The following is a 133,283-nucleotide window of genomic DNA, read 5'->3' on the forward strand; positions in this document are numbered from 1 at the left end:
TTTCTCTCATATCGTTTGAAGCATTGTCTTTTCCAAAACTCAGGAGAGCAGTTAATGACATCTGTGCAAGTCCGGCTGTTTGAACATCTTCCTGAAGGTCATTTGGCTTTCTTTGAATAACGAGCAATCTGATGGTTGCATTCAGGCCTCTAATGAATGCCGTTACTGTCTCTCTGACATTTTTCCAAGGCGTCTGCACCTCCTTTGAATGTCTATGATATAATCCTCTAGGCCTTCTCCAGGTAACATGGTTCGGTCGTTAAGCTGTTGTTCTAACATCTATTTGGGATGAATTGGACCGAAATAATTCCTAAAACGCTGAAACAACTGTCCACTATCCTTCTTTACAGTATTCGGAACTGTTTGGAACCTGGACAAAGCGTTTTCTTCTAGTTTTAATTGCATAGCGCTACTGATTTTATCACTATCTTTTATTCTACCCGTTAAAGGCAATACACGCTTCAGATTTCTCAAACCATTATTTGGCATCCTCGCATGGATTTCCTCCGAAAGAGTGTAAGATGCATTATATCCTTTCTTGGAATTAATATGCATTACATCTGTCATTTTATTCAATACCACTAAAAGTTCATTAAGTTCTGGTTTCGGGTCGGCAGCGGTAGCACCACTGTTTTCAGTGTTTCTATTTTTCGCTGCCATTATCAGTTTTTTTATTCTCCATCTTCAATTCATTTGTTCGATTTCTGAAGTGGTACATTTATTGTCGCAATACTCCATTGAAACCGCGGATTCTTCGGCTAGGGTTACGTGTTTGTTTTGTGCGTGCTGTTCTTCATTGTCTTTGGACCGTAAACATAGGGACTATCTTTTGATGAAGTATCACATTGTATGAGTAATCTTTTCAACTCAGTATAGGTTTACATCTTTAATACTAGTAGAATACCTGCAGGTTATCATATTCCATATCATTATAAAATCCAAAGACAATTTCTATACAACTGATTTGTTCGAGAGCTAACCTCTAAATGCCCTTTCTTACACTTGCGATGACGGAATTCCTAATGTTAAATAGCAGATGTTAAGCATCTTTAGAGAGATACATTAACCGCATTGACCTGTAAATGACCAGGTTTCCGATTACTTCGAGCAAGGACATATCATATGGGTAATGAGCAACAGTAGCGAATCCAGGATTTTAGATTAGTGGGGGCGCATAATTAAACTTTTTAGGTTAAATTTTTGAAATATTCTTCTAGAGTTGGTGAAATGTAGATATCTTTTGTGGTAAAATTAGAGAGAGATTAAAGTTTCAACCTAAAACCGCTTAAATCTACCCCTGACAACCCATGCTTTCCAAAATTAGGGCGGGGCGCACATCCGCCACGCCCCCGCCTAAATCCGCCCCTGGGCGATTCTGCAAAAGTAAGCAATATATAATAAAGTATTAATTTTGCAGAATAGCGCATCAACCATATGATATTCCCTGACTCGAAGAAATCGGAAACCTGCGAGACTCGCGGTTATTATATCCCATGAGAGGCCTTCTTATAAAAATCGTAATGGGAGAGAATTCATTTTCATATCCTAAGGATTCTGTAAACTAATTTGCATACAAAATTGACTTTTGTGACACAAAATAGACTTTTTTTCTCACAAAATTGATTTTTATAACACACAATTGAATTTTGTCTCACAAAATTGAATTTTGTGACACAGAATTGACATCAGTGAGGTAGAATTGACTTTTGTGACACAAAATTCAGTTTTGTCTCAAAAAATGAATTTCGTCGTTACAAAATGAAGTGATCATAAAACAAGTCTGTGTAACATAGTTTTGTACGACAAAAATTATTTTCTTATGACGGAGTTCAATTCTGTGTACACAAAATTGATTTTGATTACAAAAAGATCAAGTCCCATTCGGCGCCCCGTACAATTCAATCAAAATTCAAAGCTATGTCAACCTTGATTAGTGTGTCCATACTTGCCCCTACTTTTTCAAGGTTCAACCCTGCAGTCATATGAAGCTGCCATAGAGGGTGTATTTAAGTGAGTTATAGGATTTTACATATTTTATTTTTTAGAGTACAAAGATTTAACTGTATGACATACACTGACTGGATGGGTTATTTTTTGCAGGGAATTGCAATGTAGTTATCATTGTGTTGCCAGGTCATTTGAGTAGAAGTTAATTCTGACATAGAATCGTAAAGGGGTTTGTTTCTTATTATACCAGGGCAATATCATATTTTCAATCAATTAAATAGAAGTACATTTTGAATTAAATTTAGCCATACAATCCAAATTATATTTTTAATTTTAACTTTCAAATATTTGTAATAATTGAAACCGAGATGAAGTACGTTGGATATTCGATGTCCGATATTCGACATTCAAACTTTCCAATATCAAATTGAATATCAAACGGTAAAATCCAGTTGATATTGAAACGTTGTATGTCGAATATCGAACATCGAATATCCAACGTACTTGATCTCGGTTTTTTCTGTTTACATTTGCTTCTGTATCTAGAAAAAAACATGAGTAGTACTCTTTTTGTAAAGATTCATTGAAAGGAAACTTATTTATGAGAGCAGCACAATGTTTTAACGCATCACGGAGGTCTTTACATGATTCTGTAAACCATAATTTTTTCTTTGATTTATCACATTTTCTTTTAATACAGCCTCTAACAAATTTAGTTGAAGAACTATCAGTTTCCTGTAATATAGTATTAGATTGAGCCAAAGCTTCATCGTTGTTTTCAAATTTATTTTGCAGTAAAGTTGTAAGTTTATGCGTGATATCTGTTGATTGTATTTGTATGGTATACTGTTTTAAAGATTCTGAATTCCACAAAAAATCCTAGGGAAAGGGTCAATTTTGGTTATATGAATAGAAAATTTTACACAAAAATGATGTTAAAATAGTACAACTAACAGCGCAGTGGTCAGACAATAAAGTGGTAAAATTACGTATGGTAAAATTGCTCACAATAGGTATTAAGATTGCAGATGTAACTGCATAGTCTACTGTTCTTGACCCATTAAATTTAATAACAAGTTAGTATACTTTCTAAATAGGTCACCACTAATTTCTGTTATCATATTTTTTTACAAAGATCAAGTACTTATGTTAGTTTTTTTTTCCAGTATCAATATTATTTCTTTGTGTAACAGTATTATTTAATAATAAAATATTTTGTATCGTTAGAGTTAGGGTATAATGAGTCGTCTACTACTGAATTAAAATTTCACCCCGTTCAGTGTTTCTCAATAGAATGGAGAGCGTTTCGATAAGACAGAAGAGTTTCCTGGTGAAAAGTAAACATATGTTGAATTAAATCCATAAAGTATCAGTATGATAAACGGTCATAATAGTTACACCTTGTGCTAATGGGTTTTCACAATATACAGAAATACTACCAAGGTTACATCTGGCTTTCTTATGTCTACATCTATTATTGCAACAGATATGTGAAAACCCAGATATGTTAAGTATGTTTCCACTGTCACTCCAAGTTTCTACAAGAACATGATAAGATATAACGTTCATGAAATCAGGATTACTAAGTTTTCACTGGATATTCCATGTTCCATTTTTTAACTTATCCATTCTCATGATAGAATCATATACTTTCAATGTTTATTCTGACGTTGGAACAATGTGCTAAGACGCAGAAAATGAAAGAGTAATCAAGGGAACCAAGGTTCTAGCGGTAATCAAAAGAATGTAATCTAGGGACATATATCAGACATGGAAAACAGACAAACACAGCAAAAAAACATTAACTGACTAAAATTATACATACAAGCAACAAAAGTAAATGAGCAACACGGACTCCACTAAAAACTGGGAGCATGGATCAGGTGCGTCGGTAGAGTAAGCGTCCTCTGCTTTTCTAGAAACACCCGCCGAGTTGCTCATAAAAAGTCAAGTCCGGGTTAGATGAAAGAGGAAAGGAAAACTATGACACGGTGAACAAATTAGTTTTCGTGATACAGATAAATACACCGTAACGATCCACGAGTTCATGATGACTACCATAAAACTTCTGTAGTGATATGACTTCAATCTTGTAGCAAAATAACCCTGTTCCAGTAGCCTACTTGTTAGAAGTCTAGCTCGATACAAAAAGTCTGCGTAGTTAAGGTAAGCTCTGGCATAACATATGAACACTCCATACGCAGGTGCTGAAGGGATGTTGCCACAGATGAAAGGAAAGTTGACAATTCTGAATGAAAAGTCATCACGTTTGTCGTAAAGTTTGGTCAACAGTTTTCCCTTACCATCGATTTCTTAGTGTAGGTCAAGATATGAGGATTACTTCACTCTGTTGGTAGTATCCTTTATCTCAAGTTCTTTGGGGTAGATGCGATGTATCAAATCCTCGAAATTGGGATTGTTTAAAGATAATAGCGGAAACTGATATTAAAAGATCTAGCTAAACGATATTCTTTTTTTTTCGTATCAGATCAGCTGTAAAGTCAGCCTCATGAATGAAGAAATAGAATAGAAACTATGATTAGGGACAGGGATGAGGTATTTCAATACATACAATATGCGTTTCCAAAATATACAGGTTTTTTTCTAGTTGAACCAGTTACTAAAATATATGTATATATTTATGGATATCAACTGAGGAAGAAAATGGTTATTGTTAGATCCTTTTTGGTCCAATCATTACCGAAAGAAATTTGCATAGTTTTGTGATGGAGTACAATATTTTAAAGGTATTCAAAGATAGATAACTCTGAACTATCCCCTAGAAAAAATGTTGACACACCCTCTTTGGGTATAAATGATAAAAATTCTTTGATAATTATAAGTATTCTAACAAAATTAATAGAGTCACAGAACAATTCATAACACCATGAAAGCATATATATAGAAGTCACCATCATCTGGGAACGATATTGTAATTGGTCCGAATATTACAAGGTACGAACTCCACTTTTGTGTCTGGTATTCGTTTTAGATTTACTCCAAGGAAGGATCAGATGAAATGAAGAAACTTCCAAAACTTCAACTTCTTAAATTTGAACACAGTCAGAGTCCATTTTAATGGCTAGCAAAACATCCAGAGGCGGTAATAAAATAAAAACTGACAAGCACAATGATAACAAACTACGTTATGGAAATTAAATATCTGACATCTAAGGCGCGATGATCATACTGCAAATATATATTTTCTCTGACACTGCTGCCTGCATCCTTTTTTTAAGTCGCTAATATTGTTAGCAACTTTTTGCACTCCTAATTTCAGTACTTTACATTCCCATATGATTTGCCTAATTATATATTACTACAATACATTATGCTGCTGATTGGTGCCTGTGTTGATTCTAGATTCTAGCTTCATACGAGATCAAAATGTACCTTTTAGATATCATACACATGTCTATGTGTGTTTTTTGCTTGTATGAGAATGGGAAATTTACATTAAAAGATGTAATGATCAGTTAGCATTGAACTAATGTAATATTACCCAGTTTCCAATTTAGAAACAAGGGCTTGTTACAATTGACTATAGGAGAGTTCGCCAATCGCATCAGTGATGTCATATTCACTAATTTGCATATCATTAAGTGTCGAATTGGTTGGCAAGTACACAACTAAATAAACAACAATTTCATGATTAGAATCCCAATTTTCAAAACTTTATAGCTTTGTTATTTTACAACCAATTTTGGTTCTGTGAAATGTTTCATTTACATAAAAGAATTCATATTTTATATGTTAATTTATAATTGTTTTACTAGAAGAATAAATTTAAAACAATATTTATATGTAAACCTCTATTTTCATATAAAATTGTTTTTAAAATGTTTTGCTCATATAGTCTAATTACTGAATTTTTATTTAAAAATTCCATGGATAAAAGAGTTTTATTGGCAGTTAGGAACCAAAAGAATTTTTCAATTATCTTAAAAAACGACAAAGTTATGATGATGCCCTATGCCACTCAATGGATTTTTTGCCAGCCAAAACCTAATCACAGGTAAGTGATGACATCACGAAGAACTCTCCTATTATAGGTCATATACTTGTACATTATCAGGGCCATGATATATCTGATAATGTTTATGACCTATAAAGTCACCCGTGTCTGAATCGGACACTGAGTAATATTGCATTAAGTTCAATGCTAATGGATCATTTCATCTAAAAAAATTTCTTCAAATCAACTGAAGATCAACTCCTTTTTGGCCTTGAAAGATGCTTAGTAATAAATTTGCATTTTGGGAATATATTTTTTGCTGTATCATGTTAAGAAACATTATATGTGTTAAGCATATTCCATTTAACACACCTATCAGTCAAAAACTTAGTTACTCCTCTCATTTATATTTTACAATTGATAAACTGGGAGTGAAGAGCAGTGATTTTAACCAAATATTTTTGGTGGAAAAATTCAAATTGATATAAAGTATTTAGTCTTGGAAATCTTTTGTTCATTAAGGAAATGTGGGTGATATACTCTGTAAAATGATTTTTTAATGTAAAAGCTTATTTTTGGACAGGTTTGAACATTTTGGAAAAAGGTGATATGGAACAAAATTTGTAAATGTGTGTGAAGTTAGATATCCTTTACCGTATTTTGGTGTGTATTGTGCACACTTTTTTACCAGGAAACTAATTTCAGAACATGGGGTGCGTATAATACACCCATACATCATTTCAACACATTTTTACAGACCTTAGATCAGTCGAAAATTAACGACCTCAAGGGAGTCAACATCGAATCAGAGACCACTTATGAGCTGCCTCTCCATGCAGGTCTGGGTGTTAAAAGAATAGGCCTGCAGCAGCGCTAAGCTTGTCGTAAAAGGCGACTAAATAGTGCTCAGAACCCTAGCCGGGGGCTAGGGCGCTCTGCCCACAGAGCAACTGGGTTGTGTGCCCCAGGTGGTGGAATGGGGTACCCCTGGTGTGTTACATGCTGGGGTTGTCAGGCTATAATACGGAAAACCTGACTGCAAACCATAGTGGTGCACCGTGTTGGGAAAGATGCCACGTTCCTCGCACGTTAAAGAACCCTACTGTGGTATTCGATAGGAGTAGGAACCATAGGGCTCCGCCACAGGAGGCTAAATTGCCCGACCCTAACCATCACTCCCAATTTCCAGTGGCAATCAAAATTTGTCGACCCTATTGTCCTTGTGTCCCATCCCTTTTTCATTTCGTCATCATTTCATGTTCATTTTATCATCAATTTCATGTTCATCGTCTGAATATAGCTGAAATATTGCTGCTCAGACATTAAACCCCAACAAACAAACAAACAAACTTATGAGCTGCCAAAGCATATTTATGGATTTTTCATGAGTTTTTTGTTGACAAAAACAATATTCTTTATTGAAATAAATACACAAAACAGACGAAATGGTCTATTTAAAAATAAATCAAAGCCAGTAATGTTCATGGTCCTAACAAGTAACACTATTTTCACCGCGTACAATACATACATACATCGGTAAAAAAGTTTTTTACCTTAACTTTTAAATGAAAAACCACCCTGCCCATTTTACACAAATGTGCACTATACACACCAAAATACAGTAACTATTGATTACATTTAATACATCAGAAATCAGTAGTTAAGATTGACATTCAGTTGATACACATTAGCAGGGATCAAATTTCAGAATTTTTTCCACTAGCTAAAATTAGCAAGTACTGAAAATTTACACTTGCTAAATGTTTGTTTGTTTTGTTTGTTGGGGTTTAACGTCCGAGCAGCAGTATTTCAGCTATATTCAGACAATGATCATGAAATGGATGATAAAATGAACATGAAATGAAAAAAAAAAGGATGGGTCACAAGGATAATAGGGTCGACAAACTTTGATTGCCACTGGAAAAAGGGGGGATGGGTAAGGTCGGGCAATTTAGCCTCCTGTGGCAGAGCGCAAAGGTTCCTACTCCTATCGAATACCACAGCAGGGTTCTTTAACGTGCAAGGAACGTGGCATCTTTCCCAACACGGTGCACCACTATGGTTTGCGGTCAGGTTTTCCGTATTATAGCCTGACAACCCCAGCATGTAACACACCAGGGGTACCCCATTCCACCACCTGGGGCACACATCCCAGTTGCTCTGTGGGCAGAGCGCCTAGCCCCCGGCTAGGGTTCTGAGCACTATTTAGTCGCCTTATACGACAAGCTTAGCGCTGCTGCAAGCCTATTCTTTTAACACCCGGACCTGCACGGGGCCTTGCTAAATGTAAGTTTTTTTTATTACTTCTAGACTTTACCTATATGACATAGAATTCTACAAGCAAATTTTAGCAAGTGGAAATAATTTCTATAAGCAAAATTGAATTTCAACTTAGCAAGTATTTCCCCTTAAACTCAATAACTGATTAGGTAAAAAAAAATAACATGGAAAATGTTACATGATGTAATATTTCTAAATTTTGTTCTTACTACAAATTTAACAAAAATAAAAAAACCCTAGTGCCAACAGCACTATGATTACCCATTTTAGAATCACAAAGTATGGAAAATACCACAAGTTATGAGAGGGAATGTTTATTGCATGTGAAGTAATTTTTTTGAGATATTCATGCAGGCCCTGGTGGGTCCAAATATTTACAAAAAAAGGGGCAGTGGTTCTGAACTAATATAAGAAAGAGGGTTCCAGGCTGTTATTTGCCTCTCATATTTTTGTTGGTTTTATTGCCAAATTTTAAAGAAAAGGATAGCGTAACCCACAAAACCATCTTGATGTATAACTTAGTATACTGTGCATATATAAAATGTGGAGCCTTTCTTTGCGTTAGACCAACATGCTGGTGAAGACTTTGGAATTCATGTTATTGTACTTGTCTCTGGAACTAGGTGCTCAGAAATTAAGTGCTTTAAAGTGACACATAGGTGTCTATGCAACAATTTGTTGCATTTGAGATACATACATGATTCTTCATGGATTGAAATTTAACCATGGAGAAAAAAATCAGTGTTAAAAAGATAACTCACATAGTATAACAGTTTTTATTTATTTCATTGATTTATTGTATTTTATCAATGTGAATCACTGTCATCAGTATCAGTATATACTATGTCTACATCGAGCTTCATCTTCCTTAAACTGGATCACAAATCAACTGCTCCTATCAAAAATATTGTGTTGGTGGTGGTCCTTGTGTGGCTACAATGTAAAAATTGTTTAAAACTTTCTGAGATATTCTGTTCCTAGATTTTTTTTAACGCTGTTGAGTATGCTGAATCCTCTCTCACAATCTGCAGTGGAAGCAGGAATCCATACCTGTTTTTGTCAAGTCTGTTTGCCCTATATAGTCTGTGATAAGGGGCAGATCCAAGCAAGGGTGTACCTGAAGTACACCCCTAAAATATTTTTTACTGATGAAATTTTGGTTTTTCACAACTTCCACACCCAAAAATATTCATGCCGCTTATTACTCAGCATTTAAAATCCTGAAATCCTTGATCCACCCCTGATATTAATGATTGTAGTAAGAATATCATATCCATTTATAACCATGGCAACAAGAAAGGTATATAAATTTATATTGTTGGGGTTGAAAGCACATTATGCAGTTATGGTAACCATAAATATTAAAAATCAGCTGAATATTGTATTCAAACATGAAACATGTATGTTTAATATCATAACTTTATAACATATACTTTCATTCATATACATTTGTATGACACTGTGATGAAATACTTTTATCTTCAAATATTAAAATAAATTATAAGAAAAGACTTCAGATATTAATCAACTAACTGCAAAATACAATGTAGTTACTGATTATAAAAGAGGATTGTGGCTTTCATTTTTGTTTCACACTCAAGCAGTAATTGAATTTAACTTGATTACCCATACAAGAACATCTCCAAGATCTGAGTTTGTCCGTGAAATTTATGTAATGTCAAAATAATTATTAAAAAAAGAATTCATGATTTGTATGTTAACTTATTGTCAACATACATGTAGTGATTTTGATTTAGCTGAAAACACATTTATGATTTAAAATGTATGAAGAATTTATAATTCACTGGCACCAGCCGACCAGGGACTTCATATACATAATGTATGTTATATTCCCTGCTGTAATTCTTTATGTAGCATCTGATGACATCATGCTTCTTTAAAATTGTGTAAATATTTTCAATATGGTCTTCATTTCCTTTTCCTTCAATTTTGACATTTAAAAAAACAAAAAACTTATAAATATATAATTATATAGGGAAAAGGGATTCCAAAGGAGTATGAACTCAGGGTGAACATGTCACTAGGGGTAAACAGACCCAATACCAGTCCATACTAACTACTTCTACCCTAAGTATGTGTGCCTACCCTTAAGTTTTTTTTTGCAGTTTTTTGACAAGCACTTTTTTAAAAAATCTGAATTTGTCTAAAAAAAAAAAACAAAAACAAAAAGAGTCAAAAAGTTTTGCTTACCAACAGACCCTAGTGGTTTTTTTTAGAGCAAATTATTGTAAACAACATGGGTATTTTTTTCTTTACCTAATAAAACTTTATTGCAAGACATAAACCCTGACTAATAAAAGCAATACTATAAATGGAATGAACTACAATAAATATTGATAAGTGAATACATAGAGCAACACACAACAAAATTCAATTATGGACCATGGCAAATCTTTTGTCTAATTACATGCAATCATGAAAATTGACATTTAGGGATCAATTTTTAATCATTTTGAGACTCTTCTTGTATGTGTCATTCAGATTAATTGTACCACTGCCACAGGCACTAGACTTGGTTATTATTTTCAACTGGTACATGTACATTTAGTTAGTCAACGGTAGCAGTCTTCTTTCTTGTTGTGAATGTCAACTTTTTCGTTGTCCAAGGTCTACTTTTAGTATTTTTAGGGGTGTATTATTTCAAATCTGCCAGTTCATCATGATATGTATGAAAGTAATATAACTTTCTTTGTCATCTTTTTATTTGTAAAAAAAAACTGAGAAGATACCAAATTATACTCAGAACATATATGGACTTACAATGTAAGTAGAAAGTAATGGAAAGGACAGCATCCAAGATCCTTGATGTATCTGTTTCTTTCCCCATCGGAATTGTCCCTTGAAAAATAGACAAAACTGACGACCCTTCAAGCATTATCTGTTATTATCATGTGAACCCAACCACTTTTATGTTTTCATGGTTTTGAGTGTGGGATGTTTTGGGTTAGATTTCTGGCTGAGTAACACCAAATACTCATTACTTTCCCACCAAGCACATGAGTGGCCTATGATTGGCTTGTAGTCAGAATAATGTGTCTGGTTTGGGCAACTTGCCTACAATATACTAGTTGGCTGTTACACAACAAAAAATCCTTCTCATTGTGTTCTTATAGTACAAAGCATTGTCCAGTCATTTTCAAAACTGCTGTCATTTTCCAAAATGGCTGCCATTTCTTGCCATTTATTTTACTGGCTTGGAATTGAACGATATTTGATTTATTAAGAAAACATTATCCTGAGTTGAATGGTAATGACAAGAACTTTTTCTGTGCAAAATGGCAGCTTTTCTTCAGCAATTTTTATGCTTACTTGGATTTCAATGATATTTGGTGTATATTGGAAACATGTTTTGGTTCTAAATAATAAATGACCAAATTTGAGCTACAGTGATATTTTTTGTCCAAATTTCAGGTGAGCAATTAAGGCTCTTGAGAGTCTCTAGATTGACAATTTTTTTTGCTATTTTTGTCATTACTTTAAAAAATCTTCTCTGACACTACTTGACCAATTAGAACCAAACTTGTTTTGAATGTTTCCTAGGGTATCCTGTAAGAACTGATGTGGGGATTTGTGATCCATCCAAAAACATGGCTTCTTTTACTAAAAATAGAACAAAGGGTAGGACAGAAGTTTTTTGCATATATCTCCAAAACTGTCACGTTTAGCAAAATTCTGTCATGGGTAATAGTGTTCAGCATGATGAGATCTATCTGTGGTCAAATTTTCATGTAAATCTTTAAAGCCATGTTGGAGTTATTGCCCTTTTACGATGTCTTTTTGCAATGTTTGATGTTATTCAAAAATTTTGCTCTCAGAAACTGATGGATAGAATTCAGTGGAAATTGATGTGATAGTTCCATAGGTATGAGCTTAAGGAATTTTTATCCAAGAAAAAACATGGCCTCTTTTACAAAAAATATAGAATGTTGCTTATCAGGCCAGGTAAGCAATTCAGTATGATTTATATTCCTTTGATTCTGCAGTGTAAGGATGACTCTTGCAGCAAAATAATTTAAGGGGACAGATTTGCATAAGTTTTTAGAAACTTGTTTCTGAATCCTTATTGGAATGTTATGTACACTACTTTGTAGTGCTCATGTAACTTTATACTCAAATACTGTTTTAAAAAAAAACTGAATTAAAAAAATTGGGAGTAAAATATCACATCAGAATTCAAACAGTGATATTGGGATTGGTAAGCTAAAATTTTTATGGAAATAATATAGTCTACTGCTATATAAAACTAATGACAAGTTAATGGCAAGTTAAAGAAAATATGACACCTTTTTGTTGAATGACTAAAAGCCATCAAATACTTTCTATTGCATCAGAGTTCTATGAAATTTTTTTTAAAGGGTGCATTTTGGTCTATTTGGTTATGTTTAGTTATTGAAACAACTCTTAAAAAGTTTTGTTAAATTGTTAAATTGAAATTTGGGATCAAAATGCTGTTTTTATATTTTCTAATATGGGTTGGTGCAAACATGCATCATTACCCTAAAAAACTTCATTTGAAATTTATACATATTGTATAAAAAATGTATATGATAACACTTTTTTAACAGTTGGGTAGCTATGAACATTTGAACTACCTTTAAATACACGTACCTCAGAAAATCATTTTCCTGGTAACTTATTTTGAATCATGTCCAAGTATAGATAAGTGAAACTCCATATCATTCAGAAATTCTTTTTTTTCAGCACTGAACTTTCTCTTGCTCAGGGTTATCCTTCCTTTCACTCTCTGCAGTGAAAGAACCAAAAACTTAGTGGGGATGTTAATGAGCATTGCTCACAGTTTTTCTTGCTTCAGATTTTGATCATAATTAATTTTGGTGTTTCATGTATCAAAATGTGGACTTTGACATATATGAATAAGGGGACATTTGGATATCCATTTCTTGTCATTCCAGGGGAATGTGGGTTATCAAGTTAGTGAGCATTGCATACAGTTTTTCTAGTTTTCAATTGGTTCAAATTGAGATCAAAAGGATTTGAAATTAAAATTCACTAAATCCATTTTTTAGGTATTTTTCAAAATATGTCAGTCTGAAGTTAACTGTGGGATGTCAGATGTATGTCTATGGGAAATTAAAAGAAAATAAAGAAAGACCATGAATCAGTCCTAATAAGCTGTTCAAAGGGTAGATAAGTTCTGTAAGGTTTTAGTACATTTGTACATTCATTGTACCTACCTCCAGACCTAACAAAAAGGTATTATTATATACATGTAGATAGCAGAGATTTGTTTAATGTTCCATATATATAAATTTTCAATAATTCACACTGTGAAATAAATTAGTAATTTCTTTGTCAAAAAGTTACAACACGAATATCTGCTGATCACAAAATTTAAAATTTATGTTGAAATTTGCAATAAATTAAGGAGAAAAAACCTGGTATGTGTATTAAACTTTTTATTTACCCGGTACATTTTTTTCATTATATTTATCATATTAATCATTAACTATTCAGGCATATTTGTAATTATTCCAAATTCAGTTGCAGAGAGAATATTGTTCAGCCTAGTTCATTGGCTGTCCATTGGTCATAATTGTGTTGTTGCTTGGATGAAACTTTCATTTTTTTCTGGATTTCCTTTAAACTTGAATGAAGTGTTAGATAAACATGTTTCAATTTTAGAAAGTGTGTTACTTTAAATAAAGAAATTTGAAAAAAAAAATAACAGAATCATGTTTAAACTCAGATGAAGCAGCCATTTTTTCCATTGCTTTTATTTCAAAGAAGTCAAAAGTGCTGAACAAACATTTGTAAGAGCTCTCCAGTTTATTTGACTTTAGTGGAGCATATTAATTACTGTGTGAATATTTGATCAGTTATAATGCCTACTTCCCATTGATTATATTCCACAGGGCTTTGATATCTAATAAAAATAGAAGTATGTTCAGCTACAAAAAACAATAAAGTTCTATTTTACAGAAAGCAAAGATGTAACACAAACATTCAAATGTGTGATGACTTATTATGAGAAATAAAAAATGACACAAAATTACAAATTAAAGACAACTATGAATTGTATATTTTGATGCATACATTTGATTTAGAATGGATGGGTCTCTCTGGATTTTATATCAAAGAAAAAATGTGTGATATTATTCTTTTTTTCCTGATTGTATTGGTGTTAAATTTGATTTGAAATGACATTCTGTTTTCTATAATGATTGTAAAGGTACTTGTATATCAATCTGATGGTACTATTTTGTGATATAAATGACAATGTTATACAATGTTGTAATGTACTTTCTGGTGATAATGTGTTTATGTGGTGGATCTGAGAAGTCCTGAAAAGTGTCATTTTGTTGTTTCGCCTGACAATAATTAAAAAGTTTTACAACACATTCCATTACTCAGACTAACAAAATATTTCAAAGGACCTATTTGGGAAAGTTTACAATATCTGATATTTTGAAATAATTCCTTTTGATTTACAGTACATGGTGATGGGCTTATATAACCAGTGGATAATGGTTGTTTATATACTGTAGACACTCTTCTTGATTCAGTTGTGACTTCTCAGAACTCAAATGTTTATGGCTTGAAGGAAATATCAAGAAAGATAGTCTATCTCACTAGTTATATAAATTACTAATTTATTACTATAAAGGACATTACATGGGAATATTTAAGGATAGTTTTCTATAACGAGATATGTTTTAAAGTCTCTTAAATGCTACCGTTTTTCTAAGATTTTAGTGATATCAAAATGTAGCACAAAGAGTAAAATACATCTTGTAAAAACCACAAATTTTGATCTTAACAAAAATCCATTTTGTTTGTCTATTGTTTTATTTTCATTTAGCCTGGATGTAAGTGGACTTCGATGTAATGGGAACTAAAGTGGAAGAAAATTTTATGTGGTGTATTTTCAATTCCATCCATATTATAGAAATTATTTGGAAATCAACTTAAATATAACATATTGACCTTGAAGACAATGATTATGTGAAATGATTTGAAATGCAAGATAAATTCGATTCTAATGAAGGCTTCAGTGCTCATGATACCTGGGAAAAAAATGTAAGTTGTGACACCAAAAGAATGTACCAGTAGTGAATGAAAAGTTGAATAGTTGAACAAATAAATACAGGTACCTATACATTTTTTCTGAATTGAAAAAAAAGTATTTTTGTAAATATGTATAGAATTAATATTATGGATTAGCATGGAGTTTCTGATTGATTTTGTCTAATCCATATGCAGGAAAGTACACAATGAACAACCTTTTACTTTATGTGCAGGAATAGCCTGATATGAGTTTCATTCAAGATACTCAATTAATATTTTATTTCAATGAATGAGCTTTAATATTCTTTATGATTGCATCCTGTAAGGAGAGTGTAAACAATGGTACTTCTCCTGCTATTTTGAACACGGATAAAACCATACATATTTATTTTTTAGGGATTATTGGTACAAAACTCCAAGTAAATTTGATTTTAGATTTTTGTATGAAGGATTATCAGCTTTCATTTCATGTGGGGATTATCATCAACATTTTGAATCAACAGTTTTTCCACTTTGAGAGAAATCAATGAATATAGAGGAACATGTTACAAAACCTTTAGTTACATTATCTGATCTGTCAGATGATGGCTCTGATGACTGCAGTCATCAACAAGATACACAACTACTTAAGAGTAAAGTGCCTTGTAACTCTAACAGCATAAAGGATTTGAAGCTTAAATCCAAGGGAAAGCCTATTCTGAAATCAACCAGAAAATCTAAAAAAGGACCATGTCAAATCGGATGTTGTGGTATTTGTGTAAGGAAAGGTAGGCTACGTGTAACTGGTATTTCTAAAATCATATGTCAAATTAAAATTACCTAGTATTTGGAAATGAAGCATGTTATTGGTTCTGGAAGTTGAATTGTTTTCTTGGGTGATACTAAAGCCTATGAAATATAGTTATTATTTGTTATTACCTTATTTTTACGAGGTTTTATTGGACTAATTCATTCCTTTTTTGCCCCATATCTTTTTGCAACTAGCTAGAAACTGAAGTACACTAATTGTTTAAAATGTAGTAAAAAGTATGTACTTCTTAACTAGATCTGTTTGTCAAGTCTGATACATTTCAAGTTTTCTTTTGTTCACATTTGCCTTGTAAATTTGAATGGAAAATGCAGATAATTGGGTTTGTTTTTATACAATCTCAAAAAATTTGCAGTCATATAATGGTACAAATGTATGATGGTGTCTTTTGTTGCAGCCATGGTGGCTTTGTAAGGTGTATATAGATATTTTCTTGTCCAGAATATAACATTCAGTAAAATTGATTGGATCTCTTTGAAATTATACCACAAGATGCCATATTACTTAGGAAGGCTTGGATTGATTTTGGGGGTTGTGACTTAAACTGTTTAGGAATAAGGAGCGAAAAAAGGGTAAAAATAAAGCAATTTCCTGTTGTCGGGGGCAATACATGTAATTAAGTAAGAGTGAAAGGATCTGTTTGATATTGTACCACATGGTGCCATACCACATGAAAAAGGTAGGGATTGATTGTGACTTGGAACAGTTTAACAGAGGCCATTTTCACTTCTGGTAAATTTTTTACCCTGTGTCAAATGTTAAATCACAATCCAAATTCAGAGCAGTATCAATCTTCAATAGTTTGTCTGTACTTGCCATAATTCTTCGTGGATTGACCTCTGAGGTCATAGCTAGCTGCACAATGCAAAACATTTTATTAACATTGCACTGAATATACATTGTCTCTACCTGCTCATTGTATAAAACCACTAGCCAACTTACCAATGTCAAGAAAAAACTCAATTTTCCAACTGGTAAGGGATGATTTTCTGAATAGTATTTTAATGACCATAGAAAATTGTTTCATCTTAAACATCTGAAAAGATTTCTGCTGACCAAAAACTTTATGTTCACTGTTTAAGATGGCTGGAGAAGTTTTATTTTAGCAATGTTTGGATAGTTCCTTGTCAAAACTGAAAAATTACAAAATTGGGTAAGCCATCTTTATTAGGAAGCAGTTACAATATGGATATGGTGAAACACAAAAATGCACCAGGGTATATCCTTAATACAAAGTAGTAAATACTTTCTTAGATCACCAAAAGATCTTTAACAAGTGTGAACATATGTTTAAGCAAGCTCTGAAAGGACCCGACAATTGAAGTAATCAAATCCACAGTGACAGAACGATGACACTTCTTCAAAATAAACTAAAAAGATAAATAACCACACAAAGACACATTAATAACCAACATCTCCTGACTGTGGACGGGTGCATGTCTGTGGTGGGTTAAACTAGTTTTATAAGACCTTAACTATCCCTCTTTAAAATAAGGTTAAAAATGAACAGAAAAAGCAAACGAATACTTCATAAAATTTACTTAATATTATAACAACTTCTAAATCCTAAGATATTTACCACAATAACAATATACCTTAGAGTGCAACATTGTCTTCAAATTTAATATCTCCAGTGAGTTACCTTTCTTGGGAAAAATAATAAATCAATAATTTTTACCTGAATAAATGATTAAACAGCACTTTTTGAAGAAAACAAAATTGTGCTTCATGATTTATGTATGAAGCAAATACATACAAATATATGTATCTTGTATGTGCATTAATAGCTACCAAATTTTTGTACCTTTAATTGAAAATTTTCTCACAATATCTGAAGATAGTAATTTTCATGCATATTGTTTGATGGAATGTAAAAGCTTTTGTAAGTATTAACAACCCATGTGTGGTCATATTCATTGGATGATTATGCTATTTTATGGCCTAATAGGTTAATATTGTTCCTCATTTTACTTATCAATATAAAATTGCTAATTGTATAGATTATCATGGATCATTGCGATATGTTTACAAAGAACAACATATTTCACTCAATTCCTTATCCCATTAACTATTTCTTGTACCATAATTAATATTCGGACAATTTAAATCTGTATATTGCATAAATTTCTATTGCATGTACATGTATCCATAAAAGACTGCTGTTTCAGAAATTAAAGTAGTCTAGAGTTATTATAAGCAATAGTTTTTAAATTCAGAGTATGAACAAATGAATATTATTGATTGCATGATATCAATTGTACATTTAAACATTGTCGTTATTTGCCAGTTAAATTTTCTCTAGAAAATCTATATTGATCAGCAGGGAATAAGGAAATCTTGAAATGGCAATTTTCTTTTATTTGCATTAAATTAACTTCATAAAAGTATAACATTTATGCTATGACTTCTATATTGTTGTCAAGGCTAGATATACAGTGTATACATTGTCATTGATCTGATAACAAAATGTAAAGTATTGGCATAATAAATTGGATGCATGTAAACTTAAAGTTCCAGCATATGGAATGTCTTATTATAGTCCATGTGTTCATTGTTGGTAAAGCAGCTATTATTGAATATTTGGTAATATTGTATGTTGCGATATGACTTCATTGTCTTTCTTATTTCATGAAATTCAATGTACAATTAATCTAGTTCGGTCATAGAGATATTCATAGTCTTAAGTTCAATCAGTGCTTTTTATTTAGTTTTGTTGTATTAATACCTGGCCACATGAAGTGTCAAGGAATTATATGATACCCTCTGAAAAGTTGCCTGTGCGTCTGTCTGTCCATAACCCAACAGTTTCCAGATGATATCTGTAGAAGTTATGAAGGATCTTTTTCAAACTTTCTGTACTCATTGAGTATCATAAAATACTGATCCAGTTCAAATTTTTGTTTGATTGGATAATTAACACAGAAGTTACAATGGTTGACTTAGGAAAATTCAGATACCATACCAATGACCAAATTTGATTTGCCAAATTAAATGCCCAATTATGAAGTCAGAAAGATCAATAATTTTCCTTCAGTCAGAAAATGAGTGAAAAGTATGTCTTGTTTGCTATTTAGATTGATATCTTTCAAACAACAAAAATCATGAAATTCTATGTTACTCAATGACATTACTTTCTTAAGTGTCAGTTTCTGTAAAAATCAGGCAGTGAGTAAAACATGGTATAAAAAACCCATCTTTTTGATAGTGTAATTTGATTATTTTGCACCATCAGAATCAAGGAAAACAGACAAGATTTTCCATATCATGCTGGACCATTGAGTTACAATTTCAATGAAATGGACTGAAAATGAACATTTCAAGAGCAGATAACTCTGCCAAAAGCCTTATTTTTCTAAGATTCTGTTGAAAAATTTCTGCGCAAAGCCAGTGATGCAGAGATCAAATAATGTTCTTTTCAAATAGAGAAAGCATCCTTGAGTGATATTACATTGTCAGTTTGGTTGGGTTTTAACATGCAAGTTCCTATTTTTTCCCATTTTGCCTGATTCTTATGAACACTTACACTTAAGTACTCATATTTGATTTTTTTTTTTTTTGAGGGTGGGTAGTCAGATCACTATTGACTTTATAAAAAACTGAGATGTTGAGAAAATAACCTCAACCTCAACAGCAAACATAGTTGGTCATTACACAGCAATCTAAGTTATGGGACGGCATATGCAGGATGACACTGATTGCAATATACTGTTTTATAGCGGAATAATGTATTGATCTTCAGACCTAACCGATTGAGTGATTGGTATAAAGGTTTAAAGGTTCATAATTAACATGTTAAGTGGAAGAACTCTGAACAACCCTACTATAATCACTGTAATACCAACTTTATTTGGATGTCTATCATATTTAACAGTAAACAAGGGTGTTACTAAATGTGAAAAAGCTGGGGTATATACATGTAGTGTAATTTTTTTCATGTAAGGATAATTAGGATAACCTTTAGAGACTAGATATAATTTCAGTTCTGGAAAGCTATGCTTTTGATACATGAATAATACTGCAAAACTTCAGGTTTTTAAATGCACTTTTTTTTATATCTTTTTAACGTCTGGATGCCTTCAAATTGAACAGTGTAATTACGTAACATGAATTTCTATTGTAAAAGCCAAGTAATGCAGGACATTTGTAATTAAAGTTTATTTCTGAAATAAAGGTTCATTAGTAGTAATATAAACAGGTAGGGATTTACACTGCAGTAAAATCAATGTATTGATGTGAGAGCAATGCAGTCATGAAGTATTCAGAACTGACTGACTATTGGAATATACCTGACTTATTGAACCACCAATATATCACACATTAATTCATCAGATGACAGAAAAAAAATCCCGATAATGGAGAGAGATTTATCATTGAAAAATAATTGGAAGATAAGGACATAGTGGCTTCCCTTTTATTTACTAGTCATTTTATTGATGTAAAATCATCTATTGTGATAGAATTGTACATGCTAATTTAAGATATCAGTTTGGAATAATACAATTGGGAAGCCAATACACATTGATAGAGTGGAAAGGTTATCAGTTGTAAGGAAAAAATGCCATTATTACATTTACTTCCGTAACTACTGTAGCTTCCTGTAACATTGAATGCTGCCGCCATGTGGAATTGTCTAATGATAAACATGGATTGATATTGCATTTTATATGGTTGTTAAATTGATTGCATGTGTTAGCAGTATTGAATAGATATCTAAAGAAGGAAAAACACTGTCTGGTTATGGTATAACTTGTTGATTCAAACATGGAATGTTTAGCATATAATCAGCAAAGATTTGCATGTGTTATACAGAACATCAATAAGGAGCTACAAAACAAAGGTGAGTCATTACTCTATAGATTGATGATGGTGACAAACTTAATTGAGTTAGTCTCTTTAAATGTAATTTTAAAGCTATTACTATAAAATCTGGTGGTATGGTTTCATCTCTTAATGCATAGGGTCTTACAATTTCTATATTCCTACATGTATGGTTTCTTCGACTACAATGAGTTGTAAGGACAATTTTAGCTTGTTTTTTATTGACTGTAGAAAAATGATTGATTATGCCATAATGATTAAAATTTAGTCTGATAGGATTTCTTGCAAGGCAAATTCAAGTGGCTGATACAGTCAGATTGTGGAACTGTACCACTTTGTTGGAAAATTTTGTAGATTTTGTGCAAAATTTGAACAAAAGTGGGCAAATGAGACCCTGGGAACCCCTCCCTGTACCCGTTGCATTTTTGTTTCTTTTAACACTCTGTTATCTGTAGACAATTTAGTAAATCTCTTTTGACACATCATAGCAATAAATAGAAACATAAAGCAGATGACAATAAGAACATCTCTTAGCATTTGACCATTGCAAAATTAAGTCAACATCTAATAAACTTGGAAGTGTAGTATGAAAATTATCTTGTGGATAGTATTTTTCATGTTAGAATCTCTCAGTAACTCGGGTCACACAGTTACAGGGTCTCTTATAACATGTATAGGAGATTTTGACCTTTGGAGGCAAATAAACATTTGTTTATGTAACACTTTTTTATAATGGTTTACGGCTATACACAGTTAAGTCTTTTGTGGTTACAATGGAATTAAGTGGACACAGAGGTGTAAATAAATGAGCATAGATTGACCAAATCTAATGATTGCACCCATACTCCATCCCAAAGAATGCAACATGATGGACACCCAGATGGAAAAAGAAAGAAAGGTAGACCCAAAAGAGATCAGGAGATACTCTGTTGTAAAGAAGATAAGGAAGGAATTAGAATTTTTGGGATAGGTTCCACTTAACGTCTCAAGACAGGCAGGCATGCAATTCTATTGCGAAAGCTTTTGTTGATGGGTATCCCTGTGACTGGAACTGGATTGCAGTCAATCAAAAACACTGTCCTAAAAAGTTAAGGTCTGTGATTATTCATGACTTTGCCTAATCATTGGAATAACAAGATTGGAATGAAATTCTTGATTTATTAGTAGAAGAATGGAGATCTAATGTGAGTGTGCTGGAAAAACAATTTTTTGAAGATGTCAACCAGAGTGTGTATAAGTTGAGTAAAGATTTGAATTCCTGCATCTCATCTTAAAATCAGTGTTGACAAGTGATAAAATGTACCTATATGTTGATAAACAGATTGTATACTACAAAATACTAATACATGTATTTGTATATTATTCCAGTCTGATATTAATTTGATAAAACGCTGAATGGAATTCAATGAAACTTTTTTCACACTGTTATCCATTTGATGCCATTTGGCACCTTCTGTTTTGTTTTTTTTCTATCTGAATGATTGTTAGAGTGTCCTGTATAGTTTCTAAGAAGAGGACCAGAGGGTATTACAGGGTGAGCTCTTTTTTAGTTTGGAAACATTTAAAAAAAAAAAAAAAAACAGAATTTATAATAGCATAGGAGTTGTCTCCCTTGTCAGAAATTCTTTTTAAAGTTTATTTCTTGGCAGCCCCTTTAGATCATGTAGTAGGATAGTAAACCACATAATGTTAACTACAGGGTGGTTGATTGAAGCGTCTGTCCTCTCTGTAAATCTGTTGTATATGATTTGAAAATTTAAAATCAAATGTACCTCACAATGATTTTGTGTTTCAGTTGAGAAAAAAGTTGTAGAGTTTGAAATTCTTATATGATAATGTCAGTTAATGTGAATTTAATCTCAATGAGAGTTAGGTTTTAATCTGACTGGAAATCTCCTGTGCATATGCTGAATTGACTTGGCTGGTCACCTCACTCACATGTCTTATTTGTATAACAGAGAAAACAATTCTAGTATCTAGGATACCTAATGATTTGACCAGTTTTTACATTCATGAGTGGTTTCAAATTTATTATTGTTTTACATCATTACAATAACTGGGAAACAAAGCATCTTTTGCAAAAATGAACTATCCATACTTGTTTCATTAGAGTGTCATAGCTTCTAATCTGGCTTGTCTGTTTTACACCTTTGTTACCTGTAAGGTTACACCTCCCTCATACTAGTGATAAACAGATACATGTAATTGTTTATTGTACTGTTCATCTAAACAAACTATTTACATGTTTTGTGTGATAGAGGTATCACAGTACATGTAGATAGTTTGTTCATATCATGTGACACCTAATATTATGAATAGCATGAATAAAATTGACCTTGCAATGAGTTGCATGTCTTAAAATGTCCAGGTCTGCCCAATCCCTAATTTCTATAAAATATGACCTCTAAATCCCTAGATAACTGACTTAAGGCTCTTGGTAATACTCATGTAAAAGCTCTGTTGTGAACACCTGGTAGTTATGTGGTGTAGCTTTTGTTATTTTTTAATGTCTATGTTGCATTTTTCTTGTGTTGCATTCACTCCACAATAATTCCTTCAGTTCTCAGGTAATATATCATTATAGTTTCAGTGTTTTATTAGATTGTTGTCCATTTGACATTCTTATGTTATGTCTGATGTGAACAATGTGACCAAATATAATTTTCTTGGAACAATTCTGTGGAGAAATTGGCTATTTGTTTGAAGTTGTTGTGTTGCTGTTTATTGTTTATGCAATTAAATTTTCTGTGATGTGTTGAGAATATTGATTTCCTTTGTACTCCCCTACTGGTAAGTGTCAACCGTTAATGTCACACACATAACATAGGTTTAATATTTTCTGTTATTTTTTCCAAGATGTTCTTTCTATACTTTGGGAAGAAATATATGTGTGTATGTTGATTTGTCAGATTTTTTACTAATTAATTTGTAGGACAGGAGAGCATATAGAAAGGGAAAGTTAAGTGATCCATTTTTATACTGTTCCACCCACATGGATATATCAACACTAATCACTATGATTCAGAATGAAGGAAACCTATGCAGGCTTCTCAATAACTATTTTGTTTTATTTGAACAATAAATGAGTATTGAGATGGTCCTTGATATAGATTTTTCATAAGTATGGCTTACACAAATTAAATACTGTCTGACCAAATTATATCTTTCAGTTCTACTTGTATAGAACTTCACATTTAAAGTTCAAGAAGATGTATATTCGTGTAATGCATTTAGAAAATAATATCTAATATAGTTGACTTTTTACGGATGATTTAGGGGTTCTTAGAAGACAAAGGCTTGTGGGTTATTTTGGATGTATCTTAAATCTGAAATTCATTTTTAGCATTTATAACTGAAAATAATAATAGTTTTTTTTTTCGATATCCTCCTGAATTAAGGTCCTATTAAACAATACATTTTATTATAAATATTGACACAATTTGACATGTAACAGTGCTGGACTGTAGCCAGTAGCCTGAAGCCCTGGGCTAGTCAAGATTGATTCGGGCTAGTGAAATGATGTGTAATTTTCTTGTTTTGGGCTGGTTGAAATCTATACAGTCCTCTGTTATTTGGGCTAGAAGTTGTGAATTTTGAAGGAAAGGACTGCATGTAACAAGTTAAACTCTTTCTTACTTTAAAAATAGAACAATTTGAAGCCCTTCATAAAGGTAGTAAACAGCTGACAAGACATCACCTGGTCAGAAAATGATATCAGTTCTTACACAGACCGCTGATTAATTTGTCCAGAAATGTCCATTTTCTATATTGAGCAGCATGTTAAGTATTACAAATCTCTCAAGAGACCTTACTAACTTGTTATTGTGAATGTATGAACAAATTACATTCATTGTGTACGAGTTGCATCATTGGAGTTTGATACAATTTATCATGTACAACCTTATACTATTGTAAGGAAATGCTGTATAAGTGTACTAGTCATTCCTCTCTAGTACTGATAACTTCATAGAAACAGCTCAACTATTGCAAGACAATATTGTAAATTGATTCTTCAGTTTAACATGTAATATGATCTCTTATGAGGTCAATGTATAGTTGTAAGTCTCCAGTACATGTGCAGAATGTATTTCCAAGGTGCTTGCATTGCCATCATTTTAGCCTCTGAATTGTAAAAATGGACTTGACCTATTGAAATTAAGTAAACTTTTGTCTGCAACAAGGAAGTAATATATTTGATGGATTAGTAGATAGTTGATGTGGTTTGTTGCATGAAAATAACAAATTCTTATTAAACTTCTATTTATTACTGGTTTACGGTAAGATCAATAATCAAATTTTCTCATTAAACTAAAAAGTGTTGATATGTGAAATCTTTTCACACTTAATTGATCTACAACCTGCCATACACTAGTTGGCTTGCATATATTGCCTTGTGCAATCTACAATATATTGCTAGATACAATCCAATGTCACTGATAGTTGATTATACCAAACTGCAAGTCACGTTTTAAAATTACAATAAAATGTTAATGGAATCTTTATGATTTAAAACAATAGCTACTGGGGTCCTTAAATAACATAAATATGATTACTATAATTCCAAACACTGGATGATTTAACTCTAGTTGCTAAGCATAGAGAGTGTTCATTCAGTCTTAGCACTCTTTGTATTTTCAGTCATATTTTTGTAAGACCCTAATTCCAATCCTATCAATTGCCTTATAGTTTATTCAGTTGAAGGAAAATGTTGAAATAACTATTGTATATTTTAGGGTATGTTGTTGCAAGTCCTGAAGATGAAATCAAGATATTAGAAGACATGAGTCCAACATCTAAAGTACAACACCACAACAAGCAGATACTTACAGAAATGAGTAGGTCTTCTTGGTATTAACCTTCAAAAATTCTAAAGCAGGAGATTTCCCATCTCAAATTTCTCTAAGTGGGAGATTTCTTTTCTCAAAATTTTCTCAAAGCTGGAGATCTCCCAATTTTTAAAACATGATCATATTATGCTGGTAGAACAAAATGTAGCTTGTTATTAGATAATGCCACTATCAATGTCTCCTTCTTTCCCTCAGAAAAGTTTTTTTTTTTTTTAAACTGAACAATGTAAGTGTTTTCATGTTAAGATATATAGTTACAGAACCATGGATCCACCCATTGTCAGTTTACACATCACCTATATATAAATGATGGATCACTACTGTTCTTACTTCTACCATGATAATTTTATCATTGATGAACCTTAAATGTTCAGATTTTATTTAATTTGGGAACTTAGAATGTGCTATTCTAACCAAATCCATCATATATAACCCAATCACGTCTTGGTTGTTCAATCATTATTATTGTTAGGGCTTTAAATACTTTATAATGTTAGCTTAACTTTTAAAAGAAATCAATGGAAAGAAGATTTACTGTTCAATGTTAAGTAGAATTCTGAGACAAATTTGGAGTAAACATATTACCAATTTGTAATAGGTTTATGTGAGAGTCATGTTGTATCTCAGTAAAGGTCTGTACTGTTTTGTCAAGAGAATAGGTATCTACAACTATCAGTTGTTTTGGCTATTCAAGTCAAGGGAAGAAGTTATTTTCTGTCTTCAAAGTAGTCAAGTTTTTGCTGTTTTAACTTTTGAAACTTATAACAAAAAAATACTGCAATTTTCTTGATTTATCTACTTCTGAAATTCAATATTTTTTTAAACATCATTTTTAAAAACCAAATACCTGGTAATACTTGTATGCTTCATTCGATGAGATTGCAATTAATGGTCATATGACATCTTTATCTGAAGGTTTGGGATCTGATCTTTAAGAATTGTTACATCATTTATTTTCAGGGACTCAGAACTTTGATGTGATTAGGTTTGCAACTTACAGGACTGCTTGTAAACTCAGATTTATACAGAAGAAAACTAGTTGTAAGTTACCATCTGGAAATTTACCCTATAGCCTATAGGCTATAGGTAGCACCATGCAGAAAATTGGTATAGTCATAAAATTATGCATGGTTGGCCAAGATGTTATATGTTAAATTAATTTTTGCTTTTTAATGTGATTCAAAAAATAAAAATAGAAAGTTATTTCAAAGTCTTTTGAATGTACCTATGAAACCTATCCCTTTCATTATGCTTTAAGATTCTTTCATTTAGTGCCAGCTATGAGCAATTTAGATGGAACTGGTTTTTTTATGTTTTGTTTTACAAATTTGATCTTTTAAAGTGTCAGTGGTAGACATCTGGAACATTATAGAAGCCTTCAGAGAGAATGGACTGAACACGTTAGAACCTGACTCAGAACTGAACTCATCACGTGTCGAGTCTGTATTAAACAGTATCTATGTACATTTAAACAAACGTCTTCCTTTGTCACAACAAGTAGATACAGGACAGTGTGTACAGATGTTGTTAAACTGGCTTGTAGGAGCTTACGACAGGTAATCAGGATAAAAATGAAGTTTTGGATAATATCTGCACTTTACATCATTTTAATCATATGCGGTATACTTTGCAAAAATGTTTATTTGTTACAAAGCTTAGATTGCATAAATTGAAAACGTGTTCTAAAGATTCCTGATTTTATTATGATACTAACGAATTCTATCCCTGCAAACAAATATACTGCTTAAACTCTCACTCATATCAATACATGTGAACCACATAGTCTTCTGTTGTGGCCATGTTGCACATTATCTATGCGCTGTGGCTTTATGATTATTTACTATTTTGTATTTAGGTTATAAGCTGTGCATTTATCGTGTTTCACCAAGTCTTCTTTTTTGTGCCTTAGATCTAAGATTTTCTCCTTTCCTACTTATGTCTTTTGTTACATTTTAAAAACAAAATGTGATGGCTTTAAAGGCATTTAATACTTTAGTACTTCTCTGGCTAAGAATCAGGCAAAATGTGTATAAGGTGTGGTTCATGAAGAAAAAACGCAGTGACTGTATTGTATTATCCAAGTATTTATACCTCATAACCTCTAGAAATAACCATTAAAGTGTTAAGTTGACCATTTTAAGATACTGAAACATCAAATTTATTTGATATGCACTTTTGAAAAATGGCTGGAAAATGTCCCCACACTTTTTCCTTATATAAGCAATCAAAAATATCAGATGCTTCAGAATAATTTTTTTTTTTTTTTAGATGTATTGAATATATTTTAGGCAAAAAAGTCCTAATTGAGAAAAATGATGTGCCACCTATTGCCTGATTCTTACACAAAATGGTACTTAAAAATATTAGAGCAGACTGATAGAATAGCTACTGTTACAATTTTTTTTTATCTATATACAGTATGTTGAGTATACAACATGAATTGCTCTATTGATGGAAACACGTTTATCAGTAGTACTCTAATTCAATAATAATGTTTTTACAACAATACAGAATCAGCAAGTCATTATAGATATACCTTTACTTTTATATATTGTTTAAAACTCGAGTTGTCTTGTTTAACACATTTAAATTTATTGTGATTAATTTTTATGCATACATTACATCTGTTAACATTTTGTACATCTAAAATTTATATCACACTTTGTGTGCATTCTGTGTTTTTGTCTTCCCTTTTTTTTTGGTATAACTGTTCCCATTGATCAGAATTGAATGAAGTAATAAGCTTTGTACTATTACGTGTGAATTTCCGAACGTCATGGAAGAAGCCGTCATATTTAATTTGGCATTTTTAAGAAGTAATGATGTGGTTTTGGCAGTTTTCTGTACAGTATTAGACAAAAGCTAGCTTTACTCCTTATTCATACTAATTACTGTGGTCATGGTAGGCTGATTGTCTCATTTATTTATAGCCTGAACATTGGAGTATAATGGTATACCGGTACAATGTAAGATTAGTGCCTATACTTTACTTTATGGTTTTCTTTCTTTAAAAAATCATTATAAAATGAATTGAATTTGGGGAAAAGAAGTTTTTTTAAGTGCTTACTGACAATAAATTTTCTGTATGCTTCAATCATTTTAACACTTAACGATACCCTATAGATGGAATTATTTCAGTCTTTGTATATAATGGAATCTTTTAAATATGAAGGAAAAATCTATAGTTGGATTTGATAATGTTATTTTTGCTTGAAGTGAAGATTAATTCACATTTACCTATCTATTGAAAAAATATTCCAATCTGTTATATGCTATGTCAGAGCTGTAGTTAGCTTCATAAAAATTCAGCAGTGTAGAAATAATAGGACGATTTGATAAAACAATGGAAGAAAACTGAAATTAAAGTTAAATTAAATGGTTATATTTGTTAATACCTATTTCTGGCCGAATAATATAGTGAAAATTTTAGCTTACCTACTAAAATACTTATTGGCAAATTTTTGTGATAAAAAAATACTTCAGCCAGAGACAACCTGTTACAACATTCATTTGTCAAAATGACGTCACAAAATATTGTTTCTTTTCAGCTTTTAGTAGCTTTTTGTGGAATTTAGAGGTTTACAAGCATTTTTGTTTTATCCATAATTATTTGTCACATGCTTCAACAAATTAACAAATTAAATATTTTGTCAAAAGTTGTTATGATACAAAAGCCTATAATGGTTGCCATATTTAAGTTGTCAAGATATGTGACCAAACTCTTTTGCACAGAAATTCTTCATGAAATCATTTTTTTTTTTTTTACAATTTTACAAAATTTGGCTCCATTTTGCACAAAGATTTCCATGTTACGTACTTAACTGCTAAAAGATTTCACTAGTAAAATAAGCACATATTAAGTTCAATATTGCACATGCAACTGATACGGTTGGTTCTGCTCCATTCATTTGTTTTCTTATTTTCTATCTTGTTCAGAATAAAAATGATATTTCCAGATGTTATGTAATGCAACAGTACCAATAAGTTTTTGCTTCCTATGCTTATGGCATGATATACATGTATACTGATTTGAAGAGGTTTAATTTCAGGGTTGAATTTGATATAAACTAAACACAGGAAAAAGAACAGATATAGTAAAACACAACAAGTACACCAGCATATAACCTAAAAATGAAATAATAATTACTTTTAGAGTGAGTGAGTGAGTGAGTGAGTGAGTGACATCCTTGACTACCTTGTCAAGTCTAGCACAGACGGCTAACTTTCAGAGATCACCAAACTCCTTTTATGCCAAGGAGTGTTTGTGAATCTGACAGGTGGTCTTGTTTTCTTCAGATAGTACTAATAGTGCATATGGAGATTATTTTGATTTTTTTCAACAAACTATGATGGTTATTACTAAAGTTGGATTTCTAAAAAAATTTGCAAAAATTGGACTTTTTTTTTAACCAAAATGAAACAATATCTCTACAATTAATATATACAATAATTTCTGGATTACACTAGTTAATGTTCTGCTTGAAATGAAATATATGCAATACATATTAGTTGACCCCTGTTTCACCCAAAGATTTATTTTGTATTACAGTATTGGAAGAGGAAAGATCAAAGTCTTTTCACTGAAGGTTGCCTTGTCACACATGTGTGCTGGAAAACTTTTGGATAAGTTAAGATGTAAGTTTAGAATGTATATATAAAAACTAAAAACTCAAGCTATGTATTATAGGTATAAAATATAGTAAATATTCATGGTGTCACAAGGACTGCCATTTTTGGGGAGGGAGAACAGTCTATCATGAAGTAAAGGCCAGTAACCATGGGATTGAATAATGTTGTTTTTTTTTTAATTTAATATAATTTGAAAGATATTTCATTGTTGTACATCAGAATATGCCAGTTCTTTATTTTGCTTTTCAGATTTTGTTCACAGCAATATAAACAGTGGTGGGGCCTGGAAATAATTAAGCACATTTTCACTTTGTATGTAAACAAGCCATATGGAAATGACCAATAAATGCTGCATGACATATGCTTTTAAAGTTGCAAAAGATAACTTGGCTTATGAACCTTAAAGAGTAATACATACAACTTTTTGATATTTAAAGGTTTATTCACTAGGGGCATAGCTTACAACATGGGTTTGCGTTGGAAGCAAAGGGAGTTTTTTACTGAATTTATTCCTGTAGCTATACATTGCCTTCATATTGAGTTCATTCCATATTTGTGATAGGATAAATTAATCATTTGATTATCAGTGGTTTACATAGTTTCAAATACTGTGAAAGTACACAGTTGACTTAAACCCCGAAATTAAATTCTCTATGAAATACATGTTTTCTGTTTATTTGTACCCTGGAAAATGTCAAAACACATATTTAAGAATCCATGAATCAACATTTTGTCTGCAATCCACGAAAATTGATATCCATGAATAAAAGTACTTTCATTGTAAAGGATGTAGACACTAAACACAGTAATATATAACATACTTTATTATGTAGATAACAGTGAATTATTGAATATTCCCTGTGTAATAAATTTCTGTTATTCACATGTGACTTGAACTCTGTAATTTCTCTCTCAGACTTTTTTTATGTCAAAACATCACAGCATTTTTTTCTTTTGATGCTAACTTTATTTGTCACTGATGATTTGAAATATCAGTCCTCTGATCACAAAATGATTTTTTTTTGGGGGAAAATTACAATAAATTATTGAGAAATTCTGTATGATAAGTAGGAAGATTCATTGGTTTAATTACTCATGCCAAGAATGCTTTGATATTTAACTCTTAAACATAATAAGTTCAGCACATTTGTTAAATACAGGCATTCTTAATATTTTTTTGGTCATATTTTGTTTATTCACCCTTTCCTATTAATTATCCTTTTATCATTGTGGTTGCAAATAATACATTATACAGGAAGTAGATAGCAGGTCTTATGCAGCCATCAAGTTTAAGATATTTTAAGGTATCAACTTGATGTCCTATTCCTTCTGGTTATATTGTAGATATATTTACCCAGATATCAGATTCTAGTGGTTGCCTAATAAGAACCAGATTTATAGACTATCTGAAGGATCTGCTTGCCTTACCAACAGCTGTGTTTGAAGGGCCTTCATTTGGATACAACGATACTGCTTGTAGAAGCTGTTTTGATAATGTAAGCGTTTTTTTTTTCATATTTAAAATGTTTCATTTGCATAATAGTCATGAATCCTGACAATAGCGTCCTCTTCAAGAAAACAAAGATATGTATTAAAGTCATATGATTATTCTAACAAAAATTGTTTATGACTGAGACCATGCAGAAGAATGCAGTTGTCTCTCTTTGCTCTATGGATGAGCAGATCATTTCTGTTTTGATGCAAAATCAAAAATGTGTTCAGATGTATCCTTTTTTAAAGAATACTGCTTCTATTACATCAGTCATATTTTTATAAGAATGATTTAATTCCTGCTTTATTCATATTTCTTACTACACCCCCTCCCACTTTGTTTCTATTTCACTTTGTTGGTGTCAACATATTTTTTTAAAAATAGAAACATAAAATGTTTAATGTGACTTTTGTGTATTTTTCAGCGTACACAGATAAACGTGAATGATTTCTTAAATGTTCTGATGTCTGATCCTGGTCCCCAATGTCTAATGTGGTTGCCCATACTTAATAAAATGGCTCATGTAGAAAATGGTAAGTGGTAAAAAAATTTAATGGCATTATACATGTATAGCAGTAGTTACAGCTTAAAGTTTTTACTGATTACTGCAAAGTGTTACACCATTTTGACATTTTGGGATGAGTGCTTTTAAGAGAAGTTCATATTACATATATATATTTTTTTCTTGGTCCAAATAAGTTGACTCAATTGAACATTCCCATAGTCATGCTACACATGATGAAGCATTTAACTGCTACATTCCTCTGCCTACTAATATAGCTCTTAAATTAAAGGAAAAACCCTACCTACAATCCTCAATGGTGTTCCCTTCATATTTTCTCTCATTTCAGTCTTTCATCCTGTCCAATGTGAAGGTTGTAACAGAGAATCATTCATGGGATTCAGATACAAATGTCAGCGGTGCTATAACTATCAATTATGTCAAGATTGTTTTTGGAGAGGTCGTAACTCTGGTAACCATAACAATGATCATGAAATGAAAGAATACACTACTTATGTAAGTTTTAGAAAATACAGTACAAGACTTTGAATATTATGAATTATCCTTCATGTCAATGAAAATTGCACTAACTAATGGTTTTGTTGTATATTTAAAGGTCCATACCGCTTGAAAATTTGAAAAATATTGATAAAGTATAATACATTTTATAGTATTTTAACTTAGTCTCATAGGCAATTATTACACAAATGAAGGCTTTTTTTAATATTTTGAAGTGAAAAAAAAATATTTCCACTGAAATGCTCAGTCCTTGTTAACCCTTTTTGTCAGATGAGTGCATGTAGTATCCTATTAGTGATGGATGTATTTTTATGCAGATATTAAAAAAATCAGTATTTCTAATTATAAAAAAGTATGTGGTAAAATAGGATTATAAATAAGAGCACTTAAATAAAAAAAAAAATAAACAGGATAAATTGTGCCTAAAACAAGTGTGGTTTGTATTCCCACTGTGTTATTTTGTCCAATATTGGTTGTATAAACTTAGTGCCTGTAAGTTTCATACAAGACGGTCATTGAAATATATTCAAAATTTGTTTTGTATTACTCCCATTCTAACATTTCTTAATGTTTTTCGATAAAATTTTTACCAAAGGTTGCTACCATGAATCTCTTCAACAAGTTTTTAAATCAATGATAACCGCCAAATATTGTGAGAGTCATCACCCTTAGGAATGATTATTTCTTCCAAATTTGATACTTAAGCACTCTCTCACCCCTTTTCTCAATATATTTTTGTTAAATCAATGATTGCTATTATGATCATTTTCAGAAAATTGTGATGCACACAAACAGTGTGAAAGTTATCTCCCTTGGAAATTGAAGTTTCTTTGAAATTAGTTTTGTTTCTGCTCTCATGCATACATATCTCAATGGATTTTGATATATTTACATAACGGTTAGATACTGCTATGAATCTCTCTGTCAAGTTAAAAAAAGCTGTATTATTCTAAAAGTAAATGTATTGTTTAAACTTGAATGGATGGGAAGCATGAAACACTGTTCTTTTATGACTTCCCCTATTGTCTATTGTATAGATTATGACACATGTAAGCTGGCAGTAAGATTAAGTATAGCGACTCTTATTTGTATTTTTTTCAGAAATCTCCTGCCAAACAGATTGGTCATGCATTGAAGAAGTCCCTCAAGTGTGTCCCAAAGTCGGGTAACTCACAAGTCCCACAGTTTCCTGAAACTCCTGAAAAGAAACTAGATCTGTCCTATATCATGTATGTATTTTCATATGTTTTTTGTTAGTTCCCTGTTACAAAAAGATAAGTGACAAAAGTAATCTTTATGGAAAACAAAGGAAAAATTGTAATAGTATATAAAACAGGTAGGAAAAAAGCTACAAGAAATTATGTCTGCTTTTTTGTTGATGTCTTCCCTTATGGTCCATGCTCCCAGTTTTTAGTGGAGTCCGAGTTGCTCATTTCCTTTTTTTACCTAGTATGTATGATTTTAGTTACTTTATGTTCTTTGTTGTGTATGTCTGTCTTCCATGTCTTGTCTTTGTCCCTGGATTACATTCTTTTGATTACCGCTATTACCTTGGTTCCCTTGATTATTCTTAAATCATAGGTGTTTACCATAAAATATTATAAAGCAGAAGATCTACCTTCTGAAATTTTCTCCAAGTGAGAGATTTGCTAAGTTTTTGTTTTCTTGACCTGTTTTGCCAAGAATTGGAGTAATCCATTATGGTTTTATGGGAGAAATTTAAATAAGATGAGAAATTTCCGTGAATCAGCTTAATCTCCCACTTAGACACGGACAATGGGTGATGGTAGAATTTTCAGGAGATATTTGGAGGTGCCCACTAAAAGTGGGAGACCTAATACCTATGCCTTAAATACTGTTAGGACTTTATAAGCCAACAGATCTCATAATCAGTTTCATAAGCTTGAAAACATGCAATTATGCAATTATTGTAGAGATGTTAAATTCAGAATACATGTACATGGTTTTGTTTGAATACACTGCCGGTAATGTGATCTCTAGTTCATTGGGTAGTTGCTGAGAGATTTAGGAAATTATTGTTGGTGATGTGACCAATACAGGACACCTCAGTAAAGGGGATGTTAGATCACATGTAATTCTTGTAATGTTTTCAACATTTGCACTCTTTATGAAGTTATCTTACCCATTATTTATATTGGGTTTAACTCTACTATGTTATAAGAATAAAATATCTGTTATTGGCATTTAAGGTAGCCCCTTTCTCATATTATGTTGATGCATTATAGGGACAGTTTTATTTAGGTTTGCAAATTTTTACTAGAAGATAAAATTCAGCTGGAACAAGACTTTAAATTACTATAAAGAATATAGACAAGGATACAGTACATGTATATAGACAAACATAAGAGGATGAATCTTCTTTAATTTTGCTGAAAGTTTTAAACATGTCTCCTGTATTTCAGTAATATGCCTTTTGATCAAGTTTTGGAGCTGTTTAAGTATGTTATAGCATTAAATGAGAATTTGTTAACCTGTAGTATTTACTAACAAACAAAACTGATTGGAAAACATTGAATTGTGTATGTATTGTTGAGTTTGAGTTAACAGTGTTTATTTTTTATTAAATATAGCTAGTTTATGCAATTATTTCTTTTCTTTAACCTTTCCACTGTACATGATTTTCTTTAGATGCTGGTATTTACACTTCCCTTGCAGCATGTTCTGTTTCAGATGATAGTCTTTTATATCCTATGAAGCATTATAAGTAACTTTGAAGTTTTTGTCTTTGATTCAAAACTGCTGTAGGTCTAAAAGTGAACTTCCCATTTCAGTTATCAAACACTAAGTTATAATTAGGATTATGATCCTCATTGTTTTAAACTCCTTCTCTTTTTGATTTTCTCCTTTTTTAAACCTAACATTCAGGTATGCTTACTTTTAGCTGAAAAACATATCTTTAAGGTACAGAGTTGTTTCCCTTGGATTGAAGTGCTGTGTTTGTACCATTTAAACCTTTAGATTGCCACTTATATCAAATTCTAGAAGAACTAGAAGATCCATAAATGGCTGAAAAGATTTTTTGGGGTTTGCATGCAATTTGTATTTTTAACTGTTTTATTAAGCCTGGTGAACTTAGAAATGAATACACATTGGTTAAGCATGGTTAGTGTGTTAGAGAGAAGAATTAAATTTGTGGTAGTTTAGATGTTGAGATTCATGGTGTGTGCACCGGTATAAAGGACAATCCTGAAATCTTTTTTGCTTTTGAGAAAAATAAAAATTGATTTATTTCCGCATCAGATATATTTTTGATTTAATTTGATACCATATGGTTGAGAAATTACTGCTTCATTGACTACTTATTATGGAAATATCTTTACATCTTGTTTTATATCTTACACATTTTTTTTTTACAACTTTTCAACTTCTTGACAATCTTATAAATAAATATTTCTTTTTCTTCCCTACTAAGACTTCACAGTGTTTTTATGATATTGTGTATTTTGGCAGACCCCCAACACCAGTTCCTGTACGCAATGGGTTCCATGAATCTTCTGTAGTCGTAAACCGGTCTCCAGATGTCCTTTCTATAGACAGTGGAAACAGTCCTCAAAGGTTAGTTAAATACATAACAGACCAAACATTTTTAATCAAAATGAAAACAGGATTGCTACCAACTAAGAATGTGTCTTACAAAAAAATTCATCAGAAACATGATTCTGTAATATTGCATTTTCTTCTAATTTTTTTTTGTGCATTTGCAAAGATGTAATATTTAGTAATCATTGTTCAAGTAATTAACCAGTTTTACTTATGATGCAGATAGTATACTTAAGTGATGGTAATGAATACCATACTAGAGTACTAAAGCACAATTTAAGTACTTAGATACTTGTTTACATTTTAAGTATCTTGATAGAGTTTCTTGATTAAGTTCCATTTGTAAAATGTCCCTTTGTGATACAGATTTATATCAATTTCCAATGTACAAACAGTTTACGCAACTAATGTGAAGGTGTTTGTAGTTGGAGCAACCCTCTCCTTAGACGTAAATGTTAATCAACATGATTGGTGTGCAGTGAAAATTCATTGTTCTGTAACTTACGATAATTTATCATTTAGTACATGTAATTTGAAGTCCAATATTTTGCTGACTAATTATAGGACAATGCATTATGATAACTTTCTCTCTTTTTTCTTTTTGGTATACAGTCCCTCCAAATTGACAGAGAGTTTGAATGCAATGTATGTTGACGATGAACACAGATTAATTGCTAGATATGCAGCCAGACTAGCAGCGGATACTAAAAATGCTGTAGGTATCTGAGTATTGTGGATTTAACGTCTTTATGTTTATCATTAAAAGAACAGCAAGCATTAGTCCTTTCAGTCCTTTCAATAGTTTGTCATTTGCTGTTTTTATTTAAACTCTTGGTAGATGCAAATGAATAGATCGTTTCTGGAATTTTACAGCCATATTAATGGGGAGAAGTTTTTCAAAGTGTGCATAAAAATGGACATATTGGAACAGAACAGTTTCTAAGAAGCATGCATAAGTTTTCTACACATCTTCTTACTTTTACACCTTCAACCAAAAAATATGTCCCTTAGTGATATGACTGCAATTACTGTAATGGGGTGTATTGCATGTGGTGACAAGGGATATGATATATTTTTAATGATGGTGTATGGTCTAGATCATTGATTTTTTCACAACTCAGAGAAGGATTAAAAAGGCTGTCCATGTAAAATTCAGGCAGATTTTTTTATATGGTTGGTACATGGTAAATTTTATTCCATTGAATTTTTGTTCCAGTGTAATGTTTATATCATATATATGTCAAATAGTAAAATGATTTTTTTAAAGCAACAATAGATGGCTGGGAAAACAATTTTAAAGTTTCCTAACAAGGCAACCAAAGATTGTTTCCCTTTTCAATGAATTTCAATGCTTTCTATGTAATTTTTTCTATTTAACTGTTGCACTTAATCAAAAACCAACATTCAACTTTGAGAAAAGATGCATTTATGATATGAAATGGATGAAATATTTTTGGAAAACAAAATTTGTCATGTGCAACACGCTGCCTGCCTGGTTTTTGTATAGACACTCTCTTAAGATTTCAGGTTATGAGCATATGTATAATCCATTGACGAGCGGAGCAAGGTTCAAATTTTTGGGGTTAAATTGTTCAGAAAATCACTATGTCATGCAAAAATCATTCAAATATACATTATAAAAAAACTGTTTTGGTTTTGTTTTTGTTTTTGTTTTTTTTTTGAGAGGATGGGGAAATTTATGTAAAATTAAGATTTCATGCAAAAGGATAAATATTTTCATTTTTAGGTAGGGTCAAACACCCCCTTAACCCTTCTAAATTCAACATTGTAACTGTAAACTGCATGGCTCCATGTTCCTTATTTGTTTATGACCAAATTTTGGATAAAGTAACACTACTATTTATCTTTTCTGTTGTCCTTACATTCCATTGTAAAATCCTTGTGAACTCTAGAAAGAGTAATCAAGGGAACCAAGATTCTAGCAGAAATCAAAAGAATGTAATCAAGGGAAAAAGACCAGACATATAAAACAGACATGGACCAGGTGCACCAGTAGGGTAAGCGTCCTCTGCTTTTCTCGTGATACAATAAGTCTGCGTAGTTAAGGCAAGCTCTGGCATAATGTATGAGTTGTGATATGAAAACTCCTTACCCAGGTGCCGAAAGGATGTTGCCACAGATGAAAGGAAAGTTGACAATGCTGAATGAAAAGTCATCACGTTTGTCAAATAGTTTGTTTAATAGTTTACCTTTACCATCGATTTATAAGTGTAGGTCAAGATATGAGGCTGACTTCACAGTGTCTGTAGTATCCTTCATCTCAAGTTCTTTGGGGTAGATGCGATGTATCAAATCCCCCAAACTAGGATTGTTTAACGATAATACGTCATTTATAAAAATGAGATTAAACTATCTAGCTAAATGATATTCTTTCTTTCCAATCAACATCTTTTTATAAATAAACTTTGATAGGATTATTTGTGAAAATCTAGGACCCTATTGGATTTCAATTGATAGGTCAAATTTATACATGGTGAGTGAATTCCATGCTTCACTGACAGTGCTGTTAACTGACATCTTGGATATTTCTGATAATAAAAATATCAGCTTTGACAGCAATAAAAACAGTTAAACAGATGCTTACAATTTAGATGTCTGTGGTGTCAATTTGTTTATGGATGAATCCCATGTACCATGATTTCCCTGTGGTGATCAAATTTTTAGTCTTATGATAGTTTACAAATATGATGAATTCAAATGTCACTAAAAGTCTTTAACCAGTTTGTTATTTTGTGATGTAATAGTTCAGAATCAGGTTACTAGTTTTAGTATACAGTAATACAAAGAATTTACATGTTGATTGTCCTTAAGTAGGCAAAAAAAAAAATAATACATTTTGATTATCTGTTTCCTTCTACTCTACCGACCTTAGTATTTTTGTGCCTACCCTGAACATTTTATGGCCATTTTGGCCTAAGCATTTTTAAAGTATAGAAAGTTTAACCCCATGAACTCAATGTAAAATGTTTTTGAAAAGTAAAATAATTTCCCTACCTACCTACCCTATTTTTTCTTGCTAGGAAACAAACTTTTTATTTATTTATGTTTTTTTTTTTTTTCTGTCAAATATGATGTTTCTACATCTGTTACCTGCAGTAGTTTTTGTCATGTTATTAAATTCAATGACAATTTATGGTGGATATGTTGAATTGACAGTACAACTTCTGGGTGCTTCAGACATTGAGCACAAGGCTATTTGTAGACATTATTATGACATTTAAAAGAGATCATACATCAATAATTAATGAGTGTACTTACATCTAGCTCTGCATGTCTCCAAATATGCAAAACAATTTTCATATTGTATTGAATCATGTTATTTTGCTAATTGTATTAATTTAGCAGTTACCAGCTGTGTTTTTCATTAATTCTCAAGTGAGGTCTTTCAACATTGTATAAGTTTCCATTGAAGTCTTCCATCTGTTAGAGGGATGTGTGTTAGAGGGAGCATATAGTAGATATTTAACACTGTGTATTAGAGGGAGAGTACAGCAAACATTTAACATCCATTGATAATGGAGACTTAAATACTGTTTCCTCTATTTGGCGTGTCTTCAGTAATAAAAATTGATGAATTATGGATTAACTGGATACGTAGTGGGTTGTTTTCCTTGGTATTTTGGTACATGTAGTGGGTTAGTTCCCTTGGTATTTTGGTACATGTAGTGGGTTATTTCCCTTGGTAGTTCGGTACATAAAGATTATTCTTCATTATTGAGGCTACAAATTTTGTTACTAGTCTTGTTTTGTATACAATACATGGGATTTTTGTTAAATGACAGAAAGAAAAGAAGATTTGTTTTTACTCTTTTGCTAAATTGTTCTTATTGACTTTAATGAAATTTTATTGAGTTGAATTCTCATAAAATATTGTTTAAATGAGTTTGAGAAAGTCATCATGATTTGGTATTTATCCTGTTGTTAAGGCAGACAGTATGGTATATAGATATTAACATGACTGTTTTGTGTAACTCCGAATAATTCAACTTTAATGGTCTAGACATTATCTATAATCCTATTTTTGTTTTATGAAATAAGGATCATGATAAATTCTCATATAATTCATAGAATATCGATATTGTGAAGGAAGCACCATCGGAAGTTCAGAAACAAGCGGAGAATATTTGAATTTAAATTTGTGGTAATGAGAAATTTATCAGATGGAAGAAATATATTGTTGGATAATGAATTATTCAGAGATATTTCTTTTCTGATGACTATATAAGGAAGCACTTTAATTACCCACAATTTATATGCATGATAAGATTTTGATTTTCCAACTCTCTTTGTAGACATTCTGCTCCTGTCACCAAGATTTTAATTGGACCCCTGCTTCTGAATCCAATTTATTGACCAGCAAATATATTGCATCTGAGAAGATAATAAATTTTTTATGGTATTCCATGTGGATAAATACTTGATTGGGTATTCAGACTTGATCCAAATCAAATATTTGATCAAACTTATTTCGTTAACAAGTCATTTTTGTCATAGTTCAGTTTTATCTAAAGCTATGAACAGAAATGGAATTTTCATTCTAAATCTGCCCAATTGCCTTACACTAGCATAAAGTTCCTACTGTGAATAAATTTACTCACAGAGGAAACATATTTTCTGATCATCAGTCAGTCTGTTTCTGTCCATTGATCAGTCTGTCTCTGTTCATGGGCCAGTTTCTTTCTGTTCATTGATCAGGCTGTCTCTGTTCATGGGCCAATTTCTTTCTGTTCATTGGTCAGTATGTCTCTGTTCATGGGTCAATTTGTTTCTGTTCATTGGTCAGTATGTCTCTGTCCAATGGTTATTCTGTCTATGTCTATTGGTTAGTATGTCTCTGTCCCTTGTTTAGTCTGTCTATGTCTGTTAGTCAGTATGTCTCTGTCCAATGGTTAGTCTGTATATGTCTATTGGTCAGTATGTCTCTGTCCCTTGGTTAGTCTGTCTGTTTGTTGGTCAGTATGTCTATGTCTTTTGGTCAGTATGTCCCTGTCCCTTGGTTAGGCTGTCTATATCTGTTGGGCAGTAAGTCTCTATTAATGGTTAGTCTGTCTATTTCTGTTGGTCAGTCATCTGTCTCTGTCCAATGGTTAGTCTGTCTCTGTCCCTTGGTCTGTCTGTTTCTGTCTGTTAGTCAGTCGGCCTCTGTCCTATGGTCAGTCTGTATCTGTTCATTTGTCAGTCTGTCTCTGTCCTTTGGCCAGTCTGTCTCTGTCCTATGGTCAGTCTGTCTCTTTCCCGTGATCAGTCTATTTCTGTCTGTTAGTCAGTCTGTCTCTGTCCTTTGGCCAGTATGCCTCTGTCCCTTGGTCAGTCTGTTTCTGTCTGTTAGTCAGTCTGTTTCTGTCCTATGGTCAGTCTGTATCTGTCCATTTGACTGTCTGTTTCTGTCCTTTGGCCAGTGTGTCTCTGTCCTATAGTCAGTCTATATCAGTCCATTTGTCAGTCTGTCTCTGTCCCTTGATCAGTCTATTTCTGTCTGTTAGTCAGTCTGTCTCTGTCCTGTGGTCAGTCTATTTCTGTCTGTTAGTCAGTCTGTCTCTGTCCTATGGTCAGTCTGTATCTCTCCATTTGACTGTCTGTTTCTGTTTATTGGTCAGTCTGTCTTTGTTGGTCAGTTTGTCTGTTTACACTGTAAGTATTATATCTCTAAAACTATTTAATTAATTATGATGAAACTATATGTTACATGGGGATATACTGGAACATATATACTAAAACTTTATCAGTCATTAAGGTTTTTCCAGACCGAGAATATTCTTTTTACTGTTTTAATCTTAAGAGAACTAATTGAACCAATCAGACATTTAACTTGTCTAAGGAAAATACTTATTGATAAACACTTTGTGTGGGAGGCAATCTTTCTTCACTACAAAGCTTTTTAATGTAAATTCTATACAATTACATTGATAGAAACTCAGATAGAAATAACTGTTTCCATTGTCAATTCTTGCCATATTTAATCAGCTTTTGGTGAAAGGTTACTGTGTTGCATCCTAGAGTACACAATATCTTTGAGACAGTTGTTCCAGTTGTTCCAGAAATGATATCAAACAGTGAGAATAGTGTTGTACCAAAGTAGAGTCTACTCTGTAAAATCACAGGACTGACTGACTGGTGTAGTTCTTGGCATTTTATATGTTGACTCTCAAACAGAAAATGTTGGGTTTGTGCGGTTAGTTTTTTGTTTTGTTTTGTTTTGTTTTTTGTTTTGGTATATTTTGTATATTATTTTTTGTGGTGTATGGTTTGTTCTTTGTATATAAACGTTATGGTGTTCTCATGTTGTTGTGTCCAATGGTGTCTTCACCTTCAGTATTTCTTCTTCGTATCTTTATAACAAAAGCTGCAGCAAGTATTATGTGATTTGTATTGGTATTAGTTATGTTATTTACGTTTGTGGTATCTGCCGTCCATAATCTGATATATCAGCATTAGTTACGTTATCTGTGGTGGTGGTATCTGCCATCCATAGTTTGATATATCAGTATTAGTTACATGAGTTATGTGGCACAATATTAGGAAAAACATCTGTTTTTGTCTACTAATAAATAAAAATCACTTAACTAAAAATGAAAAGCAAGATCTATTTCCTTATAAACTTTATATAATAACTATGGCATTATTTTTTTTATTTTTCTTATGAGCTATTTTGTATTGATTTTCCTAATTTTGGTCCAAATCTCCTTTACTATATCTCTGATGACAGAACTGAATTTAAGAATAAGTCTGTAGTGGCAAAATATTCATTTTTACGTACTCATCAAAATCATACACATTTCTGGTAGAAATGTCAATGCTTGTATACTGACCCAATAAAACCATCAACATGTGGGTTCCCTAATCCCATTCTTCTCTTTGCCATTATGGAGGTTCACCTTAATTGTGTTAATAATTTCTGTAATTGTGACTAATTTGAGCAGATCCCTATACATTACAACTTTTGTTGAAATGTTTCATTCCTAGAAAAAAAACAAAAAGTTTGGAAGCAGCATCCTTTGATTTCAAATAACGTTAACTTGATACAAGTCAAACAACAGGATCAATCATACAACAAATCTGAAATTCTTTCCTGTTTATTTTGGAGAGTTTCAGGTTTCAGTCTAATATAACAAATTCTATAGAAGATAATTTATGTATATTAAATTTTACTGATTTTTTATTTGTCATACCCAGTACTTTTTCCATATCTTTAAATATAATAGACATATATAACTTCACTCCATTTTTTTTCTCTTAAGTCAGGTTAATAATAAAATGTTCATATTCTTATTAATTTAATTCAACAATTAGATATAGGCAATAACAGTGTACTGACTTGAAATAAAAACAAGATAAGGATGAGGTTATATATGGGGTTAAATGCAAGGCCATGCTGAGCATTTTTTTATTTTATTCGTGCCAATTTCATTTATAGTTTTTTGTTTTTTTGTTTTTTCTTTTTCTAGTCAAAATAATGTTATGGACTGCAATTATCATTTTTTTGAATCAGTTTAATTTATTATTATTTTTTCCCACTTGTGGTCCCCTGATTGTAACACTAGGATAAAAAGGCAGTTCATGCAAGGGAAGGAAAGTAGGCAGGGTCAAAGTATTATACATCATCAGTGATCATATATAATCAATAAAAATATGTCAATACATTTTGGTTGCTCAAATAGAATGATTGCAGTATAAAAGCTATTAAGGTTCTACTAAAGTCAATATCTAGGAAATTAGTTGTCTAGATAATTTTAGTCAAGGTGTCGAGAAAAGGCAATTTTTTCAAGAAAAATTAATGCTACCTTGCACTTGCACTGCATAATACATTTAGGAACAGGACTATATGAATTTCAGGCTTTAAATCTGATTTTTGACAGCTGTAGATTTTTTCTAAAATATGTTTTTTACACTATTGTTGTTATTATATAGAAATTGTAAAACAATTTTTCCTAAGCTTGACGTGTGCTTGACGTGTGCTTGACGTGTGCTTTTGTGTTAAATACAAATAGAGAAGCTTTTTGCAATGTTTCAGGGCCAAATTTAATGTATTATTAAAACTATGAATGAAAGCATTTCATCAGGAACATCCTAGATATTAACTTTAGCTGAACCTTTCCATCTGAATGGCTTTAAGGGAATTTGACTCGGGCATTAGTTGATCAAGGTGTAGTCATCTCCTCAAAACCTGCTGAATGGAATTAAATGAAGTTTCCTATATTTTACTGTTTTCTAAAGAGGAGACCAGAGGTGTCACCAAGTGAGCTTCTAGTTTTCTTCAATGTACAATGTTTTAATATTACTCAAGGTGTATAGTGATAATCTTGTTCATGCATTTGTATTTTTCCACTTTTTGTATTGATAAAACACCTCTAATAAACTGTTACACAAACTGTCCATCAGGAAGTCACAGACTAAGTGATGACATGTATTAAGTTCCTGAGTGATGACAACCATATATCTTAGCTAACATTTTGGAATAGGATTTATTGTTTTTGTCTTCCAGTCTGTCAGTTTAAATACTCTGTAATTAGTCCATAATCATTGCCTTTTCCAGGCTGAACCTTTTTTAGCATCCAAGTAAGTTTATTAGTATTTAACTGATTTCCTTGAGTAAGTTACAGATTCACAGGTTCCTTCAACATTGTAATTAGAATAGATTGCTTATAATTGACTGGTATGAAATTACAGTAATTACATGGTTTGTAACTCAAGGATTGACTGACTTGTGAAATTTACTTAACTAATTACATCCCCTTGATTGATTAACAGCAGATGGATTTTATTCTGACCTTAATGCTCTAACACAGTTTAGTTTCATAAAAAAATATTTTTTAAAAATTTTCAATCTCTACTGCAATGAAAACAGATTTGTTAGTTTTTCACTCTAAATGTTAATTGCTGCAGGAAAGCGAAAACTTAAATTAACCATACTGGTCTCAAGCTCAAATTTTGAGAGATATCCAAGTGTGTTTGCTACTGTTTGAGGGAAGGGACCAGAGAGAAATGGAACGAGAGCATGAAAATTGTGACAAATTGTGATCATAAAGGCAAGAATTTTTAGACTCACAAAAAGTTTGCTTTCATATAATATAGTTGTTGCCTTCATTTGGTTTTTGTGTAATAGATTGATATTACATGTAGTTGGTTGATCTTTATGAAATTTTACCGTGAAGTTCCAGAACAACAGAAAGTTGGGATTATAGCCAAATGGTTTTGAAATAAAGAGTCAAAAGGTGGCAAAAATAATTTTTTTAAAGAATTGAACTATTTTTAGCTCACCTGGCCTGAAGGATCATGTGAGCTGTTGTGATCACTTGGCATCAGTTGTCGTTGTTGTTGTTGCCCTCATTTGTTGTTGTTAACAATTTGGAATGTTCCTTTGGGTGTTCTGCATAGAACTGATCTGGGGATTTTTTATCTGTTGTAAAACATGGCAGCCATTACATAAAATATAAAATAGAGTTCAGATATATTTTTTTTTATTTGTATATCTCCAAAACTGTTAGGTATAAGTATATCCAAATTCTGACTGGATGAAAATGTTAACCATGATAAGATCTATCTTTGATCAAATTCTCCTGTTAATCTATTTAGCCTTGTTGGAGTTATTGCCCTTTTTTCATGTTTTTTTGCTATTTCTAGTTCAACTGGCAATAGGCCATGTGAGCTATTGCCACCACTTGGCTAACGTCATTGTCATTCATTGTTAACAATTTTAAAAAACTCATCTCCTCGTAAACTACATACTTGACCAGTTAGAACCTGACTTTTTATGTATGTTCCTCGGGGTGTTCTTCATAAAACAATTATGGAGATTTCTTTATCTGTAAAAAAAAACATGGCCACCATTGCTGCAAGTAAAACAGAGATCAGACAGAAGTTTGCATATTTCTCCAAAATTCTTAGGTTTAATCAAATTCTGACAGGATAAAAGTCAGCATAATGAAATTTCTTTGTGATCAAATTGTCAACTTGATCTAATAAGCCATGTTGGAGTTATTGCCCTTTTTTTATACGTTTTTTTTTTTTGCACTATTTTTAATGTTACTTCATTCAAAAATTTTCTCCTCTGACACTACTTGATCAATTAGAACTGTTCTTGGTATGAATGTTTCTAGGGTATACTGTACAGAATCGTGGTGCTGATTTTTGATCAGTTGAAAGTTACTAAAGATATAGCATTGGGGTTAGACAGAAGTATTTCTCATATATCTCATAAACCTTTGTTTAGCCAAAGTCTTTCAATTACCCAAATGATCCTCATTATAAGGCCTACAAAAGCATGCATTGGATCAAAGATGTCGGACGACTCCTTGATTTTAGCAGTTGTCAGCCAATATCTGTAAAACCATAATAGACAGAAAGAAACTGTCAGTGATGATATGATCCGTATGATAAATCCTACCAAAGTCTTCTTTGAGTCAAAATTGTCGGACAACTCCTTGTTAGAGTTATTGTTCTTGGAAGGCAAAAAGCCAACAAGGTAAGCGATTCAGGCTCCTGTAAAAACTGTAAGGTTTAGTCACATTCTGACAGGGTTTAAGTGTTCAAATTTTTACGTTAATCTGTTGCACAATGTTGGAGTTATTGCCCTTTTTCAATTTTTTTTTCACAATTTTTAATGTTATTTCATTGAAACTTCTGAAACTTTTTGCCCAATTAGAACCTTACTTGGTATGAATGAACAAATTGCTGTTGTTACTGAAAATAGAACATAGGGGTCATTCAGAAGTATAAATCTCCTAAACCCTTAAAGCTGCAGTAGCTGTCATTTTTGTAAATTTTGTTGAAATATACCTTAACTTTTTATTATTTCTACGAAATTGTACTTTTCCTGTATAACTTCATTAGATATCCACAAATAAAATGCATTAAATACATGAAATAGGTGTCTATATATTTATTGTCTTGCAAGACAAAAAATCGACCTAGATAAATTTTTATGCATGTGACTTCTGGTGAGCTTAATCCACTCATGTGCTGTAAGGGTCGCTTCTTTAATAACAAATCTGATTGCAAAGCAGAAGTGGTTATGCAACGGTAAGGAAGACCAACGGACTCAAGCCGTAAGAGAAAAAGTTCAAATATAACGCAAGGATCCTTTTGAAATTTACCAATTGTGATATAATGTGGCTCAAATATGGTCATTATAAATTTGAAAACTAATTAAGAATTAGATGAGATGAAATGAAAACAAAACACATGCTTACCTGTGTATCCCTTATTGTTAGTTTTTTTTTTTTACAAAGGTTAAAGCATTTTTAACCCAGGTGAATGTCCTGTTAGCAATCTTTGGAAGTAATGGCGAAAAATAATTAGATCAGAGCTATTGATCTTCTCTGATTAAGAAAACGTTGTTTTCACAATATTCTGTAGGTATTATCGACATTTATTGCTTCAATTGCATTACTACAAACTTATTTCATTGAATCAGCAAAATTCAGTAGAATCAAAACTGAACAAATTTGGCAGCTAATGCAGCTTTAAGGTTTAGCCAAATTCTGACGTACAGTATATGTGTTGAACATGATGAGATCTATCAGTTATCTTATTTTACATATTAATCAATTGCAACATAATAGTGTTATTGCCCTTTTTTTCACTATTTTAATGTTATTTCTTTAAAATAACATAAATGCACAAAATCATCCCTCGAAACTCCACTGTATCGAATATGTCCTTGATGGAGACCATTATTGTATAGAATGTTGTAATTTCTGGATGACACAAATGCGAGGGAGGATCATCTCATCATTCTCCATTTTAATCTTGTGTAAATCTTGAAACAAGGTTTCAAATCATTATTAAGAATTTCACTGCAGTAATCTGGGAAATTAGAAGCATATTTTTCTTTGGAAATTGACCTCAAAATAAGTGTTGGAAAATCAGTGTAACCAGATGTCAGAATCTAAAGTGATAAAATTTATAAAATAAATCAATATAATTATTAGTCTCACACAACTTTGATTTAACCTTCATGTCAGATTTACATTTTTCATGTTATCCTACATAGTGAACTATAGATACACCTTAGATCTGGTGTCTTCTCAGGGAATTTTTTTTATAGTGGACCCTCCCACAGAAATCAGAAAAATATGATATAGATTGAAAAACAGCATTATACAAATTGTGTCATTAAATAATCTTACATGGGCAATGTCTATTATATATTTTTAGACTCTCAGGAGGTTTTTTTTCTTGTTTTTAAGCTAAAGAAATATGGGCAGTCTTATGTTAGCTTCACTTCATAACAAATAAAAAATTCAAATCATGTACTGTGAATTAACCACCAAACATCTTTAATACCACCTGCAATCATGAAGATATTTGAGTGAGTAAGGGGGTTTTTAACGTCCTTGACTACCCTGTTGGGTCTCACACGGACGGTTGAAGATATTTTGTGTCACTCTTTAATTTTATATACTGTGAGGCTACCCTAATGACAGATCATTACTTATGATTAGAAATTATTATAATTTAGTGTAGATTCTACGTACTTTATATTTCTTTTTTTTTCAATATCATTAACTTTTTGTATTCCACTTGGGAGTTTCTTAAAAGCTTAATAAAGTCATTACAAGAACATAAAGGAGATAAATTGATGAAGTACAGATAATTCTTTCATTATAACAAAATTCTAAATGATAAAATTATTGAAGTAGAAGTATAAAGTATAATTGAATTACATTCCTCTTCGGAACAATTCTGTTCCTATTTCCCAATGGTATCATAGAAAGTTCCATGATAACAAAAATTCATTCATTTAAGGAAATGGGAAATTGGGACAATATATTTTTTCTGCAGAAATACATTTTGACATATTGTTAACATGTGACAATATAATTTTTCCTGGTTCAAGAATACATTACTTGGATGTTACATTGACAAACTTCTATAGATTTTAACTACTGTAGGATGTCATGTCTCCGGCATTTCTATTGTTTGAAATCTTTTCCTCGTCATCCTTCAATATTAATGGCTTGTTTTGTCTCCTGTGAATTTTTTTTTCTTTTTACAGAATAAAACATTTAAGATAAACCATTATCTTTCAAAGTGTCCGACAACTTTATTGGAAAATATATTCATGATGTCGTATGGGAGAATTTGTCGTTTAATTATGATATTATAGTTAAAAAGTATATACCAGCCATGCTTAAAATTATCTTGTCTTTTTCATGTTCAGCATTTCAGACAAATAGACCATTATATAAAGAAGTTTCTTCCATGTTACTGTATAGGCTGATGGGTTATTGTGGTGACTTAATAGTTTTATAGAAGGATAAGATATATATAATCAAAGACTGTGGTCTTCAATGTCGCTAATTGTCAAATGTTTTATGCTACTGATTTTGGCTTGCTTTCAACATCCAGGTGAATTCAATGCTCTACTTAACTATCAATCAATTAATGATTTATTCATTTTCATCATGAACCTTGGTGTAGATATATGTATGGACTTGGTTCAGAATTTAAAAATCACAAATTTTAGTGAGCTGAAACATAAAGACATAAGGTCAATAGATATTATTCATGTTCTTTTTCATTTCACATCTTTTGACATATCATACATTTGTACATTACCAGCAAAATCAGTGTATTCCATTTTTGAAAATATACCTGACATTTTAAAATGTTTTAATAGCTTATGTCAGTTATAAAAGCTCATTAGAGATATACCAACTTTATTTTTGAACTTTGAACTGTGTAGTGTAATGCATCAGTTCGTCAATTGGCTAAAATCAGCAAACTTCAAGCGAAGTTGCGATGTGTTCTATTTAAAATCCGGTGACTTCATAACTGTGATGACCCAATTGTTTCTCATTTAAAACAACTCGGAGACTAGGTGTTTCTCAGCTATATTAAAAAAAGTTCAGTGCTAACCAAACATTTTTAAATGTAAACTTCCCACTCTCATACAAGTAAAAAACATACCTAGAACAAATGTACACATATGGAATTTAAGAGGTACATTATGATCTCATATGAAGCTAGAATTAACGGTTCTGTGGCACCAGTCCGCAACATAAGGTGGTGTAGTAATATATAATTATGCAAATCCTATACCCAATGTATAGTTCTGAAATTGCAATATAACAATATTAGGAACTTAAAAAAACACTTGTCCCAGGAGGCTTGATTTGATTGACTAGTAGATGACCTTAATTGATGAGTGAAGTATCAAATTTTTAATTGAAGAACCAACTTCTTGAAAGGTTTGATTCAATAGTTAAAAGGAAAAAACTTCAACATATTGAATAAGATTACCATTGTTTTTATACCAAGTCGAGTTCAACCTCATAGTCCCTCCTTCTAGAATAATTACCATCTCGAATTAAGGAGGCTTTTGAAATTATTTAAGTACAAGGTTTTGTCAGAATTAGGCAAATTTGGTAAAATCTGAAAAATTTATAATTCCACCAATTCAGTGGTGCAGTTACATCCATACTAGTCTTCTTCACCTATATTGATCGCTATTAGGTTTCTATCCGATAAATTGTAAGAAAATTTATTTTGAGTTTTATGTCCTTTAAATGGTATTTGCAATGCATTTTGAAGAAGTAACCCATACAGTGGACAATTTATTTTTGCTAACTTGGCAAGCAAGAAAAACTTTCAGAAAATAAATCACCACTTCTGTATTCATAGTTTTTATGTCACAGTTAGCAATATTACACAGTCAAGGTAATGTTTTTATGGCACAGGTGGCGATATTACAATCAGGGTAATGTTTTTATGGCACAGATAGCGAAAGGTCATGTTTTTATTGCACAGTTAGCGATATTACACAGTCAGGGTCATGTTTTTACCATGCTTGTTCCACCACTTGTTTCTTACAAAAACAAGTTTTAAAAACATAACCAAAAATATAAGCTATGTATTTAATATTATCTACATTATGTATATCACTTATGAAATTTAGAGGAGAAAATGGAACGACCCAAAGCTACAAAACATATTTCCACTATCACCTAAGATCAAGATAATTTTGTGGAAAATTTTGCCACTTAGTTCTTTTGTTGAACTGTAGTAATTTTAAGAGTTATACATAGACAAAAATAGACAACATTTTGATGTTCCAATCATTACTGGTAGAACATGTCTGGTACAAAAAAAAGACAATGGCGGAGAACATTAATTTCCGGAAACCTGGACCTTAGTCGTACCATTGTCATTAGCAGTCTTTAGATGTGTAGCATCCATTTACTCTAAATCTGTCATTTGCATGTTAGAAACATAGCCTAATTGTCGTTTAGGTGGAAGTTTATATTTGCCATTTAAGGAGTACAATTAGGATTAAGAGTTAAAATATTCTGCCCTCTGTGCTTTTACCGTATTAGAATAGTTAGCTGTCTAGGCTTACATACTCAGTTTGCTCATGTTGGTCTGTAAATTTTCTTAAAGCAGAATTACTTTTATCACCATTTTGTAGCATTGCCAAGTTTGGGGTCTTCATTTGTTTGTCTTTCAATCCATGGACATTGTAAGCCAAATTCCTCCTAAACTTGTATTATTTCAATGAAAATATATTTATAAAAGTTTTGTATAATATGTGTATATACATAAAGGAGTATACTTTTTCTTGAATTCTTATGAGAGAATTCATCTGATGAGTTTACATGATCAGAGTCTATGCGGCTATTGTGTTTATCCTTTATGTGATCCTTTCTGTACATCGCAATGGTACAGTTGGTGAATTACTCTATTTACTTTGTTGGTGTATTGACAGAGATGCGTGTTTGTAATGTATGTAATATATAATCCTCTTTATGTATTATTATTTGCTAGTGTACCATGATAAGGATATATGATGTAATGAATAAAAAGGATGGAGTTTAATCCCCAAAGATTGGTTTCAAGACTGATACATATAATGTTGTAATACCCAGTAAACCAAATGTTTTTCTGCTTCAAGATTCATTCTTACATAATGTCTGGAATACAAGGAGATCAAATGTACTTAGTTGCCTGAGACATGAAGTGTTCAGATTATACTGTTGTCCTTTATAGAATGAATCCATGGTTTAGTTTTTATTGTTGATTGATGCTTATTTGAATGTATATAAGGAACCCCAACTGGGGATTATCAAAATTGATAGATCGGCAGAACAATAGTTTGATAACAGAATAAATGATGATATATAACTTTTTATACTAACACAAACAATTTTGGGGTCCAATAATGGTAAAGGGCTGTCATTGTTGTCTGTGTTGTCTTTAAGTCCATTAATGGTAAAGTGCTGTCACCGTTGTCTGTGTTGTCTTAAGGTCCAATAATGGTAAAGGGTTGTCATCATTGTCTGTGTTGTCTTAAGGCAGTTAGTTTTCGTGCGATAGCATGAATATTAGTTGGTTGATCTTTGTTAAACTTTATAACAAGGTTCCAAACCACAAAAGGAAGAATAATAACGATTGTGGGAGTTATGGCCATAACCATTTTGAATTAAATTAAGGACCAAAATGGGGCCCAAAACTAGCATTTCATACAATTAAACTTTATAACTCATGTAAAAGCATATACATGTCTATTATATTGCTCCACAATATTCTTTATCACAGATGTGAGACTGGTTAAGAACTAGGAGCAAAGAAGGGGCTAGAAATATGTATTTTTTTTTCTGATGTCCACACTGGACTATCAGTAATTAGATCTTTTTTTAAATTGTACCACAAGTAGCCATACCACAAAAGGAAAGCTTTGATTATCTTTTGCAGTTTTAACTTGAGCCTTTTAAGAATAAGGGGCCACAAATAAACATTTTTCTGATTTCTGGATGATAACTTGAGTTAATGGGGATGGATTCTTTGAAATGTTACCATCATAGAAAGGTTAGGATTGAATTGGAGGTTGTAACTGGAACCTTTTAAGGATTAGGGGCCAAAAAGGGGTCGCTTTGATTCTGGTCAAATTCTTATCCTGTGTTGAATATCTAACCATAATAAAAAAATCAAAGCTGTAGAAAGTTTGAATGGTGTGTCAATACTTGCTTTAGCTGTTCAGGTTTTGGCCTCTGCAGTTTTATCAATCTGCTCCCACAAATCATTTTGTTTTCAAAAGGTAAGTTGATAGGTGCAGTATTGTTTCTCAAAATGTTCACAGCAACCAATAAGACTGTCCACTACATATTATAATAAATACATCTTGATGGTGAAGACAGCATTTTTCTGTGCCTTATCTAGCTTACTTTACGGGAAGTAGGGGCAGATCCAGACACTTTGAAAAGAAGGGGTGCCAGCTAGGGTTCCTTGGACATTATTTACCATATTTTGTCAATTTTACACATGAAAATGAAAAAAAACTGTCTATAAATAGGAGGGTTGCAAAACTCCTACACCCCCTGGATCCCCCACTGGGAAACACATAATGATCTTGTGTTTTGAAAACAATGTAATAGATTACCTTCAATTGTTTTAGATTGATTTAGACCTTTCAAGGGTTACTAGTATATATAATCCTTAAGTTTTTTATTTTTTTACTATTATAATTAATACTTATAAATATATCAATATTTTTTTATATAAGGTTTTACAGTTTTAAATTTTATTGAAATTATATCCATAATATTCTCAGAACTTCATACCATGGTATGATTAAGACATATCTAATCTTCTCTGATAATCCTATGGTAGGATTAAGTTGACCCAACAATACTGTTTTATTTTTATTGAATATAATGATTGGATTGATATCTTTCTATAAACTGGTATTGATTGTGTAAATATGTTTCTGTATATCATCTGTTGTGGTTTAGATAAATAATTTATGAATTTTGCTTAAAGTGTCAATTTTTGTCAATGCATAAATACTCCCTTGAAACCTTTAGCTACAACTCAAGTGATATCAATGGTGCTGATATCGTCATGGAAGATAATTGTTATTTTGATTAGGAATTTAGCTGTACATTCCTAGTTCTATCCTTGGATTACTGGTTCTGTATGTATGGAATATGATCTTTTGAATTAAACAACAAAAATTACCTCATTATTTAGACATTTTCCGTCAAAAAATGACATCAGTATTTACCAGTCATATTGGTTATGAATTTTTATTGGTTACTGATTATATTTAGAAAAGTTCCATCAGTATGGCTTGCTAAGTATTTTTACGTTAAATGTTCCACATGTGGTATAAATTGATTCAGAACCATAAATGTACTTGATGTTTTGGTTTTATTGAGGAAATATTGTTCTGTGAATGTTTTTATGGAACAAAATGAATCAGATGATATAAATTGGTGAATTAAACCAATAATTTTTCCTTAGCATAGCATATATTTTGTGATGACGGCTTATTAACTCCGCAGTCTTTGACGACACAATAGCATGCAATGTACCATTTCGAATCAACTGACAGCTTGAATTACTTTTCTAATTTGGAATTGTTCCTTAAATATGTTGGACCACAAATTGGCACTCTGCTTAGAATGAGAAATGTCTAATTACCATATGAAATGTGAAAATAGCAATGAAAGGAGTGAACTGTGGTTTGAAACTTGTTGAAAATGCATGATTCCACATTATTTAGGGAAATTATAACAAGGAGTTATGAGTGCTATGGAATCAGTAGAATGATAGAATACATTGAGGAATTCTCACAATAAGTGCTTCATACGTCCCAAAGGAAATGTATAGTTTAATCAAAAGGATAAAACGAGGTTTCTCCCACCATAACTTAGTAAGTCTTTAATAACTATCTTCATTATTCATTTACAATAGTTAGGTTTCATCATAGCAAAGATTTTTTTTTATCCCAGAAATTCATATTTTTTTTTCATTGCAAACACTCATTTAATTTTTTGAATATTGTATTGGTCAATTTTAGGCAGACATTTACTATCTGTAGTACCAGAGCATTTATGATATTAAAACACCAGTTTGTTTAAATTGGGAGGGGTTAAATTTCTTTACAACAAAAACAAGGCATATCTTTAAAACTTGTATAAAGTTGCAATTATTACTATGGATGACTTTTTACAGTATTTTTATCTTTAGTAGAAAGCTAGGGGAAGACCACTACATAGTACCTGTACAGTATAAAGTACATTAACTAGGCTTGATCTGTTAGAGTTATATCTATTGCTGGTTTCATGGCTCTTTAGAATTGCTTTTCAACATTCAAATAAAATGTTACAATCTATCCAATTTAAATTATAAAAAAAAAAACAAATCAAATTAGATGGGAAATCATCACAAAATTATTTCTAAACAAGGATGAAGTGATAATAATTTTTTTTAATTGTGTGGAAATCTTTTTTCATAAATAATGAATACTGTGAAAGTTTTTTAATTCGTGGATACCAACTTTCATGGATTAGGGAAGAAACACAAGTTCACGGATTCTTGAGTTCGTGGTTTTGTGGTTTTTGTCCTTTTTTGTTGGGAACCAAATTTCGTGGTTTTGCCTACCCACGAAAACCACGAAAATTGGTACCCTACGAACAATAGTGCTTTCACAGTAATCCATAGTACTTTGGTAGCAAACTTAAGTTTCAATATAAAAATATGATGAGTATTTTTGCTCCCCTCCACTCTTTGCATCTCTGCCTGAAAAGCTTTATGACTTTATGGCAATAATCATTTCAATCAGATATCTTGCTTAATTGGTTTGTATTTAAACACACCAAATCTTCTGTGTGATTAGCAGAAATTAAGCATGAAAATAGACTGATTAAATCCCAAGAAAATGTTGAATCAGAACCAGATTACTGTGGGATATTGTAAACTTTAATTCCATACTACCCAGGCAATATTGGTTATCAATGTTCGTGTAATAATATAGCTGAAATTTTTGCTGACAGGTATTGTTGGTGATTGATTTCATTTGCCTAAAAAGAGCATTTATTCACAAGTTTGAAATATTTATAAGAAATCAATCATCATATCAGTTTCAAATTAGCAAATAGAAGGGACAATACTGGACAAGAAGAAAACTGTAAAATATAGCTGCTTTAAAGATTGAAGTAAATAAACAGTAGATTACAAAACCTGTGTAAAACAAACCCTATTAAAGAAATTAGTAATTATTGGATCAAATAATATATTACAATCTAATTAGATTAGAAAGATATTACATGTTTTCACTGCATAATTTGCCTGTTTTAACTTTCATATTTCAGATTTTTTTCTTAGTATTTTAATCATATTTGTAAACTAGTACCAAAATGTACCTGCTAAGCACATTTTCACATTGTAAACAAGATATGGAAATGGCCCAAATAATGCTGCATGACCCTTATTTTTTTTTAAACTGCAAACAAGGACTTGGCTTTCAAACTTTAGAGAGCAATACATAAAACTTCTTACCAGTAATTTCTGTAAGTTTTTTTCATAAGGGGCATAATTTCAAAAATGGGTTTGCATTTAAAGCAATAGGAGTTTTTTTCTTGAATTATTCTTTTCAAAGCACTGATTATTAAGATTTTGTATTTATACCTAATCAAACAAATATTTTTAAGGAAGGTTTGGATGCATGCAGGAAAATAATAATTGATCAGAGCCTGAAAGGGAGATAATCCAACTTAAGAATTTTGCATGTTAAACCTTGTAAACTGCTCAATGAAATTTGACCTAACTCTTATAAGGCAGTATGACATCCTATGTAGATTTGCACAAGTAAAGATAATTTGCATCAAGTCTCATTCAGATTAAATGATTTAGTCCAATGTGAACAGAGGATGTTTTTGTGAGCATGTTCACAGTATGTGTACTACCTATTCCTCTTGTTGTTTTCTTTATGATATTATATACATTTACCATATTGAGGTACTTAAGTGGTAACAGCTGTTCATAGGTCTGTCAAGATAGTGTCTAAAAATACGAAACTGCTTGAAAGGAGTTTAATTATTTGGTGTAATGTTTATCCTCATGAAAGAAATATCTCCTCCATTTTTCATTGTTTTATAATTTTTTGTTTTGTTAAACCAAAAGAGAAGGAAGGGTAAATCCTGTGCTTTGGCATAGCTTTTTTGTAATTGAATACAATAACAATATTTATTTTTAAAATATGTATTTGAATATATTTGTGTTATATGAAATTTCCTTTTGCAACTGTTGATAGGTAATTTGACAGGCAGAAGAGTAATAGACTAATGAAACTTTAAACCATAACCTATATAGATAAACAAGGATATTGAATATTATTTTGAAGTAAAATAAAGTTCATTGACAATTACATTTCAGGTGTATCTATGCATAAGTATAAATATGTAATATAACTATAGCAGTTGGAACACAAGAATGAAATCAATATCATTTGAGTGAAAATAAAACTACACTATCTACTGATAAAATTAAGTTAGCACAAGACAGGCCAGTTTTTGATACAATTTTACATAAAATGAATGCAACTGTCTCATATCTAGGGGATGCTATGCCTTAAAATTCTTCTAAATAAACAGGTTTGTCTGTAGTCAGAGGGAAAGTAGTGGTGAAATTGAGGCCATATTTGTCAAAAGATAATGATGAACCTTGATAGCTGGAGCCTTTAAGTAATACCAGAGTACATTATTCACTTTGACATCACTAATCAAACACACCTATAGTCAGGTAACAGGATATTGTTGTCAACTTTATTATTGAATACAAAGGCTCTGTATCAATTGGTATCAGTTTTGTATTACATATTCTTGAGCAGGTGTATGTCAAAACATGGAGGCTAAAAAATATAGTGTGCTTCCTTTTTGCCTTTTCCTGTTTTTGTTTCTTGGCAGATGGCTATAATTTTTCATCAAAATTACAGGGTAAATATCAAGCTATGGCACAATAAACTTGTTTTTGAGGAAAAACAGTATTTTCATGAAAAATAATTCAGAAAAGGGGTCTATTTTATGAACTCAAAGTAAAAGTGAAAGTAGAAAAAGTCTATTTTTAGTTTGACCTGTCCTGGCGTACCAAAGTTCGTGCCTTTTTTTTTCTAAAATGGACCTAAAAATTATTTTTGACATTTCCTTTTGTATTTTTTTAAAAATCATGAAAATTTAAGGTATACTATAGAAGCCTATGGGCAAAGAATACAAGACTATGTTTTTTTTTTTTTTTTTTTTTTTTCTCTCTGTCTTTGACACCTTTTGCTAAATAAGGTAATATTGGTTTGATGTTTTGACAGCTGCCTACTAGAAGAAATTTGTACTAGTTTTGATCGTACTAAAGTGGAGGCTTTTAGCGAACATCTTTGATGTAATTGTTTCATTAAACATGCAGCAGTTACTACAATTTTGATTTAATCCAAAGTCATTATGAGAAGCTGTGAAAATTACCATATAGATAACACAAGTTAAAAGTATGATTACTAGGACATAACCATATAAAACTTGTTCTTAATTGTAAGATTTTATGTATTTCTTTTGGAGGAAAGTCATTATCTTTTGTATAGTAATCAAGTTGGAAAAATTGGAAAAACCTACAATAAGCCAGTTATGTAATTTGCTTGCCTTCAAGCTTACAGATTTGTCTTTGACATCAAAGGTACTTTTGATATGATAAAGTGCTTCCTCCTAACTTCTTGTCTCAGGAATTACTGTCATTCACATGCTAGTGACAAATCATTGTTAAGTATGGAAATAATCCACATGTGGCATTTGACAAACATTCCTTCTTTTTTAAGAATTTAAACCTGCAAATTAAAAATAAATGATTGCTTTCTTTCAACAGTAAAACGGATGTCTTTTTTTACTAGATTATAGCGTGAAACTAGTCTAAACCAAACACTGAATAATACCAAACCTTGTCTAAACCAAACACAGAATAATCTAAACCTTGTATAAACCAAACAATATTTCCAACCTTGTCTGAACCAAACACTGAATAATATCAAACCTTGTATAAACCAAACACTGAATAACACCAAACCTTGTCTAAACCAACACTGAATAATACCAAACATTGTCTAAACTAAACAAAGAATAATCTAAACCTTGTATAAACCAAACAGAATAATACCAAACCTTGTATAAACCAAACACTGAATAATGCTAAACCTTGTATAAACCAAACACTGAATAATACCAAACCTTGTATAAACCAAACACTGAATAATCTAAACCTTATCTAAACCAAACACTGAATAATCCAAAATGTGTCTAAACCAAACACTGAATTATACCAAACCTTGTCTAAACCAGCTGATGTTTAAAGTCCTTTTATAATGATTGAAGTTTATTTTAAACCCTGTCTTAACCAAAACAATTTTGAGGGGTTTGGTTTGCACAGGTTAATACAAAGGGTATGTTTACTTCAGTTACATTGAATTTGGTAAATTTGGGCTTTTGATGATTTATGGTAGGATGTTTGTCTTCATTGATGAATGCCAGATCTATTTCTTTTTTTCATTATGTGGCTTAAAACACTGGAAAAACGGAAGCAGGTTTATCATATGCTTTAGAACAGCTTTTTATATGGAAGACATACTCTTTGGTTTCAAACCAAATCATGACAATGGATAGAAATAAAAAAACATTGTACTGTCATAACAGAATAATTTCTGGTATTTATTTTACTAACATAATCTTAATTCATCTGGTCCAGATGTTAAGTAGCACTCCACATAAGAATCATGCAAAATGTGATTCATGGTTGGAAAGCCTACATATTTTTATTTTTGATATTTTGTTTAAAATGTCATAGTAAACAGAGAGTAACATGTGGTTTTTCATGCAACTCATGTTCATAGGAGATAAAAATTATATAGAATGCACTGTAGATTTCAAATTTAAGGGAGATAACTCTGTAAATGACACTCAAATACAATAGAAGCTATTGGATTTTCAATGTTGATTATCTCCTAAGAGCAGGCAGATATGAATGAATACTTGAACATTTCACAATACAGACCCATAAAACAACTTAATTACAAAAATAAAAATCTGTAGCCTCTTTTAAGGTGTATCACATTTTTCAGATTTTGCATGATTCTTACAAAGACAGCTACTTAAAAAAAAGTCTGAACTTGAACTTTGTAACTATATTTAAATCCTTGATGATTATACATTTATATTTTCAGGCCAGAAGTCCAACAGAAATCAACTTCAGTTTGGACACTAATAATGCACAGAGAGAACTGATAGTACAGCTAGAATCTAAGAACAGGTGAGGTATCCTATAGGCACTCTAAACTCAGACAAAAGGAATAATCTGAAATTCATTTGTATACCATTGTCAACTTCTAAGTGAAAACTCTTATGATAAATGAGATGAAATTTCATGAGACTTTTCAGCGTTATTGAAAACCTGAGGGTATTCCTGAGATAACATTCAGATTATTCAGTGTATTACATGATTGTTGGTATAGGTTGTGCATTTACATCAAGTACAATGGCCACCTAAAATTTGGGCATTGTATATGCTGTTTTTGAGTTCATTTGTAGGTGGTATATTTTAAAAGTCTTAGATATTATAATATACAATATCACATATGATGTAAATGTATATGTAGAATGTAATGTGAAAATCATTACCATTTTTTGCCCAAAGCACTTTTTTAGGAAAAGATGTTTCTGTCAGTTTCAAGCCCATAGTTCAAAATTTATCACCATATTTGATTTCATAATGAATGTTTTAATATCTTAATATAATGATAAGACTTTTTACAATCATTTTACCAGATAAGTAAGATTGCCGTTTTGGATCTCTTATGACGGCTTTAAGAACTAATTGTTAAAATGTCTGTAGTTGGCATTATAAATATGGAAAGAAGTCTATAACTGAGTCATCCCTTTGTGGTAATCCAGTGACTAATGTTAGTCTGTTTCTGATAGCTTAATGGCAATCTGTCAAATTAGAGGTTTCTCTTGTCACCTTTGGAAAAAATACACTGAACATGACTAGATTTTTAAATAGGACAAAACCACTGGTTGGTATTGGGAAGCTGCTGCAATCTGGATCACCTTAGACAATTAACTTTTGTTTAAGTCTTTAGAACAATTCAAAAAAAGAAATGTGGTGAAATGCAACAAACGCTCCAGTGTAGAACCTAAGTCCAAAAAAAAAATTAATATGTATGCAGTAGATAAATAATTAGTAGCTTTCATTTTGTCACTAGGCTTTTATTGATTATAAAATAATATTAAAAAAAATCAGCATACTGACAGATGATAAAATGAAAACTACTTTGTGCTATGTAATTCATATGATATTAATAGTATAATTAATTAGAGTGTGATTTTTGAAAATGTAATCATGGTTGCTATAGAACTTGGTGGACAGCTTGAGTTATATTACAAGTGTTTAGACACATATTGTCATATTCTCTCTACTTACTTATTTTATCTATGATGTATATTCATCATGTAGAAAAAAAATTATACCGACTGCTCTGAGAGGTTACAAATATAAAGTGAACATCCCTTCTGTCTCCATTTTCCACTGGCGACTCCTCTGAATATGTGGTATGGATAAAACTTTCACCCATAATGCCAAAATTTGTATTTCCATCAGAAAGACTTTTAAGGTTTCTTACTGCTAATAAGATTAGATTAAGTCATTCATTCATCAAGGACTGAGGCATTTTCCTGTACAACTACTGATCACAGTCATTTGATATTTTTGTAGTATGACATATCAGAGATTTGACTTCAGACTCTAGCAATATTAGTGTTCCAGTTTAATGACTTTATTATATTTTAACCATATTGTTTCTTGAGAAAGGAACAGGGAGCATCTTTTAATGAGCTTTGCTCAGTTTTTCTAGTTTTTTTGTCAAAATTAGTTTTTATACACCTGCTCCAAAGGAAATGAGTATTGCTGTTTTACCCTTGTCCGTGTCTCCATGTGTCCATGTTTCTATGTTTATTTGGCAATTATTTTCTGTTGCATTTTCTCAACAACTACTCATCACAGCAGCATGAAATATTAAGACATCCTTCCTGTAGGTATTCCATATGGTGGGATCCATTTTCAGAAAAATTCAACAACAACTTCGTGTTTACTGAGTTCACAGTAATTTTCTTATACACGTGTATCATGATTTGAAAAGCCAGGGTGTCACTTATGAACCATCACTTACAGATTTCTTCCTTTGGGTAGTTGAACGTTGTGATAGTGGGAGGTCACTCACAGATTTCTTGCTTTGGGTAGTTGAACGCTGTGATAGTGGGAGGTCACTCACAGATTTCTTGCTTTGGGTAGTTGAACGTTGTGATAGTGGGAGGTCACTCACAGATTTCTTGCTTTGGGTAGTTGAACGCTGTGATTGTGGGAGGTCACTCACAGATTTCTTGCTTTGGGTAGTTGAACGTTGTGATATTGGGAGTTTGAAGGCTAGTACAAACTCTTGCTTATAGAGTTGGATCAAGTCATCATTATCATCAAAGTTGTACATTGACAGAGGAAGGATGTGGCATTTTAAAGTGTTTTTACATTAATTCAATACAAAGGTTTATTTTACTTGTAAATGTCTATAAAACACTACTGTCTGTACATGTATAGTTAATATTTTATGCTTTCAATATCATATTTAACTCATGAAACTTTTAACCAATACTATGGAAAAGATTAAAATGATAAGCTCTAAGTATTGAAAGTAATTGGTCTCAGAGCTGCAATAAATTGTTAATTATTGAACGTTTTAGGTACATTGTGGTTGTTTGGAAAATTTCTGAAATTCTAGAAGGCTTGAATGGATTTTTATAATAATATATTACATAATCTATAGTAATATAAAACCTTTGCAAAGTTACAAGTCTAAGATTTGTGTTATGGTTAGAGTTAATTAGTTGCAACTGAAAGTATGTAACTTTTACTCATGAATGCATATTTTGGTAGAAATATAATCTTTCTGATGTTTATATAGTGCTTTTCAAACCATATAGAGTGAATCATTTAAATCATTGATGTTTTTTACAGAAATATCATGTAATATCACAAAAGCTTTAAAAACTTCAATAGATTTAAGGCTGCTTTAACCACTTGTTCGATTTCAAAAATGTTTGTTTAAAATTTTTAAAACAATTTTTATAATAGTATTGATTTTAGGCAGAAATTTGAAATCTGACAGCATGATTCTATGATGTTATTCTTGTTATAGATAGAAATGTGTTAAAGATTATTATTGATCTCTCACTTTAAGGTATTTTGTTCTCATTTACTAAAAATCATGCAACTTTATAACTTTTGCTAAACAGGGAAATAATGAGAGAAATACAACGATTACGTGCAGAACAGGAAGCTCATGCCAAGAGCACCGCTGAGGCCCAATACAATCCTACATTATTAGCAGAATTACGGCTGCTGCGACAGCGGAAAGATGAACTAGAATCACGTATGCAAGCATTGCAGGAGAGTCGAAAAGAATTAATGGTACAATTAGAAGGCTTGATGAAACTGCTGAAGGTATATTAAGTGTAACTTGAATGATGATATTATTGTCTAATTTGTACAAAGATTGTATTGTGAATCTCCTTATATTATCCTTGTCTTGCGGAGATTGTCTAATGACTTTATTGGCTAGATATAAACAAGTCAATGGTCTTTCAAAATATCTCTAAGCATTTTTACCATCCTTAATGACTGATGCCTTACTATTGGTGTTGCCTGAGTCTAACAATGGTCATAGAATCCACAGTCATGATTGCAAGGAGTTATCGAAGTCTTTTAAACAAGATTTTTGAAGATGTTAAATTATTTTGCGTTTTCATTTTTTTTGGTTTTTTGGTGTTTTTTTTTCAATGATTTGAAAAAAAATCTGTTAAAATGTAGTGTAAGTATTATTAATCAAAAGGCATTAACTGGTCTGTTGCTTGTTAGTACTTCATGATGTGATATGACAAATACGTGTTCAGTTCAGCATATCTGATATAACCATAATTTAACCTTTGTCGTGCTGAATTGTTCTGGAAAAATGTCTACATTTCGATATTTATTATTAATTGCTCAATGGTACTGATGCTGTTTGTTATATATGTAAGTTAAAGATAGGTGATCACGGTGCTGTGGATGGGGTGAGGAAGTGATTGGAGAGTGGATGGGCTGACTTGGTAAATTGGGTCTGTCACTTGAAATAGATCATTTTTGGCCATTTTTGGCCATTTTTTGCTAGATTTGGGGTTTAACAGGAACAAGACAGGAACCAAAGCACATTGATTCCACTGCCTGTTTGGCGTAAAAAAGGAAGTAGTTAATACAAAGGGTCAACATAGTAATGGTGGTGAGAGACATCATTCTTATTTAGATTCAAGGCAAAATAAAGCACTGTAGATTAATTCTGCTGTGGTGAGGGGGCAAGAAATGAGTTCTACTCCAAAAAAAAAAAATCTCACTTATTTGAGCAGTGGAAACTCGTGACCTCTTTTTTCAGCTCTCAAGTCATTATTTTTTTTAACAAACTCTATATATTTTAAAGCACAGTCACGCTGCTTGCAGATGGAAAGAAATTGTGCTTTCATGAACTAAGATTAACACTGCCAGAACCAATGAAGTGAAAACACGGCCAAGCCAAGATGTATCCTGGCTCAGCACGACAAGGGTTAAGAGTTAACAAGTACATGAATATTTAATAGTGTATCCATCACCATGAGCCACAATTTTCATTAAGTACACAACAATTTCAGTAATTTCCTTACTTTGAATAATTTTATGTTGTTAATTTATAAGTACATGTATCTTCCATTTTAGACAAATCCTACCTCTCCTAGATCAACCTTAAATGGCAGTACAAGGTCACATGTTAGCCAATCACAATCATTTGCTGGACCAATTAGTACCAAGTCAGAATCATCAGTGCCAACCTCCCCTGGAATGGAATCTTCCACTCTGTCTTGTGTTGGTGGGGATGTTATTGAGGCCTTCAGCCAACCAACATCTGCTGATAATGTGCGAATGCTGAGGAATGATTTACTGTGTGCTGCAGATTCTGTTACTAGTGCAATGGGTTCACTGGTAAAGGAACTTAATTCTGGTATGAAGCAGTCATATTTTATTACTTGTTTGCTTGGGTTTTTATTTTAAATGTTACAGGTTCATTTATATTTAAATTATTATTATTATTATACTTTAAATTATTAATAATAATAATTATATTTAAATCCTTTCCAGAAAGTTTAATCTCTCTTCTAATGCATTTAATTCATAAAAAAATTGATAACCACTGTTTTGATAGTGTTAGGTAATGCTTAGGCTATGGAAGTTAAGTTAAGAATAGTCACCAAAAGGTTTTATGCAGTGAAGTTTATCTAGTGAACTACCTAAGCTTTGTTTGGCAGCCCCCTTATCTACTGTATTATGACCTTAATTGAGAATCAATAGACAGCTAATCTTGCCTAAAATCACTATTTACTGAAGAATCATTGTTGTACTGTATTGTCCAGAGGGACAGTATCTGTCTGTGATCAGTCTGACAAGGTGCTTGATGAAAATAAGTTCAGTTTCTTTCCTAAGGTAGAAATCATTTTCTTTTATTCAGAACAAAGCTGTAGTGAAGATGAAGATGACACGAGAGAAGCAGAAGGTAGGTATTACAATCATGTGACTTGGTCATCATGTGATTTGAAGGAGTTGAGCAATACTTAAAATTAAAACAATTTTAAACTTAAGCCCTTTGGCACTGAAGATGTTTTTAGGCTTAGGCAAATGTTTGTTTTGCAGAGGCTCTAAATGAATTCCTAGGAGCCTGATATGGTGTACATAAAACATGATGCATTTAAACAGGTTTTAATTTTTCTCAGGGTTTAGATTGTGAGGGATGTTTAGTTTACTTGGAGCTAGGTTGAAAAAGGTTATAGTTTACTCACCGATAGGATATGATTGTTTTTAGCTTCCTCACCGATGGGATTCGATTGTTGTTAGTTTCCTTACCGATGGGATTCAGTTGTTTTTAGTTTCCTCACAGATGGGATATGATTGTTTTTAGTTTCCTCACAGATGGGATTCTATTGTTTTTAGTTTACTCAGAGTAAGGTTTAGGATGGTAGTAGTTTACTTGATTGTCAGTTTTAAGTTTACCCAAGATATGGATTTTAGATTTTAGTGATCAAAGTCTTTGGTTTTGACAGGTTTTCAGGTAAACCATGATAAAATCACCTTCAGTTGTCATCAGTATAAAGCATACTGATTAAATGGTGATACATATACAGATATAGTGCATTGAATGATCTGGAATATCTCAGATAGTAAATGTAGGAGTTTGTGATAATCACTGAATAATACAAACTTTTAAAGAGTTTTGACCTATCAGATCTTTTACTTGTAATCAGGGACTTTAAAATGGGAATAATAGTTTCCCCATGGATGTATCATATATGGTATTTCCATTCATAATTAAAGCAAGTTCATCTCAATTCACAGTGTTTTGAAACCTGTATATGCCAAAATAATTGCCTTCAAAATGTTTGAGTTTGCTTCTTACTGGAATACAGAGGAATCTATTGACCCACAAACCATGAATTCAAATACCCAAAGAAATGTTTTATTTCTTCTTTCCATGAAAATTTATACCCTGAAAATTAAATGAAACCACAGTTAACCAGAATATTCCAGCATAAAGAGTGGCTTGACCCCCTGTGACCCCTTAATCCACCAATGGAAAAACCTACAGTGAAGATGCTGAAGCATTAGTGTAGCACAGATTTGAATGATTTTATGCATATACACATCCCGTCATTGTCCATTGACTGAACTGAAGTACAAAAAAAATAGTAAATGTCATAGTATGCTTAATGTGATTATCAAAGTGAGTTAGTTATTCATAGTTCCTTCTTTCTAAATGGCATAAAGAAAGTTATTGTCTAATACTGAGTCAATTTACCCGACCGGTGCACCTGGTCCATTTCCCCAGTTTGTAGTTGAGACCAAGTGGCTCTTTTACTTTTGTTACTTTGCATGTATTGTTTTAGTTACTTTATCTTCTTTGTTGTGTTTGTCTGTTTTCCATGTCTGGTCTTTGTTCTTGGATTACATTCTTTTGATTTCCACCAGAATCTTGGTTCCCTTGATTACTCTTTGTCACAGAGGAGACATTTTTTTTTCTTTATGATAGTAGGTCATTTGTCTGTTTAATTATCGAAACTTAGCTGTAAACATATATATAGTATGGTTGAGTTTTCAAATAAGTTTCTTTACCAGTGACTATTAAATTTATCAGATATAATCTAGGCTTCCTTTCAGCAATAAGTTATCATGGTTTAAATGTTTTAAGCTGTGATGTTCTAAATTATGCTTTGAGTATTTTGAAAGATAAGATTTTAAGACTAATAGTCCCCATTGATTAGTTGACATTAAACAACTTCCAATTCTTTGGTATTTCGGACAGATAAATCGCATTTATAAAATAAGAAAAAAAAAGACTTAGCAGTTCAAATTTTTGATGTAATACCAGTATATTACCTTTAAATGTAAAACCCACACATTCAGTGCTAGATTATGCTCTAAGGTACACCTCTGTGTTGACATAAGCTTGTCTATGTATTGAATTCTGTAACTTGATGACCATAAAGGTAGTAAAAGTTTCCGAGTATGATATAATATTGTCAGCTCAAAATCAATTAAATTATTTACATGGTAAATTCAGTCTCCTTGGTACAGTACTGTAGATGATTTACAATATGCCACATGCTGAGGTTGTTTTATACTGATATGTTTGTTTATCTTAAATTATCCTAGTTATTTTTTGTTCCCCTTATTCATGTTGATGTGAAATTCCAGGATGTGAATATTTGCAATACTATAAATTTCTGTTTTATTTTATTATTTTTTTTTATGGTGGTTTATGGGTATTGCTAAAATTTCTGTGTCAGTCATTTACCAAATTAAATGGGAAATATATGAATTATAGATCAAATTTACTCTAAGTGGTATGCTACAAAAGGCAACTATTATTGTCTTTGGGATTTGTGTTCAGTTTCTTGAAATGGTTTGCATGTAGAAACTTATGAAAAAATTCTATGAAAAAAAGTTGTTTTTTAAGTATAAATTTGATAAATCTTTGTTATTTTGATTGCACAGCTAATGTAGAGTTAGCAGATGCTTATGTTACTAAGACCCAGGAAGATATGGATAATTGGCAGCAGGAAGTACTAAAGAGATTGGACCAGGAACAAGATTTTATAGCTAAACTCAGGAAGAGGAGACAGCATAGTAACTGTAGCAGTGCCAATCATAGTGATAATGAAAATGATAAGTAAGTATCCATACCCCTGAAACTTCAGGATCATGACCAAAGTATAGAATTAGAATATAACTCAAATAGGTATGGTGTATATGTGAAAGAGATGACAACCCCACCAGGATGAAAATGTCAGCCTACACATGTTCTCCTTTTTAAACAATATGTTTTTATCAGAAATTAACTGTACAATAGGTGCTCTCAATCTTATTTTCTGGGCAGACTTAGTTGGCAATTTCTGCGAGGTAAATGCAACACCATATTTTAAAACTCCGGCAGTTTTCAACCAATTCTTATGGGAAAGTGTTGCAGTACCAACTGAGCTTGCTTAGAAAATTAGCAGGAAAGGTTCAGTATTGTATACTTCTATTGGATACATATTTTAGTATTGAAATGATTCTAATATTGGATTACCCATTTACCCATGGTTGTGAAAAACAAGCTTGCTTTTATATTAGACTCTACTCTAGCAGTTCCAGATAATGACAGCCTTCTTATCTGTGATTATGACAGCCTTATTATCAGTGATAATGACAGCCTTTTTATCAGTGATAATGTCTTTTCCTCAGCATTATAAATATTGATACGTAACAGATAACAATTATCACTATATTTATTGCTCACTGTTAATTGAGATAATTTAAAGAAACAAGCATTTATCACATTCATAAACTGAAAAATGAATGATATGTGAACAAATTTATACTATACACAAAAAGGCAAAAATAGTTCATGTGAAATTTATTCCATTTATGTGAAATTCACATAAAACTGACATGAAATTAAGTGATTTGGATGTAAAATTTACCTCACACATTTTCTATGTGAAGGCCTGATTCACATAAATTTCACTAAAACTGTTGCAAAATAGATATTATTCAGATAACAGTGATTTATGGAATGTTCCAAGTGTAAAAAAATTTGATAATTCTCACTTTGAAATAAATTAAGTAATTTCACTTTTGGGCTCATAACATTTTATCTTTTGCCAAAATGTTACAACACGAATGTCAATCTGCTGTTCACGAAATTTAAAATTCATGTTGAAACTACAATGAATAATGGAGGAAATCTATGTAATAAATAGGATAATCCATTGGTTATCGTAAGTAACCAAAATATGTTCACTCGTGCCAAGAACGTGTTAAGAACAAATTAAGGCATTTTTCAGCACTTGTTATCATATTGTAGTTATTCAATCTTTCCAATTATTTATCCTTTTAATACAAGTGAAAATTATGTCAAAATATTTTGCCTGTAGACCTGAGTATATAATCATAGGATGTTTTTCTAAAAGTTAAATCCAAGTACATTTGAAATAAATCCATTCAGCACATTGACAATTCATCATGAATGGAGTTATAGGCACAATTCTATAAGGGTCACCTAAAAAATATTTTTTTAATGTCAACTTCTTAACCTAAAACTGAAATCTTATTTGAGTTTCATTACCTATTTTTCTACTGTTTTACAATCTTCTGAATGATTTCAGTCAAAGCCAGATGTAAAGTAAAGTAAATTAGAAATGAGAATAAGATTTTATTGCCTTATAAAATAGGACAAAATGATCACATCATGACAGTATCTATAATGGCGGACACATGTACAACCAAATACAAAAGTTTTCCACTCTTAGCAGATAATCTTTTATAAACCACATAAAAACTAATGCTCAGCGGAGAAACATGCTGAAACCTGGTTGTATCTGTATGTTACAGTTCTATACCAATGGATATGAACTCCTCCTATGTTAGAACAGATGACAGCAGTGTAGTTACAGACAATGATAGTATTGTTAAAAGTGACTGTGATGAAGATGATGCTGAACTTTATGATAATCATCCAAAGGTTTGTTTCGTTTACATTGTACATGTAGTAGATGAAATGTATAATAGATAACTTAGTCAAATTATTTAAACCTGTTTACTTCACTGAAATCAGATAAAATATGCTCAGGCTAAATACTTCTTTCATTGACAGTTTTCAGAGGTATGTTTTTTACCTGCAGGAGGAACTGAGAAAACAGCTCTATTAGCCACTCAACTCTATCTGACCATCTGTCTTTCTTAGGGGATACTTAACTTTGTGTAATCTGTAAATCAAAAAGTATTGAACCAATATTTTTCAGACTTTGCACAATTTTTATGTACATGATAAAAGAAGTGCACCTCCTTTTATGGATGAATATTTATTATATCTGATATGAATTTCTGCTTATCAAACTTATCTTTTTGCTGTCATAAGTACATACTTTTAGTAATCTAAAATTGTATACATAGTGAAGATATTTGTGCTGATAAACATATGATGGTGACACCCCTTCAGACATGTTATCTGTCCTGTCTGTAATAAAAACCAATTCTTTGTATTCCATATTAAGGTCTGATTGTCCCAAAATACTTTAATTAGCCATGATTATCACTATAATTATCTAAATTAGCTACTAGTATTTTACCCATGTTGCAGAAACTGCTTAGTCATGGTAATAAATTAATGAGGTCATCACCACCTAATTCATAATCTGATAGAAATTTGTTAAACATATTGTTACATAGTTTTTGTGACCATTACTGTGATTAAAATTGTAAATCAAATGCCATGTAATGCTGGAAAGCATGAAGGAAATGAGGAATGTTGTCAATTGATGATTCTGAACACCTATATCATGCTATTGAGTTATTCTAGCATGATTTAATTTCAGAAGTAACATGGTTTCTGATTGGATGAAAAATTCTGTTTGCCATCTCATAAACCAAATTTTGTAATGTCTGTGACATCATCAAACATAATAATTCACTTGCTGAATTTGGGTACTTAAATTAAATAATAAGTAATGACAGTTATATTTTTTTCAGTTTATTTGAAATAAACTCAATGCCTGTGGTACACACTATATAATACGCAGGTTATTTGGTTTGCATCACATACAAAAACAAAACAATCCTTAAATAAAGATGAAATGTTATGAACCAACCAAATCTGATGCATCTTTTTTATTCTGTTTACTGATATAACCAAAAATGCATTTCCAGGCATTCATGTTAATGTAGAAAGTTTCATGCAATTGATGTGGTTCAATAAACAAGGGTTGTTGTTATAAACAAAGTATCAAAGCAAATAAGTAAACAAAATATAAAAATCAAAAAGAAAATGATTATTTTATAAAGTGCAATTGGAGATGACTCAATTTCTTCTTGATTAAAGATTATCACTTGGCCTACAAATATGTGACTATAGACCTCACCAAAAACAGGTTTCCTGTAATAAATCTGGATTCTGTTCCCTTCGTGGGTGAAATATCATACATATTTTTATGATTTTTCTTTCTTAATTTCAACACATTAAAAGCAATATTTTATTCCAAATAAATTTTGTAGAACATTTGTAAAGTAATTTTAATTTTAACCTTAGTGTCTGTTCAGTAAGACATACTAGTGCTACTTATAGTGCTATAAGGTCAGACATAACATTTACTCAATACTGTGTCAAATACTTAATTAAGATCAAAGCTAAGATGTGTATCAAGCTTGGATATAGTATAAAATAGGAGATGTGGTATGATTGCCAATGAGGCAGTCATCCACCAAAAACCAAGTAAAAAACAACTAATCTTCTACAAGTCACCACACAATCTTTAATTAGGGGCAAAACCCATACCATAAAGCAAGCTGTAAAAGGCCCCAAAATAAATGAAGCAAAAAAAGAAAATTAACTGATATATAGAAAAAAGTTAAACAATAAAAGGATCTTAAAAATCTGGTGAATTTGGATACAAACATTTTAATAAATAAGACAAAAGGCAACAAGCTGTATCTACCTCAACAGAGTATTTGCTTTTTCTGTAAGCTAGTTGAAAATTCAAATTCAACTGATAAGCAATTCCTTGTTTACTCTAGTGAGAATATATTTTATAAAATGTCTAAGTAAAACAAGGTGTCTAAACTTGCCTTAAAGACTCAGGCTTCCACATCTGCAGAAGTTCCAAGCTACACACATGGAGTAAACACTGATGACTTCATGGCCTCATTTGATCTAATCTGGTTTCCTGGTCTATATCATAAGCAACCCTAGGATCGCTAAAAATATAGACTCAGGTCACCAGTGACGGATATGCAAAATATATGAGTAAATTGTCGTTTATGAAATAAAGTAAAAACCAAGATGAAATTATTTAAAATACCTTATTCATTGTGCATTTGTATCAATAGGTAATCTAAGTAATTTGAAAGAAATATTTAAACATTGCTTTTTTAAATTTGAAAATTAGAAGGTATAAAATAAATAAAATAACATCATATCCACTCAGCCAATCAAAAGACATAAGATGTCACTGGTGACCTGGGGTCATATTTGAGAAAAACTTGTGGAACGAAAATATTACCCGGGCTGCCAGGTTACATTTTATCTTATTCCTTACTGCATATGTCATTTCAAAATCAATGCATGTCACTTCCAACAGAACAATTTGACCCATTCATGTTTCGGAGTATCTACATATATAGGATGTCCTTGTAATTAATCAAGTTATTCCACATCTGTTTGTAGGAACTACCTTCAAGAATGACATCCAGTAATTTTTCTACAGATGAAGAGAGCTTTCTGCATTCAGATGCAGAGTCCTACATTAGAACAGATGATGAGGACAATGAAAATAATGACTGGGAAGAGTCAATGAAACGTTGGGCAAATAGATGAAAGTGTGTCAAAAAACAATCACTAGAAATTATATCCTGAACCCCCTGTGGTAGTATGCATAGAACTGCATGTTTATGTAGCCATTGTGTTCAGTCAGGAAACTCGTGATAATCATGTGACAAGGGAAAGTCCCATTCATCAGATATGCTAATTCCATAATGTAAAGAATGCCATGCCATCAATAGTTCATCTACTAGTAAGCTACAGTGGTAACCACCATTATCAAACAAGCCTATAAAGAAATTTTGCTATGCTGTTTTTTTGTATATTGAGATAAGCTACAGCCATGACATAAATGCTTAATTTTTTAACAAGCAAATCTGAGGTTTATAGAGATGAACATTGTAATGTGCCTCTTAAAATGGAAAATCCAAACATGAACTTATGGATTCAACCACTTTAATATTTTTTCATTATTGGACGTTAGATTTGGGACAATAAAGCCAACTGTATTAATATAAGTGACAGTAGTGTTCATTAAAAATTTGATATTTAACAACCAGTTTACTCCTTGCACTAAAAAAAGTTCTATGGAATGATATCATGTTCTAAACTGATTGGGCCTATGAATTATCAATGCAATATGTATTTAAATGATAGAATAACATATTTGAGGTACTATTTTATTACTCTTTTAGAACAGTTGCTGATACAGATTTCTTACCTTTTGTCTGAGAAGCCATATTTGGTTTTTTAAGCAGTTTTTTCTTCTTTGAGCGGAAATTAGTTTCAATTACAATCTGCCCTCTCCTTCTTTGATCGTTAACTTTTTCAGACAGAAGCCAATTAGGACTTCCAAAGTTACAAAAATTGGAAGTCCCAATGATTTTTCAGTGGCCCGAAAAAAGTTTGAAATTATATGAAAACATTTTCTTTTTAAAGTCCTAAATCATCCCAACAATAAACAGAACACTACAACACCCCAAATTTTTGGAAGTCCATTGGGCTTCCTAAGAACTAAATTTTAGGGGCCCTAGGCAGATTTTAGGGGCCTGGGCCACCGGGCCTCTGGCTAAATTTGAAGACTGTGATCTTGTATCTAGTTTGAATTCAACTTTATTTTGTCCTCATAATAAACTTTCTTTCTAGTACCCAAATTCTCTAAGTAGAACTTGTATTCATAATTATTCCTTGTTTATTCAATATGTTTTTCTTGTAATTTTTTTTATACGTTTGTTTTGGGTTAATTTGAATTATAATTAATATATCCTCATATCTTCTAATAGATTCATGTAAATAAATACATTCAATAGGATATTGATTCACTGAGGATGATCATTTTGATCTTTTTAACCTCCAGATTTTTTATACTTTATTTCATAGATATGTAGTAACTAAAAGTACAGAGCGGGATCAAAACACTTTGAAAATGCAGGGTGCCAGCTGCGATTCCTCAGAAAAAGGGGGGTGCTAATACATTATTTACCTTTTTTTGTCATTTTACATATGAAAATGACACATTTTCCAATAGTAGGGGGCAACTCCTGCATCTGCCACTGATGTATGAAGTCCCTTTGATCACAGGTTGTGTTGTCCTGGTTGTGATATACCATACCTGCCTTTTTTCTTTCTTACATGGTTTATCTCCCCTTACACAGTTAAACCAATATTTATTTTCCTTTATACATAGACAATGACTGTTAAGCTAAGACCATAAGGTGTTCTTTAATGAATAACAAGTTTTTATCATTTGTTTCTATCTCTTTTTGGCTTTGAGTAGGCTGTAAGTCAGAATTTTTTTTTATTGAAAATTCCAAATCAAAAAAACAACTCCATCTGATATCTGGAAACAAGAAAATTTCAATGATAATTTTGCTTATTTGAAGAATTACCTAAAATACTAAAAATAAATGCACACAATATTCTTTTGTGAATATTTTAAAAGTTATTAAGTTTAATTTAGAACAAGTATTAGAAAGAACACTCACTGAATGGACTGAGAGAAGATTTTTCAGGGGGAATAGTCTTATATAAATCATTTTATTCTCATTGGTGTGTAGGCCAGGTTTTCCTTGAATTTGTGCTTGATAATCCCTTAATTTACATACATCTTACAGTAAAAGTAGGTTTTATTGTTTTTATTTTATACTATATGTATTCTAAGTCAGGAAATCAAATTGTTTATTTAGAAGATTTACATTAGATACTTCCCACCTGTTTATACTTTATATAGTCATTATTCATATGATGCTAGTCTATAATGATATGTTACGTTGAGATTATTGTATGATTGAATAGGTTGTATATTTGAACAAAGTTTTCCTTTTGAACAATTCAGTATTATATTATGTATGTAAATGGGTTCAAATAGAAAGTTCATGTTTTTTGTGATTTTGCTGGTAGCCATTTTGTATGTTTTAATTATAACAAATTGATAATATTGTTTTCTAGACAATTTAGTATTGCTATTAACATCAGCATGATTTTTAGAACAATGTACAAAGCAACTAAAATTTAAATTTCAAGATTTAATCATATTTGAAACCTCCAAAGTTATGAACTTATTTTTGTTTTTGTATAAATCTCTTCAGGCAAGCTAAGGTATAAAATGATCAGAGTATCCATTTACTGTCATACCAACCTCCACCAAATTTTTTGTGACAATTATTGGTTGTTGATTCCTCCTTAATCATGTGATAGCTTTTTCTGAAACTGTAAAGTATGGTGTTTGCACCAGCTATTTGGATTTTTTTATCTCAGTAAAATGAGGGTTTCCATTAGTAAAACATGAACTTTGACAGTGACTCAAATAGTTAATCTGGCATTTTTCAATTATACCCATATTTCCTAAGCCACTTCCAGGAAAAATAACGGAAACTTTTATGGTATAATAATTAAGTAATGCTGTTGTGCACCAGTTAATTTGACCTTTAATCAGAATCATTTCAGAAGTCTAAAGAAATTTGAATGAAAATTTCTTGGAGTGCTATTGTTCACCAACTTGAAGTGCATTGAATGTTTAAACTACCAATTATAATTAGTTATGGGTTAGTTTTGAAACTTGTGATCACATGGAATTTTTACAAAGTACACAGGCAAAATTATTTCACATGATTTTCACCTGAATTGAGCAAATAAACTAAGTGACAGAGATCACGTGAAATTCGGGTGAATGGAGCATGTGAAATTTGCATGAAATGTTCACATGATATTCTAGTTTAGTGAATTTCACATGAAAATCATGTCAATTTCATGTGAATTTCACGTGAATTTCATGTGAAGCTCGATTAATATATACATTGCATAGAGGCATGTGGGGTTTTCCTTGTGAGCTACGTTAAACTTCAAATAATCTCGATAATTTTTTTTTCTTTTTCCACTTAATTGGAATGAAAATGGTTAGAAATTTAACTTTTTGGAATGTTTTAAGTTAAGGCAAAGTTATTCAAAAACAAACTTTTGGATAATTTACACTGCTTCACATGTGATGACACAAAATCTGTCCAAAAGGTGATTATTTTGAATAACTTAGTCCAAATTAAAAACCATTAATTGGCAAAAATTCATTGTAAGATTCATTATTTACACTATAAACAATAATTTAACATTAATACAGTGGACATTTTTCATCATGTCATATTTGATTGTTAACATGTCATTCAGTATATAATTACTTGTCTTAATCAGTATTTCATCAGTTTATCTCAAAACAAATCAGTTTTACTGAATCGTTACTTATGAAGCACTAAGGGAAGAATTTTTCATTCATTTTTATTCTAATTTCGTGTATTTTTATCTAATATGATGTTTGGGAGACAGAGAAAAGTATTAAATAAAATTGTTTTTTACATGACATGCTTTGTTATTGCTTTCTTGTATTGCAATTTGCTATATAGATATGAGTGCTTATTATTTTATACCAGAATTGTTAATTATTTGTTGGCAGGTTAGATATATAAAGCCATTTCATACTATAGACTGTATATACAAACTTGTGATATACTAAAGAATCTAAAGTCTTGTGAAAATTGTTGTTTTTGATTTTCTGGGTACATGCCTATCTCTTACACACTTTCACATAAAAATCACAAGGTTAATGAAAAGTGTAACTATAAAGCATAATGTATCTACTCTGAATCCTTACTTAACTATTAGTCATATTGTTTATTTATGTGTACATTATGTACTATATTTATGTAGTCCATTTTCTATGAGATTTCTAAATCAAACTTTCAAAGTGGGGAGGGGGGGGGGTAAATAGCGATAGGGATGTGTAGTTCAGTTATGCAGAGAGTTTCCCTTCTGTTATCTGCATCTACACCTAAATCACTGAATAAAATTTAATGTAACTTTCGAATAATCTTTATAACATATGTCCACTGTTAACTGCCCTTTTGAATATGATCCAAATAAAAAAATAGGGTCAAAATGATCATGTTATCAGATGGGAAAGTAAATTCCATTTTGCAAGCATTTCTCTTTTTTTTTCCAGTTTTTACCTGTGTCACCAACAGTACACTCCCTGTCTAATATTACTTCTTGTTATAACACATAAAAACTAACTCAAAAAAACTGTAGCTTTAACAAGAAGTTTTCAGTTTCACAGAAAGAGAATGTTTCACAGTTAAATATCATTTATCATTACACCACTTGACAGGTAGCTATGAAATAGTTCAATGACACCACTGAAATATATTACAAGCAAGAAAATATTTAAAACATAAAAATGAATTTCATATGGTTTATTCTTTGATGAAGGTTGGTGTTTTGACACTTTATGAAGTTCATTTATCGCATATCTCAAAATGTTTGTCTTCGAGCCGAAATTAGTCACGTTTTGAACACTAATAACTTTGTATCCACTTGGATATACAACTAAGTTAATAGAAAAATTCACTAGGCTTTAATGTTGTGTAGAGAATAAATTACTTACAAACACAGTACTTTTCCCCAAGTCCTCAGATTAATCACGATTGATTCATCCGCGGATGTAATTTCAAAGCGACCTTAATTTTAGAAGTTAATACATGTATACCAAATGTATTACTACATTTTTATAATGTTCGTTTTGCTTTTATTTGTTTTATTTTAGTACTTTGTCCTTTCGTTTTTCCGTCTGACCAGTCTAATAGACCTCTTTGGTATATTACATACTGTACATACATATATACCTATCAGCTCTGGGCCCTTATGGACTCATGATGCGTTCAATAACTCTATCCCTTCCCATCTCAATATGTCGTTTACCGGGCGTTTTCCTTTTGCGCCAGTACTCCTTTCGGTTGGTGCAATTTAACAACGATCTTTTTATCCAATTGACGCAAAAGGACGATGCCCCGATTATCCCTGCTTCAACCTTTTGTCGTGTGCCCCATCCATTTTCATTTCTTTACCCTTCTTCTCTTAAGTGTTTCTATGTCTTCCAGATTTTCCACTCCCCTTAGATGTCCATTGAAGTGCTATCTTGATCTCTTCGCAGGATGTGACCAATCCATCTTACTAGTTGACAATTATCTGGTTAAAGAGTGGTTGTAGAGTGATTTGTCTAGTGGATCTTTTGGGAATTGCTATAGTATGTATTGAGTCGCCTTTCGTCCTTCTTGATTATAATTATTCTCAATAGTTATTGCAGTAGAGGACATGCATCATGTTGGTGTTAAATATTGATCATACGATAGATACAGAATATATAGACTACCATATTAAGTGGATCACTAAATTTGAAAGTCTGTTATTTCTCGTTATGAAAGGAGTTAAGTTATGAGTACTAAATGTTTAGCTATTTTGAATCCAGACAACATCGTTTGCGTCTCCCTGCGGTGTGTGCCGATAAAATTTGCCAATTGAACTTGGTTTATTCACTGGCAGTTGGCTACAATAAAAGAAGTCGGAAGTCATTTTGTTTTGATTATTTGCTAATGTGGTTAAAGGGTCACTTGAAACATTTTAAAATTATATTTTCCTTTGTTAGTTAACAGAACATTTCAATATAAAACTCGACTCGTGTCTTTTATTATAATATTAATCCTGAGGGTTGTGGTTATTAAATATAGATAGACAAAATCAAATACTGACAGATAACCGAAACAATTCATAACATGATATAGCAAGATAAAGTTCAGCATTTACACACTGTAACTCTGACAATATCCGGTACTGCTTAAAGAAATTCGGAAATATGACAGACAATTGTCATTTTTTTCTTTTTCTGGTGATGATATTATGTTTTGCGACTGCCAATTGCTATCTATGTAAAAATAGATTCAAACCGTGCCACAAGGACCCGTGGACCACCTGGACTAATTGTTCGACTCCTTGTGGGCAATCAACCAGATTAAGACCAATGTGCTGCGATCCGGTTTACCATACTATAGAAGCATGTGCAAAAAATTGTAGCATCATTAGAGCAGAGTATTATCAGACCAGAAAATGTCACGGAAACTGTACAGGTTTGTGGGCATCGTGAATTATGATATTGCTCATTGAAAATTATTTTAAGTGAATAACGGTGGCAAAATCTTCTGTAAAGCAAAAGTTGTCAGAAGTTGGAGCGAGACGTTTTTTTTCAGATATAGGTCTGATTTATTGTACAAAAAATATCAAAATATCTGACCACTCGGTGTTAAGATTTTCTTATTGTGGAAGCCGGAGACAATTGCACTTCGGATATTGTACCAGTGTATGTCCTTCATTCGTTATAAGTTTTCTTGTGTTTAACCGATGTTAGATGTTTTCAAAATGCTGGAATTTTTTTTGTCGACATAATTGTCCAGTGTGGTGGACACGTTTTTCAATAAACGGTCGGCATTCCAATGTGAATAAATTTTGCTCCTCTCTTGCTGACCTATTCCTTCATTCTTATGAGGCTGACTTTATAGCTGATCTGATCCGAAAGAAAGAACATCGTTTAGCTAGATCATTTGATCTCAGTTTCCGCTATATACATAACGTTTTATCTTTACAAAATCCCAGTTTCGGCAATTTGATACATCGCATCTACTCCAAAGAACTTGAGATAAATGGTACTACTGACACTGTGAAGTCAGCCTCATGTCTTGACCTACACTTAGAAATCGATGGTAAAGGAAAACTATTGACCAAACTTTATGACAAACGTGATGACTTTTCATTCAGAATTGTCAACGTTCCTTTCATCTGTGGCAACATCCCTTCAGCACCTGAGTATGGAGTTTTCATATCACAACTCATACGTATACCAGCGCTTGTTGTTACTCCGCAGATTTTTTTTGTATTGCTCTTGACTTCTTACAAATAGGTTTCTGGAACAGGGTTATGTTGCTTCACGATTGAAGTCATCACTTCAGTAGTTTACTGATTTGTTCAACGTGTCATAGTTTTCCTTCCCTCTTTCGCATACCGCAGACTTGACTGTTTATGAGCAATTCGGTGGGTGTTTCTAGAAAAGCAGAGGACGCATAGAAGCTGGTCCATGCTCCCGGTTTTAAGTGGAGTCCGATTTGCTCATTTACTTTTGTTACTTTGAGTGTATTATTTAAGTTATTTTATGTTCTTTGTTGTGTATGTCTGTTTTCCATTTCTGGTCTTTGTCACAGTACTACATTCTTTTGATTTCCGCTATAATCTTGGTTTTCTTGATTACTCTTTTATGAGATATTATTCTCGATTTAGAAAATTACAAGATCAGATAAATCATGAGATATACTAGTATGTATGTCTGAGTAAATTTATTTCTATGTATACCGTTGACAAGAAGGGCAAGTTTAACCTCAAAGGTTAAGTAATATAATTGTCTCAAAAAAGTACAAACTTCCTCACTGAATGATTTTAAATTTACCAGACGAGTTAGAACCATTACTATAGCGTCGCGATTTGGGCCATTGGCATAGCCAATTTGTTTAAACGGCAAATACATTTTTTCAAGGTTTATTGAAAGTTTTAAGAAATATGAAAAAATCAGTTCAAATTTCAATTCAAGTTCTTTTTTAAAAAACAAAAAGGTCAACCCAATTTTAAAAAAAAATCCTATAGCGCGAAGACGAATACCTCATTCATGAAAAAAATACGTCGTTGTCGCTGCAGATAAAAAGCACCAAACACAGTTGTCTTAGTCTTACGTCATTACATCATTACATTGATATTATAGTATAATATTATCATAGTATATAAAGGAACTTGGAGTTAGATCTACATAAGGCAATCCAAAATATACAACAGCAGTGTTTTAAGGATCATAGTCCATCATATGTTGATGTTATCTATCTTTCGTGTTTCCACTAAAGCTGTCATTTTTTATCTACTCTTTTGGCACTTGATACCCAAATAAATAAGAATTCGTATACTGTTTAATTTCTGGGTTAGCATATCGCTTAGCTTAACAACTGTGAAAATGGCGCTCAAAATTATTGAAATACTTGCTTTACACAAAGAAGCACCGATCAAATATGGATTATGAAAAATTCCAAAGATCTTAAAATAAATCTTTTTTTCTTTCTGTATATTAATATCCCACAAACATGCACATAACAACAACAACAACAAACATCATGTTCCAAGTAGAGACAGGAGTTAGAAAAGGTGCTTATGTCTTCCATCCTTTTTAACTTAGTAATCGACTGGGTGATGAGGAAAACTACCCCAGATGCGAGGAGAGGAATTAGATGGAAAATAAATACTGTTCTAGAAGATCTTGACTTTGCTGACGACATAGCCTTGTTATCACATACACACCAACACTTACACGATAAGACCAATCGCCTTTCGAAATTCACTAAACATATAGGTCTCAACATCAATGAAACTAAAACAGAAGTTATGACCATAAACACATCGAACACCGCAACTATCGAAATTAACGGCAAAAATCTTCCGACAACAAACACCTTCACCTACCTTGGTAGCACGGTGCGCAATGACGGAGGCGCCAGCGAAGACATCAAAATTAGGATTGGAAAGGCTTGGGACATCTTTATCTCATTCAATTATGTATGGACGTCCAGCCAGTATAGCAAAACAACAAAACTTAAACTATACCAGAGTTGCATACTTTTAACATTCTTGTACGGCTCAGGGTGCTGGAAAATGACAAAACTGTCAACATTTCATACCAAGTGTTTAAGACGTACCTTGCGAAAATTCTGGCCCAATACCATCAGTAATGAAGAATTATCGAGAAAATGCAACCAACTTGACATGGCAACAATACTGCTGAGAAGAAGTTGGAAGTGGATAGGCCATGTCGTCAGAAAAGACAGTACTTCTCATACCAAAGGAGCCTTACACTGGACACCAGACGCAAAAGAAAGAGAGGGCGAGCTATTACAACATGGAGGAGAAACATAGAAGCTGAGATGAAGGATAGAGACCAAACCTGGGGAACTATTGAAAGGATGGCCAAAGACCGTCACCAACGGAGATCCTTTGTTGCTGCCCTACGGGCATAACGGGCAGTAAGTAAGTAAATAAACATGCACAGCTAATAAAGGCTGACAATATTTCTTCAATACAGCTTTCTACAACGGACGGGAACACAGACTTACATACTTTGTTAAGTGCTATTTTGTGGGAAAAAACTGAATCCAACTGCAACAAATATTAAACGAACGCAAGTTTCTACGGTCGTTGTATAAAGAAATATCACCTTTTATCCTGCAATTAAGCTTCTTATTACAAATAATGGGTGTCGAATAACGCAAAGCTTTATTCCTTCACTGCTGGTTACCCTTATAGTAAAGAGCAACGGTAGATGCAGGAAACGGGGTCCTCCTCCAATTAGTTTAAAGGTGCCCTCGCCGACCGCCGTGCTCATAAGACAGCTGAAATATATGTGATTGCAGGATTAAAACAAATACATGAACATTGCCAAAAATATTAATATAAATTTATTTGCACTCGCTTCGAAGTATTCATATTAGCTCGGGAACCCGTTAAGCTCGCCAAATAAATTTGATATTTTCCGGCAATATAAATGTATTGTATATTTATTTTATTTGCCAAGAAGAGCTTTAAATGAAGGACATTGAAAAACACCGAAGTCTGCCTCTTATCTTTTAAATTGACAAAAGTGGAACAACTAACAAAACAATTACAACAAATCTCTTTACCACCCTTTCCTAATTAGTAGAATTCCAGTAGCACTGAGTTTGTTTTCGTATTCTTTGCCAATTTTCTAGACTGATATAGCGGTGACTGGAGCAAGAATTCTTATTACCGTTCGAATCCTGGTTCTCTTGATTTCTCCTTTCAAGATTTAATCACAACAATTAACAACAACAATTTGAAAAGGATTATGATAACAATGACTCTGCGATATTTGAGTTGGCGATCATTTTGGAAATTCTGCAAAAAGTTAATTTTACCTTTCAGGTCTATACAAGTGCGCTTTTAGTATACATTACTAATTTTTTTATCTAATCGAATGAAAGCATACCAAAAATAACAAAAACCTGCCCAAAAGTTAGTTCGTTTGTTCCGAAAAATATCGATTTATTATTTTCTGCACTTTCCAGAAGTCCACCACCAAGACTAACCGCCTCAGTCAGTTTTTTTTTAATATTTGCAAAAACTAACTTCCGTGGAAAATTTTCAAGCCGTAATTTTGTCCGTATAATCATTTGAACAAAACATATTCTGTTTCGATTAATTAAAAAAAAAATAAGAGGAAATAAAGGAAGAATACACGGCAAAACAAATCTTTAAATTTTGTTTGGCTCAATTACTTTCAAATAGCTGTAAGATGTTTTGAAGTAAGGCACCATAAAATATGCAAGAATAACGGAATATCTTCCTAACATAGGCTTTCTTTGTTTTAATTCAGACATCTAACATTTTTTTATTTTATTTTGTATTGTCTTTTTTTCCAGTCAAGTCCATAAAATAGATATTACACCACCGGAGCAGATGGTACGACAATGGCTCTGACTTGGTACAGATATTTTAAACGGATTGGTTATTAGCATATACATGACTAACAAAGCCTTTTCTTTGCTTAGCTTCAGACATTTTTTAACACGACTGTATTTTTTTCAAACATCTATAAACAGTGACTCATTGTATAATGCCTAATAGGAAGAACAGACTCTTTTACATAAATAATTGACTATTTCTGTGTCATATATATATACTGACTTGTATGTGATTAATCATATTAACCGGAATAATATCTACTATATATTCATAATAAATAGAATTTTTCGATTGAATTTTTTTTCGCACGATTATTGCTTTGATATATCAAGTTCAAGAACAAATTTTTCCACAAATAATTTATGAAAGAAGCATCTTTTGGTGATTTTTCGTTGCGTTATGCAATTTTGTCGATTTATTTCCAAGCTGTCTGCTGCGGTTGCAGCATCATATTTGGTCAGAAATGAATTATTTTACCCTAATGTCAATGTTGGTCATTAATGTGTCTTTGTGTCTTATTTAACTTTTTCTTAATTATTTTGAATGACTGTCATCGTTCTGTTACCGTGGAATTTATTACTTTTGTTATCGGGGGCCTTTCAGAGCTACATTTACTGAAGACATTTTGGTGATCTCTGTACGCATTTAATACTTTAATAGTGGTTATACGATGTTGCATTTGTTGCGTTTCACCGTGCACGTCTGTTCCCTTTTTTTACTTGATTACGAATAAGTCTGGAGTAGTTATTCTTTATTCAGCATTAGAAAAAAATGAATAAAGATTGGTAAATCTCACAAAGTCGATTGTCAGGAAAACATATACGTTTATTGAAAGACCATTTTTACTTAATTATTGAAAAACTTTTTTCTAATTTGTAAATTGCCATGTTGTAGTTTGAGAACTTGAATTAAATTCATGACAAATATAAAGTTTCAATAAAACTCGGATTATCCTTTGGTCTAGAATAGACTGTCTGTATTGCAATTTATTTATTTATTTTATTTTTATTTTTGTTTCCTCTTACGGCTTCCCTACCTACAGTACCATGAATTCAGCCGATAATATTATATTTACCTATGACTTAAATCCAACAAAGTCTGGATGAATCAACACTTTTTTTCACGAACACTTTCAGTGACAGTATGACACAATAAATCTTACTTTGTTTGAATCTCAAAAGAAGGATTATTACTTAAACTTCATATTAAACTTCCCCCCTTTATGTGAATATCTAGATATGATTGTCTCGTTTTTTTCAAAGTTGACATCCCTTGATATTCTTGACATTTGGGAATAATGCGTCTATATTGATGGTATCTGCAGTAGGCAGACTTTGCTAATAACATAACTATGAGAAAGGAAACATTAATAATATTTGTATTTCTTATATCGGTGTCATCATGTTTAGGAACCGTCAATGGAACACAAGGAACACCAACTACACGCATCTTCCATACACCTCGATACAACGCTTCTGCTGGTATGTACGGTATGATGTGGTGAAAGACCTTTCCAAAAAACCTCTATTTTTGCTCCATGCCATTATGATAAAAACATGATCTGTATATTTATTAATTGAGATGTGTTCATGCATAATAAAATACGAATGCTTTGCCTCATTATTAATTTGTATCTTTGTTGTTTTCTTTTCCTCCCTTCTTTCTGGTTTCTTGTTGTTTTTGTTGTTTATTTTTTTGTTTTTTTTTGTTTTTTTTTTATTTTGTTTTTGTTTTTGTTTTTGTTTTTTTTGTTTTTGCCCTGATGTGTTTTTGTATACAAATATAATGTACTGTTACTTAAATTACAGCAAGTCCATGTGAGCCAGAATGCAAATATGGTAGCTGTCGGAATGGAATATGTGAATGTGAAGTGGTGTTCAAAGGAGACAGCTGTAATCAACGTGAGTTTTTCCTTATCGAACTTTAGTACAGCATATTAAAGCACCTTGCCCTAACAGACAGTTAAGTTGAAGAAAAAGGGAAAAATGGGAAAAGATGAAAATCAACAAAAGAACATGAACCTAATTAAAACATTTAATAACAAATTTTAAGTTAACTATGTTGACATTCAATATCCTACGTTTCATCAAACCGACATTTTTTTGTATTAATAGACATTAATATTTGATCAGAATATTTAAAACACAACATTTTTTTAGATTGTTGTATGTATTATTTTAGTTACTTTATGTTCTTTGTTGTGTTTGTCTGTTTTCCATGTCTAGTCTTTGTCCCTGGGTTACATTCTTTTGATTTCCGCTAGAATCTTGGTTCCCTTGATTATTCTTTAGCATTCTGGCTCATTTTCAGTTCATCTGAACTATTTAATTCAAATGAGGATTTGCTATCACTTTCCGTTCTTGAACATTTTGCGCAAGAAAACTATAACCCCTTTTACTGACCTTAACCAAATTTTGCAGGAATGGTATCTGCTTTTTGTTCTCTTTGATCAAAGAATAATCAAGGGAACCAATTTTCTTTCGGAAATCAAAACAATGCAATCTAAAGATAAAGACTAGACAATGAAAACAGACACACACAACAAAAATATGAAATAACCAAAAGAACACGTACAAAGAAACAAAAATAAATGAGTAACTCATGACTCCACTAAAAGTTGGGGGGGCATGGACCAGGTGCACCGGCATGTTAAGTGTCCTCTGCTTTTCTAGAAACACCTGCCGAATTGCTCATAAAATTTCAAGTCTGGGATAGACGAATGAGGAAAGTAAAACTATGACACGGTGATCAACTTTTTATTCTGTCGGATAATGTATCCATCAGGGGACTGTTTAAACGAAAATATCCTAAGACATGTCATATCTTAGAACATTGACAAGGCTAGTCTTATGACTATCTTCGAACGAAGCTTATGACCGCTGTTAACAAGATATCAATAATGTGTTGTTACGTGAATTTGTAGATTTTATTTTTTTGATAATATAAATGAATTGTACATTTGTATACATGTTTTTTAAGTGAACATAACTAGAAAGTAGATATCTGTACAATTTAATCATATGTTTTTATGTGTATGATCAGATAGAAACAGACACACAAGTACTTTAATAAATCTATATAGTATTTCATTCCCAAAAGGGCTGGCTTGCTCTTTTTGATCTGTGTAAACACTGGTGTCGATGAAACTATATTAATACTGTCCAATTTAAACAAAGTCGACTTCTCACATAGAGAAAAAAGGGGCAGGGTTTTTTTGTCTTTAAATATGGAAAAGTACATGTATGCATTCACAATTTATTATTCAACACGTTTATCAATGATAAGTAAAAGAGTAGAAATTTTACCGACAGAACTAGACTTCAGATTCTTGGATATGGCATCGAGGAAAAATGAAGCCGTCTTGTTCAGGAACTTAAAGAACAATAACAGAAATTCCACCTAAGCAAACATTCATTACAACTATTATTCTAATATCTTAACTCCACGTCCTATCTTAAGACGACCATAACAATACTTAGGGCAAAAATAAAGAGATTTCTGAACTTACGACATCTTCGATAAAAATAATTGGGACTAAAATATCAGACCATCCTAAGACATGTCTTTGTCTTAAGTCACCTTTGTTAAACAGGCCTCATATTTCTAATTTATCCAGACGAGCGATTCATGGTCTTCTACTTGAGCTTTTATACTATCTTTCGCAGTCAAACCATGGTTTATAGCAACGATGTGTGTGGTTGGTACCCTATTATTGATAGGAATATTAGGTCTGTTGAGCTGTTTCTGTTCCTGCTTTTCGCGGTGTTCTCCTTGTGGGTAAGTTCTCCAATATCCTTAATCTTAGTTCAGTTTGGATTTACACTCGCAGAAAAAGCGAGTAAAATTAAATATTTTTCAAGAATCTCTCAATATTTTTCTTAATTATTTTCAATGTTATACGTTATATTCATACAAGACCGTGAGTGTTGCTTTATAATATTGACTAGAATAATTACAATATTTAAATTAATGGTTTTATATTTTAGGAAAAAGACCCAAACAACGCCTGAAGATGAAAATTAGTGAAATATTAAAAGTAGTTCTAATGAGTTTTTATATAAAGCTTTTTTATCCAAGAAACTGTTTCAAAAATTGATTTTTTTTCTTCACACAAATTAAGTGTCCGATCCTTGAGTATCAAGTAGAAACTTAAAGTGAAGTAGGCTTGTTATTGTTTTTATTTTTTGCCGTTGCTAATGTGTCTTTTTATCTTTATAATTACATCAATAAAGACTGCAATCTAAAATGATGTCTCAAGTTGAAATTATTACATGAGATCACTATATAGTATACAAAATGCACAGTGCCATTTCTTCGATATCTATTGAAATGTAGACGTTTGGTTGTTCGGTTGATATACGGATACGAATACAATTCAATAAATGTTTATCTATATATATTTTCCTATTTCTATATAATCTTGCTGCTTCATTTTTGCCAAACTTCAGAACGCATCGTAATTGAAAGTGATAAGTCTAAAAGTTTTTGACGCATCCATGCTTATTTTTGTAAAAAAAATCTGCCTACAGAAGTCCTTGGTGGCCATGGTAAGTGGTGGAAAACAGTGTCATTTTGGGGCATGTGTACACAATACACACGGTCTGTCTGATAAAAAATGGGATAAAATCGATATGCCGACCCTATCGTATACGTTCTTATACACCGACCATTTTTTAACCCGAAGCTTGGGATTTGATGTCGGATAAGATTTTTGTTTTCGAAATTTAAATTGTTATTTCAGCAGCAACCAAAACCTTATCGAACTTTAGTACAACATATTAAAGCACCTTGTCCTAACAGACAGTTAAGTTGGTTTTTTTTCTAAATTTTCTAAAGAATCAGTGTTATCTGAAATTCAAATGTTAGAAAACATCCGATAGATATGCTGTGATTTACTGTTCATACACTTATATCGCGCCTGAAGTAAGCTCATTTTATATAAAGCTGAACATTTGTCATAAATTCCATCAAATATCCTGATGGAAATCACATGTTCAACATGCATGTAGTTTTCATTTTCTTACAATTTTAAAGTTTTATAAACGTTGAAGAAAAAGGGAAAAATGGGAAAAGATGTAAATCAATAAAAGAACTTGAAGCTAATTAAAACATTTAATAACAAATTTTAACTTAACTATGTTGACATTCAATATTCTACGTTTCATCAAACCGACATTTTTTGTATTAATAGACATTAATATTTGATCAGAATATTTAAAACACAACATTTGTTTTAGATTGTTGTATGTACTATTTAGTTACTTTATTTCTTTGTTGTGTTTGTCTGTTTTCCATGTCTGGTCTTTTGCAGTCTGGAGATGAAGACTAGACAATGAAAACAGACACACACAACAAAAACATGAAATAACCAAAATAACACGTACAAAGAAACAAAAATAAATGAGTAACTCGGATTCCACTAAAAGTTGGGGGCATGGACCAGGTGCACCGGCATGTTAAGTGTCCTCTGCTTTTCTAGAAACACCTGCCGAATTGCTCATAAAACTTCAAGTCTGGGGTAGACGAATGAGGAAAATAAAACTATGACACGGTGATCAACTTTTTGTTCTGTCGGATAATGTATCCATCAGGGGACTGTTTAAACGAAAATATCCTAAGACATGTCATAAGACATATCTTAGAACATTGATAAGGCTAGTCTAATGACTATCTTCATACGAAGCTTAAGACCATTGTTAACAAGATATCAATAACGTTTTGTTACGCGAATTTGTAGATTTTATTTTTTTGATAATATAAATGAATTGTACATTTGTATACATGTTTTTTTAAGTGAACATAACTAGAAATTATAACTATTATAACTTTAATTTTAATAAAATTATATTGCATAAACAAATTTTAAATTATTTTATTTTAATGAAGAATTCAAATAATTACCTTAAAAAGATAGAAATATATTTTTAAAGATATTTATTGCTTTAATATTTTTTTGCAAAAGAAGAAAAAAAAAATTAAACAAAAAAAACATTACATTATTATCATATTATTGTGTCTTTAGTCACTGATATCATTAAAAATATCATCCAACCTTTTTTATTGGAAAAGGTAAAATACAGGTAAATTTAAACCATCAAACCCTTTTGAGTACCCCATAATCCTTAACTTTAATTGATATTGTTTTAGTCTAATAATTAAATGTTGGAGAAACGTGAATACCATTTAAAATATTACGTGTCCTAAATGTACCACCGTAAAATGACTCATTGTACATTGTTCTTTTATGATAATTGAAAAATAAGTTGTTACCATTATATTATGTTGTTCTCTGTTATAAACAAATTTATATCATATTGCTGTTTCCATTCTCCATATGTTGTTACTATATATCTTTACCTATATTTGCAATAGTTTATTTGAGCAATAATATCTTACCTTATTGGCTACCGAAACATTCATGGTCAGCTGGATAAGACATCGTCAAAAAGTTGACTAATTACAAACTAATTTTTTCCTCAAAAGATTTTTTTTTAATGCGATAAAAGAAAAACATTATGCAGTCTTAACAGAAATTATGAATAGTGCAGCATATCTCTATCATATATCACAGCAGCTAAGCTAAAAGAAATAAATCGGAGGTCGATTCAACAACCCATTCATTCACGATTTCGATTTTGTTTAGACCGACACAAAATACTACGGATATTTGTGGTATGTGAAGACAAAGTGACAAAGCATATGACAATTGTAACATAACTATTGACAAATAATTAGTTGTAATATAGGTTGGGTAATTGCGCATTGCTGTTTACTTGAAAATATTTTTTTCATGAATACACAATATAGCACAAAATTTGAAAATTAATCTAACAATTCAAAATCGGACAAAAAATAAAAAAGTCGATTGCGTGTGTGTGTGTGTGGCCCCTTTGACCCCTTATAAACTGCAACAGATATCCGAAATCTGTTTTGAAAAATGAAAAATGCAGATAAGGATTTTGATGAGATATCAAATTAAAAAAAAATCGCAATCAGACCAAAGATTTTAAACAGATTTTTTTGGGTGGTCGCCACTTTGACTCCTTGGAACTCAGAAACGGTTAAATATACCCCTATCTTGTGGAAAAAAATCAAAATAGAATTTCAAAAGGAACAGATTGACATCTGAATAATAAAAATCGGATCAATAAGCTTTCTTTACCATCGATCTAATAACAACAGTCTATTGAGTTCCTTTTTCGGGGAGTCAAAATGCAGTCACAGATATTTCCCCATGTTGAGTATGATAGATGAAGCAAAATATATAATACTCTTTAATAAAGAATATGGTTGAAACATATCAGTAGTAAATTTATAGTTTCGGCTCCTATATATTGACTATGATTTGTCTGGTCAATAGTTACATTTGCTGTTTAATCTTAATCCGATTAAATTATATTTTTGTGTATTCTAAACGAATATTAAGCATTGTAATAAGATAAAGATGATTAAAGATAATCATATCTAAAATATCTTGGGACGTTGTAAATTGCATGGATTTCATCATAAAATATTTTAAAAAAGAAACGATAGTTTTCATTTATCATTATATAGTTTCTTCATATCTTCGTGATTTATTTTGTTTCGTTATACCAGGAATTATATTAATATACATGTTTTTAAAATTTATTATGTTATCAAAAACCATGTGTTATATAAAAAAAATAAAACAACAGAACTCCACTAAGAAATAAAAATAAAAAAAAAAACACGAGCTGATAATTGCTTGAATCACACTTTCGAATGACTACATTAATTATACCAATTTTCAAATTGTATGACTTTTGTCATAATTTATCGGACTGACAATATAAGGGTATGTTGTTTTGTTACTTTCATAATCAGATTACTATGCAAATGATATAGTCATGTTTTCTGAACGGATATTTGTTTGAATGTGATTACAGATGTTTATAGTTGTAAATATGATCTATTTTCATAAACGAAAAATCAGTAGTCAAAACAGTACTTCATATGTGAACAATAAATATATGAAAATGATTATTTAAACTACATGTATTTCCATTGCAAACTTTATGCACTCCAGTAACTTAGTAATCGAAGTATCCGTTTTCAACAGAATCCCAACCCACAATTTTAAAAATATGATAAATAATTACAAACCAACCAAAAATGATTTCATAAACAATCATGATTTAAGAACAATGTGTTTCATTAAAAACAAACAGACGGAAAATGTCTCTACTTTTAAACTACATACAACACAATGTAAACACGATTTATAACGAAAAAATGTGAAATAAAATCCGAGTGTTTTTCTTTTTTGTATTGCAACGTTGTAAGGGCTGACATAAAGTTAACATTTTAATCCAGTCGATTCAAAACTGTTTAATATTATGTCGTGTTTTACCCCAATCTGATTTAGGAGGATCCGCTTTGCAACAGGACTTTTTATATCCTGCACCCATGATATAGAAAAAATAGGTTGTCCCGTTAACAGGTAGGCTGTTTTTTAATATTCCGACGTCTCAGTGGTTTTTATTTTATATTATAACCACTTTTAAAAATACACAAATTTAAACGTCTAAGTATTGGTATTCAGTAGTATTCTCATTTTGATTTTTCTTTGATCCAATTTGGTTTCTAACCTTGGTTAGTATTGGTAAACTAAATAAGGTTCATGAAAAATAGTTTTAATGCCACAGATTTGTTTCTATCATTGTTTTGAGAACTAGTGCTGGATGATAATTTCATACATCTGTCAACTATGTTAATTATATTAACTATGGATATGGACTAGATAAATTCATTATTTCCCAGAATGATTTAAGAAGCAAGGTGGTTGAAAATAAATAAAAAGTACTGTTTACAGTAATCTATTCTAATGAACAATTTTTTGAGACATGTGACCAAATAAATTCAACCGAGCTTAGATATATGCATTTCTATCATTAAAAAGTTCTTTTTAATTGTTGATTGTTTAGAAAGTCTGATCTGATACCGTTTTTTTCCTATTTGCATGATTTGTAGGTAAATCTGTACTTAAGAAAGAAATGTACGTTAAATTCGATAAAATGATCATCAAATACAGAATATCCGAACAACTAGCAAATATAAATAAAAAGAAAACAATCATAATCGCAAATTTCCTACTTTGAACAGATACTAATTATTATTGCAAATTTCGGACTTGACGCAAACAGTATTTTTCACAATTTTTACAATATCTTTGTTTAACCCATTTATGAATGAATTTGTAATTAAAATCATATGCACATAATGCTTGAATTTATATCAAAAAACATTCTGACATCCGGATTTTATAGCTTTAACTATATGTTTTTTACTATGTCGTAGATGCACGTGCAAATTTTGTTGACTTACAGGTGCACCAAACAATTTTTTTTAAGTTAAATAACAAATCACTTTATAGTAAAAAAATAAGATGAAGTGATAAAACGGACATACAAGTACACAACTGTACAAGAACACAGATTGGAAAGACATAGATAAAGGGTAATAACAAATTTACCCAACTGATAAACTGTAGTAGTCAAACGAAAGTCCGTATAGGAAATGGTAAAATCAGCGTAAACAAATGGAAAGTGGGTTTAACAAGGATTTTAGCGCGCTAAAACTCGCGCTTCCATTAAAGATAATTATTTCCGGCATATTTCAACACAAATAGACAGCAAAGGCCACGACAACAAAAGTATTAAAATCCACGATAACAGAATGATGACACCTATTTAAAATAAACTAAAAAGTCAAATAACGACACAAAGACATTAATGACCAACGTTAATATTATGGCGATATCATTCATTTCTAACCAAATATTATGCTGTCAAGCACACAAATTGGAAATAGTGGACAAACATCCGAAATCAACACAGTTATATTGAGACAACGAAAAAATCCCGTAAAACATGCGTCATTCATCAATTATTCGTTAAAAATTTGGAATTTGATTTTGAACGTCATATCACAAAGCAATAAATAAAGACCACAGAAAATTAATTTGTAGACATTATGAAAATCCATCATATGTAATCTGTTTGCCAGAAACAAAATATTTTTAATATGATCAAGACATCGACAATAAAACTTTCTAGGGTTCGGATGAGTCGAATTTTCTAATAACCTTGGTCCAAAAATCTGTCTATTAGGCAACGGTGGCGTCTTAAGAATAGTCGCTACTAGCTATGGCATACATTAACATCAGAGAAAAACAACACCATATGTAGGGAAATCTGGTATATTATTACACAAGAAAGAGTGATTTATAGTCGTCTGGTTTGTCATAAGTTTATACTGAGGTGACTACTGTCGTCAAGTTCGAGGTGAAGATCTATAATTGTTAGTTCTGTTGAATAAATAAACGGAAACCATCCTCAAAATTTAGGATTATTAATGGAGAGAACATCGTCAAAATGTCCATATGTAAATCTAGCCTCTTTAATCCCTTTGTTTTCCACAAGACTTTGAAGGAACTTCGATTCACAAGAATAAAAAAAAACAAATCGTCTAGTAGAGAGGCATAATTAGTGCCCATTAGAATGTTGATACATTGTTGAAAAATAATCCCTCCAAAAGTTTCATAAATATATAAATTAAGAAGAAAATGTGCAGTTAACAAGACTTAACAAAACAGTAAACAATTACCAAGGTTGTACGAGAAACTTCATTTAGAGTTTCCCTTGCACGGTATCAAAGAAAGGAAAACAAATAAAAAGCCTCATGGTCGACGAGAAAAACCATGAGCACAGCTGACTTGGTGATATCTTTGCCCCACTTCCATATAATCATATAAAACACCCCAAAACTCATTCAAATGAAAAATAAAATTTAAAGTGCAAGATGTGTTGAAGATTTTTTTGTTCAAGTTTTATTAAATTCCATTTAACAGTTTTGGAATAGGTTAGGAATCAGAAGATGGACACCCCTTGGTCTACCAATACCAAAGTCAATGTTTTGCATCGGAAAATCCCAAAACCTAATTCAGATGAAAAAAACAAAATAGGAGCAATACAGCAGCATGCAAGAAAAAAATGTAAAAGTTTTTTTTTTCAAATTACATTCAGCAATATCACAAGAGATGCAGAACTAGAAACACGGACAAACATACATGCGAACATATAGAGAGCAGCAAGAACGGACGTTCAAATGTACACGCCAAAATATAGAGAGCACAATCATTATATACTCCCGCTGTATAATAAGATAAATCTTTTCTTACGTTAAAAAAATGCCAAATTTATATAAACATACAGAAATGAATAACTAGTAACTGCTTTATTTAACACGTATCACACGATGAATTTTAAACGGAAACTATTAGTGTCTAGTATATGCGGTTATCAATGTCATGGCCACGGAAACACTAGTGTGTGTTTCACATTTTTATTACCTGCTTATTTCGAAAATTGTAAGATGGTAAAATACGCTTGTGCTTTAGCAACCTGCCGTATAAACTCGAGGTAAAAATGCAGCAGATATTGTGATATCAGTCGACAGGCCACGGCCTGGTGTCTTAATTGTTTTTTGACATCCTAATTTTTCATATTTGTTTTTTCCATATAACGAGAACAACCAATATTGTAAATAAGTGTTGCTGTTCTTTTACCAATAACATGGAAATTACTTCAAACATAAAATAAAAAAAAATTGGATCAAACTTTGTCGACAATCTAGAAGCTATGTTAGTAGACAAGATGACACCATAAATCGATGGCTTATCTTATGTTCAAATATTTTTTTGTTTGTTTTGAGAACTTCAATAAAAAAAACAAACATTTTACCTATCTTCAATGACGATTGCAAAATTATTTTGTGTTACAGAATTTCAACACTTTGGAGCATAGATTTCACAGAATACAGACATGTTGTCGTCGTTTATTCTTATTGTTTTGGTACCAATTGTATCCCCCAAAAGTTTTAAAGCTGATGACAATGAAGTTGGTGTAAGTAAATCTCCATTTGTCTACACATAGCCTGCTGAATAATTATTAAAACTAAAAAAAAATGAAAATATCAGTCTTAACTGTATGCAAATTCAAATGATTATTCTTAATATTAAAAATTTCAAATTTAATTTGTTTGTCGTATTTAATACTCCTTTGAACAAACACATTTAAATTTGTTTATTATTAATGATGTGTCCTTGCATGAATGTTTCCTTATTAATGCCATCTTGTAAAATGATGTCAGAATCCTTTGCTGGTGCAATTCGTCCACATGTAAAATTTGAATGATACTTAAATTGCATCGATAATGATGGCAAAGAGAGTCTTCATTTTCACCGAAACCTTTCACCAAGAACCGACTGATTGTAAGAGACTTGTATCAAATACCTTATGTAAGAGGTATCACCTCAAAATGTTTATTAATGAATTCTACTAGCCCACATAAACAACTTCACAAGTTACTCATTTGGGCAATTTCTTGCTTTATTTTCTTGATAATATTATTTACTCGACTTCAATTATCTCATTTTCAGATGATGGACCTTCCTCTTTTGACAAATGACCCCAAATGCAATCTAAATCTTGGGCAATATATCATTAGAATAGTAGATTCTACCCCAGCCAACACATTGATAGGACTTCTAAACTGTTCAGACGTTCAAGGAAATGTTACATTCCAAGTAAATAGTAGCCAGAATGTTCAAGGTGTGTATAACAACAATGATCAAAACAATTGCGCATCTAATCAATACGTTTTCCATTACATTTTAAAAAATACACTTTCTGAAAAAAAACAGTGAGGTGATATGGTGTTTTATGTTCGGATATTGTTACTTCAATTAAATGTGTATTAAATTTTATAAATACATAATAAATAAGTAGCTGTTTTCTTAATTGATCATCTGACCAAAAGGGGACACGGAATTGAGAAAATTATCTGGTCATTTTTTTCAGGAAGAATAAGAAAATCGTAATGATAACCATTCTTAAATTCGTTGACAACAGAGCATAATTCTTCGTTTTGTTGTTACTTTCAGGTATTTTTGATGTGATTGGAACAACTGGGCAAATTTACCTACGGCAGCAAAACCCAACAGATTTAGAGTACAAATTTACTGTCTTAGTATACTCAGACAGTGTTCTTACAGTCAATATATCTGTCCAAGTCTATATCAACTGTAAGTGCATATCACTAAACAGATCTACATATGAATTTATACGATTAAAAACTTTTTGATTCGTCATTCATTTTAAGTTTCGAAAGTCCAGATGTATCTTACACATCTAATAATTTGATGAATAATTGTTTTCATTCTAATTTACTTAATAACAAGAGATATATTAGAACATAAATCATTTAACTTGACGGAAAACAGTAAGAAAAGACTTCGCCATAAAAAGAACATTATTCTCGGTGCAATGAGTTTTCAATTCAAACAAAAATTCAACGCTAATCATCCACATATATGGCAAATTCAGACATTTTACACGAGAAAATATTAAAAACATGATATAAAAAGGAAGAATTCCTGGTCATTCAAATTTCCTTGATAGGGAAACTATAGTTGAGCTTCACCTCATCTATTTTTATGTTATTAGAATAGTCTATATTTGTAATAAATTTATATATTGATCAACAATAGTTTGTTGAAGGTATATTATTATATTTTGTATGACAAAACTATAAGTGATTTCTCATGATGGGACCCCATTGGAAACAAGCCCTACAGATGTCATGGTTTATCCCTGATAAAATGTCAATTTAGAGTGTAATTTACTTTTAATCTTTAATGCGTATTTATGTCTTGTGTATAATAACGTTGATATTCTATTGAATAAATATCATTATTATTATTATAATTACCTTTACTTCTTTTTTAATCGCGTTGACTGGTGTTACTTTGAACGACCAATGTAAACGACTGTTTGAATTTAAAAAAAAACTTATTTGTACGTTATAAAGTTTTAAAAAATTCCTACGCCTTACTATTTTAATAGGGTTATTTCTCTTAATTTTGAAACAGTTTACCCTCCTGAATGTACAAACACAGAAATGGAAATTGAAATGACTGACGACCAAGTAACATGCAATACCAGTAACTCGCTCGTGACCTGTCAAAATCCGCAAGGTGGAATTTTCAATTATACATCTTCGTCATCGATGTTCGATGTTAGTGATGCTGAAGGGGGTAGTTTTAATATATGTCCAGCAGTTAGCTTAGAAGATAAGGTTGGCGTATATGAGGTAAAGTGGATTATGCATAATGCAATTTTCTATTATTGATTTGTGGATCTTGTCGACGGGAAACACCTTTTTCCAAAAGAACATACTTTATGAAAAAGTGCATTAAATAAACGTCTATACTATGCCGTGGAACACTAAAAAATTAAAAGAAATAAAATTCAAAGTTCCATCTTGCTATTGTATGGACTTTTTGTACGAGGCCTCATAATCAGTGACCATAATACCACGAGATATATTACAATGCCGGTATCAGAACGGACGATATACAAAACAAAAGCATTATCAAATATAGAAAGGAGATATAATGAACATACTTTTTAACTTTATTATTTGTATTGCAGGTCATTGTCATTGCTAAAAATGACATAGGTGAAGTATCCATCATCGTAACTGTGACTGTGTTAGATGTTAATAGTGCACCCATGTTCATCAACCTCCGTAACTTTACCATAACAGAGAGATCAACAATCGGAACCAATCTGGGTCTTATAAATGCCACAGACAATGATGTAGAACCAACGTATAAAAATCTGACATACTCCATTGGTAATTTATTTCTGATATCTTCAATCATATCTTGATTGATTCCAAAGTACAAACATCTACAACACCAATCAAAGTTCAAACATCTACAACACCAACCAAAGTTCAAACCTCTACAACACCAAATGTTTAAGATTATTAGAGTTTAAAATATACATACAACTAGCTATAGCAGATAACGTGTACTTCCGGTTTGGTTTGGTTTATTAACATGAATAAAGGAGGTTTTGAAAGTTAAACAACAGTGTATATCATAAAGTTGTTTCATATTTGATATGTTTGCTGTATCATTAACTAATTTGTATTTCACTTTTAGTATCACGGTCTTTTAGTACAAATCTTTAACAGTTTGTCATCTGAAGTTTTTATACTTTTTTTCGAAAACGTACTTTATTTAATTGTATTTGAAGTAAGACTAAGTATTCACTAAACACTCTTAATTTGTGTAGCTGATATAGCACCAGAGTCAAACCATTCGGTGTTCATCCTAGACTCCAGTCATAACCTACGTTTGGGGACTACAGTTAACGCATCTGTGACGTCTGTTTACGTTCTCACTCTCAATGCAAGTAACTTTTACTTATAGAATAGAGCATTTATAGTAACCAAGTATCAGTCTTATTTTACTACTTATGTATCTATGTGGTAGAAAGTGAAAGAAAAAAAAATTAAAATCCGTATTATTCATTAATGCCTTATATATGGTTACAAAATATTCTTGCATTTCGGATTGTCGTTAACTAATCTGATAGACATATTCTCCGACAAAATGTTATTTTTGCCAAGTATAAGATGTCAACTTAACCAAAGTATCATAATACATTTAGTGCATCCAACAAAACACTTATGGATATAATTTCAAATGTTGCTTAATTAAGGTCACAGATGCAGGTGGTCTATCAGATGTAGCTGACATTTTTGTAGTTGTTGAAGATGAAAACGACGCCCCATTGTGTACCCGGAGTAGCTTGTCTTTGAATGTCGATACTAGAATTCCAGTTGGTCAAGCTGTTGAGAAGGTCAAGTGCTGGGATTGGGACTCAAAACCGAAGTTTAGGACTATTGAATATAGCACGGTTGGACAAGATGATGGTACAAAAGTGTTAAAGATAACTGATTTGTTTTTCTCTAATTTGAATACTTTCAGACATACACATTGCTTTCTATATTTCTTTGTTGTTTTTTACATGTTTTTCTTGTTGATGCTGTTGTTTCTATTATAAATGTTACATTAAATAGAAAAAAAACAGATTACCTGTAGTGGATCCTGCATTAGAAAAAAACACTGCATGAAATATGTTACTGCAATTCTAATTTGATGCATTGTCTTAATATGTGTAGTTTGAAAGCTTTGTTTCAGCGAAGAAAATAAAATTTAAATTTTCTTTTCAGAACTGTTTGCAATAGATCAAAGCGGAAGCATAAAAGTAGCAAAATCTTTGCCTGATCAGAATAAAATACATAACTTTGAGATAAAAGTAACGGATCAGCAATCAGTAGAAACAAATGCTACTCACAACGCCACTGTCATTCCAGTCAGAATAAACATTCTAAGTAAGTTATTGGTCTAATTTTTAAGTTATGATTATTGTTAAACGCAGTAAAACTTCTTTTAAAAACCCACAAAGATATTGATCAAATCAATTTAGATTTACAATTAACAAAATTAAGCACCGACTATTAGCTGAGGGTGCGGGGGGGGGGGGGCGCTGTGATTTATTTTTTTTAAATGAAGTTATTCCAAATTTGAGCCAAAAATGTTTTTATTCAGTGAATGGACAGAAAAAAAATATTATTCAATATTCCTCCCTGTACTTAACCATGTAGATTTTTAAATAAAAGTTTTAACTCCAGCTGCTGCTTAACAAAAAATATTTATTTTCGTGCTTGCGCGAAGAAACTTTCTAACTTAAAATAAAATCCCATGCCCTCCATCGAGGAGAATATGGTATGTGCCTTAAGCCGATGACTGTTTAAATATTAAAATGAAAATCGATACCTAAGAAAGAAATTGAATACCTAAATAGAAAAAAGAAACACTTATACACAATCTATCACTCCCTGTTTACAAACGATGTCTAGATCAAGTTAACAGGGATAGTGTTTTCCATCAGTTCTGTAGATATGCGACAACGATGGCATGTCTGACGAAGAACCTGCCATATGTATAATTTAAATTTGATAATTTTAAAATATGATGATCATTTGCGTGATTTGTTTTACCATGTATAAATATTCACATGGTTTTGCGATTAAAAGATCATTTGTATGTATGATTTATATTAATGGACACTTACATTTATTTTTACTACAGAGGCCTGTACACAAGGTTGTGTCAATGGGGAGTGTATAAATGGGCAATGTGTTTGTGATACCTTACATTCGGGAGAAGACTGTAACAGCTGTAAGTTAAAACTTAAAAAATATAAAATAACAAAAATTATAGACAGTGAGACAATCTATAACAATCTATAACAGCTACACATAAACATTTCATACCACGTGTAACTGTGAATACACGAAATCAAGTTAAACATTCAGGAATGTAACTCACAATGTCAAGAATGTTTATATCAATTACTTTTAAAACACTTTTACGAGTATCAGTTATGTTTTGTAACGCATTGTTGAAGGGAAATCACGGAAACCAGGATTCGAATAAAATAGAACATGATTCAGGAACAACGACAAGACAAGAAAAATGTAACAAACCGTATGATCATAAAGTAACCAAAATAACAAGCATACAATTTAGAAACAAAATTAAAACTGTATATGCTAATAAAAATATTGTTTGTACTTGTTACTTGTCTCCCACAAATATTATGTTCTGGTGTATGTCTCAATTTACACTAGTTTATTTTCTGATCATACAGCATTATATAAAAAAAAATGATAGGTTTGTTTTGTTACTTTCAGTGGCTACTGGGGCTGCTGTTGGTTTCAGTATTGTGGCTGTCGGTCTGTTTGTTGCTGTTGTTTTATTGGTTGGATATGTCGCATTTGGGTAAGCATAGAAAAGAGCTATTCAATTTCTATTCCACCTTAAAAATATAAAACGTTCAACTTTCTAATTTGAAAATTATTTGTTATAACTTTGTGCAGCTTACTTTATTTCATAATTTGTTATCTGTACATTATAAATCTATGATCATGACTTAAAATGTTGTTCTTGTTTAACTGAATTCATATTTCATCTTTTTTTAGGTTCAATCCATTCAGTTGTATTATGGGGCTTGTTAGAAGCTGAAGTATATTTGTTCCTTGAAAAGAATTGTCTATGTTTTTCACTAAACATTAAGTCAAGATTTAATAGATGTGTTGCTATAGTAACAATCACTTTTGATGGTATCTTAGTTCACCGAGACCAAGGTCCATATGATCAATTGTCAATACTTTACGACCGTCGTCGTCGTCGTCTACGCCTTTCGTTATTTTTTATTAAATATTTTCCTCCGAAACCCTTTAGTGGATTGTTCTCAAAATTCTGGCAACAACGTCATTTGAGAATCTACTTAGAAAAATTATGCCGATAATGAACATCCAGTATAAAACATTACCGTTGCTGTTTTCAGACCACAAGTGTCAAGTCACAAATTTCTACATATATTTCAAAACTATAAGAGATACTGAAAATAAATTTGACTTTAACTCTTCAACTTGAAGAGATTTACAAAGGTAGGTCTGTATTCAGTCGAATTTGTGTAACTCCATAGTGGAGTCCAGCTATGATAATTCTGCGGTGTCACAAATGGGCTTGAGGAGCAGTTCAGTATGGTGAAATTTGTTTGAAATCATGCAAAAGGATATATTTTGTTTATATTTTTGATAGGGTCAAACTCACCCTCCACCACCATCTGGATGCAGAGATCCTCAAAACTCTTCATAAAAGGTCTTCAAAGTTTTTGATGGGGTCCAAGATGTGTGATTACTTATTATAGTTGTTGCCCTTTAAAAGCCATAAATGACTAATTTTTTTGATTTTTAGATTATAACTTAAAAACCGTTTTAGATAGAAAATGTCGAAATGATCCTTACGACAAGTCCTACGAAAATTCTCAAAGGGCATAAAGGTTGAATTATTATCCATTGTAAGAGAAAGACCAAAGTAATCTTATGATAATGCACCTTGAGATGCAAAAATTTTTACTTTTTACTTGTTACTGCCCTTAAAATGTGAATCTTTTTGTGATTTTTAGCATATTGCCAGGATATGGAAAAATAAACTATTAATTAATGAACTAATCTTTAGGACAAAAGAAGGATAGGGTGCATATTTAATAACGGTTTTCTATTTGAGTTATTGTACTTGTGAAATCGGGGAGCTTTTTTTACCATGTAAGTGAAGCAGGCTCTCTAGAGCCTCTAGTTATCACATATATCTTTCGGACCGAAATAGTGTTAATCATCTGTATCAATACCAATACTTTATAGCAAACCATCGATCATTTAGTTTCATCAACGATACTATACTTCGCTTTAAGGTTGATTCAAATATTATAATGCACTGAAAAACAAGAATTTTTTGAAAGCTTCAGATTTCTTCTTCTGTATTTCATCTGATCGAACATAACTTTGAGTACCTTGATTGTAGACGTACACTTCTTGAAACGTTCACGTTTCCCATTTTAGCGTTCGTGTATCGTTTATCGTTCGTTTTTACATACTTTGCGTTCGTTTAAACGCACAATAGGAGCCTTCGTTATTTTTGTACATTCATTATTTCCTTTATTCGACTGTTGTTTTTATATTTTGTTCTATTATTTTTTTGTATTTTCATTAATTCTATTTTCGATTTTACTTTCTTCATTAATATTTGTTAATATTATTATTTTTCATCGTTCGACTATCGTGCGTTTCAATGCACGCTATGAGCGTTCGCGTATCGTGCATTTAAACACACTCTAAGAGTGTTCGTTTATCGTATGTTTAAACGCACGATAGAAGCGTTCGTTTTAGTGCGTTTGATGAGAGCTAAGCGTGCGTGCGGGAAACATTAACGTCTCAAGGAGTGTAGAAGATTTTGTCCCGCCGTTAAACCTGAGCATATTGTTTAGCAGAGCGATTGTGATATGACCAATTATTTGAGCAATCTGTCTAATAACTTGTGTCATGTATTCTCTACTTTTTCTGTTTGTATTTCTATTATGTCAAAAATTGATGTTTAAATATTAGTATGAATTAGATCAAGAACACTTGAAGTTTTTCTTAAATTTTACAATGAGTTATTCGTATTATCTTGTGGTCTTTATTAACATTACTACATTTTATTATAGATATAACTCATGTCACTTTTGCATGAATTGTGAATGGAAAATTTCAAAAAGCAAAAAAATATCTGTAGGAAACATATGAAATGTTACGAAAAAAATAGAATAGAGTATATAGAATAAATGTACACCATGGTAATTTATCTACCAACCAAAACGTTTTAGAATCAAATTTTTTTTCTTCAATTTGATTTATTTTCGTTATGGGTATTGTGTATAATATCATTCTTTGTATAATATGTAAGTTGAACATAATATATCACTTCTATTCATAAAGTGAACTACGCTCAGTGAATTATGAATGAATTACTTTTATTATATATAATCACTGTCAAATCAAAAGTTCATAGTAAACTAGATTAAAGGTTGAAGACATTAAATATATTATTATAAGAGAAAGTTACAATCAAATTAACATTTATCAATTTAGCTCCTTTATCATTATTATAAAGCGTTCTATTTTGTATGGATATAAAAGTCACTATATGCGTCTGCACTTCGAAAAGCTAGAAATGTATTTATCTACATTGTATTTATCTATTTATTTAATTCAATTCATCTTTATTTTGAATAGATGAAGGAAAGTGTTGTAAATGTATGATATGATATGCGTTCATACATAAACATTTCCAATTGATTGTCAAGAATTTTGTTGTATTTTCTAAATAAAGTTTAAAACTTAGTTTAATTCTGTTGTTTTTACCTTTTTTATAATGTTAAAAAAAAACCAATGTAAACATACGCAAATTCATACTCATAACATCCTTAGTTTATCTAAATATGATATTCATCTTAAACAATAATATTTGAATTCCTGAGAGCATGTTCCAGGCTACAAGATTAGATTAGAAATTTAGACAAAATCTAAGAACATTGTTATAGTAATCTAATTCTAAACACAATGTTTTTCACTTTATTAAATGACTTTTAAGTTATTGTATATCAAAATCTCCAACATTAAAATAATCTTACTCTTATCAGACATGATACAATATTTTACATATAAAATTAAGTACCAAACAAGTCTCGTTTTATAAAACATGCCACGGTTGACACACAAAATGTCATATAATTTTTTCAATAACTTTCATGTGCATGTAAACGGATTAAGGAAGTATAAATAATTTGTAAGAACAAGGATTTAAGAAATAAATATAATCATGCCTCTATATAGATAGCTGTTATAAATTATATTGTGTCAAATCGATATATTACTAAATACAATCGCTCTCCTAAGAGACAATGTTGAAAAAACGAATTTTTTTTTCTTGTTTCGTGATAGCTGTTTTATATTTTATAACGAAATGTGAAGCCAAATATGAATGTCGACCGGGAGTATACCAGTGTCACTTAGATAATTGGACAGCTTGGTCAAAATGTACCGCTCAATGTGGTGGGGGAATATCTTACATGTATAAACCGCTATGCTGCTCAACATCTTATAACGATACGGCTAGTTGTGCTAAGGATTGTAACATTACCACAGCGCAATATTATAAAACCCGTCCATGTGGACAGATTTGTTCCCATGGCCAATTCAACGGAACCAAGTGTGAGTGTCCCTCTGGTTACCACGGAAAATGTTGTGAAAATGGTTTGTACAACTTATTTACGTCACAATGAGAATGGTTGAATTAATTAATCCAATTTACCCGGAAAGTTATAATTAACAATAGTTTACAACTTACAGTCATGTTTTAATTCAATTTCATTTTTAGCTGACTTGGCCCGAAGGCCATCACTTGGCGTCCGTCGTCTTTCATGGTTTATAATATTTTAAATCTCTTTTTCTCTGAAATTACTTGACTAATGAGAACTAAAATTGGTTTAAATGTTCCTAGGGGTATTCTGCATAGAATTGATGTAGACGAGTTTTTATCCATGGCCGCCGTTACTACAAAGAGAACATAGGGGTCAGACAGAAGTTTTTCGCATATATCTCCAAACCCGTTAGGTTTCACAAAATCCTGAATACGGTAAAAGTGTTCAGCATGAATCCACTATACACAATTCAATGAAAATTGATATGATTGTACCTTTGGTATGAGCGTTAGGAATTTATATACAAGGAAAAAACATGCTTTTACAAAAAAAAAATAGAATATTGCTTACCAATCTAAGTGAGCGATTTAAGGCTCTTTAGTAGAGCCTCTAGTTCATAAATCTGTAAAAAATACTTTAAACGTGGAAGACACAGCATTTCTGCCAAGCATACGATATATAACTAAAAGATTGAAGAGTGTCTGGGTGGGATGTGATTCCTAAGTCCGGACTGGCACTTCTGTGAGCTAACCTATTAGATAAAATCCAGATTCAGCGTGTCGGACTAGTCCTAAGCAAAATGTCTTCGATTGATCAAACGTTCTTATGATAAAATTCATGAAATATTTGCCTTCAACGTTCAAACCGCATTCAATAGTTGTTAACGAGTATGGCGTCTTTTCATTTAATAAACTTGTACGGATATTGCTTCAACGCGAAAAATATATAGCTGTTTTAGGAGAAATTATTATTTTTTTTTTAAATTAAGAAAAGTATAATTTTTCTATGTGTTTTTTTTCGTCTCAGTCTCCTTTACTTTGGCTATTACATGTCAGTGTACTTTATATTAACTCTGGATAGCAATGATAAGTTAAATATCAGAAATAATCAATTTTATTTTGGGGGGACGGGAGCATTATGTAATAATGACGTCGTCATCTTATTTGGTTTAAACATGATCATCATAAAGAACTGACTGTAATATCTTTTCTAACTACTTATTATATAAGATAAATTTTATTCATTTATTATTTGATGAAAATCACGTTTATGAGGTTATATAGAGAGGAAAAAATACAGTCATACCTTATTATATTTTAAAGATTACTTCTATCATCTATCATATTTCTCCTACGAATATAGCCCCGTGCAGGTCCGGGTGTTAAAAGAATAGGCCTGCAGCAGCGCTAAGCTTGTCGTAAAAGGCGACTAAATAGTGCTCAGAACCCTAGCCGGGGGCTAGGGCGCTTTGCCCACAGAGCAACTGGGATGTGTGCCCCAGGTGATGGAATAGGGTACCCCTGGCGTGTTACATGCTGGGGTTGTCAGGCTATAATACGGAAAACCTGACTGCAAACCATAGTGGTGCATCGTGTTGGGAAAGATGCCACGTTCCTCGCACGTTAAAGAACCCTACTGTGGTATTCTCCCGTAGTAGGAACCATAGGGCTCTGCCACCGGAGGCTAAATTGCCCGACCCTACCCACCTCTCCCTATTTCCAGTGGCAATCAAAATTTGTCGACCCCATTGTCCTTGTGTCCCATTCTTTTTTCATTTCATCATCATTTCATGTTCATTTCCTCATCAATTTCATGTTCATCGTCTGAATATAGCTGAAATATTGCTGCTCGGACGTTAAACCCCAACAAACAAACAAACCTACGAATGCAATAAACATAATACAGCTATTTGTCAATAGACGAAAGATTCAAAGTTTCTTTAAATGGAAGGTAATTCTCAAAATGTCCCTGTGGTGTTGGCATTTATTTATTGGTTTCATGTAGTCGGCACAAGTACCGTCAGCACGACCACTGTATCAGTTACAACAGGTTAATATGACGTAAACTGCAAACTTTCCTGCTTAACACGAGTTCTTTCAATGTTTGATTCATTTTTTTCTATGTTTACACTATTTCTTGTAAAACGTACTAAGGAAACAGTTGTTGGAAGTAAATTTTTAATGAAGCGAAATGAAAGAGTAATCAAGGGAACAAAAGTTATACTGGTATGAAAGAAAATGTAAGGGTGCTTTTCCTTACTGCATTTAAGTTTCCTCAGCAGTAAAATTTAAGCGATCGAATCAATTAAAAACAAGATATGACAAAATCGATTTATTCAGTATACTTTCCATTTTTTCAAATGGATATATTCTACTTGCTTAGATTTGACATTTCTTTTATATTGTTGAAGATTGAAGTCATCACTACAGAAGTTTTATGGTCGTCATTAAGAACTCGTGGATCGTTATGGTGTATCCATCTGCACTATAAGAACCGATTTATTCAACGGGTCATAGTTTTCCTTTCCTCGTTTGTCTACCCCGGACTTGACTTTTTATGAGCGGCGGGTTTTTCTAGAAAAGCAGCGAACGCTTACCCTACCGGTGCACCTGGTCCATGCTCCCAGTTTTTAGTGGAGTCCGAGTTGCTCATTTACTTTTGTTACTTTGTATGTACTATTTTAGTTACTTTATGTTCTTTGTTGTGTATGTCTGTTTTCCATGTCTGGTCTTTGTCCCTGGATTACATTCTTTTGATTACCGCTATAACCTTGGTTTCCTTGATTACTCCTTCAACAAACGGTCGGCAGTCCAATGGAAACAAATTGTGCTCCTCTACTTGTGACCTATTTCTTCACTTTTAAGAGGCTTACTTTATAGCTGATCTGATCCGAAAGAAAAAATATCAGCTAGATTCTTTAATCTCAGTTTCCGCTATATAGATGACGTATTATCTTTAAACAATCCTAGTTCTCATATCTTGACATACACTTAGAGATCGATGGTGTAAGAAAACTATTGTCCAAACTTTACGACAAACGTGATGCATTTTCATTCAGAATTGTCAACTTTCTTTTTCATCATGGATTTTTCATGTCACAACTCATACGTTATGCCACAGCTTGCCGTACCTACGCAGACTTTTTGTATCACTCCAGACTCCTTACAATTATGCTTCTTGAATTGGGTTATATTGCTACAAGATTGCAGTCATCACTACAGAAGTTTTATGGTCGTCATCATGAAATTGTGGATCGTTACGGTGTATCCATCTGCACCATGAAAACTCATTTGTTCAAAGTGTCATAGTTTTTCTTTTCTCTTTCGTCTACACCGGACGTGACTTTTTATGAGCAACTCGGCGGGTGTTTCTAGAAAAGCAGAGGACGCCTACCCTACCGGTGCACCTGGTCCATGCTCCCAGTTTTTAGTGGAGTCCGAGTTGCTCATTTACTTTAGTTACTTTGTATGTATTATTTTAGTTACTTTGTGATTATTTTTGTTGTTGTTGTGTTTGTCTGTTTTCCATGTCTGGTCTTTGTCCCTGGATTAAGTTAGTTTGATTTCCGATAGAATGCTGTTCTCTACATTACTCTTTAATCAGGTTTTCCACTATTGTAAAGATTTTGGTTTACTAAAAGCTAAATTGGATTTGAAAGGCATATATCTTTTTTCTTAAATATAATACTTTACCCTTGGTTTGGAAAGTATTTAGTTTTAAATACTAGTATTGCTTAAATATTTTTTTTCCATTTAGAATCAAAAGCAATATGCGCCACTGTCATCACTTGTAAAAAGATACAAAAACCAAATTGTTTCTGTTGCCAAAGAACATTATTTACGATAACGTATCAAAAACATTCCAACATCGACATTATTTCCCGTAGTGATAAATGATAACATTTCTCTCTCCACCAAATCCACGAATTAATCATTGAAAGTAATTAGTGATTTTGTTTAACAATTCAGGTAAGACTATGTTAAGAAATAAGTAAGTGTGTTTTTGTACAACTATCATTAATCCTAAAACAAAGGAAACTTTACGTTCGGTGATGTATTATTGAAAGCCTATCAAGTTTTTTGCATAATTTGTGTGGTTTTGCATGTGCTCTTTTAACTACTGATTCTAGGTTTTGTGTTGTATATTGGTTCCAACTTTCCGGTCTTTTTTACTATTCCTCTTGACTATTGCCTAGACTTAATCAGTTCGGTAACTTTGTACTCACCCCTTTCTTAGCTTTCCAGGCTTTTACCCTTTTCTTTACTTTAAGTCTTGTCTTCTACAATAATATCTAGCGATAATTTATATGATCGCGTCAAGGCTTAAGTCAAGAACCAAATGATTTATAAATGGATGCCTTCATTTCCAACGTTTATTCAAAGTAATTATTGAATGAATAAAAAGATAACATATCGTTTTGTACTTATGTATCAGTATTGCAAACAATGATATACTGCACACGTATTTCCACGAGTAACCTCTCATCATCACATTATAACCAAATATGTAAGAAAATCCAAATCCAAAAATACATTGTATATAAAACCACAACCAAAAGTATCGAAATAGGAAGCCAAATCCTGCTCCAGAAAGTTCTACCCAGTATAATACTAATACAAGAAATCACGCTTCAGTGATAAAGCGCGTTTGAACTTTATAATAATGTCAATTTCAGTAAATAAACTATAACAAATAAATCGGGTCAGGCAAATCTAATTGCTGTACTGGTGAATATCATTGAGTGATAGTAAATAAAATTACATCAATGCCCTTCTTTCACGACTAAAGATAACCTGTTTCACAGCTTATTAAATAAGCACTACTCTAACTTCCTTAGTAATGTTTTAATGTTTCCTTTAGGTCTCGAATGTTATTTGTTGTTTTTCAGCTAATTATTACTTTCCAAACATAAATAATTTTGTCTATAAAAAAATTATCTCACACAAATATATTAAACATTACAAATACATTTGTCAATAGAATTTTGACAAATAATTTAAGCTTTCTTTGATAAATAGAAATTTTCAGTATGTCCATTTTATGTTGGCATTTATTTTTTCTTCTTGTAGTCGGCACAAGTACAGTCAGCACGAAAAGTAAATCACTTTCAGCAGGTAAATTTGAAGTTAATGATTATCTCCTAATTATCTGTTTTCCTCGATTCCTCTTCAGTGTTATATCAAGTTTGTCATAAGTACTTCTCTATGCTTGTACTATTTTTTCTATAAAAATATTTATCTCACACCAATAAATCCAACATAACAAATATATTTGTCAATAGAAATTTGACAAATAATTCAAGGATTCTTTGATAGATGGTAATTCTCAATATGCCCATTTTATGTTGGCATTTATTTTTTTCTTCTTGTAGTCGGCACAAGTACTGTCAGCACGAAAAGTAAATCACTTTCAGCAGGTAAATTTGAAGTTAATGATTATCTCCTTAATATCTGTTTTTCCTTGATTCATCGTCAGTGTTATATTAAGTCTGTCATAAATACTTCTCTATGCTTGTACTATTTCTTCCTGATAACAGTGGAAAGAACAACTTACTAAAGAAAATTGCTGAACATACAAAAAAATAAACGAAGGTCGTTGAAAATCATTTACATTAATATTACAGTAAATTTAATTCAAATGCATAAATTGCCGGTTTTTTTTTCGATTACACATATATGTTTTTCCGATGAAAAAAAAATACACGCCACGAAAATTTCATGGTGGACAGAAAATTGATTTGATATCAAATATTCAATTTACCATTAAAAGTACCATGACACTACTATCATATTCCATATTGGTGGAATTTGTTTCAAAGTTTTGGTTTTCCTGTATCATGACATGAACCCGTTCCCATTTTTTTTTTAATTTGGAACACTGGAATTGTCTGCTTAACCTGCAAAATGACAGATAATCGGGATTTTAAGAGATAGAACATAAACGGTGGAAATACTCAAGTATTTCTACACGATGCGTTCTGTCTCTTTCCCACTTTAAACTATTAACTTTTTATAAAACGATTTTATTATTATGTTAATTTAGATTTGAAGGTGTTAACTGGCGACGATGGTGTGAACTGTTTTCAGGACAAAGGTGTAACAACAGTAATGATCCTTATGATGATCCTTGTGGCTGGTGGGATCACTGTAGACGCTATCCTCGGATACTGGATTTATAAACTAAAGAAGAAAATGGGTTGTACGTCCGGAGGTTTTCTACCCGGTGGTGGCGGTGTCGCTCCAGCTGCCACAAAAGTCAAATAAAACATTTTTTGTTGGCATGATCTTTTTAAACACAATAAAATTTAATTGTTCCAAATTATTATTATTTGCGATCAATTTGAAATGTGTTCACAGTTTATTTCAATAGTAAAACAGCCAAATGATATTAACGTTTTAGAAAAAAAATATTACTGTCGCGCTAATGTGTTAATGTCAAGAAAAGCAACATTTTTTTCAGCTAAACATTAAAACATTCTTAATACAACATTTTATGGCTTTAAGGAAACCGTTTAATTCCATACATAGATCTATAAAAAAAAAAAGTTACAATGGACAAGGAACTATCGGTTTCGTATCTTCTGTACTGTGTTGACTACTGGTTTTACCAAATTTGTCCGGTCGCAATTTCGTGCTGCCTGTTTGTTTTACTATATAACGGAAACAATTTATTGTAATGGAAGCCAGAGGATTAGCATTTTAAAACCTAGTTGTACCCAACTTTTCTATTTGAAAGGCCCATACCAAGTCAGGACCATTGTAGCTACTTTCATTGCCTAAATACTACCAATTGTTATTTGGGCTTCCCTTCTTTTAACTTTTGACTCTCCCTTTGGACAATTGCATTGAGATTTTCCATAGTTCGGTAATTTTGTTATTATCCTTCATTTAATATTTGCCATTTTAGGTCCCACAAAGTTTGAAATGTCGCGATCGACTATGGGCGGGGTCTCATATCAACATTTATCACTAGTTTCAACTTTCATTTCAATATTAGCCACATTAGTCGCACATAGTTGTAAATGGTCTTGTTCAATATGAGATAAATTTGGTAACGAATGCAATTTACCCAAATCATATAAAGATAACTAAAATAATTGCAGACTACTAGTAATTGATATTGGTCAAAGATTATCATATTGCACTCGCAAGCTCGTGCAATATAACATTTGCTCGGAAAAGTATTTACCACTAGAAATACAATATCCCTTAACTTGCTGGATAAGATTCATTTGTCGTTATATTTAAAGTAAGAAATTGACAGGAACCCAATCCTATTTTTTCTAAATTTTGAACGAACATTAGAATTGCTATTTAACTGACATTTGACAGTCAATCGGGCGGTTTTTTTTCCGACATAGCGTTATATATGGCATCCTTATAGTAATGTCATTCATATTCAATAACTAATGAAGTAGGTAATATACATATGTCAAAATACAATTGACTGATCTTATTCAGTCTTGTTTATTGACGATTTGGAACATGTTTTTGATTTGGCATTGAACCAATGCAGCTGCCAAACAACTGCTATATCAATCCGGACACTAAAACAGATGTTTTACAAGAACTTTCAACATACAACAGCACTGTATTATATTTAACTTGATACCATCTTGGTGTGTTCAAAATTTATTATCTTAGAAAGTTATAGCACTACGCCACAGGAAGACTAGTTTATTAAAACATAAATGAGTCGTTTTCTATTATTTAAAAAAAAATTAGTTTGCCATTTTTAAACTTTTTGATCTGCTGGACCTGAAAAGGCGTGGCTGACCTCGGTTTACCTGTCTTAAAGCATTCCATTGAAGAAGGTAAACCAATAAGACAATAATACTATATTTGATAAACCTCAGACACGCAAGTGTACAAGAGGACATATACACATTTAAATGTAGTCACAACAAACACAAACAACTATTTTATAAACACATTCAATGCATTCATAATTTTTACAAATACATAAAATTACAGTACAGAAAACTATGAAATCTTTTTTATGAAATGAGCGATGTCTTTGTACAATTCAGTATGACATAATTTTAATAAATTGATAATTTTTGTTCAGTTGGATATTGTAAATAATTACTAGGTATATGTTTTTGTCTAAGTTCTAGAACTTCTCTTTTCTGACAAGTGAACAGGTAAGGAAATTCATCGCCTGTTCCATTTCTACATAATTAGCATGTTCGTTCATCTACCGGAATTCCTGACCATCTCCAGGTTTCAATAGGGATCTTCAAATTTCAGCATCTGAATTTAGAAATAAAAAGTTTATTTGCTTGTTGTAAACGTAGCAGGTAATTTTCCAGGCCAAATTTTGAATAGAAGTCGCCACGACTTGAGTTAGACATGCTAGACTGCCAATGTTGTATAAACTAATCTTGCAGTTGTACTGAAAGCATTGACTTTAATACTTGCTTTTCTGATGGTATTTGGTCATCCCAGAAGGACGATAATCCAGTATCATCAAAAATCGATTTAGCATGGGGAATCCACTTGAATTTGTCTGGGTCTAAAGAATGTAATTTTAACATAACTTGGTACATAATTTTGGATAGTTTTGTGTTGTTTAGCAGAAGGTTATTCCAAAACATTACCATTCTACATTAGATACTAATTTTTAAAGAAAATCGCCCTTATTCTCCATAGATTATATAATTAGGCGTGGTATTTCAAACTCTCAAAAATTTTCTTACAAAATTGTAAGTGAATTATTCAATTCTTTCCATTTCATCTGTTTTGTCGAAACCCAAAACTTCAGATGCATATAACAGTATTGGACTTATCAATGAGTCAAAAAGTTTAAGCTGTAAATCAATTGGTATGCTTAGATTTATAATTTTTGCAGACAAAGCATAAAGGGCCTTTTTCACTTTGATCACACAACCTTTTCTTTGCTTTTTAAAAACTTAATCAGACCTTCATGAGTTATGACTACACACGTTTAGAATAATTGGCTACATGTTAACCGTTCACAATGGATTTTTTTTACAATTCTGAACAAAATAACTGTACATGCGCAAATTAAGAAGGTTTTTTTAAACAGATTTAACAGATTTCATTATATACGCCCAGACACGTATATAAATGTGTTACAAGGGGTCAATCAGAATTACACACGCACACACACACAGAAAACGACACAATAATGAGCAATAATAAATACAGGGTGCATATAGAGAGTAATAAAGTGGTTAAACATCTATCATAATAAAGATCATATTTTTATTGAATATGAAGTTTTTTAGCACATTAAAATTGCAAAAAGAGATTAAACGACCCATTTTGAAGCAATTTTGGATATTCGTAGTAATATTTTGCCAACTATTTTTGTCTTAGATTTCTAACAGTGACATTTTTACATAGAAAACTATATGGTATTTGTTGCAAATTTTCTTGTTAAAAAAAGAGCGTAATCCACCTTCTTTAGGAATGTAATACTACCTTCCTTTTGAAGATAAGAAGTACGAAATTTTGAGATTCAAATCCAACAAGTTAAAAGTCATCACTACAGAAGTATCGTGAACTCGTGGATAGTTATGGTTTATCCATCTAAACTATGAGAACCGATTTGTTCACTGTGTTATAGTGTTCCTTTCCTCTTTCGTCTACCTCGTGACATTTAATGTGCATCTTGGTGAGTGTTTCTAGAAAAGCAGTGGACGCGTACGTACACTACCGGTGCTCATGGCTACATGCCCCTGTTTGGTCGAGTCCGGGTTGCTCATTTACTTTTGTTTCTTTGTAGGCGATATTTCATGTTCTTGGTTGTTTATGTCTGTTTTTCCTGTCTAGTCTTAATTCTTGGAATATATATTCTTTTAATTTTTGCTCGAACTTTGGTTCCCTTAATACTCTTTTATATTTTTGTAATTTGATTCAAATTTTCACGTCATATTCGCGTCGTATATCCCAAAGACCGAGTTGTCCAATATTGATAAAAAAAAATACATTGAAAACGAGGATCAGAAGAATGATAAGACACAAAAGTGGAAATAAATATTTAGAAATAAGGTAGACAATTGAATTCACTTCATTTTACCACGCATCTTAAAGGCAGTTCGTTTTATTTGTACATTTAACAACAGTATGCATATATCAAGTTGAAAATCGCCTGGTCACCAAAAAGAGCACTTTATTTCGTTTGTGAAAATCAGATTAAATTATGTACATGTTAAGCGTCCCGTTCTTAACTAAACGAGTTTCAGTCTTTGAACTAATGAAAAATATCCTTGAAACCAGTACACTAGTCAGGCGGTATCATAAACATAGGGAGTTATGTTATAACAAAAATGTTGTTATTTTTATATCTGTGTTTTGACTGTGTAATCTTGTAAAGAACTTTGTCATTTACCATTCAAAATACGAAGAAGTTGCATATGTTATATTAAATCTTTCTGAAACTCATTTTTATTAACGCTTGATTTAAAAATTAAAAGTTAGCAAAAGTTGACTTGTTAAAAAAATATGAATGATGTAGTTGAAATATCTTTAATATGTGAACAATTTTAAAAAGAAGATTTTAATGGTATATTTATGACTGATAACTAAGATAACTACATAGTACAAATGTAATGTTTTCATTAGAAATCTAAAAATTTCTTTCTACATTGAGTTTTTTCCTAGTTTTAATAGTTCGTTTAAAAATAACGAACTATTTTGAAATATATTAATTTAAAAAAAAAAGAATGATTATACAGAGTTGATTAGGAATATTATTGCTGTACAGACGTGACATTTATCTACAGATGATGATCATTTATTAACACCAAATGCAGTGATTTGACGGGGGTTTTCCTTTTGCGCCAAAAATTTAGGCCTTTTGCGCCAGAAAAAGACCACCTTTTGAGCCAAATGCAAATAAGGAAACTGAATATCAGAGAAGTAAAAATCTAAAGTAAAACGATCATAAAATAAAGAAAATGAATTATAAATGAATTATTGAAAAGAAACATACAAATACGTATATATTTAAAAATTAATCCAGAATGAAAACCAAATACATGTATAAATAATTTATTATAATTCTTTATTTCATTTTTTTATTTTCATTTTAATTTGATTGTAATCATTTGTTTTTCAAATTTCAACTTTAAAAATAAAAATTAACAAATAGAAAGGAGAAATAAGTGGATAACATATATGTAAATGATTTAATAGTTAATCTATTTTATACTGAATAAAGTTCCACTCGTCTGTCCGTCTGTCGCTAACATGTCCCATAGCTGATTAAATAAGAAGGCCATATTCACTGGTTTACGAATGTAACTTTGTAATGCAGTCATTTAGATTGACTTAAGATGAACAACCAATTATAAAGAGATTTTAAAAAAATGAACCAAAGTAACCACAGCACGCAAATGTAACTTTACTTGTATTCTGGTGCAAAATGATCATTATTTTATTTGCACAATTTAACTACGAAAATCGAAAAGTAAATTGAGCAAAAGGAGTACTGGCGTAAAAGAGTTGTGGCGGAACAGGACTACACGGAAAAATATATTTTGGCGCAATTCAACTACGATTTTATATCCAATTGGCACAAAAGGACGATGCCCGATTTGACAAAAGTTAAAAATTACCCTTTGAATGAGCATAGATTGTTTTAGTAAATAACATATATAGTGTCAAAACACAAACAAAATCGTTAAAGGTCATTTGTTTTTAAAGTAAAACTGACAAAATGAAAACCATTAACATCAATTTCTTATACCCCCTTTTTCCAAAAAAAAAAACGGCTAACTCATTTTCAATAACACACCATTTCTTGACGTTTGTACAACAACAAAAAAACTGTTACTTTAACACAATAAACGTGTCCATTTCAGTTGTAAGCGTAAACAAGTAAGCGTAAGTAGAAACGTGTATCTATTTTAGTCTATTTTATTTGCTTCGTGTGATGAAAACGTTGTATTTATTTTGTTTACATTCAACTAGTATATTTCTTTAACCTTTTACCAGAATATTAATACGATGCCCTTGTATTCTAATTTTTGGACAATTTGCTTTTGGTATTGATTATTTTACTACCGAGTTTGTGAAATATTTATTGTTTAATGCGCTCCATTCCTTGAATTGAATAGTAAATTTGTGGATTCTTTACAATATCATTAAATTAACTATTTTTCGTAAAGAAACTCTAATTGTGCATGACACTCTTTTTTTTTATTTTTCATGTTGCTGTGAAAGAGAGAAACTCACGGAATCCAATCTTTTCATTTATTTGAGTAAATGGACAATTTGGAAATTACGAAATAACATCAAATTCAATAGAGTTACGTTCGATCAGTTTGCGTTGCTTAATCGGTGGAGATCATATCTCAAATTTGAGATAAATGTCTGAACGAAAACTAATCATATTGATGGTAATTTACAAACCATAATGAAAAGAACATTACATTGTTCATAGACTTTCATGTTAATACAGCATTACATGTACTAGTTTGGTGAGCTGATCAAGTACGTTTTAATTTGTTCATTTAGCTAATGATTACAGGAATATGTGTATATTAAATACTTATTTCTCATTCAAAAATAGTAAACACGTGAGCTTCCTTCAATCACTTAATAACTCCTTCAATTCCACTATGTGAAGCATGAATGGTGAACGGGTATTTATAAAAAAAAAATGTCTATGGAAATTACAAATTAGAGTGTAAATGTATCTAGATTAGTTTTTGTGTAACCTCATTTCCCTGTGAATGAGGATTGTCATTTTTACAGGGGATCCCTGTAGGGGAGATTGTCACAGGTTGAATGTAATAAAATGTAAATATTCTAAGAATGTTGTTGTGAATGAGTTAACCAGGAAAATACCTCATTTTTATCATTTTATCTTAAATAAATATCCATACGGTCCTATCAGTATGCCATTAGACATCTATATTCGTACTATATTTTAAACTCGACATACCTATTACAACATATACACATATGTTATATGATGACCAATCCTAGATTCGGAGATTTTATACATCGCATCTTCTAGATTTAGACTTGAGATAAAGGGTTCTACAGAAACTATGAAGCAAGCCTCATATCTTGACCAACTCGTAGAGATTGAATATGGCAAATACGTTGACTTCTCATTCCATATCGTTAACTTGTCTTTCATCTGTGGCAACATCCCTTCAGCTCCTGAGTATGGAATTTTCATATCACAACCCATAAGTTGGTTGTGCCAGAGTATGTCGAAAACATATTACAATTTAGCTTACTTAACAAGGTTTTGCTATTACACGATTAAACGCGCCACTAAAAAGTGTTATGGTCGTCAATATGAACTCATGTATCGTTATGTTATATTTTGCATCTGCACCGTTAAAAACCGATTTGTTCACTGCTGCTACAATTGTTTTTATCTTTCGTCTAACCTGGAAGTGACATTTTATTACCAAGCCTGTGGATGTTTCTAGAAAGAAAAGGACGTTTACCCTACCGGTGCACCTGGTCAATGCTTTCAGTTTCATTTACTTTTTCCATGCGCATATAACTTTGCTTATTTCATGTTCTGTGTCATGTGTACCTATTTTCTTTGTCAAGTCATGATCTTTATATTACCGTTCGAATCTTAGTTCCCGCTTTGTATATTTTCCAAAAGATATAATTAAAAGTATGTGAACATTCACACTTTATCACAGGCACCTGTAAAATAATATCTATATCCGTGACGTGGTCCTAAATAGAGATTGTGTAAATTAAACATGTGATGTTTTAGGATTTATGTCAAAGGTCAGTAATGAGTTATGCGACTTGATAAAACACAACTAGTGTTTAAACAGTTCATTTAGTTTATTTTTTTTTTTTTTATTTATTTATTTTTTTTGGGGGGGGGTGGGGGGGGAGTGGGTACTTTACCCATGTAATGATTTCTATTATACAATAAAAGAAATACTTGTGTTAGTGCATCGGTGAGCTTTCGATCGCTAGTAGTTCACTTATCGTGTATCTCTGCTGTTACTAAGCTAGCCTTTGATTTATAAGGTAGCGAATTTACTTTAAATTTTGTGCTCTAGAGTCTCTAAAAACTGTCAGATGTCACTCGTGACATCTTAATTGTTTTCGAAACTATTAAACACAATCTAGGTACCTTTTTGTATCCAAATCGCCCCACCTGTGTTTACATCATACCACTATGAGGTGATATAAACATTGTATTTGCACTTGTGCAGCAGACTGATTGACAGCCTGATAAGCAAAAAAATATCTAGATTTATAGTTAGTAATACAGAGAGCCTCAATCACATAAGGATATCGTACTTTTATCATGTTCACAATGAAGGCGTTCCCGCTTTTAGTTCTGTGGTTTTATTTTGGAAATTTCACCGTATGTTTTAAAGTTGAACAAGATAATAGAGTATTAGAACATCCAGCGGTAGGATTTTTAAACCTTTTAAAGCTCGACGATTCTCTAAATCTAAAGGAAGTGGTGTCTAATGGAGTTAATGAGTTGTTTATTGATTATGCAAGGAAAATTTACCATCATATTTCTCTGCACGATGATGACGAATCTATGATAGAAAGAAATGATGGTGCAAAGAAGGACTTGGTGCGTGTTCAATTCTTACAAGGAATAATACGTAAGTAGATATATGAAAATGATGCCCTTAAATATTGAAATTCTAAATGCTCTGCCGATCGATATGATAAACTTTAAAAAACTACTTTAAATAAACCTCAATCAATGACCATCTAATAATTTGTATGGTCATTGACAATATGGGCAAAAAAAGGGGGAATACCGAAAATAATTTAAGCTATTATCTAAAAGGCATTAAGTTAAGTAAATCAATTTTATTTTACAGACGATGGGGACGTAGAGTTTGACACAACTGAATTACCAAAGGGTTTTTCTGTTTCCTACGCAGAGCTTGTATTCCTCAGCTACAAAGCTAATTCAAAACAGTTCTCAGGTAAAAATTAGCACCTATATAAAAGCCTTTTATCTTGTCATTCTCGTTTACCATTCTGTTGTTCGTTTAATTTGCCTCTTTGAAATTTTAAGGATTATATCTAATTCGAATACCAACTGAAAACTTTCGAATGCAGACTTACAGATTCGAATTAACGACGTGAAGCTGATAGGAAAAGATACTAAATAGCCTTCTTAACGTTTTATCATCATCAACTATAGTACGTGGGCTTAGATAAAAGCTTGTTTGAAGTAGGGTACTTGAACAAATTGTACATAACCAGTGAAATGGGAAAAATATGAAAATCCGAAAATTCCTTTTTTTATGAAAAACTCATTATTGTCACATTGAAACTGAAAAATACACGCAAATGAGCAAATATGTTGGATACATCGATAATTGATAAAATTTGAGTTTTATAGTGTTGGTATGTTGTGAATAAAAATTCTGTTTGATACTGAAACAAGTTTTCAAGGGGTAGGGGTAATATTTTTAACATTTTTTGAAAATTCTTTCTTGAAAATTAGTTTCTCTTGGTTTAATTACGTAGAAAATTAAATTATCTATCGAATAATACCATATTTTAACAGTTTTAATGAAGAAATAACTTGAGTCAAATTTTTGTGACTTTTTACGGAAAATTCGAAAACTACGGAAATCGCCAAAAGTCATCAAAAGAACCCAAAGGTATTAATTGTGATAATACTAAACAGAAAATACCAAATAAGACATTTTTTTCACCGAAGCGTAAATACTCTAGAGGTTTTGACTTGGAGAAATATGTCAATTTAAGCGATTTTTCGTTGGGATAGAGGTACTTTTATATTTTAATCCAAAACCGTAATTGTTTCCGCAACATTCTTCATACCATTGTAAAGCTGAGTCATTTGGCTATATGATGATACTTGTTAAGTTTCTTTACACATGGTGTCCCAGGAAGACTGAGACGCTCGAACAATTGAGTCACCAAAAAATGGGCTTTTTGACCCAGTGTGGTACAAATATAGGCTTATGCTGAAAAAGAATCCGAGAATATTCTTTGGCGACAAATTGATTAGATAATAATGCAGGAACGCGTTTTAGGTAAAAGAAAACAAATAACATGTATGGAATTTCAAAAATGTAAAAAATACCGCACAACACTTAACAAAAATACCCCTAAAAGTGGTTGCATTTCAGGTCATTTTCAATGATTTAGAGATAATAAGACACCGTGTAATAATACAATGTATATCTAAATATTTTGTACTGAATAACAAATAAAATAAACACATCCGTTCACAACTCGATCTAAAACATGAGCTTGGCAATGAGTTTGAAGTTGCAAATTTTCACATATTTAAACTATCAATTGTACAATACGAAATCTTTTCCGGACAACTTGTCTACTCTCCGGACTTTTTATGAACAGAAAGACACGAAAAATATCGAGTGTACAATGTACCTTACGTTTTGACGAAAAGACATACAAAAATCATATATTGTTCTTTTTTTTTTTTTTTTTTTTTTTTTTTTTTTTTTTTTTTTTTTTTTTGTTTGTTTGTTTGTTTGTTTTTTGTTGGTTTTTTTGTTGGTTTTTTTTTGTTTTTTGTTTTTTTTGTTTTTTGCTTTGTTTTTGTTTTTTTTTTTTTTTTGCATTTGTCTTTATGTGGTTGGACTTAAAAGTAAAAGATTACACCACTGATCAAGAATTCTCAAATAAAAGTGAACTTTGAACTTTGAAGCATGTGCATTCATGTACGTGTATGTTGTCACAATATTTATGTCTTATGATGTTGTTCTGCATTATTTTAACTGTGCACCAGACTAATGGTTGTATTTGCAATATCCTCTGAACGAGTTGGTGAAAACAAACCAGATTCCTTGTAAAAATTCCCCCAAACAAAACAAAACTGTCGTTGAGGCAGTTCAGACACAATTGAACTTCCAAGAATGTTTTTTCCTCTCAAAAAGACTCCATCTTTAGTAGCCATATGGATAGGACACAATGGTAATATTGTTCTTATAAAATATTAGCTCAAAGGAAATATTATTTTCCAAGGCAGGGGCAGATCATGAATATTTTATAGAGGGGGTCTGATCAAGACTTTTATAAACAGGGGGTACAAACTATCATTTGCTATTTACTGTCCAAAAGTTATTATAAAGTAACATTTTTTGCGGCGTTAACATACATGTACAGAGTAGTTGTGGTAATTGGTTTGTGCACTTTGAAGATAAATGAAAATATGTCAAAATTCATATAGTAGAAAATAGAAAATGACAATAGCCACACGTTCTATATTTGAAATGTCTGAAATGGTGTAGAGGTGACAAGAAACTGACAGACCGTACTTGTCACGTGACCAATTGGGTCTACTCGATCACTAAATACAAAAATTCCCCTCTACACGCTGTAACGCGGGAAATTATAATGCGATGACGTGTGAAAAGTTGTCTTTCAGTTTAAATATTTATAAGGAACACTCGTTCCAGTACATCTTCATCTTACTGCTGCTTTGGCTTCAAAGTGGATAACCAAATATCAGAAATACCAAAAGGAAAGACGATTCGAAACAAATTCACTATTGAATTAAGAAGAAAAATGACTTTCTTAACTAAAAAAATATTTTGTATATTTATATAAACGGTCAAACTTGTGAATAATAAATAATAAATAAATATATAAATAGTTTTATTTAGAGTCGGCATGAAATACATAATAATAAACGCATTTGACTTTCTAATTCGTATTTTTTCTGTTATTTATGTACAATTGATACGGTATCTCACTAAAGTTCAACTTTTATCATATAAAATTGAAATTTGTCCAATTGACGAACATCGAAATGTAAAATATTCTACCGTATTACACACATATTATTAGCTTGAGAATATTCATATGTATATTGACCATGGAATAATAGTTAAATATTATCTTAGTTAATTATTAAGCTTCTGTTTGTCTCTGCTTTTGCGTCTTCCCTTCTGATGTTTGTACGTACTGCAAAATATGGCGTGTTTGGAACGGCCCAGGGTAATCACTATTACAATTTTAGAAATATGATTATGGATCGAAACAATATAAAAAAAACTGAAAAGATTTGAAAAGTATATATATTTTTTTTTTACAGATGAAAAGCTTATGTCCCGTGACAATTTGTATGCTCCAATGTGCATTATTCTTACACAATCTAAAATTAACATCGTAAGGATAAACATGTACAACTTGATCAGAAAAAATATAACATTTCGATTATTCAGTGCTGTATATGCCTCAAGCCATTCAGAACTTATATTGCGATTGCAGTTAAAACAACACACCATTGTGAATAACCATGAAATCTCAGCATCATTAAGAATACTATCTTGATTCATGATTAAAAAAAATAAATCAAACAAAACAAAAACGATTTTATCCAACGATATGGGTTTACCCATATCTTTGCTTATCCATTTACTGGTGGTAACACCCCAGTTAAAAGTTAATCGTACATCTGTTACTTTTATCTTTAGTTTGTCGAATACGCTAAAGCTTTCTTTTTATATATCATCGGAATATTTTAGACGATCATACTTGACAAATGTGATGACCAATCAATCGACATGCATACTTTTTTTTCCCGTTTTCCCTATTATCCTTAATCATAGTTTCGTGGATTTTAAACATTACATCTACCAAAAAGGACACTACAGATACTATTAGGTCAGCCTCATATCTTGCCCTACCCTCAGATATCGATGGAAAATGAAAAATTATGACCAAACTATAACGACAAACGCGATGACATTCCGTATTGTCAAGTTTATTTCATCTCTGGCAACATCCCTTCAGCATATGCATGTGGAGTGTTCATATCACACGGCATACATTGTACGTTATACCAGAGCTTGCCGTAACTACGTGGACATTTTGTATCGTGCTAGTCTTCTTACAATTAGTCTTCTGGAACAAGGTTATGTTGTTACAAGATTGAGGTCATCACTACAGAAGTTTTATGAGAACCGATTTGTTCACTGTGTCGTAGTTTTCCTTTCCTCTTTCGTCTAACCCTGACGCGACATTTAATGAGCAACTCAGCGGGAATTTCTAGAAAAGCAGAGGACACTTACCCTACTGGTGCACCTGGTCCATGCTCTCAATTTTTGTCCTTTTTGCTTATTTACTTTGAGGACTTGTTTTATATTTTGTATATGATTACTAGGTGGAGAGCGGGGTATTCTTTACTTTGCCCAGAGTTTTTACTGTTATTTTTTCCCTTTTTTAATATCTGCGATATTGTAAGGATAACCGAATTCCAACCAAGCAAGTAGCTTAAAACGCGTGATTTATAGGTGAAGCTATGGCAGCTGTCAGTGTCAACGTACATAGCATTTCATGTACAGAAATTGTTTTGATAAATTATAAATAAAATGTCACTTTCCATACGTAACGTTCAGCTCCCTAGTTATTTTAAGCTTCCTCTGAAGGCCAGAACTTTCTTTGTCCTAGTTAATGAAAGTCGGATTTTTGGTTTTCATGTTCATATCCCCGTTGCAAACAAGCTTCGTGTTTGCTGTCAGTGCTTGTCGTCAGTGAGAAATTCTTATTTTTCCTGCGTCGCCAACGTTGAAAGCCCTAGTTCGTCCGTCCGTCACACTTAGGGATACCTTCTGTGTGTAATGTGAACTCAAAGAATAATGAACAAATGTTACTAAAACTTTGCTTACATATGTGTACTTATCATGGACAAATTCGACAACCATTTAATATGATCTTTACCCGTTGAATGTAGCCATTTCAGCAGTATATTTCACGATATGTAGCAGATCCAAGTAAATGTACATATTAAGAGTTGGTTTTTTTAGGACGTAACAAATGGTTTAACAGTTTCTTCGATTATCTTGAGATATGATGGGCCACTATCTGTCTGGTGACAGACCCGTATACTTCATTTCGAGAATGAAAGTTTCCATTCTTGAAGCTTGTGTCGTGTCAATGGTAATTTCCATAGTGTTAGAACTCAATTTAGTTTACATAACGATTCAAATGTCTTACAATGTAACTTCGACTTTATAGCTGATCTGATCCGAAAGACAGAACATCGTTTAGCTAGATCTTTTAATCTCAGTTTCCGCTATATAGATGACATATTAGCGTTAAACAACCCTTGTTTCGGGGATTTGATACATCGCATCTACCCCAACGAACTTGAGATAAAGGATACTACAGACACTGTGAAGTCAGACATATCTTGACACATAGAGATCGGTGGTAAAGGAAAACTATTGACCAAACTTTACGACAAACGTGATGACTTTTCATTCAAAATTGTCAACTTTCCTTTCATCTGTGGCTACATCCCTTCAGCTCCTGAGTATGGAGTTTTCTATCACAACTCATACGTTATGCCAACGCATTTCCGAAACTACACAGACTTTTTGTATCGTGCTAGACTTCTTACAATTAAGCTTCTGGAACAGAGTTATGTCGCTACAAGACTGAAGTCATCACCACAAAAGTTTTATGGTCGTCATCAACAGGCGCGTAGATAGGCGGAAGCTCGAAGCCTGAACTTCCACATCATTTTGCAAAAAAAACGATGAAATAAAATAAAGAGAGAGATAGAAGAAAAGAAGACGAGGTGGTAATTTATTAGTGGAAACGACCATGTACGTGGTTTCTATGTCGTTTTTTAATTGATTATGTCCTCATTGAGTAATGACACGGGTATATAATGTCTTCCAACTCTGAATGCCATTTTCATGAACGTAACAAATAGACGTCTTTTAAATTATTTGAATTTGGTAAAGTTAAAGATCGATTTTGTCTGAAAAAAATTGACATACAATGTATACCAGTTGTCGAGGACCAGTTGTAGACCAGTTGTCGTTTCAATAAAGGCTTTCACGATTATTTAATGATGAATAGAGATGGTGGTTTTCAGGGCAATAAGTCAACTAATATAAAGATTTGACCCCTAAGAAGTCAAATGTCAACGTTATCCATTTGCTTGTACTTTATATCGTACAAAACACAGATTCAAGGTCATTATAAGAGTTAAAAACATCATCAGGAACACATATAAACTCATGCAGGAGTACTGTCACAGAATAAGCAACACTTACCTATTCAAAAGTAAATTGATTTGTAGACATGTTTGGGTTTTCCATAACAATTTACCAAATTGATGATGATAGCAATAATGACTTCAAAACTTGATAGACTATTCTAAATTTTAAGTGTATCAGACTCTTTCCTAAATAAAGGAATATGTTGCATATATAGTTTTTTTCAAAAGCTTAAAAATCAGGTTAACTATGAAAGCCGAATCGAGATACAATTATTTGCGAGACCACTGTAAGGAACAAAGACTAATCAAGAGAACCAAGATTCTAGCGGAAATCAAAAGAATGTAATCCAGGGACAGAGACCAGCCATGGAAAACAGCAAATAACAAAGAACATAAAATAACCAAATTAATACGTACAAAGCAACAAAAGCAAATGAGCAACTCGGACTCCACTAAAAACTGGGAGCATGCACCAAGTGCTCCGGTAGAGTAAGCTTCCTCTGCTTTTCTAGAAACACCCGTCGAGTTGCTCGATCATGAAAAGTCAAGTCCGAGGTAGACGAAAGAGAAAAGAAAAACTATGACACGTTGAATAAATCAATGTTCATGGTGTAGATGGACACACCATAACGATCCACGAATTCTTGATCAGGGGCGTAGACAGACTTTTTTTGAAGTGGAAGCCCAAATTCGGCAAGGAGTCTGGCGGATCGCTCAAGGCCCCAGTGGGGACAGGGGGCCAAGTCCCCGGAAGTTCCCAGTGTTTGAGCGTTTTGTACCGAGGGAAATTGGCCCCACCCCCCTCACACACACACACACACACACACACACCAAATGTCATGCCTTAGTTTTCTTTGCGTTTAATTCTATTTACGCCACCCGTAACCTAAAACCTGATTAAAAGCATTTTTGTAAACTCTATAAGATGTGTATTACACCATTAAGACGACCTCATCACATTCATTTAATATACAAATATTACATTCAGTATTCAGGACATACTAAAAAGTATTTCAAGAAAGAAAAAAAAACTGTGATCTAATGTAGAAGATTTCTTTTCCTCTGCTTTTTAATAGGCTTCATCGTCAATTTCCCTCGTTTTCTTCGCAACTTTTTTTCAAATACATGAGCAATACGGTATTTTGTTTTATTATATCCTCTATAGCTTATTTAAACACTGTATTAAGAAAACTTTTCTTTCTTCGCTATTTTGTATGTTGGGATTTTTTTCTGAATACGCTACATTCGTATCTCAGATTAAGCGTTCAAGACTTCAACTCTTCCTACATTTGCTTTTTTTTCCTCAGTAGTTTCTTGGCTGAATTCGTGTAAAGGAGCCTTAAGTGCCAATTCATGACGATTCAAGATATAATGACGGTTTCTGGTCAAATATGCTACTTTAAATGGACGTCATATTTACTATGCTTTACTGTAATATTCAAGGACTCTAACTCATTTATCTTCTTTTTTGCATCTTCAGAAAGTGAAAGCCGTAGAAATTATGTTGTTACAGATGTGACAAGAGACTTTCTTCATGTGTGCGGTAGACACGCGTTCAATTGTGTTTATAGACATAACTACAAAGCATTGGGACAAGATCATACGATTGGTCAGCTGGTTGTATTTGAAAATATGAACCGTACGATGTTATCGACGATTAAAACAAGGGACAAAAGAGAAACCACAGAAAGCTATAAACATCATGGAGGAGGAAGTAGAAAGGGGTGTTCGGTTCAGCCTTGGGTTGTAAACTTCACTGATATCGGCTGGGATGGTTGGTTAGTATTGCCACCTTCATATCAAGCAAATACATGCTCAGGACACTGTCATCTGGATTCAACTATTGATTTATTCTCTAGTCTTGCCCTTGTCAAAAAAGGCTACCAGATTGCTGGCCACAAAAGAAGTAAAGCCTTGCATGTTTGTTGCGCCCCAACAGAGTATAAACCATTAACTTTACTATACATGACCAAATCTGGTACTGTGTCAGTTAAACAAGTATCCAGAATGAAAGTAACGGCTTGTGGTTGTACATAATTTAATAATCAATGAACTTGCTCTAAACTATGTACACGGTTCCTTTGGTTTGGTCGTGTCAACTTTAATAAGGTATATGGCATGGATACATTTCCTACATTTTTAATGAAAATTTCAAATCATTGTCATATACATATTTATGTCATGTTTATGTTGCATTATTGTGGTTATATTTCGACTCTACATCTGTTACATATTTAATATTTATATACTGTATTTTAATTGTATATATTTTTAAATCCAGCGTATGTGCCAGTTTAATTAAGCACATAAACATGCGGATGCGTTTTTTTTTATTTTATTCATTTTTTTTTTGTTCTATATCAGATACAACAAAAGGAAACAAAGATCTTTTTAATAACTTGTATTTTATTTGGACATCATATTCTTCTCGAAGTTTAGCAACGAAACTACCACTAAATTAAATATTGATTTGGTACAATTAAAACAGTACTTGTGAAGTACTCGAGATGTCGTTACAAACAACACGTAATAGTAATAAATTTAGAAAGACAGTTGTTTGACTTCTTAGTTTATTTTAAAGAAGTGTCATCGTTCATTATACTTTTGCTTTTGTGGCCTTTCAGAGCTTACTTGAAGGTGTGTTTACTCTTATTGAAGACCTTTTGGTGATCTCTATATTAACTAATTTTATATGGATTTTACGATGGTGCATTGAATTTACATGTTTTCATCATATCTATTCCTTTTTCTATAGCTATTTGTTTAATACAACGATACTTTCTTGAATTGGATACTAAGAAAATGTGTTTAGTTTTCAATGGAGGCTCCAGAGAGTTCCGGGGATGTTTACTCCCATTTTTCAAGGGAATGTCTGCTAGTTTTCACATATTTTGGGTAAAAATGAACAAACGATAGCCTAGGACCACCAAGTCCTCTTATCAATTTCCGGTTCTACTCCTAATCTTTTTTTATTTTCAAAATTGTGTTATAATTTGGAAATATTGCTATGGATCTATCATAACAAAGATGTACTTACTTCAGCTGTTAATGTTTTATTTTCTACAATGTCATACTGTACATATATATGTTTATATGAGAAAATAAACAATGGTCAAACAATCATATTTTTCTGAATAATCATTCAACTTTGAAATTATGCAAGAGTTCGTGTAATAGCTTTCAGTAGTACACCTGGGTGTAAAGCCTAAAAAGCGTCAAATATTTCAACAGTAGAAATGAATTACAATAAAACTGTAAGGGAAAAAATGCGTCCTTCCGCTTTAGTATCCATTTTATGCACAGAGTATGATACTGCCAGTACCTATCACAATTGCGTAGACGTATTTACAGTTTATATCTTACATTTCGAATGAAATTGCATTTTTGTTTAAGTTTAATCGGATTTAAAATGTTATCTTTCCAAACAGCAGATTCTGTAATGGCTCTACATCTTGTGACGTTTGTCCTTTACACCACTGACAGGTACATCCTACAACGAACGGCAACATAAGATCAGATTCTGGTACCCTAATCATTCTTATAATTTCCATACAACAGTTAAACACAGGATTATCACAGAAACCTTTCCCAAAACAAGTTCCATTTCGAGCCAGACTTCCGTCTGATAAAACTGTCTCCACGAAACAGATATCACATGGTATGTTTTTCCCATTTTCAATGAAATGACTATTAATACAGTCTTGTTTCAATGCTCCATTTATCCTTTTGGAAAAAAGATGTTTCATGTTAACCTCAAAGTTCCCAGCAAGAGACGATGCAAGTACGGCACAAAAGATGAAATTATAGACTAACATTGTTTCTGGAAAAAGAGATCTTTATATTGAAAAACGTCGTTTATATACCAATGTTCACTGGGATAAGATGATCGTTAAGTTTTGGCCTTGACGTCTTTAATATACGTGGTGATTATGTAAGAAATAATGAAAAGCTTAATTATGTATCTGTCAATGATGTCGCTTCCTATGGTGCACTAGGTACAGAGCAATAATCATTGGTTCTTAAACGAATTCTTTGATACTCACAGTAGACATTTGTGCAGCTAAAATTATAATTCTGTTGTGATTACAAAAGTACTTTAACAACAAGTATATATATCATCACTGATGCGCCAAATAAAAAAAAATCAGGTATAACGACTAGATATGTAAAAATAACCCCCAAAAACAAAAAATAGCACTCACATAGAATCCAAAGTAAACGAGCAACCATAAAAACAAGAGTAACAAGCACCTTGGAGACCAGGTGCACCGGTACACCTGCAGAGTTGCTCATAAAATGTCACGCTTTGGATATACGAAGAGGAAAACTATGACATAGTGAACAATTCAGTTGTTCTCATGTACAAATTTATACCATTATGATCCACGAGTTCACAATGACGGCAAAAAAACTTTTTAGTGATGACTATTATCTTGTAGCAACATAACCCTGTTCCAGAAGACTAATTGTAAGAAGCACAGAACAGAAAGTATGCGTAGTTCTGGCAAGCTTTGAGTTATGATATGAAAACCCCATACGCAGATCCTAGATGTATAATTCCACAGATGAAAGAAAAGTTGACAATACGGAACGATACATGTACAAGACAAAGAGGTAGCTTATTTCATTTATATGAATAAGAAACTACAAAACTGTGAGCACAGCGCATTAGGATATATAACCCTCCCCACCACTCACGTACCCTTTCTCCACCAATATATAGGAAATATTTAGAAATGGATAATAGTAAGTTCAAATGCGGACATAATGAAAAGGCTGACAGTGTGGCTAATACTAGAGAGGAGGAACGTACAAATTTTCAAATGCGAAGAATGATTATAAATAAAATGAAGTGAAAACTATTTAAAATGTTACTGCTGATCGAATGCTTCTTTTTAATTTTTGTCGATATATACAAACGAATGCTAACAGTGAGCAAGCTTAATTGGTATAAATATCTTGACATACAATATACTTAACATGAGTGTATTGTTTCCTTAAAAATCTTCACATTATGTCTATTCGTCCGGTATCTTTAATCATCCAGATAAAATTGGTACTTTATGTAGCCCTGCTGTGCAAACCGCCTATTAATGGTCAGATGAGGTGGTAGTTATATAATTATATAAAGCCTTTCTGTATTATAATCTTTAGTTACCTATTCAGGGTATAAAAGCGTATACAGTGTAATAAGATTCATCAAGATGCCCTACATAAATACTTGACGGATCAGTACAGCTATGGAATATGTCTAAGACACCGAACATTTTCATATTGAGGAAATGGGGATGGTATTATTTTGAGAAAGAAAAATTATTCCCAATTTGATCGAATTTTATTTTTACTCAGCCATGGACAGGAAACAAAATTATCATTTAATATCCACCCCCAATACTTCACAATGAAGAAAATGGTTTGTGCTTTTAAGTGTTTTTGAGGGTCATGTATGGCTAGCAAAAGAATTAAATATTGAATTGAATGCGGGTTAAAGTAAATATACCATTTCTATAGAGTTTATGTGAATTGCCAACGACTCTTAATTCTGCTTTATTGCTATGCACAAGGCAAAACATCATATACTAATCACAAATGTTATTTGAATCACATAATTCTTATTCCACATTTACATACATTGATATAAAAAATCTCAATCATAGCACAATGCATTTTCAAAGATTTCTGTCGAACGGATATTGAAATTTTTCTCTTACTGATTCTTCATCAGCTTACTTCTTTGTAAGATATAAATGAAAAAAATGACATGTAAACAATATTTTGAATCTGGCCCTTCTTATGGTCGAACTGCAGTGGGAAATGTCATAGGTCTTGTTAGACAACACAATCCACCGGAACTGCGCTGTCAATACCGGAACACTATTCCTTTCAAATCCTTTCTGCCGGATTGGAAAGGAATGTAGACGGCATACTCATTATGTCGGTTAATAAGTTTTATCTTGAGAAACCAAAAACTAGTCGGATGGAAGTTTAGTGTGATACATAAAGCCTGTAAAACCGTATATATATAGAGAGATGACAGCTCAGTACACAGGGGAGGATGTAATGTAATATATAGGGGGTGAAAAATCATTGCGTTTGTTGCGTTACGCTTTCGCATAAAATATAACAGAGACAACGCGTCTTTGGGGTATTTTTGAAAATGACACTTTATGTATGATACATCATCAATACTTGTTTTGGAAATGTAACTTAAAGAACGTCTCAATAGCTTTTTTTCCCTTCTTCTTTTTAACAGTGTCTGCAGTTGAATTGGTCTCATCAGAGAAAAAAGAATGGACGCCCATATCTTTGTGTGTACAGTCTTTTTTTTCAAAAGAAAAGTCAGAAAATTTAAGGATTTAGACTAGAAAATTATTTTAAAACAATTATTTGATAAAAGGAGATGACATGGAAGTAACAACTATTAGGTGCATGGACACTATTTGTAAGTCAGTCATCAACACTGTATGTGTGTTTCACATTGCCAATGAAACCCACCGTTTACATAATTCTATCTATTTCTAGTGGTATTTGATTAATTCGGATTTTTTTTTAGTTCTTTTTTTTCTTTCTTTTCCTTCACTTTTCTATTATTTTTGACTGGTTTAGGCATCCTTTTTCTGCTATTATTATTAAACGGTGTATGCAGGGCCGGATCCAGACACTTTGAAAAGGAGGGGTGCAAGCCGATTTTCCTTGGAAAAAAGGGGTGCTAAGATATTATTTGCCATTTTTTGTCAATTTTATACAAGAAAATGAAAAATTGTCAAATAAAAATGTGGTGCCAACTCCCTGCACCCCTT

The 133,283-nt window shown here is 31.9% G+C and overlaps 4 protein-coding genes across 10 annotated transcripts; all 4 read left to right on the forward strand.

Annotated features, from left to right (window-relative positions):
* Nucleotides 1-4,905: 4,905 nt before the first annotated feature.
* LOC148629301 (dystrobrevin beta-like) lies at nt 4,906-77,154 on the forward strand. Of its 6 annotated transcripts, none has more exons than XM_088547649.1 (21): nt 4,940-5,050; nt 15,024-15,311; nt 15,626-15,996; nt 25,589-25,690; nt 26,663-26,743; nt 27,045-27,258; nt 30,252-30,337; nt 31,676-31,827; nt 32,248-32,356; nt 32,675-32,841; nt 33,946-34,073; nt 35,268-35,303; nt 36,316-36,420; nt 37,018-37,120; nt 60,401-60,486; nt 63,519-63,726; nt 65,008-65,290; nt 65,795-65,839; nt 68,332-68,506; nt 70,210-70,339; nt 73,037-77,154. In XM_088547649.1, exons 3-21 carry the CDS (start codon nt 15,756-15,758, stop codon nt 73,184-73,186), a joined length of 2,601 nt encoding a protein of 866 aa, XP_088403775.1. In that variant the 5' UTR covers nt 4,940-5,050; nt 15,024-15,311; nt 15,626-15,755; the 3' UTR covers nt 73,187-77,154. The 6 variants fall into 6 exon arrangements, with proteins under 6 accessions (XP_088403801.1, XP_088403775.1, XP_088403765.1 ...); XM_088547639.1 differs by having other exon boundaries at nt 15,024-15,241; XM_088547658.1 differs by lacking the exon at nt 35,268-35,303 and having other exon boundaries at nt 4,941-5,050; nt 15,024-15,241.
* Nucleotides 77,155-85,288: 8,134 nt separating this feature from the next.
* On the forward strand, nt 85,289-88,302 carry LOC148629302 (uncharacterized). Its single transcript, XM_088564756.1, has 4 exons — nt 85,289-85,491; nt 85,819-85,911; nt 87,676-87,787; nt 87,997-88,302. Exons 1-4 carry the CDS (start codon nt 85,362-85,364, stop codon nt 88,031-88,033), a joined length of 372 nt encoding a protein of 123 aa, XP_088420882.1. The 5' UTR covers nt 85,289-85,361; the 3' UTR covers nt 88,034-88,302.
* A 16,872-nt stretch (nt 88,303-105,174) lies between these two features.
* LOC148629303 (uncharacterized) lies at nt 105,175-111,858 on the forward strand. Of its 2 annotated transcripts, XM_088564757.1 has the most exons (5): nt 105,175-105,589; nt 107,542-107,586; nt 110,607-110,651; nt 110,909-110,953; nt 111,580-111,858. In XM_088564757.1, exons 1-5 carry the CDS (start codon nt 105,238-105,240, stop codon nt 111,798-111,800), a joined length of 708 nt encoding a protein of 235 aa, XP_088420883.1. In that variant the 5' UTR covers nt 105,175-105,237; the 3' UTR covers nt 111,801-111,858. The 2 variants fall into 2 exon arrangements, with proteins under 2 accessions (XP_088420883.1, XP_088420884.1); XM_088564758.1 differs by lacking the exon at nt 107,542-107,586.
* Nucleotides 111,859-119,701: 7,843 nt separating this feature from the next.
* On the forward strand, nt 119,702-130,312 carry LOC148629304 (uncharacterized). Its single transcript, XM_088547696.1, has 3 exons — nt 119,702-120,118; nt 120,344-120,451; nt 127,964-130,312. Exons 1-3 carry the CDS (start codon nt 119,806-119,808, stop codon nt 128,518-128,520), a joined length of 978 nt encoding a protein of 325 aa, XP_088403822.1. The 5' UTR covers nt 119,702-119,805; the 3' UTR covers nt 128,521-130,312.
* Nucleotides 130,313-133,283: the final 2,971 nt, after the last annotated feature.

The sequence above is a fragment of the Perna viridis genome, chromosome 1 (genome assembly GCF_037379345.1).
Source record: "Perna viridis isolate PV_CMFRI_1.1 ecotype Kerala chromosome 1, ASM3737934v1, whole genome shotgun sequence".
NCBI classification, from domain to species: Eukaryota; Metazoa; Mollusca; class Bivalvia; order Mytilida; family Mytilidae; genus Perna; species Perna viridis.

Excerpts from the sequence above, each read along its gene's own strand:
- LOC148629301 (XM_088547649.1), top strand. The coding sequence starts at position 15,756 with ATGAATATAGAGGAACATGTTACAAAACCTTTAGTTACATTATCTGAT. Across the intron at positions 25,691-26,662 it reads GCAGATACTTACAGAAATGA|GGACTCAGAACTTTGATGTG; the intron begins GTAGGTCTTCTT and ends ATTTATTTTCAG. Across the intron at positions 26,744-27,044 it reads TATACAGAAGAAAACTAGTT|TGTCAGTGGTAGACATCTGG; the intron begins GTAAGTTACCAT and ends GATCTTTTAAAG.
- LOC148629303 (XM_088564757.1), top strand. The coding sequence starts at position 105,238 with ATGTTGAAAAAACGAATTTTTTTTTCTTGTTTCGTGATAGCTGTTTTA. Across the intron at positions 107,587-110,606 it reads CACTGTATCAGTTACAACAG|TCGGCACAAGTACAGTCAGC; the intron begins GTTAATATGACG and ends TTCTTCTTGTAG. Across the intron at positions 110,652-110,908 it reads AAGTAAATCACTTTCAGCAG|TCGGCACAAGTACTGTCAGC; the intron begins GTAAATTTGAAG and ends TTCTTCTTGTAG.
- LOC148629302 (XM_088564756.1), top strand. The coding sequence starts at position 85,362 with ATGAGAAAGGAAACATTAATAATATTTGTATTTCTTATATCGGTGTCA. Across the intron at positions 85,492-85,818 it reads TCGATACAACGCTTCTGCTG|CAAGTCCATGTGAGCCAGAA; the intron begins GTATGTACGGTA and ends CTTAAATTACAG. Across the intron at positions 87,788-87,996 it reads TCGCGGTGTTCTCCTTGTGG|GAAAAAGACCCAAACAACGC; the intron begins GTAAGTTCTCCA and ends TTTATATTTTAG.
- LOC148629304 (XM_088547696.1), top strand. The coding sequence starts at position 119,806 with ATGTTCACAATGAAGGCGTTCCCGCTTTTAGTTCTGTGGTTTTATTTT. Across the intron at positions 120,119-120,343 it reads ATTCTTACAAGGAATAATAC|ACGATGGGGACGTAGAGTTT; the intron begins GTAAGTAGATAT and ends TTTATTTTACAG. Across the intron at positions 120,452-127,963 it reads TAATTCAAAACAGTTCTCAG|AAAGTGAAAGCCGTAGAAAT; the intron begins GTAAAAATTAGC and ends TTGCATCTTCAG.